General features: G+C 45.6%; 1 protein-coding gene across 4 annotated transcripts; it reads left to right on the top strand.

Annotated features, from left to right (window-relative positions):
• Positions 1-1335: 1335 nt before the first annotated feature.
• Positions 1336-62588, top strand: MUSK (muscle associated receptor tyrosine kinase). 4 transcript variants are annotated; one of them, XM_068423492.1, is made up of 17 exons: positions 1336-1414; positions 5630-5756; positions 8940-9091; positions 10503-10630; positions 11108-11249; positions 26996-27120; positions 35333-35492; positions 37019-37025; positions 39782-40048; positions 44482-44657; positions 45078-45101; positions 48225-48313; positions 48655-48814; positions 50566-50755; positions 51098-51289; positions 59752-59900; positions 61912-62588. In XM_068423492.1, the coding sequence occupies exons 1-17, from the start codon at positions 1336-1338 to the stop codon at positions 62586-62588; spliced, it is 2844 nt and encodes a 947-aa protein (XP_068279593.1). The 4 variants fall into 4 exon arrangements, with proteins under 4 accessions (XP_068279593.1, XP_068279594.1, XP_068279595.1 ...); XM_068423493.1 differs by lacking the exons at positions 48225-48313; positions 48655-48814; XM_068423494.1 differs by lacking the exons at positions 39782-40048; positions 45078-45101; positions 48225-48313; positions 48655-48814 and adding an exon at positions 14711-14719 and having other exon boundaries at positions 26975-27120.
• The last annotated feature ends 39767 nt before the right edge of the window (positions 62589-102355 follow it).

The raw sequence follows: 102355 nt of genomic DNA, 5'->3' as shown, positions 1-102355 counted from the left end.
ACTGTTAAGAAGTGGTTGAAACCGAGAGATTCAGCAAATAAAGGAAATTCCAGATGTCTCAAAGTACCTTTTACTGTTATATACTATGACTGCACATTCCCTTTCCTCAAACCATGTCTTTTAGCGCAAAACTCACATACACTCTGCTGATAACATGCTGAAAAGTATCTGAATTCATGTTCTCAGAGCACCATCATCAATTAGATTCTCCCCAGCCTGATTATTCATCTTTTTCTCTTCTGCTCATGCAGATGTTGCCTCCACGTCAGCCTTTCCACAGTGGTAAGCCTGATTGCAGACACTCTTCTTATAAATATTTACTCTGGAAAAACAGGGAGTACAAATGGCTTGACGTTTTTGAAAAAGATGATATCATGTAGACTGCTGTGCTGGGATGGGGCAAGACGGAGTTAGTCAGGAGATGATTGCCTCAAGTCTGATGCTCCTCTAAAGCCTCCTAGAAAACAAGCTCCGATTTTCAGTCTTTCACTTTAGGCAGAGACCTGGTGGATATTTCTGAGGGATTAATAATGTCAATACCCAACAGTCATATTTCCCTACAGCAATGCCTCTACCCATGCCCGAATCACCTGGGCCGCTGCTGATATTGAAATGAAATGCTCCTTTTCTCCCAGGGTACAAGTGTTGCTCCCACTGTGGATATTCACTTTTTTGGGGGTCTGTTTCCAGGACAAGGCTCTGCTTTTTCAGTGTGCTGCAGCGATTCTCAAACACTGACAACATCCTTGGCAAGGAAGGGCACTTTCAGCCCCCAATGCCAACCTCTCCTGCTCCAGCAAATACATCTGTTAAGAAAAGAAATGCTATCAGCAGGGCAACAGGTGGCATATTGCAGCCAATCATGAAAGGTTATAATAAGACAGAGGGAGCACATGCGAGAGAGAGAGAGGGAAAAATTAAAAAGAGGGGGACTAAGCTGAAGGAAAATCCAGTGGCAAGCATTTTTTCCACTACTGCACTTATCCGGTGCTGAAATAAAGGCCTGGTGACTTTGTAGCGCTGGGGCAGGGTACCGCCCTGGAAATGCATTTGCCCATTGTACTCCTCTCTGTTTGCTTAGAAGTAATTCAGAAGGGATTTGCTTTCTCTTGTTTCATGAGCCCCACACTTTCACACTGACCGAAGTGGATACGCCCCAGCTGGCCACGTCCATCACTGCTGCCGGGTGGGAGAATTCCTGATTATACTTAGATCCCACAGACCTCGCTCCGTCATTAGCGGAGCAGCTCTGCTTGCACACCACTGTCCGAAATGCAGCCGGACGGGAGCTCCACACGCCTTGCCTGAAGGAGCCGGATGCCTTCTGGATCAAACATGAATGACCTGCTGAAGGTGCCCCTGGTGCGCGTCCTCACCCTGGCAGCCCTCAGCTTGGCCGAGACGCTCCTGAAAGGTTTGCTTGAAGGGGTTTTTGCCCTGCTCTGCTTCTGCTGCTTGCTGAAGGAGGTTTTGCAGTGGGGAAGGCATCTCTGGTAACGGTGGGGTGGGTGATGTGGTAGCATTCCTGAAAAGGACAAAACCGTGCTGCTTTCGATGGACTCTTCACTGCTTTTAGAAGGATAGCAGTGAAAATAATCTCATATTTGAGTCTGGAATTGAAGGTTCTTTGTCTAGGAAGAGCACATAGTCCTGTTGTAATGGGCAGGGGAGACCTTTGGGTTCAGCCTGGGTGGGATGGACATTTCTCATGTCAAAGGAAGCTTACAGGTTTTCACGGCTGGTAGCACCAGTTGCTGCCTGTGTATGCTTATAAAGCTCAAAAAAGAAGTAAATAGCTATAATGTCTTTACAGAGCATATGTATATAAATATAAATATGCATGGTTTCTATAGCATATGACATAAAAGTTATTAGAACTTCTTCCTCTTTTGTGTGCACACATGCACACGGACACATGCACACATACTTTTAGCCAACACAAGAACTGGAAAAAATCTGTTTAGAAAAGTCTTTGAGATACAAAATGCAACAGTGGTCTTCTGGATGTACCGTCTGGTAACCACATGGACAAAGGGTTTCGCTGGACGGCAATTGTCAGGAGCCACTTAAGCATACCAGAAACTTCAGGAAAATGAAAAAATACTCAAGGAGGATGACAGCTTTCACCTGTTAGGCCAACATCGCTGCTCTTGCAGGGCTGTGCTTTTACAATTACTAGTCAAGTTGCTCCACCCCCCCCCAAAAAAGGTCTCTTCTTTATAAAAAACTTCTGAAATTAAAATGTTATTTTTTTCCTAAGGCACTGAAGTAAGTTGGTGAATCCCAGTCTTTTTGAAAGCTGTGTTAAAACGGGATTGGAGAGACAAGAAAAACAAAGAGGGAGGGGATTAATTTTTTCTGGTGGTACAGTGCAGTGAAGAGATACACAACCTTTCCTAAAATGTCACAGGTGGCTGAATTGCCTTGCTCCCCAAGAGAGGCTGAACTGTGACTACAGCCCAGTGGTGCCCTATAGAGGTTTTGCAGCATTAGCTGGAAACACGATTGAGCAGTTTTTGACCAGAGGAACTGCAGTATCTCCAGACATCTGCAATGTTTCAGGGGACACTGGCTCTGTTTTCTGCTTTGTTTTGTTTGCCCGGCTTGTCTTGTTTCGAAAGTGTGAATCCAAAAGCAAAGCCAAACAATTTGGGAGCTTCTTGTGGGCTGGGGATAGAAGGGGATTTGGCTTTCTCATGGGCCCCGTGACTGGCCTTGGGTCATTTTGCTATCTCAGGAAACTACAGCTGACATCCAGAAAAATGGCACCTGTGTGGCTTTACAGATATACGTATAAGTGAATTTATTTTCAACGTTATTTAAAGGCACAGGGCTACTTAAAAAATGTCAGAGAGCCCCAATGGATGCGCATGGAAAGGTCTGGGGCCATTTGTATTTGCTGATAGGTATGTCCGTACATTGTTTGGATTTTATTTTCCCACGTTAAAATCTGGTAATGAAGGCATCATAAGTTTTGATTGCTTTCCTGAGAAAACATGTACTGAGAGCAACACTTGAGCTTGTTGGACGGCTTTTAGAAGCAGGCACCATCTCAGCCATTTTGGGGCTCTCGTGCTGCCTCAGGACAAAATGGCGGCATGCTCCACCTCTTGCTGTCCCCGGCAGACACGCTGCGTGTCCTCTGGCCTCGTGCCTTCTGCCCCTCTCACCCCTGGCTGCAGGAGCGCTGCCTTCACCTCCATGCTGGCCTGGAATTTGGTTTTAAAATCAAAAAGGTAAAAAAGAGCATACGAGAAAATGACACTTCGCCGTTGTTGTCACAGATGCTCTTTGAGGATGTAGAATTCTGGGACGAAGCTGTAAAAAAAAAAGTTCATTTTCTGCTTTTACCATAGGTAAAGTGATGTTGGTTTGGACAGTATTTTCTATGAGTATGGGGCTTGATTCTGCCCTAAGAGCTGTGTGCTGGCTTTCAGGACATGCCAGATCAGACCTGCTTTATGCAATATTGCTAAGGATAATTCTGTCATACATTGAATTAAAGAGAGACCATGGAAGTACTTAAAACTATTCTAGAGAATTTATTTAATATCTAAAACTGACACCCCTTGTTTGCCCAAAGAATAAAATATTGTAGTTATGCATACTGGCACTTGGTACAAATCTAACTTTATTCTTTGTGAGAATGGCCATGCTTATCATGACAACACAGTTATAAAATTGACTGCTTTGAATTTTGGTCACTGTAAAAATTTACATTTCTCAGGGTTAGAAAAGCATCCTTCCAGAGATTAAGGCATGTGGACAACAGCAATAAAAACATACTATATAAAACGAGTTTGTAAAACTCCATTTCAGGCTTAATGCCATCAAAACCCAATAAACTCTGTCATGAAATAGCAACATCCTCTTTGAAGTAGACAGGGTAGCCTTCAGTGGAGGTTATTCTCCTAAGACAACCTTCAGTATCAGCAAAATTTAGGCTTTATGAAAATTTTCCATTTGGTTTCACTGGTATGGGATTCGTCTGGGGTGCAATAAGGATGATTACTTCTATCTAGTGTGATCCAAATGATGCAATAAATTGAAGTGTCATACAATTTGAAGCAGTGATCTTAAACAACGAATCTGACACAGATGTGTTTTAACTAATGTTTAGTTAATATAATCTTTAGTGCTACCTTAGCTGTATTTTAAGGTTTTTTCATGTGACTATAGTCAATACCAATCATGCAATCTGAAGTCATATAATCTAGAAATATTACTGAGGCAGATTAATTCTAATGACATTTCAAAAGCGTTAGGACTTTTACATAAACCTGATAGTGGAAGCCATTCCTTTCTTCCTCTAGCTTCATTCCAGCTGAACTCCAATGACATTCTAACTTTTACTCCCATGTAAATTGAAAAAACATTAAAGCAAAGCCTTTCTATTATTCTCAGTCACTTAAATTAAGGCATCTTGTATTTTGCCTTTTTATTTAGGAGGGAGGGGTAAAATTGATGTGGTTTATTTTTTGCCTTAACTAAATCTTACTGTACTGAGGAGGGCCATCAGATACAGTGCGGGCAGGATTTTGCTGTGAAAAGACACACAGTGTGCCAGATACTGCTACAGCCAGTGAAGAACAGGAAGGCTCCTGCATCCGCTGTACATTTTCAAGGTGGTGTTTCAGGAACCTGGTATGAAACTAATTATCTCAGCACAGCTGTCAGTGAAATCCAGCCCAACAAATATTGGATGTGTGTCCCTCAGAGCCACAGATTAGAAGTCATTCAAGAGTCTGTGGAAGCAATGGCTGCAACGCATACCATACACAGGGAAAGTGATTCGCTAGGCCTATCCTTTGATCCCTTACAGCCGTGCTTCAAGTCTTCTACCAGGGCGACGGAAAATGTTTCTAAAGGTACATTCAAATAATGCATGATGGCAAGTCTGTGATAATAAGCATCAGACACAGCTACAGAACTTTTAACCCTGGTGCTACTTGGTTAGAAAAGGGGAGAAAAAGAGAATGTGTGCTAGTCATGCCACCAATCTGGAAGACCTGAAGGGCCTTTATGAGCCTAGCTTTGAAAAATATAGTGCTATATAACAGGTTTTTTTTTTTAAAAAAGAGAAATAGTTGAGGGGAACAAATCCTGTATTAATGATGAAGAAGACCAAATCTCATGTATTATACGTTAATAAGGAGACACTGTGCCCACTCCAGGGGCAGGTCAGCTTGGCTTCAACTTGTGTGCTGTTCCTTGTACTTCCAGCCCATGCAATGCCACCCCTGTAGCAGGGGGACAACCTCACCTGTGTCCTCACAGTATGTCACTCAGTGCTGTGCATCCTGGGGGAGAGGAGGGTTAGAAACAGGGGATTCACTGGCCTTCTTGGAGTTGCCCCATGTTTGGGTTGCTCTGTTTTGCACCCTATAGAGAGAGCACAAGGGAAAATGCAAAACCCGCAGCAAACAACAGAAGGCTGCAGATACACGTGTGGGGGGACTTGTGTTATAGCGAAGGTGTGAAGGGTGTGCAAAGCACCTCTGTGCTGGGGAAAAAGACGTGGAGTCACCCAGCAGCGACATGGCTGCCTCCTCTAAAGGGGTCTGGCAGGCTTTGTGCCTTTCTCCGGGAGGCACTGGGAGGTTTTCTCATTTTCTCTTCCTTCGCACAGCTCCCTTCATCAGCACTCCTCTGGAAACTGTGGATGCACTGGTAGAGGACGTCGCCAAGTTTGTCTGCGTAGTGGAGTCGTACCCTGAGCCGGAGATTACCTGGACACGCAACAGCATTCCCATCAGGTAGGGACCAGCCCCAGCCCTCTCCAGCATCTCCTGCCAAAGCCATTAGTGCTTTCCTTGGTGATAAAGGAGATATCTAGAAACATCAAAATGGGTCTGTGGCAGAGAAGAGGGTATAATTATATAGGAATCTGTGTTCCTTAGGGAGTGATAGGAGCACCTCGGGGGTGCTCTTGCATATTCACACAAGAGCTTGAAGACAGTTGTTTTCTGCTGCAGGCAAAGCAAGGGGTTTGCTCTCCAGCTTCAGACAATGCGATCTGCTCCGTTCCTCAGTTTACACATTTACGAAGGAGGAGGATGCTGTGTAATATTTAAAATGAGCATTCCCAGACTTGTTGCCCGAGCGTCTGCAATGTGCTTGGAAGCTTTGCATGGAAGGGCTCGTATCATGCCATTCTTATTTGCTTCTAATTCTGGATCCAATTGTACAAAACTGGCTTCTCATTGTTATGCACTGTCAGACATTAACCATCAGGCATCAAGGTGCGTTGGAAACATGTTGTGGAAGTTGCTATTATTGCTTTAGCTCTGTTGCTGTAGACAGGCTCTTGCAAAGTAAACTGTACCTGCTCTTCCAACTCTGAAATCACATTACGTCTACCACATGGCTTCATATCAGTTTCTTCTTCCAGATCGCTGTGAGTGACTCCCTCTGTAAGAGAAAATTACACAAAAATCTCTGTGTAACACAGTTAAGGCCAGTTCTCCACAGCTGATGTCCATGTTAGGCAGATGGTCACCTGAAGCATGGTTCTTGCTGTTGGGGTCAAGCATCCAAAGAGCTCTTGAACCATTGGCTTGGGAGGCTCCAAATAAGTCAGCAGCAGAAGGAGGTCTTACTGCTAGGAGGACCATTTTAGAATAGGAGAAAAGCAGACAGCTACACATATTCATGCTGGCCTTCAGAAATCTTTTTTTCATTGCCTGCAACAGAACCTCAGCAAAACCCTGGTCCAAACTCTCTGAATTTCTGTGGAAGTTATTTCCAAATCAGGTCACCTTTGTCCTAATTCCTTCCCCATCAGTGACACCGTGCCTGAAAATCAAAGCTGTCAGAGGAAGCCCTTCATGCAGGACCACGGAAGTTACATGCCTTTCTCTCCCCACACTCATTAAACTTTCACTGTCTCTCTGTTCTAAGATCATATGAAAACCAGATCCTTTCTCACCCCAGTCTCCACTTCCAGAAACCCAACACACCTTTCTTAAAGCCATCCCACTCTCTCTGAGACACAGAGAGGGTCCTTTTCCCCAACATTGACCAAAAAGGAAAATACTGATCCAAAAAGCTCTGCTGGCGAGGCTGGAGAGCTCAGGTGCTTTGTTCCTTTACTGGGGCTTCTGGAGCAACATTAATAGCAGCAGCTATTTCACTTTCCCAATGCTGTATTGGCATTAATAGTCAGTGCTGCTGGATACAAAAGCTCAGACCAAAGACAGGGAAATAGATAACTGAAAATATTTCTGTTACTTTCCAAGAACATGGATGAAAGTATTTGCAGAATGGAAAAGGATCAGATCAGTGGACTTCTTTTTTTTCTGAAAAAGAAATCTAAATATATTTATGTGTCTCTGTGTGTGTATGTATCAAACTTCAAAGGGGCTAGTTATTGCAAGCAATAAATATAAGTTATTTTATTTAGAAAATTTTCTTCTCTTGCCAAGGTCCCAGCATCCTGAACATAAGGCTAAGCCAACCTTCAAAGCAAAACAGTATGTAAACATTCAGCTTCAATGGGAATAGTGCCAGGACAGAGGCGCTTGTCAGCATTAGTCTTCTGGAAGTGTCTTTCCTTTTAGTGTCAAAAGTTGTGCAAGCAGACTGGCAGATGCCTTGTGAAATGGTTACCTGCCCCATCTCCCAGGACAAGGCTGCCCAGGGTGAGCCTTCCTCAGGGACAGAAGGGAATGGAGCCTGCATGTCATTTACACGATGGATGAGTTCATTGTACTCTTTCTTCCCAGGGTGAAAAAGAGGAGGGAGATACAAGACTGAAAGGCGAAAGGCTGTTGAAAGGAAACATGTGCATGTACCACCATAAATGGCACATTCAGATTACTTGGTGACTGCTGTACAATTTTTAACAGTAAAAGACAAACCAGGACATACTTAGGCATCAGGTATCTGTAATAGCTTGGGAGGCAATCCTCAGGTCAGATCCCTTTTTGCTACCATTTGTCAGAATCAAAGGCCAATTGCTTGAAAGTACTTGCAGAAAGCATCAACGAAGATGTGAAAATCAAATATGGAAGAATTTGTGAAATGTTATGCAAATCTTGTTCCACAGAAGTTTTACTATACTTTTCCAGTTTTGCAATGAAAATCAGAGATCAGCCCTACGCTTTCTCACTGCCTTTTCTTCTGTCTCTCCCTTGCTCTCGCACACATACACATGCACACCCTATACTCATGTATAGAATTGGTCTTTGCTCTGCAGACTTTGTTACAATATCCTGTACCTTTGTTGTTCCAACTTCAGGGCTTTTCTTGACTTCTCTGAAGTCTCCAAGTTAAAGTCTGCTGTCATTAAACTATAGCCATCCTTACATCTTCTAATCTTCAGATGGCTTCTTTTCTTCAGAACATTTCTTTTTGCTTGTTTGTTGGTTTGGTGTTTTTTTTTTCCAAAAAATAGACAAAACCACTCCTGGATGCAGACAGAAAAATACTTGGGTTTTGGTTTGTAGGTTTTTTTTCACAACAGTAGAAATCTTTCCATAACATTATCTGTTTAGTGAAAAAAAACCCTTTTTTTTTTTAAATCTGAAGAAGGTTCCTTTAAAAAACTTCAGCCAGTTCCAGTTCTTATATAGGCAGTCCTTCCCCTGCACTGAGTGATTATACCTAAAACAGGAGCTAGCTGGATAAGGTTACTTGTGCTCATGCCTGTCCTTGGCCAGACAGAAACCCAACCGTGATACCTGCTTAATTTGCCAATACCTGACTGGAGGAAGAATTGCCACCACACTGGTGGCAGTCATGCATGGTCTAGTGAGGATCAAACCAGATCTTAAGGCCCAACTCAACATTTTCAGTGCCTTCTCTTTGCAGGTTTAAAATAAAAAGTAAAACGTATTGCCATTTGTAGTGCTGTCAGCATTCTGCAGATACAAATGCGATTCCCCCTCTCTGTCCCCGGTTATCCCCCCACCTCTGACAATCTGTGCTGTGCCCTGCAGGCTGTTTGACACCCGGTACAGCATACAGAGGAACGGGCAGCTCCTGACCATTTTGAGTGTGGAGGACAGTGATGATGGGGTGTACTGCTGCACGGCAGATAACGGGGTTGGAGCGGCCGCGCAGAGCTGTGGGGCTCTCCAAGTGAAAATGCGTAAGTGGGAATGTAATTTCTTCTGGACACCATGTGAGCGTGTAACTGAGAGCCTGAGCAGACGTCCCAGGTATGGCCCTCGGGGGTCTGTGTTCAGGGCAGACCCGTGTTCCTGTGGGGCTGGGTGCAGTCCCTTAAGGCAGAGACATGGCATATTGGATCATATCTTAACTAAAAGCAGTGGTGATTATTCACTGTGAATAACACACACTTGTGCTAGGATGAGAGGAACTGTTTGCATAGCAGAGGATAAAACCCGATGCTTTGAAGGATGCTCTTCGTACAAAACTTCGTAAAAGCAGCACAAATTGATAGATTAGACCTCCGTAGCAATACTACGTAAACCCCTTGTGAATTTTAAACATAAGATTTCACTGATCAGATTTGTGCCTGAGTATGGCAAAAGTGAGTAAATGCTGTTCAGATGTTCTTAATAGCAGTCTTGAAAGGTCCAGAGCACCACGATGTAAATCTCAACATCCCACATGGAAAGCAGAGGACTGGTTCTTGCAAAGGGTGCTGAGCTCGGTGAAGCTGAACTCACATGGCTGCAGTTATTTACGCAAACACTTAAAAGGGCAGCTGAGATATATCCTGGCTAAAGATCTGTTTGTAGGGAAGAATTTGTGCTAATGAGCATGACCCTTCAGGTCTGGTAATTCTGGGGCTCTCCAGCACCTCTGTTGCCTGCACGTGAGGCCTGCCAGGAGGTGATGCTCTCTGAAGGTCGTTTTTCTGCTGGTTCGGTATCGTGCAAGGGAGGCAAAACTTCAGATCTCCCAAAACAGTGAGATGAAGATCTTTACTCCCAGATCAGAGTAAGCTAAGCCATGTTTTCCTTTGTGTAAAATGAATTTAAATTTGTCCTGTATTAACTTTAAGGGAGTTTGTTTTTTTAAACTATCTTTTCTCCTTTTTTACTAGCATAGCCCTAAGTCCTTCAATTAGAGATATTAATTGAGTTGACATACCCTTCTTGTTGAGCTAGAGACAAGCCTGGGTTAAAATTATTTCAAAAGCGATTCACTCCAGATCTGAGTTTTCACAACTCACTGTTTATGCAGTGAAGAATGTCAAAACCTGGAATGCAAACATTCTTCAATATTGGAAATACTCTTATATGGATTTGGATTTTAGCCCAGACCCTAATTCAAACGACTGTCAAACTCCGCTCCTGAAAACAAATAACCCATGCAAGTTAGCTGCTTTTGTGTCCATAAACTGAAACTCTGAATGCTGTACTTAAGAAAGCTTTTTCTTTCCAAGGCAGCTCATGATGTACTAAGACTGCTCTATCTTTCAGTAGTGCGCAGAAAAAGCAGCAGAGATTTTGTTGATATTTCTGAACTTGACCTGTTCTAGTATCTCTTAGCTTCAGTTCAACTTTAATTTTTGACTTTCAAAATTTTAGGACCCAAAATAACCCGACCACCTATAAATGTGGAAATAATAGAAGGGTTAAAGGCTGTTCTTCCATGCACTACAATGGGGAATCCAAAACCTTCTGTTTCGTGGATCAAAGGAGAAACAGTTGTAAAGGTGAGTGGAGAATGAAATTTAAGTAATGCTAACTATTCACTAAAGGTACTGTGTTAAAATATTAACACCCATTACAGCATTTGTAAATTCCAGTTGCTAGGAAGCTAGCATTTGGAAAATCCAGGGCTCATCTCATAAATGTCTGCATCTGCAATAATTCTGCCTATAAACCAAACATTCTCTGTGTATCTATATTTTATATTATATATATTTATTACTACTAAGCATGGCCAAATGCTGCTGAATGTACTTGTGAGTGTTCTCGTAAATAAGAGCTACTGATCTGCAAAAAAGGGGGATGGGTGAGTGTGTCATGACAACGCTGAGCAGGAAGAGCTGGCCCCAAATCCTTCAGCTGTAGGACAACACAAATAATTTTAATGTGCATAAGCCCAGCCTTTGCAAGTGGGTACTGGGTGCTGCTTGTGTGCAGCCTGTGTGTAGAGCCCTCACCTCGATCCCTCCTTCCTCCGGCAGGAGAATGCTCGCATTGCTGTCCTTGATTCGGGTAATTTAAGGATCCACAACGTTCAGAGAGAAGATGCAGGGCAATATCGATGTGTAGCCAAGAACAGCCTGGGCACAACCTATTCGAAACCCGCAACAGTGGTAGTGGAAGGTGAGTAACCCTCGCACTAGGCTCCAGCTTCACGTGTCAGCTCCTTGTGCATACCCAGTTGACTTGAATTAACCTGAAGTATCACACTGATGTCAACTAAAACATCCTAGGGAGTGAACCAAAAGGCAAAAGAAGGGAAAGGAAAGGAAAGCAGAGTGAGAAACAGAGAAACGTTGTCCACACCTGCTCAGCTGATGGTGAAAGGCATGATGTGTGGAGGGTACTTTTCTACAGCTGCTGTGGCGCTGGTGGGATATTTGTCTGAGTAAGGACTCCCAAATATGTTTTTCCTTCTGATTGGTGGTTTCCAAGATGCCAGCTTGTTTCTTGTTTGAAAAGTCCCACCAGACCCATGGGTTATACACTATGGTTTGTGGGGATGGACAAATAGAAAGTTGATGTCCCTGGAAACTTGCTGCAAAGAGCCTGATCAGAGAGAGATGCAACTGCAAACAGTGAAGCATTTTGCAGCATCATGTGTACGTCCCTCTCCCTGTTCTCTGATCTTCCATCTGAATTCGTTGATTCTTCTGGTAAACAGAGATTTTCTCTTTGAGGACTTGAACACTTTCTGCCTGCTAAACCAAACACTGGATTGATTTTTCAGTTTCTGGTCTTTATGTGCTCAGTGTTTGTCTCTTATTTACAGAAGATGTTTGCTTTGTGGTATAAATCATTACCAGTTTCAAAGTGCTGAGACCAGTGGACTGCAGGGGAACACAAATGTAGGCAATGAAGCATTCAATGTTCCTGAATCCTATGCGAGAAGTTGGGTTAAGCAAGGTTTTGCAGAGTGTGAGGAAGGATGACTGACTCAGTAGACGAACTAATTTTTATTTCTTACTCAGAATGGCCGTACTGTAGAAAGCGGAGAAGGGTCTGCATTTGCCTAGTAAGTTTCAAAAGATTGTTGTAGGTTATATTTGGCCTGGGACTATCAGAGGTTGCTTAGGGAGCAATCCCATTTCTAAGAGGACCATTGACTTCCTTCTGGGAGCAGGATCAGGTGTATTAGATCCAACTACAAATTACGGTAGGTCTGTTGTTACCCTAAAAAATGCATTCGTTTTTCATTTTTTTAAAAAAATATTTACATATGCAGACTTCAGGTATGTTAGAAATTCCTTAAATAGCTTTAAAACAAGAAGGCAGCTATTCCTATTCTTGATTCAGAGCTGTACTTCTCCCGAGCTAAAATCAATGAGACAAACTGAAGACTCTTGAATCTGGCTGAGAACAGCTTGGGTCCTGGGTTTTGGTTTGGCCCCGTCATTGAGACACCGGCCAAAGGCTTGTCAAGAATTAGCTGTGAATGGCAAATACTTGGTGCCATGCATACAACCTCCCCCTCCATTCTGAAGGGCCTCAGGCACTGGAATTTTATTGCTCCGGATCTACCAGAGCCAGTTAGGGAATCTAAAAGCGGGCTGGAACCGCACCAAAATCCAGGCTGCTGAGGCTGGTATCTTGTTTTGTCCCTGTCTCCAGAATTATGCAGCCGCCTATTAATTCAAGGAATGGCAAAATAATCCACAAATATCCTACTTGCAAAGGAGAGCCTGTGTGCTCTTTTTAAAACGAGGAAGATTAGTTCTTAATTAATCAATGGGAGCTCAGTGCTCCCACACAAACTATCCTCTCATGTTCCATTCATGGGTCGGGTGAACAAAGCAATGCTGTTCTCCAGGCTGGCCTTGGTTTCTCTGGTAGGGCATCCATATAACATACCTCGTTTCAGGCTGCCACCCAAACTAGACTGATGCATGTTTGTTTTACTTTTTTGGCTCCCAAAATCCAAAGGTAATAATCCTGACTGCAGCTTACTTGTGTATATAGATCCTTTCCCCTCTCAGTATTTTAGATTAATTCTCATGGATATTTTGCATGCATACGTATGCCCATACCTGTGTATGCACACAGGTATGCGCACACGCATGCATCTCCCTCACGCACCTCTTTTATTATTATTTTTAGTATCCCTCCTCTCCTACCTCTCCTACCCCCTTAGTGTCAGCATTTAAAAATAACTCCAAGTAAATAATAATCTAAAATTACTTGATGCAGGAAAATCAGACTTCCGTCAGTTGTCTTTGAGCATTCACTATGTTCAGAAAACTTATGAAAATATGCTGTTTGTTGCTTCTCTGTCATAACACTACAATATTTTTCCTTAAATCTTGGTGCTACCATTCACTGGAGTTACCACCCTGCGTAGTGTGGCTTAACATTAAAATGAAATGACTAAGCATGGCTGGTTAACTATGAATGTTTAATCCGAAAGCAAATGCCCATTCAAAAAGCAGTGTAAATATTTGTGCATAGCTAACTCTAGATCACACATGTCCTGGTGTCTAAAAGAGCTTCCTAATTTTCTGTTGTGAGCTTCCATTTTAACGAGTTCAGTGTTTTTCCTGCAATTAGTTTCAGGCGTTGCTCAAAGTGCAGAGGTGTCTAACTTTTTGAAAGACTGACCCTCTGCCTCCTGCATGCAGTCAGGCTCCTTAATGCATGAATGGTCAGGCACATACTTAAATGACTTGCTGAAGCTGGGCCCAGAAACTACATCAAGTCTCAGATATGTAAAATTATCTATGCTGGATCCCACTCATTCAATCTGATGATAATCTTGGCCCAAGTGTTTGTACCACTGAGGTGGCTTACAGTCCTACTTCTTGTCTCGTGTCAGCACGCCAGGGTAAAACAGTTTGAAAAATACTGCTATTTTGATTTTTCAAATATTTTTTCTCCCGGCTTTCCTCAACATTTAGAACACTAGCCTCTATTTACTGCTTTTAAAGCACAGCTTTAATATTTTAAAAGGTTTATAATTTTTAAAGCAAAGTCAAAATAATTTTGATTTTAGATGAAAATTCAGGTGCCTTTCTTGTCAGGAAAAAGAAAGCCATGGAGGCCTCTCTTAGTGGAACTGATTTTTCAGTTCTTCCTGATTTTCATTGATGGATAGGGGTAAGGAGATAAAGATCCTCTGGGTGCTACCCCCTGCATGGATTGGTCCCTAGCCAGAACAGCCTGCTTTGTCTCCCAGGGGCACCACAGTTCAGATGATGAACTCTAATCAGTTAATGAGCTTTGGTGTCCAGAACTGGGTCAGGATTTTAATTAAAAAGGTTGAAAAAAGCCTGTCCTTTTGGACTGTGTTTTTCCCCAAGTTCGGGGCAAACCCACATGAAGTTGGACATGTGATGGTGAAGCAGATTCTCTCCTTAAAAGGCATAATCCAGTAGGGATGGAAACATGATCGTAATGGACCAGACTGCTGGGCCTGTGGGAAAAACCAGGATCTTCATCTGGAGCTGTACTGGGTCCACAGGCAGCACTGCCCTTGCTGGAAGGCCACCCGGGGTGCTTGGAGGGTGTTAGGAGGAGAAACAGAGCATGGGGCATCCTCTTGGTTTGTCACCACGAGCGGGCACAGGAGGTGAGGAACAAGGAAGGGACAGAAGAATCACGTGTTGGCCAAGAGAACCAAGTGAACAACCATGCAAGGTAGGCAGTCCTCCTGCTGAAGGAGGGTTGCACGTTATTTTTTGCAATCTTGGTGTGTCCTGTAGCAATAAAATGGCACACGCCTCTGGTCTAGCTCTGAAGGGACACCTCGGAGGAGCAGGCTTGGCTCTTTCCAACATGTGCTGTGGTCACTATGAAGTGGTTCTCCACCAATGTGCTGGTTTCCAGCTGTGCAGAAACTGCATGGGTGTATCGAGTCAGCTTTCCCCCATTTGGTTCCTTTGTCAAATTAGTTACAGCCCACACAACTTATGGAAATAAGATCTAGTAGAAGTACTGGTGTGAGGCAGAAGTGCAGTAAGCAGAAACAAGCCTTCTCCACACCGCTCTGCAAAGCAAAACAATTGAGCAATGATGAGTTTGCTGGTTCTGTTAAAATTAGTGTGTGAGGATGACTTCCTGTTGCTCATGTATGTCCCGAGATGGCTACAGGAGGTAACATGAGCATTGAGATAAAGGAACAACATTATAATCTTGCCTGTTTGCCAAGAAATGTGTTTTTAATTTCCTAGAGGTAACATTTCTGACCTGCAGTTTTGTATTCATTTTCTATCGTCTTAAGCGTTTTGCTAACTAGCTGTTTAATTGCTATGTTATGAGTTTTGATAATGAACACTTCTGCTAACCCTAGAAGAGCATTTATATACTCAATAAAGCAGTACCTTGCCAAAGGATTCATACATTCAAATTTCCTATTGATTGCTGTACTTATGCCCAAAGTGAATCTGTGGCTGAAAGGTTCCTGGATGGATCCAAGATTCAGGACTATGGTAGAATAGAAGCATTTGCTTGCTTACCTGATCTGTAGTTCACACAGATGTCTGAAGGCTGAAGTTTATTGAAAGGATGTTGGCTGAGATGGCTAAGATGTTCCATCCAGTTTGTTCCATCACTCCTTTGGCAATAAATAGGAGAGCAGCTATTGCCTTCAGTAATGTTGAGAGTTGTCCTCAAGTGCAGAAATTCCCATTGATGTCAGTGAAAATTGAGGGCAGGACTTTTAGGCTGTGACAAAAATGCATTTCTTGGCCCTTGTCTGAGCATTTGAAATCTGTAGGGCTTGCATGATAGGCAGCATTAGTGCGACATTCATCTGTTTTTTCCTTCATGCATTGGACAGCTGTTTACGTAACATAGGCTGTAGAACAGGAGGAATTTTGGTTTTCATTGCTATTTGCAGTGACATTGAGCCAATCCATTAATAGGACCAGTTCAGCAAAAGCTATGCAAGGGCTCATCAGGTTCAGCTTCTGGGCCTGCTGCCTAAAACTGTACACCCTCTGCAGTCCCCACGGCTTGACATGTGTAGCAGTGATATTCTCCATACCAATTATGGGTAAATTGTATGACATCGAATTAATAAATTTAAACCATGAGCTCTTGCCTGGTAAGAGGCATGGGAATATTCCTGTTATGAGAGTGGCTGTCACTCAGACACAGAGAGAATTCTGCTGCCCGGTAGGTTTTTTTTCTTTTTAAAGTGTGAAATAAATTCCACTGGATGGTTTTGCTTTAATCTGTGGTTGTCTTTTTCAGATGTGGTGCTTATAACCATTATTCAAAGTATATACAATTCATGCGTCAAATAAGAAGCATCGATTGCAAAACAGCAGTAAAACATTACGTTTTGCGATCACTTACAGGCTTGATTGCCTGACCTGGGCTCTGTGTTCTGGCAGAGTCTCTTGCTCTGGTTTGGAGAATGTTTCCTTCTCTCCTTGGGGGAAGGCCGCTTTATGAATTGGTAGAATGGACTCCTGTCCTGTATGTTCTTCATTCTTCAAAGTAAAAAAGTCACAAAAAGAAATTGAAAAGTTGATCGTGAATTGCTGACAGTTTAGAAGTAACAGCTGTTCATAGATAAGGCATAAGCTATAAACTGTATGTTTCTTTGTCAGCCTAATTTATAGCTTCAACTATGGAAAGAGCATTTTCTGGAAATGAATGGAGTTATTGCCATTAAAATGTACGAAGGGTTGTGGTGGATTAGGCACTAACACAACTGAAGGTAGAATGTTCTTCTGAGGTGTCTTTCCGTTCCAACAGAAGCACATGTGTGGAAGTCCTCTGCTGTAGGAAGACAGTCTGAATTGTCTACTGTGTTTTTAGCCTTGCATACTGGGACTTTGTGTGCAGAATTCCTGAAAAAAAAAGGTTATTCTTCCCCTGAAGAGCAACCTTTCTGTTGTGCCTTTCTAGATATTGCACCCAGCCAGTGAAACCTCTGATGTTCCCAGTTTGCCCAGTGATCCATTTTTAATGTTGAACAAGAAAAAGAAGTGGCATAAATACATGGACGGTGATGTGAAAGGAAAGAGCACACAGACGGTCCTGTTGTTGTGTACTGAGTTAGGTGCACCTCCATCTTGTGATTTACATGAAGCTGAGCTTGATTTCCAGCCTGTGACACCAGAGGGTTGTGGAATTTATGAGTCTTGGAGTATACTGTATGATAAGGTTTAGTTTTGAAGTCATCACTGTACAAAGGCATGTCTGGAAATTAGCAATCATAAATCTCTCAGGAAACAAACAAACAAATTAGCTAGGACAAGTGCTGGAAGGTCCATGTGCTCATCAAGAAACTAACTGGATTCTCCATGGATTTAATAACATTTTTTGATCAAATCTTCTCTGCAGTTTCCAATTGGCTGAACGTGGCATTGGTTGAGGGCTACTGATCCTTTCTTTATCCAGGCAGTTTCATTCATCCTTCTGTCAAATTGTTGCTGCTCCACTTCCTCCTGTGCCACTATGTGACAGCACACAAAGCAAGCAAATCAAAACAAGGGTAGAAGCAATGCTCCTCATGCTCCGCTGGCTTCGATGTTGTTTGTTTTTGCGTTCCAGCCCTGGTAGATAGAAGTCTTTTCCTGCCCACAGTTTATTGCTTATTACTAGCTACTAAAATAATACCCTGCCACAGGCCACAAAAATGTTCCCCTATAAGCCACTTGTGAGAACCGCCTTAGCCTTAAAAATAGGAAGGTTTTCCTTGGAGAATCATCCCTTTAGAGGGTAGGATCTGCCAGAACATGGGTAGATTCAGTCTAGATTTTCTGATTTTTTTTTTTGTTTTTAATTGTTTTGTCTAATTCTTGGAGGCAGTAAGGGGACAGCAGACTAGATGACAATAGAAAGCAGTGCCTTGGCTATTTAGTTAACAGACTTATGCCCATGAAGCGTAAAGCACTAGTTTCCTTCAGCTGTTTTGTGTACCTCTTACGTAGTCTCAGAACAAATTTGCATCACAGAGAAATCAAAAGGCAAGAAAGTCACACCGTAATTCAAGTAACAAGAATGAAATTATGTATTTAGTCCAGTTAATCTATCAATTTGGATGGACCACATTCCAGAGATGGGCCCTGTTTCAGATGAAAACTGACTCCAGATGTGACATCCAGAAAGTTTTCTACAGCTTTGTGTCAACACATCTGTACTTGGTGAGGACGAAATAGGAAAGGGAGGTACCAAGAGACTGCCAAAGCAGCCAGTCAGCACTGTTACCCTGACTCTTGCTGCCTTGCCCATAGATCAACTAACAACATGAAATCCGAATTTTTATCTGTGCCATCTTTGGAGGCAGGATGTTTTGGGTGGGATGGATTGCCAAAGAGCAGACTGACAAGGAAGTGTGCAGTTTTGCATTTAAGTGCTGGGCAAAATTTCCTCAGGGAAATTCTGATACTGACACTGGGGAAGAGTATTTGGCTCTGTCACGAGCAGAGGCAGAAACCCTGGGAAAGGATTGCCTTCCCTGTCCGCAGTGATGCCGGTGTATGTACCTGTAGGCAGTGTCCTGTGGCAGTAAATGGTGAATACTGCAGTTTGCTGTTCAAAATTGCAAAGGGTTTGGGGGGAGGGAGCATTACAGGGAAAGAAAATAGTACTGAGCTTGCCTGTAATTACACCAAAGTAATTGACTGGCCTCAGTGAGGTGGCATGGGAGTAACTGAGAGCCCAGAATATCTCATTAAATCTCCTCCTACCTACTGCATTCACCATAGTCACCCTGAGGTTCTCAGATGCTGCAGATACGACCATAGCCCTGGTTACAGGGTAACAGGGCAAGCTGCAGGAGAAAGAAAACAGCCCCAGACCTTCAGCAAATGAACAAACAAGCGTGAGCTATTCATTTTACTCCTGAAGCTTGCTCTGCTGTGACACAGGCACAAGATGCACGCTGCCTTCGAGTAGTTGTAATGGGGTGGCCTCCTGCACTGAGGAGCTGCAGAGCAGGCCTTCTGGGAGTGTGAGGTTTCTGGCAAGGCGTATACGAGCAATCCTTCTTTAATGCGCATTTAAGCCTGCTGTTTCCTTTTGCAAAAACCTCTTTCCCCTAACAAAGAGTTTGGAAAGGCCCTTAAAAATATATGAATTTCTCACATCATTTCGTGGATTGTGGTTTTAAGAAAAAAAATAGATATTGTGGACAAAATCCTGCTGGCTTGTAAACTGTGTTGGGTAGCTAGGAAGCATGTGCTTCCTGCACAACAACAAAGAGAGTTGAGGACAGAGAATATCCATAGCTATCAGATAAAGGAGGCCAGAGCAAATTGAGACAACTGTCCTGAAGCAACAGCCTTTTCACAGTGAGAAACCAAGATAGAGCTGGGGCTGAAGGAACAGAAAGGAGGGTTTTGAAGGCAACCTGGAAATTTTATAGAATTGATGTAAAAGTCCGGTTTTGGTAAGTTGTCTGTGGACCAATACCACTTTTCTGAGGCTGATGCCTTCTGTCTTCCAAGGACCTGTTCCCTCTTTCTCATTCAGGTAGCCTTGGTGGAGGTGAAAGCCCCACTCTCATTTTCCACTGTAACTGACTCTTCCAAACTGTAAAGCTCTAGATTTCGCTTCTAGCACTAATGCCAGTTCTAGTGTCACACAATAGTTGTAGGGGGTGTGTGTGCCTATACTATGGAACCAAAAGTGTCTGCTGTTGTGCTGCTCTGTGTAGGAATGGTCCCCTAACATCTCTGAAATTGAATGCAGCCCCAGGCAGCCCCTCCCAAAAAGGGCATCTCAAACTAGGAGTTGAGAATAGGGAACGAAGATGGATCTCTGTGTTAGGAGGGACTAGCAGAGTTTTCAGTGTTGAAAACCAAGCACGCATGGTGGATAAGGTGAGCAGGGAACGGGCTACTTGCTATCACCCCAAAACAAGAAACATCCTAGCAGCTACTGCTAGCAGCACTTTAAAATAGATGAAAGGAAGTACTTTTCACATGGCATGGAATTAAATTTATGGCACTCCTGTTACCCACTGGTGGAGACCAGATGTCAGGATGCTGCAGGGCTTATCTCAGTCTTGGGTATCCCAGTGATTCCCATAATTGCCTGCTCCATGCCTGAGAGTGGGAGAGAGGGAGACCTGTGTGCTGGTGTGGAGATTTCCGTATGCGCAGGCAGACTTGTAGCCTTGGCAGCGGTCGTGATGGGCCGTGATCATGACTGGAACGAGCAAAAGAGTTGTGCTTTGACTTGAGACTGGGAATTTCTTTTCCTGTTTCACACGCAGTAAGGGGTAACATGGCAGAGTTAAATGGTACATGGTGTGTCTCCATACTGTAGAAAAGCCAGAGCATTGGGAGGCTTAGAAGGTCTTTCCTTCAAAGAAACCAAACACATATATAAGACCAGTACTGACATGAAAAGAATTTCCTTATTCATTTCCTTGGGAAGTAATTTGAACACGTTATCCTCACTTGTCCTTGAATCTGGTGTTTGCTCTGTATATAGAAATGAGCACTTGTACAGAACAGGTTTTATATAGTTACACAGGATATAAGCTATCTATTTACATTTTACTCCTGGTTATTATAGCTTTGCATATTTGCAGGGTCTGCTTTTAGGATTCCAGAGACATCTACATGTGATGCAAAGTCTTTCAGAGCTGAGAAGTTCCTGTGCTGGCTGGTGCATTTAACATTATACAACTCCTTCTGCTGATGCAAATTGTCCTACCATCCATAAATCTTGGAGCTTACCCTAGAATAAGGTTACTTTGAAAAGCTATTGCCTTGCTAAGAAAAACTTGCTTTGATATTAGACACCAGAGCTTAGAATCTGAAGGCATATGCTTCAGGATGGAGACGTCGTGGTTTCCTCCATCTCCCTTCCGCACAGATCTTGAATTGTCCCTGCCATCCATCTCACAGCCTCAGGCTCCAGGTCGAGTGTCTATGTATTGCTGTGCTGTCTGGCCTGCGCTGCATGTGATGCTAGAACTACTGCAAGCCCCAAACCTCCCAAGTCATGTATTAGGAGCCAGAAGAACTTAGAGATTTTGAGATTTTGAACAAAATGCTGATTTTTCAAACGCATTGAGGGGTTCTCCTCCCAGATTACCATGATAACCAGGTGAGGGGCAGGTGGATGATGAAGTACTGCTTGTTTATAGTGCTTCTGCAGCTTGCTCTTCTGGGGTCCACACCTAATAGTGCTGTTCCTTGAGAAATAAGACAGTGGTCATGTGTATTTCCTACTGCATTTGTACATTTTTTTCTTTTGATAATCTGTATGCATGTGGTTCTCCAGCAATAAGCATGTTTGGATGGGATTAAATAAAAGTAGGTACGCAATTTGACAGAGATAAGTGGAAGTGTGTCATATCAGCTTTGCCTGTGGCATTTTGCTCCTAATTGTGATTACTTGGTAGGCTTGCAAAAAGATAAATATTGCAGTTTTGATAAGAAATACTCAGAGATCAAAATGAAACTGACCTTGCAGTTATCTCAGGATTTAATTATTAACCCAGCAGTTTTGGAAGGGGATGGGAGGGTGGCAGCACATGGTGAGCAGTGGCAGAGGTACAATGTGAGCCGTTCCCGTACGGAGGTGTGTGGTGAGCCATGTGCAGAGCCCGTCACTGCCACTGCAGTGGCAGAGGAGTTGCTGACCGTACTTACTGAAGAATTTGTTTGTTCTCCAAGCTGGGATTCGATCCTGTCGTGTCAGTTGCAGAGACCGTGCCTCGCTTGTTGAGCCCTGGCTCTTGGCACGCTATGAGCTGCTGCGCACAGCTCGGCGCGGCTGTCTCTGTCCCCACTGATCTACCAGTGTGATGAGTGGCCTGTTCTCAGCCCTAGTAATTCAAGAATTGTTGGGATTTAAAAGGGATTAATCTGAAATGTCAGAAAACACAAATGCTGCGGCTTTCTGCGTGTTTATAAACGTATTTGTCAGACCTCCCCTCATCTCTCACCGGTGGGAAGGAAACGGTAACCCCTTTGCTTGTTACCTCTCCTTGACTGCCTGGTTTAGACTTGTCACGAGGAGTGAATGGATGTGAGACGAATGAATCTGAATGGGGATTTAGACGACTGGACTTCTCACTGGCAAACGACTGCACATGCATTGGCACAAGTTTATGGTTCTTCAGAGTATATAGGTGGCAAGCATAAATGATTTTTTACGGATTAGCAAGGAAAGTCCAAGCCCAGAGGACTCCTCTATAGAGAAGGAATCATTTCAATCTGTCACGCTTCAGGTGCGAAAGAGCTACGGGAACATCAGTGAACGTGAACAAAAAAATGCTTGCAGTTTAGCTCCTAAATGCTTACACATGAATAGTACACAGCACAAAGGCTTTTCCAGGGTATTTATATCAGGAAAGTTTCCGAGTCAATGTGCAGCTTACCAATTCCCCCAGCAACGTAGACACATTGGTTCTCAACATGGCACCAGCTGTACTGGAGGAAAACTCCATTTGCACATAGGAGTTGCCATTCCCCACCGTGTTTTGCAGCTTAGCTGGAAAAAAATATTCAGCATAAGACCTGGCCACAATCACTCGAAAAAGGTCATTTTTCCTGATAAAAGCAAAACAATCAGAGAAAGTGGAGCAGGTTGAGTATGGACATGCCAGGGCTGGCTCACGTGTTAGACCAGGCTCAGACTGCGGTGGGAAGGGAGCATGTACCCACTGTCGCCAAGTGGTTGCTAACACAGGTTTAGTTCTTGGTGGCCTTATTGCGGTTTGGACTATTAGGTATGCTTTACAGTATGCCAGGACTAGCAACAAACTCTTGGACATGAATAAACATGGATGTTGACAGGCTGGGTTAATTCATGTACAAACTGGCAAATGTTGCTCATGTTCTCTGAAAGTTGAGGTTCATCAAAGCCACTGGAGGCTCTGGAAAAAAAAAACACCCCAAAACCAGTGCTTGACTGGGCTTGGTGCATCAAAGCTGGCATTAAGGCTTATGAAACCCTGGCTAAAAGGGGCATCTTCCTGCAGCGGGGCTGTGTGCACGATGCTTTCCCATGAGCTCTGGGCATCACCTTGTCCTTTCCCGAAAGCAGCAGCATGGCCTCAGGCCACCCAAGCTGCTGCCTGGATGCCAATGGCCCAATGCAGCCTGCTTTAACAAAAAAACAGGCGTGCCCAAGTCAGAGGGCAGGCATATGCCAGGACCGCAGGATCGAGCCCCAGACCCTGGAAATGAAACACAGCTCAGACAAAGGCAATGGAAAAACAAAGGCACCTGGAAAGAGTTAGCCCTTCAAACTCAGGGCTGGGGAGGGGGGACCCTGCTTTAATCTTTTTATAGTATAAAAATTTCGTGACTGAATTAAAGCCCTACTGTTTGGACTGGATGATGTTACCTAATTCTCAGAAACAAGAGCAGCTGGCTGCGGTGCAGATACCTCCTAGCAAGCCCTGCAGTGTGCAGCACATCATTTAGCAGGGCTGTAAAAGAGAGGACATTTATTAGGGGGCTTAGGAGTGAAACTTAACGTGCTGGCTTGGCTTTTAGCTGGACAGATTTCATTTCCAGCTCCTCTGTTTTATTTTCCACTTAAATAAATAAATGAAGCCCTCTTCGCCTGCCTTCCCTAACGGTTTTTTGGCATGCCTTTGGGCAAATCCCGTGCTGAGAGCCTGGGAGGGTCTTGACGTGAATGTTGTTAACCTTGTGGTGATGTAGCTAAACAGGCAAAGGTCCTGTCAAAATCCACTTTGGGGAGGATCCGGAAAAGGAGATCCTCTCCCTGCCGGTTGCGTAGGTTGGCATCATCAGGGTCGCCATTTCTTCCTCATCTTTGCCTCTCTTCTTCCTTCGCGTAATATGGTGGGGGGAAAAAGAAGTCACAGTTTTGGGGGCTGGGTTCCTCCATTTAGCTACACGACAGATTTCTTTGCTGATGTGGTTGCCAAAATGGATCTCGAGCTCATCCTCATGGTCTTGCCCCGTTTTGCACTGGTGGAAGGTGACACTGGCTGCTCTCACACGTCCTGGCTTCCCCACAGCACCCGAATCTGCTGTCAGTGGCAGTGTGTTGATCATGTACCCATAGATGATGGGGCTGAGAAATTGCTGATACTATTTTTTTTAGTGCCATTTACTAAAATGATGAAGAGCCCTTTGGAAAATGTGTCCCTGGGTGTGACAGCCAGCAGCACCCCAAATCCTGTTGGGACCTGAGGAGTCCAACCCTTGTCCCAGGGAATCTCTACTTAAAAATAAAATAATATAAAAAAAAACAGGTTATGCCATTCATAGTGTCTAGAGCAAAATACTTAAGTTAAATAGCAAACTTTAAGTAAAATACTTTTAAAAAGCATCTAAATGTAATATGTGGTGCGTTAAAGTATTAAATCTGTAACTTCAATTTTGAAAGTCCTGGAAATGCACACGGAGGCACTGGGGGTGGCAGGAGCTTCCATTCTTCCACATTTTGGAAATCAGCTTATTTCCCTACAGGCTGACTTTTATGTAGCCATCCCTTCCTGTGCTAGATAATACACCTGCAGTACTTTCCACAAGAAAGGTGTGAATGCTTAGCAGCTGTGGCTGGATTTTTTTACCCCTATATTTGGTGTTTTAGGCTTGAATGGCCTGACCCTTTGCCTTCCCTATGCTGGCAGATGAGTGCTTACGCCAGCAGTGTGCTGGGCTACTAAAGAAAGTGCTGTGACCAGTGCCGGCGGGGGGATCCCGGGGAGCGGGACACAGCTTTCTGGGCTCCCCGCAGGTGCCATGCTCGCTGTGGCTTTGCTCCCCGCCTGCGCAACTGCCATCGTTTTCCAAGCGTGCCTTTTTTTTTCTCCTGTGTGAGAGATCCTTGCAGATTTTGGGAGAGCAGACGGTACAGAGGAGTGCATATGTGCCTGTGTCTGGCACCGGCTAAGGGGGTGCTGTTAATTCATCACTTTGGTATTAATTAAACTGGGCAGGGTCTGAGCAGCAGAGCCGTCAGGCGGGCAGGGTCCCAGCAGGACACTGAGAAACCAACAGCAGTATGAGAAAAGCATGAAGGGCTGTATTCCGGCTCTGGGAGCTAACGTGCTGGCTTCAGCGGGAGCCATGTGCATGTAACTGCTGCCAGGGGACAGGCCCAAAAGTTTAGTATTTCTCCGAATGAAGTATAAAAGGAATTGTGAGCTTGGCCCGGGGCACTCGGGGCTGAATTCGTAACCATCTGGTGTTAATGGTCTGACGTGAAACTTCAGGCAAAGGCTTCATTTCACTTATTATTTGTCAGGAAAGTCCCTGGCCAGCGACTGCAGCTTTCCTCGGTAGTGGTGGGGCTTTGTACCTGCTGCCTTGCTGAGGGGCAGCGGGGGTTGCAGCAGCCCCGATGCTGCTCTGCTTTGACTTTAGCAACTGGCACTGAGCATTGAGAGTGAGGGACAGCTTGGAGACTGTAGAGGAATTAAGAAGTGGAATATAATACATATCCTCCCACCCTTTTCACTTCACTGACATTAAATTTAATCTTCCCCAAAACCCCTGCCCAGCAGCCTATTGAATGGCTGTGCTCCTAAGACAAAAAGTTTTTATGCTGAAATGTACTTCTAGTGTTGCCTATCCACAAGCAAAAGCTGGTTTTAGGCTCCTTGTTATCACAAATCTCAGCCCCTTCCCAGGCCAGCGCTGGGCAGAAGGACGATGTGGAAAGCATGTACTTTTTTTATTACAACGGAAAATTTGCAGACAAAGCCTTCCCACCCCAAATGGTGGGGACAAATGTTCAGTTTCTGAAGGGACCCTCACTGGTCTCCTAATTGCTCTGCATCGGAGGAGCAACAACTGGCCAGTGCCAAGAGGTGCATCGGACAAACAGAGACACAGAAGACCATGACATGATCAGATATGTTGGTAAGGGAAAACATACAGATAGCAAAAGTGGCAGACAAGATATCAGGCTTGCCTGAGAGCTCCAAGAGAAACTCACCTGCTGACTAAAATTTCTGACAGAGACTTTTAGTCATTGCTGTGCAGCCTAGAAGGTAGAGAGTGAGCGTTGCTCCCTAAGCATGAGAAACTGGAGTAAGAAATGGCAGATCTATTCAGCCTGCTTCTGCACAGATGTTCAGGAGTATCCATTAAAAAATTTGGGTCAAAACTCAAATGTTCCACATGTGAAATGTCTCTCTCTCTGCTTTCCTCTATGTGGTCCAAGTACAGCAACTGAAATACAGCTTGTGAAGGCCGTCAGAGTTGTGTTTCTGGATTGAAATAAGCTTTCAGCAAAAATACTTCAGTTCTTCTTTTCACAAAAAAAAAATTCTCGAGGCAGGGAGACGCTTATCTTCAAACTGCCAAGTAACCATATTGCCACAAAAGAAGCAAGAGCAGTAGTGATGAAAAGTCACTTTACAAACCTACTTTCCCCCTGCAATCTCATCTTCCCAAAGTCTTTGTTGGCCATTCCCCCTAACCCAATGTTAGACTCTCTCCCCTTAGGGCAGAGTGTGGTGGCATGGAAAATGCCAGTGTTTGTGGTTCTCCATGGTAAGTCCTAATCACTGCGATCACACTGAGGAGCTTATCTGACCCTTAACTTTCATGGTATGTGACCCCACTGGTGGTTCCCCTTGATGGTTTTGAACAAGTTCCACATGAGGTCACCCTTGGCAGGGCAGCATGGTAACTTGCCGTGTATTTGCTCTAAGCTGTCCCATCTGCAGGCTACTGATGAGTTTGCCTTTGTTTTTTTGCACATTACCTCCCCTGAGGTGTTGAACTCAGATGATGTAGAAATTTCTAGAGGTAGAATCTCAGTCTGTAAGGTGCAGAACATAACCATGCCGATCACAATTTTTCTCCTCCTCGTCCCTCTCCCCTGACTGTTGCTCACTGGGAAGCCCATGCCATGCTCTGCTTTTATTCATGGGGCCATGGATTATTTCAAGACCTGTTGAGGAGGAAGCATCTCCATGCCAGCCATTTACATCGCCATTCAACTAGCACCTTTGTCTTCTCTTGCAGTTTTTGCCAGAATCCTGAAGGCTCCTGAATCCCAAAATATCACCTTTGGGTCTGTGGTGACGTTGTGGTGTGCGGCGACTGGCCTTCCAGTCCCCACCATTACCTGGCTGGAAAATGGGAAAGCTGTAAGTGCCTCTTTTTTTTATACTTTTGGCCCCAGAGGGCTGCTAGCATCTGGAAGCATAGCCCAGGGATTAAAATGCAGGGTCGGGAGCCAGCGCCCGTGGTTTCTGTTCCTGCCTTTCTTAGTGCCTCACTATGCAATCAAGTTGAGCCTGCCTCACCTCCCTGCTGCAGTTTTCTCCTCTGCAAAACACTCTGCCCCTTCTCCAGGGTGTTGCATGGGTTAGTTTCTTAGGGTCTAGAAAGCCTGAGATGAAGGATGCTCTGGATGCTCACAACCTTCCTCTGACCCAGGGTTTCTAGGACTTCATAATGAGTTTAAGTATTTCTGCAGCCACCTTTCCTCTCCTTTCTCCTAACATGATAACAATAACATGGCAAAATCACTTATCTGGCAAAATTTCTTATTTGACAAAATAACACAAACTGAGGTAGTTAAGTAGAGCAAACCGTCTTGAGGCAGAATACCTGTGGGACAGCACATATGCACAGCACATTTGCAGATGAATAGATCTGAAATTTTCTAGACTGACATAGGTGACCTTGGTGATACACTGAAGTATGTCACCAATTTATTCCTGGCTAGAAGCATGTCCTCAAGAAAGGCACATGCTCTTCAGCAGCAGGCACCAAGAGATGCAAACCACTGCTTCTCTCAGGAAATTGTTCTGTGCTCTAATTATCCTGAGCATTTAAAATAGGTGCTTGCTTTGAATTCGTCTGGCTTTCATGTCCATTTGTAGGCTATTGCAATGCCTTCCCTTCAGCCAAACTGAATTGCTGCTTGACACCCGATATTACCTCCCTGGGAGTGAGTGGTGCACCACAGTCACAGCAGCTCTGCAGCCTGAGCCTGCCATGGGTTTCCCCCAGTCTTCACACAGTTATGGTGGACACATTTTATATTCTTTCTTGTCCTTCAACAGCTTTTTTAAGGATGTGAGTCCCAGGGCGTGATGCTGTGGAGGCAGTTGGAGCAGCCGCTGCATGCAGGCTGGCAATTTGCCTCTGCTCTTTCTCACTGACCCGCTGTCAACCCCAAGTCCTTCTAGCCGTTCCTGTGAACTTGCTTGTCCAACAGGACCAATAAATCCTCTTGCTCAAGTTCCTTACTTCACCAGGCTATCCCCATCCTGGTCTGTATCCTTCCTTATCTCCACTAAACCTTATTGTGTCATCCAGTCTGATTACGGTTCGTTTTCTATATTCCCTTGAGGTTTCTAGGGAGAACAGCAAAGGGACCAGATCAGCCTTCACAGAGCCCAGTGGGTCCTTGGTAGTTTCTGGCAACAATTATTTTGAGACCACTGCAGGTGTTCATTCAAGACGTCTTCCCCATTGGGGAATATATCTTTCAGGGGGAGTCTGGGGCCCCTGGCAAGGGCAGAATATTTCTGGAGCACAGACGCATGCTCTGCCAAGGTGCCACTGGTGTGTCGGTTCCACACAGAGCTGTGTGTGAGATGATGCTCAGCCCCTGCCTGCGGCCACTGTCTGTCTGGTCAGGTCTGCTCTGCCCCATTCCTGTCTGCAAGGCAAAGCCCAGTCCCAGGAGGGTGGTGCTCCAGACTGGCTCATTTTATGTATGATAAAAAGCCTCCTGGAGGACAAGGACTAGTCCCTGCCCAGAGGGGAGAGGGGGAGTCAGCAGTGACTGTGTGTGTCCCAGGGCAGGGGAGGCCACAGCCGTTTGCAGCTCGTTGGGGAGGGCGCTGACTCCCTCCCAGTGCACAAGGCAAGGAAGGCGCCAAGGAGCTGTGAACCAGGGGTGTCACCAACAGGTATTTCCCAGCTCAGTGAAAGAACAATGGTATCTACCCGGCGGAAGAAGACCAAAATGGATGTGGGAACCCAGACAGAGCTCCCACGGAAGGAGGCGATGGGGCAGGTCACAGGCTGCAGGGAATGCTACAGCGTCTCTGTGGTGACAGGGGGCTGTGTGCGCTGTGAGCAGGTAGATGATCTGCTCGGTCGAGCGGCACAGCTGCAAAGCCAGGTTGAAAGGCTTCAAGCCGAAGTAGAAAGGCTTAGGAGCATTCAGGAGGCTGAAATGGAGATAGACTGGTGGAGCCAGGTTCTGCCTTCCCTGCAACAAAAATGGGAGCACCTGCCGGAGAGCTCCCAGGATCGAGGGACCCCTGTACTCTGCCCCTCTCAGGTGGAAAACAATAACCTAGAGGAAAGGAGTGAGTGGAGGCAACTCTATGGCCGTGGCAAAAGGCGAGTGTCCTCCTTGCCTACCTCGCCTCCACAGGTGCCTCTGAGAAATAGATATGAAGCCCTAGTGGAATACAGCCAGTCCAATGGGGATGTGGTGGAGAGGCAACCTATATCAGAGGTCCCACCACAGTCAGAAAAACCTGACAGGCGTATAGCTACCTCCTCCACAAGGAAGAAGAGAAGAGTCTTAGTGGTTGGATACTCCTTCCTAAAGGGAACTGAGGGCCCAATATGCAGAGCTGACCCCCATCACAGGGAGGTCTGCAGTCTGCCTGGAGCCTGAATCAGGGATATCACCAGGCAACTCCCCAACCTGGTGAAGGCCACAGACTACTACCCCCTGCTGATCTTCCAGACAGGTGGGGAAGAAGCTGCATCCTGTAGTCTGAGGGGGATAAAGAAAGTCTACAAGGCCCTAGGACGGTTGGTGAAAGCGTCTGGGGCACAAGTTGTTTTCTCCTCCCTCCTTCCATTTTCAGGTGATGACGTGGGATGGAATAGTAGGATTCTCTCTATTAATGCCTGGCTACGAGACTGGTGCTACAGGCAGGGCTTTGGGTTCTTTGATAATGGCTGGTTTTATAAGACAACAGGCGTGATGGTAATATATGGGAAAGGCTTATGTCGTAGGGGCAAAAGGGTTCTGGGACAGGAATTAGCAGGGCTCATTCGGAGAGCTTTAAACTAGATTTGAAGGGGGATGGGGTAGTAGCTGGGCTTGCACCACTGGGGCAACGCTCTAGTGTTGAGGTAGACCAGGAGGCCTCCCATCCCCCTGGGGTGAAATCGGTGTGCCCAGCTTGCTCCCTGAAATGCCTGTACACCAATGCACGCAGCATGGGGAATAAACAGGAGGAGTTGGAAATCCGTGTTCGGTCGGGGGGCTATGATCTAGTGGCAATCACAGAGACTTGGTGGGACGCCTCGCATGACAGGAATGTGGTCATGGATGGCTATGTCCTGTTCAGGAAAGACAGGCCACTAAGGAGAGGTGGTGGAGTTGTTCTTTATGTGAGTGAGCAGCTAGAATGTATTGAGTTCTGTCCAGGGGCGGATCAGGAGCGAGTTGAGAGTTTGTGGGTGCGAATTAAGGGGCAGGCTGGCAGGGGTGATACTGTTGTGGGTGTCTATTACAGGCCACTGGATCAGGATGAGGAGGGTGATGAGGCCTTCTACAGGCAGCTGAGAGCAGTCTCTCAATTACAGGGCCTGGTTGTCGTGGGGGATTTCAACTACCCTGATATTTGCTGGGAGGCCTACTCAGCCAGCCATCCTCAGTCCAGGAGGTTCCTCCAGTGCATTGATGATAACTTTCTGATGCAAATGGTGGATGAGCTAACTAGGAGAGGAGCGCTGCTGGATCTTATCCTCACTAACAAGGAGGGTCTGGTTGATGCGGTGAAGGTTGAGGGCAGCCTTGGTTGTAGTGACCATGAGATGGTAGAGTTCAGGATCTCATGGGGCAGGAACAGAATAGCTAGTAGAATCTCAACCCTGAACTTCAGGAGGGCCAACTTTGGCCTTTTCAAGCAATTGCTAGGGGAAATCCCATGGGACAGGGTACTAGAAGGTAAGGGGGCCCAAGATAGTTGGTTAGCATTCAAGGACTGCTTCTTCCGAGCTCAAGATCAGAGCATCCCAACAGGTAGGAAGTCAAGGAAGGGTACCAGGAGACCTGCATGGTTAAACAGGGAACTGCTGGGCAAACTCAAGTGGAAGAAGAGGGTGTACAGATCGTGGAAGGAGGGGCTGGCCACTTGGGAGGAATATAAGTCTGTTGTCAGAGGATGTAGGGAGGCAACTAGGAAAGCTAAGGCCTCCTTGGAATTAAACCTTGCAAGAGAGGTCAAGGACAACAGAAAGGGCTTCTTCAAATACATTGCAGGTAAAGCCAACACTAGAGGCAATGTAGGCCCACTGATGAATGAATGAGGTGGGGGCCCTGGAGACAGAGGATAAAAAGAAGGCAGAGTTACTGAATGCCTTCTTTGCCTCTGTCTATAGTGTTGGAGGCTGTCCTGAGGAGCCCCGGACCCCTGAGGCCTCAGAAGAAGTCAGGATAGAGGAGGAATCTGTCTTGGTAGATGAGGGCTGGGTCAGGGACCAATTAAGCAATCTGGATGTCCATAAATCCATGGGCCCTGATGGGATGCATCCGCGGGTGCTGAGGGAGCTGGCGGAAGTCATTGCTAGGCCACTCTCCATCATCTTTGCTAAGTCGTGGGCAACAGGAGAGGTGCCTGAGGACTGGAGGAAAGCGAATGTCACTCCAGTCTTCAAAAAGGGCAAGAAGGAGGACCCGGGTAACTATAGACCGGTCAGCCTCACCTCCATCCCCGGAAAGGTGATGGAACAACTTGTCCTTGGTGCTGTCTCTAGGCACATCAAGGATAGGGGGATCATTAGGGGCACTCAACATGGCTTCACCAAGGGGAAGTCATGCTTAACCAACTTGATAGCCTTTTATGAGGATGTAACCCAGTGGATAGATGATGGTAAAGCTGTGGATGTGGTCTATCTCGATTTCAGTAAAGCGTTTGACACGGTCTCCCACAGCATCCTCGCAGCTAAACTGAGGAAGTGTGGTCTGGATGATTGGGTGGTGAGGTGGATTGTGAACTGGCTGAAGGAGAGAAGCCAGAGAGTGGTGGTCAATGGGACTGAGTCCAGTTGGAGGCCTGTGTCTAGTGGAGTCCCTCAAGGGTCGGTACTGGGACCAGTTCTATTCAATATATTCATTAATGACTTGGATGAGGGAATAGAGTGCACTGTCAGCAAGTTCGCTGATGACACAAAACTGGGAGGAGTGTCTGACGCACCGGAAGGCTGCACAGCCATTCAGAGAGACCTAGACAGGCTGGAGAGTTGGGCGGGGAGAAATTTAATGAAATATAACAAGGGCAAGTGTAGAGTCCTGCATCTGGGCAAGAACAACCCCATGTACCAGTACAAGTTGGGGGCAGACCTGTTGGAGAGCAGCGTAGGGGAAAGGGACCTGGGGGTCCTAGTGGACAGCAGGATGACCATGAGCCAGCAGTGTGCCCTTGTGGCCAAGAAGGCCAATGGCATCCTGGGCTGTATTAGAAGGGGTGTGATTAGCAGGTCGAGAGAGGTTCTCCTCCGCCTCTACTCTGCCCTGGTGAGGCCGCATCTGGAATATTGTGTCCAGTTCTGGGCCCCTCAGTTCAAGAAGGACAGGGAACTGCTAGAGAGAGTCCAGCGCAGAGCCACGAAGATGATTAAGGGAGTGGAACATCTCCCTTATGAGGAGAGGCTGAGGGAGCTGGGTCTCTTTAGCTTAGAGAAGAGGAGACTGAGGGGTGACCTCATTAATGTTTTTAAATATGTAAAGGGCAAGTGTCATGAGGATGGAGCCAGGCTCTTCTCAGTGACATCCCTTGACAGGACAAGGGGCAATGGGTGCAAGCTGGAACACAGGAGGTTCCACATAAATATGAGGAAAAACTTCTTTACGGTGAGGGTGACCGAACACTGGAACAGGCTGCCCAGAGAGGTTGTGGAGTCTCCTTCTCTGGAGACATTCAAAACCCGCCTGGACGCATTCCTGTGTGATATGGTCTAGGCAATCCTGCTCCGGCAGGGGGATTGGACTAGATGATCTTTCGAGGTCCCTTCCAATCCCTAATGTTCTGTGATTCTGTGATTCTGTGATATATAGCAAAGAGACCTTAATAAGAGCTCGTCTCTGGGAAAGTCAGGCCAGAAAGCGGGTGGATTGGAGCACATGCGTTTGAGGGTGGGTCACAAGGAAGCAACGGTGAACCATTCAAAGATGCAATATGCTCGTGGCATTACAGTCTCTGAACGCCGAGCTGTAATTGTCCTGAAGTTTAAAGAGTGGGAATCTGCTGAGGTTATTGTGCTGCCTTTGAAGAGAAGGATGGAAACTCCTCTGTGCAGCAGCTGCCTTGCCTACCTAAACAGAAACACAATTCCTTCTCCTCCCACTATGCTTCGTGGGGCATCATGGACCTTAAAATGTAGTTTTCCATGCCTCAATGAATAAGTGAGTCAGGTGTGAAGATGTGAAGGGGTCTCTGCTTTGGTGGTGGCTGAGGTGGCATTTTAAAGGCTAAAAAAAGATCTGTTGGAAAGAAAATCTTAGGGAACGTATTTGAAAAGGGAGGGAATCAATTAACACAAGGGAATGGCCTGATGTTCCCAGCAGAGAAAACAACAGCTGGCTGGTGTGGAAGTCCTAGGCACAACTACCTGGCACTTTAATGAGCTGTGCAGGGCTTTCTAAGGCGATCACCTGTGATTTTCCATGGTATATGTGACCACGCGTACTGTTCATACTGCTTGCAGCTACCTAAGTGCCCTTTTTCTCCCCTGACCGAGGCTGGGAGGAGCAACCCTGGCTCTCTGTGCTCACCAGGCACAGCCCAGTGCTGCTGGGAGGGGAGAGAACAGGACGGGGTACACCCGAGGCCTGAAGGGCAAGGAAGGAGAGAGGACCAAATCAGCAGAAGTGGCTCAGGGCGAGCGGCCAGCTCTCCTGGGTCGATTCTGGGAGGCAGGGGCAGCCTGTAAAGAAATTTCTCTTTTCCACCAGGAAGGTCCCAGCACTGTCTTAGTGCTGAGTGGCTTCTGGCAACAAAAAAACCCCAAAACTCTAAAAGTGCATCTGACCAGCACTGTAATAAAAGAGAAAGTTGTGAACAAATATCCCCTGAGCTCCCATCCACTCAAACTGACTTTACAGCATAAGGCCAAAAAATATCCCTCATCCCTGCATCTGCACAGTGACCAGCATACCACCCATCCCTGATGCAATACATACAACAACCGTGTTGGTCTGGTTATTCAGTGATTTCTTCCCATGCACATTCCCTTACCACAAGTCCAAGTTGAGTGTGAGTGAGGCAAAACAAGTATATTATTTTCAGCACTTTCTTTTCAGAGAGAAACCAATCTGCTTACTAAAGACGTGACATGACACTGATGCATCCCTTCTTGCTTTTTCAATTATCACTGTTAACACCTTTGGGAGCAAACACAGATGCCATTGAAATCATGTTTCTACCAACGTCCAGGGAGGTCAGACTGATCCCTCTGACCTCTCAGACAGATGCGTAGGTAGAGTGCTTTGCTGGAATGGATCCAGGGAGACAACTCTCAGTGTCCTTAGGGCCAGGTTGCACCAGTGGGATGCACGGGCAACCACATCTCATTTAAATTACACTTGTTGCTCCCTATAAGTATGAAGGGTAGAGCTGGCAATGCTGCTGCTTCCTACTGCCTTTGCAAGGTAGAGGCTTGGTGTATCATGTCCTCCTACTTTAATGAATGCCATATGAGCAGGAAAGACTTGAGGATAAAATCAAGGCAACTGGCCAAAATCAGTAGACTCCAAGCTCACTTACCTGGGAATTTCTGATTTGGGAAAAGACCTGGCCAAAATCACCACATCTGCAGCCCCTTCCATATTTCCAGGTGTGAGATAAGAAAATCTGTGGAATATCTGCCAAAGTGTTGGAACCAGAACACTGACTTTGCTCATGATCACGTTGGAAGTCTGGCAGTAGTTATATTAAACCAGAACCAACCACTTCCAAACTATTTTCTTTTCACCCTCTGTATAGCCAGGGTCCACAAAGCCACTTCATGCCCTTCCTTGCTAAGGCACGTATAGGCAAATGATCTGCTAGAAGAGGTCCTGGAGTAATTACCCAGCCCAATTACATGAGCAAAACAAAGAAAACAGCCCTCTGGAACTGAAAATGAATTGCAAAAGTATTGCTAAAGTGTGAAATAAGAGAGGTCTTCAACATTTGCTTTTGTCTGTTAAGTCAGCTGCTATGAAAGCACCAAAATAATGCCAGCAGCTTTAGCCCTCTGCCACTTCTATCTGCTTGCTGCATCTTTCTCTGCCAATTTAAATGCTTGGGGCTAGGTCTCTTAGATTTTTCCTTGGTTTGTTTGTTTGTCTTTGTTGGAAACACCACTGCCCTGGGCTTTTCACTCTCTTAGGTTTCTGCAGGGTCTATAGCAGAAACTGTCAAGGACAGAGTGGTTGACTCCAGACTGCAGGTGTACGTCACCCGGCCTGGCTTGTTCACTTGCCTCGCCACTAACAAACACAGCAAAACTTTTGGAGCCGCAAAAGCCGCAGCAACAATCAGCATTTCAGGTATGCTGGGAAGGAAGGGGTTGTTAATTTTTTACCCTTGCAATTGCAGTCCTAGCTTCCGTGCTAGGACTAGCGGAGAGGAAAGGGGTGTGAAGTTCTCTGGAGGAGGAGGGAGAGCCTTGGAGAGCTGATAGTGCACAGGAGTCTAAATTTGAGTACAAGTGCATCCCCCGCCAGGCTATTTCCTCATATATTCTTACACTTCGAAGACTGGCACAGCTGTCATTTCCTGAATGTTTGATGCCATCTTGTACTTTGTGTCCCAGGAGCACACTTGGTAAGTTCATCCATGTGGAGGAAGTTGTGGCCATGACCCAGCGTTGGTATCACCTAACAGCAAGGTGAAAATAGCTTTTGTGAGCACTTTGGCTTCTCAGGGGTTTGCATCCAGAAAGCCTGGAGGTTGCTGTCAGAGCAGTACCCTGCTGTGCCTGGAGCAACCTCTGCTCCCAGGAACGTCTCGCTAATGGGAAAAGGATGATCCAAAGAGAAGAAATACCAATGGCCTGAGCTAGCTGACAGCATTTATCACACCAAGAGAAAGATGGCAGCTTGTGTCTTCCCTCTTTGGACAGGCAGGGGCATTTAGTTAGAGGAAAGAAGAATCACTTGGGACTCCAGACATGGGGTGGTAGCTCTGGTCCTGCTGTTAACCAGGCATGAACCTGCCCCTCTCTCCATGCTTCAGCTTCTGCTCTGTTGAGAAAATAATTATGCCCTTCCTTACACTGGGCATTGAGACCTGGCCGCAAGCTCTACCGTGTAAGAAACTCAGCACTTGGTACCGTATTTCACATCCCCACCTCTGCTTTTAGACCAGGCAAGACTCTGCCCCACAAAGTAAAGCTGCAAATGAAGTAGGGAGGGCAGGTGCTTCAGGTTGGTGGAAGAAGTTGCACTGCCCTCCTACAAGCTGTCTGTGCTCAGCAAGAGAGGAGCAACCCCTGGACCTGAGCAGGAGCCTCCCTCAGCCTGGTGCTATCTCCTGAGGGTCCCAGGGCAGAGGTATCCTGGTCCTTGTGCCTCATCCCCATGCCAGTGCAGCCCAGCTCTGCATGGCACTGTAAGCAGGGGGTATGGCCATGTGCCTGCGCTGCTCGTCCAGCCCTGGCTTCTTCCCCCTGTTACAGCTGCTGCCTGCAGTAATGGGTGCATGGGTGGCTTAAACAGAGGATGCTAGATGCTGGCTATGTAGGACCCAAAGGATAAGGGTGAAAGTGTGGGTTTAGGGTGCAACAGTCCACCTCAGCAAGAACTGCAGTCAACAATCCACTTCATCCTCCCCATTCCCTCTCCTCATATGGTGTCCAGTGCTGCCCAGTTCTTCTTCCCCACAAGAAGGTGCAAAATAAGTACAGAATTTAGCTGCATCCTTTTCAGAGAGCTTACAGGTCTCAGACAGATTTCCTAGCATGGGAACCTTAATTCCCACATCTCAGAGAGGGCAACGAAGTGTCACTGATGTCTTTTCCATTTCTTCTTTCTGCTGGCTCGTCACAATTCCTGGACCCGGTGCCTCCGGACAGAGTGGAGGTAAGAATGACTCTCTGTGGCTGCCTGGGGGTTTTCTCTGGGCCAGGGAGGAGAAGAATAATGAACCAAGGGGAACTGGTTCACTTGAAGGGAACACTGAGCTTCTTTATACAGGTGTAATTGGAGACTGGGCCCAGGTAGATAAGGATGCTTCTGTATCAAGCAAGCAGTGGATCACACATGAGTAAGGGTGTTTAAAATATGGTAGCGTGCAGAATATTCTGGAGTAAATTCTATTCACAGTTACATATCCGCAGCTTCACCGACCTTATAAATTTACAAGCAAAAGCTCAACTGCAAGTTAAACTCCTGTCTGTACATAGCTAATATTTTGGTTTGGTGATCACCAGACTGGGGCAAGAGCGGGTTAGATATTTGTCCCAAGCAGAGTTATGGATGGGTAAAGCCACTTGTATGTAATCAGACATGCATTTTTGCTTAGTATTTTTTGGAGTACTGAACAATTTGGCTGGCTTTTTCTTTTTAGAGTCCTAGCATATTTCTACATGCTGCACTGGCAGATCAGTCTGGAAAGAAAATGAGAGGGTTAGCCTGGGAGGAGGGCTGGGAGCTAGGGGCCCTCAGAGCAGAGCTGAGAGTCTGATCAAATGGCTTTGCCACTCGGCTGACACAGGCTCCCTGCAAAGGCCCTTGCCTCCCTCACAGGGGCTTGTAAGATTGATTCAGGAAGTTTGTAAGTGATTTAGTGACCATCTGGTGATGATGGCAGACTTATGCCTTACACCTGCACCTGTAGGTGTGACAGGCGTGGGAACAGCGATCAAATGCTCAGCCCGTCTGTCCCACAGTTGTTCTCAATGTTTGCTGCACGAAATTCCCTTTCAGTGACAAGGTGTTGTGAGAAACACGTTGCTGCTGCTTCACCATCACAGCCTGCTCCGTGTCTCCCTGCAGGTTTTAAAAAAGCACGGAAACACAATACTAGCACTGCTTCTGCAGCCTACTGAAGTCAACAGCACAGCTGCCCCATGCTCTCCTATGGCCTCTTTTGCCTCTTGGGGCATAGGAAGGACACAACTTTTAGATTAAGTACAGCAAGCATCATCAGGAAAATGTGAATAACATGACCCCTGGCATGCCAAGGACGGCTCTAGCAGGGCGCTGGGGGCAGCGTGGTGCTGTGGGGAAACCTGCTCTGTGCCAGGGAGCTGTTACGGGCTGTGGGACCGGTGTGTCTGTGTCACACGAAGGGGTGTCCGTGAAGCCTGGGTGATGCAGGGTGTCGCAGCATCACTGCCATTTTGGTACTACCTCAAGGAATCAGTGCCTTCCTGTATTTTTTAGCCAACATGAAATATAAGAAAAAATATATAAAAAAAATTGACATGGAGCGCAAAGTAGTGCAGCTAAACCAGGGCCAGAGAGTGTCATCTGCAGAGAGCAGCATCTGAAAAGCAGAAATTTGGGCATCCTGTATAATCCCTTGTCCATATACCTCCAGCTCCCTGAAGAAAAACAGTAGGACCTCCCAGGGCTGACAGTTGGCGATTATTTAGACAAGGGAAAGAAATAAAAGGCAAAGATACAAATAACTGCTGGCTACTCCAAATGGTTGGCATGTTGTGAACTGAACTCCCTGACCCCAGTTAAACTGACCGAATGAGCAGTGGGGACAGCTGCACCCAGCCCTCCTCCCTCCCCGGTTCGGCCGTCCCCTGCACACCAGGGAGGCTGTTTTCACAGGTTTCTCCCTGCACCGAGGGCACTGCATCCCACGGGCTGCCTGGGCCGAGGGCACATCCTCACCCACAGACCCTGCTGCCGTGGGGCGGCCGTGAGAGCTGCCGGAGCACAGCTGACCTGGGTGTGCCCTTGCCCTGCTTCTCCCTTTTGATGGCCGTGGGGAAGAAGGGAGGGAGGGGTGACAGCTGTCTCCTGCTAGATGTCAAAAATGCGGGAAAGACAAATGGTCCACGAAGGAGCCGACCCTGCTGTGCTTTTTATTGCTCTGTCATAGCTCTGTCCACATGCTTTGCCACAGGAGTTTGCAAAGTGGGAGATGTGGTGAAGAGAGGAGAGGATGGACTGTGCAGGGAAGCACCAGAATGAAAACTGCAGGGACTTGTGACTTCCTCCTCCCTGTGTCTCCCACCTAAATGTGTGTGGAAGAGGGGCAGGGTCAGGAGGGGTGCAGGAGCTGAGGAGGGGCAGGCAGGAGCTTGGCTGGTCTGATCTTGGGAAGAGTTGCCTGGCACGTGTCGGGTGGGACTCACCTGGCTCCTCCTCATCGAGTCCATCCAAAATTAAGCTGTTGCTAGCCAGGAGAGCAAAAAATCCTGACTTATCACAGGTGTGCAGGAAGTAGCAAGGCTGATCTCTACTGCAGGGCAGCAGGAAAAAAAAACATTTTCCCACTAGGGCCTGGGGGCAGGGTGAGGGGCCATGCTCGGTCATGGTTGTGCATGATTGCTCAGACCTTTTACCCATGATTGCTCCAACCTTTTGCCCACAATTGCTTAGTCTTTTTGCCCATCTGTGATGCTAGCAACTCTTGGCCAGAGCCTCAGCCCTGGAGCTTGCCAGAAGGTCCTTGCGCTCACACCGAGGTTCCTTGCAGAAGCTTAATTTTTGGATAGTATTATCTGGTTTTAGTGGTTATAGCCATCTACCCTCTCCTCCACCCTCTGTTAGACTTGCAGATGCCACTTTATTCAGAAACAGAACCTAGGCATCCTGCTTCTGCAGGTGTTTAGGGCTGTGAACTTACCGTGTGTGTATGCTCTTGTCCTCGACAGCAAGCTGTACAAGGGTGATGCAGGCTACTGCAGCACATACAGAGGTGAGGTGTGTAGTGCTATCTTGGCGAAGAATGCTCTTGTTTTCTTCAACTCCTCCTATGCTGACCCAGAGGAGACCCAAGAGCTGCTTGTGCACACTGCCTGGACTGAACTGAAAATGGTGAGTTCATTCTGCCAACCAGCCGCTGAGTCTCTGCTGTGTAACTACATCTTCCAGGAGTGCAATCCCTCGGGAGCTGGGCCAGCTCCAAAACCAGTGTGCAGGTAAATTAAAAAAAATGCTCATCTTTCACTTGCAGTTTGTGGGGATGTGTAGGCAGCAGGGCAGTGGTGAGGGTCTGTACAGACCTGCAGTAGCACTGAGTGAAAATGGGCCCTCTAGGTTTGCGTGGGTTTTCCCTTTGCTCTCTCCTCTGTATGCACAAAGAAGACCCGATGGAGCTCTGTCTGTGCTCATTGCTAAGGGTATGGACTGACTTTCAGGCCCAGACAATCTGTGTTATATCAGGGTTTTAGTGGACAGTGTTGAAAAGAAATATCCATTTGAATGACATAATTGATTTAATTAATTAACATATTGCTATCAGTTAAATCTTACTAGGTCAGTATGTACTCATTATTACTATCAAAAGTAATTGCTTGTTTGGAATTTTGACTAAATAGGGTCACAGTAAGTGCAATAAAACTGGCCAAGGCAATACACTAACCATTCAGCACTTCCCACCACAACAAAGATGAAACAAAAAAAGACGACCAGAGACACTGCCAGTGTAATTGTACCTGCTAAACCAAACCTCCCATCTGGCCCTTGTATCCTCCCATATTCAAAGAAATGTGCATTGAAAGAGGGCTGGCAGGGACCCCGAGGAGTCCAAAGCATCTCCCATTACAGCTAATCCTCTGCTGACAGGTGTTTGTGCAACACGTCCCAGCGACAGAGACACCGCTCCCCTCCGTGCCACCTCCTGAGCAGCCCATCCCTCATTGCTCCTTGTCCTCCCACCGTGGCCATGGAGACATTTCTTCCCTTCCTCTTTGCAGTGAGATTTTAAGTCTTCCCCCAGCTTTGCAGACTAGAATAAAGCAGATTTTTCCAAGCTCTGTTCATAGCTCTTACTTTTCCAGACTCCGAATCTTCTGCTCCTCATCTTTCCTCAAGCGCTAAATATATATAGCTTCCAGCCCAGGGTCTGTTAGTGGTAACTATGACGGAATGATGATTGCTCGGTGTGCCCTGCAGAGGACAGTCCCCACGCAGATGTCTCAGGGTGAAGCTTTCTATTTTTCCTAACATAGCTGTCGGCCACAACTGATTCATGTCTTTTTCAGTCCCTGGAGGACTGTTGTCTGGTCATTACCCATATCGTGTTTGGGCAGCTGACATCCCTGCCTAAGTGCAGTACTTTGCTGTTGTCCCCCTTGAACCACATCTTAAAACAGATTATTCAGATTTGTGTTTATCGGGAGAGCAGCCCCAACTCTAGTGTCTCAGCTGAAATACAAGTCTCTGCAGACATGGCAAGTGCTCTGCCAGCTGGACTTGGGCCAGATACAGTCTGCTGGCAATTATTTTTCCAGTTATGTAGGGGCTTTTTAGGAGTATCAGCACCATGTTGTCTTTGTAATCTGGAACTTTCTGATTGTTTCTCCTTTAATATCTCTAAAACAAAGGCACAGAGGGAAATCCCAGTACAAAGCGTGACAATACATCGTGTTCTCTGTTTGGTGCCTATGCTGTTCAGTTTTCCTCCCGCAGCACAGGAATGACACATATCCAATGAAAGAAGTGTATGTGCAAGTATTCACAGATAATCACTCAGCCAAGTACTGAAACTTGCTTTTTGCTGGCAGACTCCTCCCTGCCGCCTTGTTGTTCTGCTCTTTGTCATTGCACCCTTTAGTACATGATCTCTCTGCCTGTTTTCAAGATGTGTGACAGTATTTATATCTGAGTCACACATGCACAGTGCATTTGTCAGCTAAGGATTTTGCACAGTGCTCCACGAGGCACTTCAGTGAGATCCGGGTCTCGCTTCATTTACCGGTGCTCACCAGTGGCCCTGCAGGACCAGAACTCATGGTGATTCGATTGAAGACCTGCATTTCTGGGGCACTTCTGAAGTCTTAGTGATATAAATCAGCATAAATATGCACTTGATCTCCAGCTAACAGGCACATAATTTGCAAATATATCTAAATCTTAATGGGCTTGGCTGGCATAATCTTTCTTCAAATCCACAAGCCAATGTTGTGGGTTTTTTCCCTTTAATGATTTTTCCCCGTGATTTTAATGCAGATTTAAATGCAGTTTTCTTCATGGCAAGAGCCGTGGAATGGCATCCTTCCTGTTTCCTGTTCCCAGAGCACATCAGCTGCACAACAGTTCCTCCAAAGCCCTAACCCAATACTCCTTTTGATAACTCAGACAGGTAATATGTACTTCTGAACAGCTGAGACCTCTGGGGGCTCTTGAACACATTTCACATGGTCTTGGTTACTTTCCAATTATCCTATCTGCTTTTTACTGACAACTTTATACCTCTCTGCAGAAATGGGCTAGACTACACCAGTTTTCAGCTGAAATACTTCATGAATAGAATTTAACTGTCTCAGAGGCTGGAGAATTCTCCCAGTTTTTGAGGGACATAGTTCCCTTGGCATATATCCATCTGCTTTTGTCTTATTATTTATCCTCTGCACCATTTTTTTCTTTCCTCATGTCATTTTTTATGTTCATTTTGGTTTGGAAGGTAGCTAGCAAGAATAACAACTGACAACCAGACTGAGTAAACCTTTTATAAAAATAATCGGGGGTAAACCAAGATGAAACAGAAGAAAACAACATGGGAAAAATTTCACTTCATGTAAATGAAGATGAAATTTGATTAAAATTAGTTTTCCTGGTTTTAAGGGAAAGTGATGTCTCATCTCATAATTCTTGATTACATCTGCCTTTTACCACTTGCTGCTTCTGTAACAGCAAAAGAACCCCCCTCAATTTCTGTTTCAACCACTGCTGATGTGAAGTGACTAGGCTGCAGGGAACAGTCTCGTGTTGGGAAACGTCTCACTTTGGTCAGGTCTGTGTGTCCTCACCTCCTCTTAAACAGTCCTTTGTGCTCCCTGAAATACTACTGGCCCACTTGTCCTCTTCTGCTGCTACTGTTCTTTGTCCATCTGTCATTTACATGACATAAAATTTCTAATAATAATCTGAAGTAATCTTTGCATATGATCTCATCAAGCTCTTGCTGTTCAGGATTAAGTGTTATAACAATGGTATGAACCCAGCTCGAGGAGACTAGATCTCCTAAGTGTCGGCCAGCACTTCAGATGCAAGATTTTCTCATTTCCCTAGCTAAACATTTCTTTACTTCAGAAGGTCATTCCTGTTACACATGTTGTTTAACAATAAAAAGATAAATTACACCATCTGGCTGCATTTTGACTTTCATGGAAGTGAGGAAGGAATAAACCAGCATTGGCTAGAACCAAGCACGGGGCAGCTGGTCTTCGATGGCTTCAGCCTGCAGACTTGAAGGGCATCCATTGCTGTTGCAGAAAAGCTGCTGCTCTGGTAGAATTCCCAATGGCCTCTGTCCTTCAGGTGCTTTAGAGGGTTTGCAGCGTTAGTAGTCATCACTGAAACTCATGACCCTCTGCTCTTGCCAAAACTGTTGGCAGATGATAAGTAAAGAAACTACATCAGCCCACTGGGTGATGAACTTGGCTAAAACCTTCCCCACGGACCCCAGCTGTACCTTTCTGCATCACTGCCAGCAGGTGTGGTGACTGGAAAGGATGTGCATTTGCAAAGGATTTGAGCTGAGCTCAGCAAAAGTAATCTCTGCACATGACCTCAAAGCTGGTTTTGCAACTCAGGCTCTCAAGAAAGAGTACTTAAATAAGCAAATCACCAATACACTGACTAATGCAACAAATCCTCAAACTTTCCAGTATGGTACAGTTTCTTTTTTGCTAGAGCAGATATTTCTGCCTTGGCCTTCTTCACAAACAGTTTCTGATCTAAGGAACATTTAAACACCCAAAGCACTTCTTGTCAGTGAATGTTTCATACCGTTGTGGAGATAATACCCTAGGTAGGAGATAGTTAGGTGTCTTGTTTTACCAGACACTGTAAAGGCTTTGCTACAGACAGCTGACAGATAAAAAAGGGACTGAAAGGTGTCTGTGGAAAAAAGAAGAAAATCGAATGGGTGATTCTGTGAGATCTGTACAGGCAAATATTTTTTTAAGAAGATTAAGAATTGCAGCTCACCTCCTGTCTTTAATAGATGACACTTTAATGTACAATTTAGAGAAGGTAGGTGAGATTTTTAGAATATACTGAAAAACGCTAAGATAACTCCCAGACATGATTTTTTTTAGTAGAAGATGGCAATAAATCTGTAGCAAAAGATGGGAATGAACTCCTCAGAGACTGCATGTGTGTTGTGTTTTGAGCCTAACCCTGCTTCATTAAAAATGTAGCTTTGTGGGTTTCCTAAAGGAAGCTGTTACATTTCATACAGAGTTTCCTGTATGGTTTATGAGCCAGACAGGCTGGCTTAAAGAAGTGTAGCCCCGTTAGCGGATTTCTGTCAGCCTGCATAACCCCTGCACACCACTGCTAAGTGCAGCTGTTGTTATCAAGCCATTGACTGCTGTATTTCACTGTTTTTTGCAAAATAATGTAGAGAGAATTGCCTTGCTGTAAAGGATCTCTACTGCTTTAAGGAATGGCTCTCAATGGAGGAAAACTCTCAGAAGGGGATTTACAAGCCAGGGCTGATGCTGCTCACTCTTCCTGAATGCAACAGGCTGCCCAGCCTGCACCAGGACCCCAGCGCCTGCACCCGCATCCCTTTCTTCGGTAAGGTGCCACACGCTGCCTGTTGTCCAGAGAGCTGTGTTCTTGGTGAGGGAGGGGGGAAGGATGCGATCCATAATTCACCACTCAGGTAAAGGCTGACGGTGGATACCGTCCTGTCAGCACCTGTGCACAGCACTGTGACAGCCTCATCGGCTGTTTGACTGTCTCGTCTGATCGGGCTGTGGGAAAAAAACCCTCAAGCGAATAAAGCCTGGCTCTTTATTGAGAGGGTCATAACAACCTCATTGCCAAAATCAGTCTTATGATGGCAAAATTGCCATTTGGGTGCCGTTGCAAAGAAACAAGCCTCTTAAGCACTGCTGGGAGGGAGCTTTTTCCTATAGCAAGCTCCTAAGCAAGCACCCACTAAGGTCACATCCTGGACAACCCCTCCTTAGGCCTTGTCTTGTCTTTTTACAGATTTTAAGAAGGAGAATATAACCAGTAAGTAGACTGCTCCAGGCTCTATGCTTCTAGAGGTGGGCATGATATTCTTTGTTGAAGATGCAGCTTGCACAGCATTTTCGTGTTTTGCTCTGGTCCTGGCTGGCTGGATTCAGGTAATTACTAGGGAATGCCTGAGTTTCCGCATCCAAGGCATGGGGAAACACATTTCCAGCTCTTCAGGGCTTGGGGAGAATGTGGGCTGGTAACTGTTGAAGGCAATTAGAGAGGCATGGTGCATGGTGCTTTCAGGTGGTACCCTCCCTTCCAGCTGCTCCCCCGTCTTTCTACCCATTGCGTCTAGTTTTGCTCTACCCATTTTTGTTATTTCTGATACTTCTACCGAGGTAATCCTAGTCTTATATACTGTTACTGACATGGTTACCTATGTCAGGGTGGCCTTGCAAGACCTTATTACCCAAAAGGCCCCAGCACTCTCCTCCAATCATCTCTGAAGTCTGGCCATTTCTCGCGTGATCCCCCCATGAGCAACAGCAAGACCCAGCCATTCCCCACAGCACTGCTGTGACTTCTGTCGGCCTCCTGCCCTGCTGCTGGTCACGGCTGAAACACGCACATCCAGGTTTTCCAACTGATGTGCAACTGCGGTTTAAAGCTCAGCCACTGATTGTGTCCCATTGGAAAAAGGAAGAATACTGCCTCCCTCCTGCTGTGCTTCTGAGCAGGTGAGGTCTGCGGATTTGGCAGCAACAGGCACCTTCTGCGTGGAGAGAGAAAGTTAAAAAGGTGAAATCGAGACTTTCAGGGATTTTTCTTTCATGGGAAGGCCTCGGCTCCACCCAGCCCCCCAAGCCCAGGTGCCCAGTGCTGCACACCTGGGAGACAAGCGCTTTAGCACCCTGTGGGCACTCCAGCATCACTGCCCAACGCTTACATCCCGTAGCTGCAGTCATCCCCTCCCTGGGGAAATGGGCATGAGGGAGGCATGCCATAAAATGTGTAGTGCATTCACGGGATGGTTTCAGCCTCCCCTTGGATGTTTGCAAGCTCAGGACATGGCTTCTATCGCCTGTACAAATCTGTGACCTTTTTGTTCATCTTTCACAGTTTTTTTCCCCAGGGTGACATTGCATAGATGTGCACTATTTGGTCATGAATCAGAGAAACACAGCAGTAACATTGTAGTGATATTACTGTCTCTTTTTCACTTTAGATCCACTGTTACATGCACAAAGGTTTGGGGAGCATGAACTGAACTGTTTTCTAGCTTGCCCATCAGTGTTATTCATTAAAGCCCAGTTGGACTACCTTTATTATTCCCTCTGTCCTCATTGCAGCAAGACCATGTATGAGAGCATCTGCATTTTCCAGGCCACCAAGGACTCAGGGGTGCTTCCTTACTGTTGCTGTTGCCCCTAAAGCTCTCCACATTGCTCCTCTAAGGTGTCACACTGATCTTTATTTCAGATCTGTGCAAAAGCTTTTTTCATATTGGTTACTAGCTCAGTCGTGAGGCAGGTTTCAGGCATTGCTTTCCTTGCCTTTGAATATGAGACATTTAAAATCCTGGGCTCAGACACACAACTGTGTTCTAGGGCAGCTTAACAAGATTTTACATGTCTGAAGAGCTACATGTGCTGGTCATGTCGGGGCTGCTAGCTTGTTGCAGATGTGAGGTGTAAGGTGGTAGCTTACATATCAGTCAAAGAAGTCCAAGTTAGAGCATTTTACTTCGCATTTGTGATGGGTTAAGTGGGTTAAGCGTGCTCATGAAGTGCATGGCCATTCCTATACTGAGGTGTTTGCATGTCTTGGGCTACAGGACTTGATCCTCCGTTCGAACTCACTCACCTGGAGTAAAGATTGTCATGGTGGTGTTTCTACCTACCCATGTGTAGTGCCTGGTGAAAGTTCAGAAGGCTAAGGGTCTATAAAAGACTCATAATTGCAATCCTGAGTGCAGTGCGTGATGCAAGAAGAAAAGAGCAGATAGTCATCAAGATGCATTTATTATGTTCCTCCTACAGGAGAAACAGGACAATCTGTGAGGATAAATTAAAACACATAGCATTGGTCTCAAACTTAGATCAAAACTTATACAAAGCTTTCATGAAGCTGAAAAAGATTTGCTTGAAAAAATCTTTATTTTTGAACAGGTCAGGTTTCCTCCTGTTTTTCTTTTTCTGAGCTGCGAGTTTAAGAACACAATAGAAAATAAAATTATGACAGCAGTATTTCTTGGCTTGTTAATTTATCTAAAGAGGTTAATAATGCAGTGGACCCTAATGCATGCCATCAACCAGAATTTTAGCCCCTGGTCAGCAGAGTTAAGTAAGATTAGCTAGCATGTGTTGAAGCGTGTAAGGCTGCACCTCCTCTGTTGTCTTCCTGCTTTCTGGATTACGCCAGCATGTATTGAAGTCTAAATTTATGTTTTGGGAAAATATTCCTGCAGTAAAAATCCTCTCAAGATTTTCTGCTTAATTTTTCTGCAGCTGGGGTACGCCTTGTATATAGAAAGTGAACTACACATTCTTCATTATAAAGAACATTATTTTATACTGATACTATTCCTTCAGATCTGTAGTTGCCTTCAGTGTGTGGTTTCCACACATGCTGGAAACCATAGGCTGTTTCCAAACATTCAGTCTAAGAGGACAAGTACTATACAGAGGCAGGGAGGAGGGATAACACCGCGGGACCTTATGAATCCCAGCCCTCTGCTACCTACCCCAGGAACGGGGATGTGTTCCTGTTAGTGCCCCTGTAGGCGTGCAGTCTGGGAATCATGCAACCAGTGCTGCAATTTGCTTTCTGCCTTGGTTTGGCATGGTTGGCTTCGCTGTGGTTCTGCTCTGCACTTTCTGCGTGGAAGCGCTGTGAACTGGGTAGATGGACTAGGTGCATGGCCCGTTTTCTCAGTGTGGAAAAGCTCCAGTTCCCTCTTTGGAGTTTTACCAGATTTGATCTTATGTATTGAGCTCAAAATCCATTTAAGTGTGAACAGGAGGCTAAGCAGTTCCCTGACTGCAGTTGTCTGGTCCTTTTATGCGCTTCAGATCTGCTGCTAATTGTCATGTCCTCTCTTGAAGTTTACTCTTGTGAGTCCCCTCTGCAGGACACGGCCTGAGATGCCTTGACTCCATGTTTTTTTTCTCCCAGGAACTTGCTACAGTGGCAATGGCTGGTTTTACCAGGGCTGGGCCAACGTCACAGCCTCCGGCATTCCCTGCCAGAAGTGGAGCGACCAGGTGCGCATCAGTGTGAGACCCACCAAACAGAGAGCCATGCTCGAGGTCTGCTTTTCCAAAGAGTTTCCCAGAGCCAGGCAGCCCAGTGCCAGTGGAAGGGCTGAGCAGGGGGCAGGTTGCCTTAATTCTTGAGTTCACTGATGTTTCATACCCTCTTCGTACTTCAATCTGCAAGTTCCCCTTCCCGTGGCAAGATGTGTTCTCTGTCATTCTGGCAGGTTACTGAAAGGCTGTTTTACCTCTGCCTTTATTTGCCCCTTTGTTTTATTTGGTTTTGTTTTGCTAATACCAGCAGAAAAAATTATACTGAATCACTGATCCTGTTTGTTTTCTCCCCCAAGTCTCCCCACTTGCACAGGAGGACTCCTCAGGTTTTCCCTGAGCTGTCTGATGCTGAGAATTACTGCCGCAATCCAGGAGGTGAGAACGAACGTCCCTGGTGCTACACAAAAGACCCATCTGTGACCTGGGAATACTGCAGCGTGTCTCCCTGTGGAGATGGTAGGCAACTGCAATTTATGATTTCTGCCACTGTAGTTGTTTCGGGGCTGTGCAAGGTGTTTGCATCCTGAGTGCTCACGGCCACACAGATCTGTTCTGTCTTCTGGATTCAGCTAGTCATGGTTCTTCTCATAGATTCGCTCAGCATCTTTAACCGGAAGGTGTAACACGCAGCTTAAAGATGGGAAAATGAAGACAGGCTGATCAAGCACCTTGTCCCAGATTATATTAAGGTCAAAGGATGAAATCAAATTTCCTGTGGTATTATGAGAAATGGGTTTGCCACACTGCGTTTTGAGGAGAAGGCAGGGTTTTGAGCATATTTTCCAAAGTAGTTTTGCTTCTGATGATTTTTTTTCAATAATAAAAAACAATTCTAATGAATAACAAATCTGAAAAAGATGAAAACTTTGTCGCTCTGTGATGTTGAAACTAAGTCTTTCTGTTGTTTCTTGTTCAGAGAACAGAACAATTTTTGAAACATATTTCATAGAATCACAGAATCATAGAATGGTTTGGGTTGGAAGGGACCTTAAAGATCATTTAGTTCCAATCCCTCTGACACAGGCAGGGACACCTTCTGCTAGACCAGGTTGCTCAGAGCCCCATCCAACCTGGCCTTGAACACTGCCAGGGAGGGGGCATCCACAACTTCTCTGGGCAACCTGTGCCAGTGTCTCACCACCCTCACAGTAAAGAATTTCTTCCTAATATCTAATCTAAATCTCTCCTCTTTCAGTTTAAAACCTTTCCCCCTTGTCCTGTCACTACATGCCCTTGTAAAAAGTCCCTCTCCCGCTTTCCTGTAGGCCCCCTTCAGGTACTGGAAGGCTGCTAGAAGGTCTCCCCGGAGCCTTCTCTTCTCCAGGCTGAACAGCCCCAACTCTCTCAGCCTGTCTTCATAGGAGAGGTGCTCCAGCCCTCTGATCATCTTTGTGGCCCTCTCCTGGACTCGCTCCAACAGCTCCATGTCCTAAGATCATCCAAGATGCACAGTTTCTGGATCTCAGTGTTTGGAAATAAGACAATTCTGCTTGCACAGAGAACAGGGTTGCTGTGGACTTAAGGGAACACAAGTCAGTATCAGTTTAGTTGGCCTTAAAATGAATGGTTTAAATTGCTTTCTGTTCTCAATCGTTGCATGCGCAGATCAGCATTTTCTAGAATGTCTGAAAAAGTACTCAGCAGGTGGCTACCTGAATATTATTTCTTTTCTAAAGCTACAGCCAAATGTATTTTACATGAGTTTACCATATTTGCCCCATAAAGACTGAGATGCAAATTGTTGGAGCTAAGGGGATATTTCAGGAAAGTATCACTGTGTACTTACTTGGTCTTACACTCCTCCCTGCAGATTCCTTTTAGGACACATGATACATTGTGGTCCACATTGTAGACCATTGATCTTTCCCACTGCAGACATTACTATATTTGAATACTGTTGAGACCATCAGATGTGATCTCCCATTTGTAAGTCTTACAAACTGATTCCTTACCAAAATTGTGTTCCCATCTCAATGGGAACTGTGTCTTGGTCTTTATCAGGTCTTGGATTTTCACATTTGGCAAACAGAAATGGGTTTTGCTTCCTGCAAATCAGGCTTCCCTAGTATCATCCTCTCATGCAGTCATATGGTTGTATCTGTAATTTCAGTAATTCCCAGGACTTCAGGCTGACTCCGTAAATACCTCTTAGAGAAAGCTCGATAAACTAGCTGAGGCATAACCTTCTGATTTTGTTTGCATTACAGCATCGTTGTCACTAGGAACAGGAAAACCAAATGGAGAGACTCCAAACCTCCCCCTTCCTCCTCCCGTTTCGCCTACGTACTCCATGACTGTTATCATCTCGATCATCTCCAGCTTTGCTCTGATTGTGATCCTCGGCATTGTCTCCCTGGTTTGCTGCCGTCGGCGAAAGCAGTGGAAAAACAAAAAAAGGTAAAGCGCGGGACTTAGTTGAAGGCAACAAACGCTGCTTTGAAAGAGGGCTTGCCTGTTTCTGAGAGCATAGTCCTGTGAATGCCTGGTAGTGGGGAGTAGCCCTCCCTTTGCCTGTGGCAGACCAGTGTAAGCTCTGGCAAGTCCCTGTGCTAGAGCAGAAGGTGTCCTGGTGGCTCTTTTGGGGACATGGCATGACACCTTGCTGCAAGGCTCTTTCAACAGCCCTGCTGCACTTCCCTTTTCCATCCTGGAAGAAACCAGACCCAGAGAAGATGCAGATAGTTATCTCCTGGTTGAGGGCTGTGCACATCCTGACTGAAAACTGCTCCGTCATTTCAGAGAGTCAGAGACACCGACGCTCACCACTCTGCCCTCCGAACTTCTCCTGGACCGGCTACACCCCAACCCGATGTACCAGCGGATGCCCCTTCTCCTCAATCCAAAATTGCTCAGCCTGGAGTACCCCAGGAACAATATTGAATACGTGAGAGATATCGGGGAAGGAGCATTTGGGAGAGTGTTCCAAGCAAGGTAAGCGGCCTGTGTGTGGGTCCTCTCCACCTGGAGGTTCCTGGGAAAAATTGGCAGTTGGGCAACTGCTTATATGGGCGCTGGAAATTCATTCACTCAAACCAGAATCAGATGCACGTGTACCAAATGGTACACTCAGGCTTGAGTAATTTTTTCTGTTGTTCACCACTTTCTGTTGATATTTGATGAACTTCTGTCACAAATGATTCTTCTGTTCTTCTCTCTAGTAGATGCAAAGTCTTAGTCACATACCAAAGTCTGGTGTAAAAGCTCAGCTAAATTTATCATCATCACTGTTTTTGCCAAGAGCATTGCCTGTGACATATGACCTATTGTGAAATTCTTGCATTTCCCAATATTTGCGAATTGTCACTGTGTGGTGTCCTCCATTACTGGCCAACACTGGCCAGTAATTACCACAGAGGACAATGTGTCATGCTACAGTTAGGTCCTGACCCAGTTTCCATTTGATTCAGTAGCAAAACCAAACCAAACCAAAAATCCCCTAAAAACCCAACCCACTTAGGCCAACATTTTTTTTTTTCTGTGTCCCCTTTAGTTACTCATTTTTTATTCTTGGAATATGCAGCCATTGTTGCCTGTTTGAAATTTAAGGTATTAGATGAGATCCTAGTTCTGTGAAATCTCATGGGAGGTGAGATCATGCGCTTCTTCAAATGCGAAAAAAGTTTCACTGAAAAACCCAGAGATGAACCCAGTCCTGCCTAGACTGAAGTGGCTGGAGAGGGTCTTGTTAACCTTGACAGAGTCCATAATTTCTGCAGGATGGTCTTTGGCCAGTCTGGTCTCCTCAGAAAATCCCACTCCCTAATACCTGAAAGAAAGTGGACAGACTGTCCAGTTCCATCGTTAGTCAGGGTGGTTTTCTTTGTCCTTTACAGTTAACAAGTCTGGGATGTGGCTGATTTTGTAGCTGTATCTGGAGTAGTGTATGATGACTTCAAAAAAACCAGGGGAGTATCAGAGTCTCACCACGGGCCAAGACCTGCCTGGTGGAACTGATCCCATGGACTTTAAAGACAGAGGACTCTCCTTGCAAAAAGCAGTCATAATTGCAGATACTTTTAATGTTTATAGTTAGGCTGTTGGTGTATCTGATAGGAAATGAGTTACGTGCAGGTTAATTGTGTTAGAGCAGGGAAACAGTTTCAATAGCTGTGATGGATTTTTTTTCTAATGAAGGGATGTGTTTTTTCTAATGGAAGAAATGCAGGCATACTTTAACATAGAGAGAGCTAAAAATAACAAAGTTCAAAGGGTGCGCAGTGGGAAAATCACAGATGCTTAGCTTGTGATTGATTGTTAGCCTGGATGGCAAAGCCGAATACATCTGAGCTGGAAATGAGAACAAAGCTGTAGGAACTGCGCCACAGCTGTGCTCGGGGCACTGCACGCCAGCCGGCGCAGGGTCACAGGGCAGCCCTCGTCCCAGCCTCAGCACAGCGCTCGGGATGCCCTGCACAGCATCACCTTCCCTCTTGCATGGAGGAGTCTTTGCCACACTGCTTCCTTGGCAGGAAGATCGTCACTTCAGGTGATCTTCCTGCCAAGTGCTGCTTTGGCCCTGAGCTGGGAGCTTCAATACCATTTAAGTGCTGCACTGACCATTCTGAGCTGGAAATGACTCTCATTCACATCGAGCAGGACCTCTCAAAGGACATTCAAATGCCCCTAAAGCGCTGGGTTAAGCAAGTGCTAAAGTTGTGTAGAGACCTTTTATGTGGATTTCATCCAACCCAGTGCTGCAATTCCTTTTAATTAAATCTTTTTGCTATTGCCAGTGGAAACTGGGAGAAAAAAAGGGGGGGAAAAGAAAACAACACAGCTTCTCAGCCAGCGTTTGCAAAGAGGAGAGTACCATACCCTGACGAACGCCTGCTCTCTGTGGCCCAGGGAAAGAGCTACAGAAATATTACTTCTGAGGGGTTTCCTTATTTTTATTAATATCTCTATCAAAAGTCCCTCCAAGGCCTTGTATTTCCACAGAACATTTACGCCACTGGCACTTTTGCGCACCGCTGGCAGATCAGTGCAGACTGCTGATCCAGTAGCGCCAGCTGTGCATCCCTCCAGGTAACTGAAGCTATCACAACTCAAATTGTTGCCTTCCCATCTCAGATGGATAAAATGTACTCGTCTATGTGTGTTAAATGGACATCTCGAGCTAAGTTTAGCAGCCTTCTTACTTCTCCTGGTCTCACGTTTCTCCCCCTCCTGTAAACACAGCTCTGCACCCAGTGCCAGCCATGCCATTGCCAGTTGGCTTGCTGTGAATCCTGATTCAGTGTTTACTCACTCCTGGGTCAAGCAACATGTTAGGACAGGAAGTGTCTGGCTATCATTTACCAGCTTCTTCTGAAAGGCTGCCTTCTTCACTGGGGGCAGCTTCACACGGAAAAAGATGAGGAAGTAACCAGTTACCCTATCAGATGTCCTTAAAACAAGATTTAGGACCTGGCTCAGGACTGTCCCAACTGGGTCATGATGTCCGACTCGGGATCCTCTGCCCCTGGGAGGACCACACTGGCCCCACATGCCACCAGACCACCAGCATCATGCAGTTCAACACAGACAAGCATGCAGGTTTCTCCCAGAGCTGAAGCTGCATGGTCCAGGCTAATCCTGCAGCCCAGGATTGCCTAAAAGCCTGGATGTGGGGTCTTTGATAGCAGGCCAGTAGACCTCCACTGTAAAGGCACAGCTTGCCATCTCTGCAAGAGAAAAGGCCATCCTTAAGGTTGGAGTTTCTTTGACAGTAGTCTCTTCATGTTCTCTCCAAGTGCAAAGGGTGTTTCTTTGACCTGCTCCTCAAATACAGCTGAGAAAGTGTGTGGATGTTAATTAAAAAAAACCACAACAAAATGAGCCCCTGACAATTCAGAGCACTATCCTGCCCGCATACAAATTTCTCCAAAGGATTGGGTAAAGGTAGATCTCCACCAGCCTCAGTAAATGTTAATTGCATCATTTAATGATCTATCAGAAGCTACTCAGCTATGATGCTGAGGAATACGGGGGACAGGACACAATCTCAAATACAGGTTTAAACTGCTCCTCAGTTTTTTCACAGTTACTGCTATGGAAGGAAAACCTGACTGGAAACTTAAAGTCATGTACTTTCTGTAGGTGAGCTTGGGGTGAAATCCCTAATTGTACAGCTGGTTAGTTCGTTGAATGGCAGGTACCTAAACGCCCAATGCTGCCAGTGTTGTACAGAGTTTATCAGTTCCTGGATAAACTCAGTCACAAAAAGGAAGCCTACAGAAGGTGGAAGCAAGGGCAGGTAGCCTGGGAAGAATACAGGGAGATTGTCTGAGCAGCCAGGGACCACATTAGGAAAGCTAAAGCCCTGATAGAATTAAATCTGGCCAGGGATGTCAAGGACAACAAGAAATGCTTCTATAGGTATGTCAGTGATAAAAGGAAGACTTGGGAAAATGTGGGTCTTCTCTGGAAGGAAAAGGGAGACCTGGTTACCTGGGATATGGAGAAGGCTGAGGTACTCAATGACTTTTTTGCCTCAGTCTTCACCGGCAAGTGCTCTAGCCTCACCACCCAAGTCACAAAAGGCAGAGGCAGGGACTGGAAGGATGAAGAACCGCCCACTGTAGGAGAAGATCAGGTTCGAGACCATCTAAGGAACCTGAAGGTGCACAAGTCCATGGGACCTGATGAGGTGCATCCACAGGTCCTGAGGGAATTGGCGGATCAAGTGGCTAAGCTGCTATCCATCATTTTTAAGAAGTCGTAGTAGTCTGGGGAAGTTCCTGCTGACTGGAAAAGGGGAAACTTAACCCCCATCTTCAAGAAGGGAAAAAAGGAAGACCCAGGGAACTGCAGGCCAGTCAGTCTCACCTCTGTGCCTGGCAAGACCATGGAGCAGATCTTCCTGGAATCTATACTGAGGCACACGGAAATCAAGGAGGTGATTGGTGACAGCCAACATGGCTTCACTAAGGGCAAATCATGCCTGACAAATTTGGTGGCCTTCTGCGATGGGGTTACAGCACTGGTGGATAGGCGAAGAGCAACCGACGTCATCTACCTGGGACTTGTGTAAAGAATTTGACACTGTCCCACATGACATCCTTGTCTCTAAATTGGAGAGACATGGACTTGACAGATGGACCACTCAGTGGATAAGGAATTGGCTGGATGGTTGTACTCAAAGAGTTATGGTCAACGGCTCGATGTCCAAGTGGACACCAGTGATGAGTGGCGTTCCTCAGGGGTCGGTATTGGGACCGGTCCTGTTTAACATCTTTGTTGGCTACATGGACAGTGGGATTGAGTGCACCCTCAGCAAGTTTGCCGACAACACCAAGCTGTGTGGTGTGATTGACACGCTGGAGGGAAGGGATGCCATCCAGAGGGACCTTGACAGGCTTGAGAGCTGGGCCTGTGCGAACCGTGTGAACTTCAACAAGGCCAAGTGCAAGGTCCTGCATGTGGTTCAGGGCAATCCCAAGCACAAATACAGGCTGGGCAGAGAGTGGATTGAGAGCAGCCCTGAGGAGAAGGACTTGGGGGGTGATGGTTGACAAGAAGTTCAACATGAGCTGGCAATGTGGGCTTGCAGCCCAGAAGGCCAACCGCATCCTGGGCTGCATCAAAAGAAGCGTGCCCAGCAGGTCGAGGGAGGTGATTCTGCCCCTCTACTCTGCTCTCTTGAGACCCCACCTGGAGTACTGCATTCAGCTTTGGGGCCCCCAACATAAGAAGGACATGGAGCTGTTGGAACGAGTGCAGAGGAGGGCCACGAAGATGATCAGAGGGCTGGAGCACCTCTCCTATGAAGACAGGCTGAGAGAGTTGGGGCTTTTCAGCCTGGAGAAGAGAAGGCTCCAGGGAGATCTTCTAGCAGCCTTCCAGTACCTGAAGGGGGCCTACAGGAAAGCTGGGAGGGACTTTTTACAAGGGCTAAAAGAGGGTAGATTTAGAGTAGATATTAGGAAGAAATTCTTTACTGTGAGGGTGGTGAGACAATGGCACAGGTTTCCCAGAGAAGTTGTAGATGCCCCCTCCCTGGCAGTGTTGAAGGCCAGATTGGAAGAGGCTTTGAGCAACCTGGTCTAGCAGAAGGTGTCCCTGCCTGTGGCAGGGGTGTTGGAACTAGAAGATCTTTAAGGTCCCTTCCAACTGAAACCATTCTATGATTCTATGAAATCCATTAAAGGTGAAGAAGGTGAGGACAGCTGCTGTCCATTCCGTGCACAAACAGTGGACATTTCTCCTAAGCATTTAGATAATCACAGGAGAGGAAATCCAAGGTAATTTCTTTTGATGCTTCCCAGTTCTAGAAGAAAATTACCTGTTTTCTAGAAAACAGTCCATCTTCTGGACTGCCACCTGGTTTCTCCTGGTTAATTTCAGAAGCAGCATCTTCCCCTTGCTCCCCTGCAGATGTGCCCCTATCCCTTTGTGCAAAGACTGTCTTTTGGGCACCAAAGGGATGAACTTCATCAGCTCTCTGCCAAGACTGTAAACAGAGTCTGTCTCTATTCCAGATCAGTGTGATTTTCCCAGGTTTGCTAAGTACTGTGCTGAAGTTACACGTGAGTTACCAAGGGTGAAATTACTTGTTGTTGCCTGAAGGCCTATTAAAAGGCTTTGTGCAGCTTAATCTTACTTAAGTTACATTTAGGTTAGTTTGCATTGCAGGATTTCATTGAAGAGTAGATAGATGGGTGTACTTCAGGCTTTGGCCTGGGGTGAGTTTCTCTTGCTGAAGCATGCAAGATGGAGCTGTTCCTGACCCTACTTTGGCACTGCACTAGGCTGTTAGCCAGTGATGAGTGGTAATCTACAGTGAGGCTGTTTGGAAGAGATAAAGGCCCTCCTCTTTTTACTTTTAAATGCTCTGCTGGTTTCTTCAGGCTGTTGCTGCTGGCATTCTTGAGTGCTGAGATTAGACAGCAGCTAGTAAGTGCTGGTACTTCTCCCCTCCTACTAGACTGGAAACTCACTGCCAGAACACAGGAAAAAAAGGAAGATATTTTGCTGTAATGGAAGCAGTAGCAGACAAGTGTGGAGTCTGCTCCTCTCCTCCAGCATGCTGGACCTCCTCGCCAGAGAGCCTCAGCTGCAATCTGGCCACCTGTGAGATTCCTTTCTCGATGGGCACCCTGCCATCTTCTGACATTTGACATTTACAGCATCCAAGTGCATCTGTTGCAACTGCCATATGTCTGGAGTAGATGACAAGGAAACTGGAAGTTTGCTTTGGAAATCGGAACCTCCTCCTGGGGCTACTGAGCAGTAAAATAACCTGGCATTTGAGCAACTGGAGGGCAGTAGGGCCGGTGTAGTAACGTGACACGTAAATGGGCGCCGCTCCCTATGGGCTCTGGCTGGCTACCTGTAAGGAGCATGTTTTAACTGCTGGACCCCCGGGAAGAATTGGTGTGGGCAACAAAATGCACATTTGAAGTTTGACGCATGTTTGAAGAGTGGAAAGTTACTCTTTGGTAACAGCTAGCCCTAAATCTTCGGCAAGCCCATCTAATTAAAATTGTTAAGGGCACAGTGACCTGTGGATAAGAAAACAAAATGAGTCCGTGATTGCTCTAAGTCGGGAAGCTCTATTTCCTATGGATTTGTGTCTCTAAGCTCCTGCTGAAGATTCACCAGTGTCTTAACACAAGTTTATTCACACATTAGCACTTTCAGAGGCAAACTTTCAGCAAAAGGTATAGGGCTGTTTTCTCTTGGGTCATAATGATGAAAGTTTCAAAAAACTGAGAAACCAAGCTCTTACAGATATTCCCCACTGCAATGAATATTATATAATTTCTGTTCCAGATTTGGTCCTAAGACTCACAGGGTCTTCTCAAGTATACTTCAGTGTATTTTCAGAATACGCAAAGGGCACAAGCGTTCTGCACAGAAGTGGAAACCACAAGGCAGGAAAGGAATTATTATTTAAACAATTACTTTTTCTGTTGAATGACCTGTGCACTGTCATAACTCATCAGACCCAATATTAATGTGTTTTTTTTTGTATTAGAGCATCACTTAGATTCTTTTAGCATCAACTTCTTGTTGTGCTAGGCATAACATTTCCTTCATATGAGGAAACTGTCTCTGTGTCAAAGGCCTTACAGTTGAAATGTATTACAAAAACCAATGTATAAGCTCACAAGGAAGTGAAAGGTATGAGGTAGTAGGAAGATGAGTATAGTCATAGTTATAAGTATCTCTGCATTATTTTTAGCATCTGCATCTCATACTTTTTCCTTGTGGAATTTCATCCTGTCCAGGAGTCTTACAAAGAAAATCCCACTCAAGTCACTTGTGTCTCACCACAGGAACAGAGAAATGCAATAAGTTGCTACTTACCTGATTCGTCTGGCAGAGATTCTTTTCACACAAAGGCACAATGTGCATCAACTTTCCCAACCTAGCTGTGGAGAATCTCACAAAACTTTTCATTACTCTCTATTTTTTTTTCTTCCAGTGGAGAGGGCAACAGAATAATGTCAATCATTCAGAAATTTCAAACTGCTTATTCCACGCAAGAATGGTGATGTGTAGTCATTCTCTTTTCTGTTTTTATGTGGTTTTATTGGGATACTTCTACAGTTAACGTGTCTTGGAATCAAAATCAACAAAGAATAGAAGTGGGATTGTTTGCAAAGTTTTGTTTTACCTTGTTCTTCAGACAGGGCACATGTATACTTTGTCCCTTCTGTCCTGCCACCTGTTTCCACAAAACTTGCAGGAGCATAACTATTTCCTAGACCTCAGCTGCACCGTGTTAAATTCAGCTGAAATTAGCTAATGGGTTTATAACTTTTTGAATTATAAGCACACCGACATGCAACACACACACACACAGAGAACAGTGGCAAAAGGCTATTTTCCTTACAAAACTTGGGCAATATACTTACTGTAATTGTTACTTTCACTCTAACAGTAGCCAGATGTACCAATGCCACCATTGTGCCAGGTATGGGACAGCGCAGTGAAGAGAGGCTCTTTCAATATTTTCATATAAACCAGGTTTATTTTTAACTCTGGTAAGCTCAGTCATTATGCCCCAAAAGTGAATTGGTTGGACTGAAGAGTCCATCCTGCCCTCCATGAAGTTTCTGATGTGACCTCCAGCCCAGGGAGAGGTTATCGCTTACTGACCTGTTATTTATCTATCTCTTTACCAATCATGGTAAAGAGTCTGTAAGCACAAAGAGCAGTGATCAAAAAAAGCTATACTGTATTTAGTCCCCCCTGAACTAAATTATATGTCTCTGTAGTATGCAATGCAGGCATGCTCGAGAAGTAAAGATGGTCTTTCATGTTCCTTCAGCCAGTGCTGGGGCCTTACACCTTTTTTTTTTCCTTTTCTTTTTCTGTCAGCCTATCCTTTTGCACTATAAACAGAGCCTATATTTGGTGTGCATGCATCCATCACTGATGCTTTCCTTCCTCCCCTCTCCCTGCAGGGCTCCAGGGCTGCTGCCATACGAGCCTTTCACAATGGTGGCAGTGAAAATGCTGAAGGAAGAAGCGTCCGCAGACATGCAGGCTGACTTTCAGAGGGAGGCAGCCCTCATGGCAGAGTTTGACAATCCGAATATCGTCAAGCTTTTAGGTACCCGAATGAGATGCCCATGAGCGCATGTACCACCTTCTGCAAATCCGCTGTGGGGTTGTGGGGGTGCAGGGGCAACCACACATGCATGACCGGTGCTTAATGCAAGTGGCAATGCTGGTCTCTTTCACGAGAGAAAATGCCTCTTGCAAAAGAGGTGAGCTTTCCTATGATGTGGCACTTCATGCTCTGCTAAATTGTCCACCAGAACAACTCTCAAAATGCATGTCTGATGCTGTTGCCTTAACAGGATGGTGCATTGTAGCAAACCCTCCTTGTCCTGCACTGAGTATACTGTTGACCTTCTTGCTGCCTAGCTCTGCTTCCAGTTTTATACATTGGCACAGGTGTTTTACAGGGAAGGCACGAGCTTCCTGGAGCTGTGATTTATTTTGCAGGTACTTAAAAAAACAGGCACAAGTCTTGTTAGTTTTATGGGTCCCACTTACTATTGTGAAGTCTGAATACTCACCAACATTAAAAATCAAAAATGAAACAAATAGACAAAAAAAGCCAACTGCAAAAATGGTCTCTTCCTTCCCTTTCCATCTGAAAGGAAACCTCAGTTTATTGGGATTTTTAGAAAGTCTTGATTCCACAGCTTGGCTAACAGGGCATTCTTCTGCAAGGAAAGCTATTATTTCAGTATATTTTCAGTTTTTGACTGAAGTAGATGTTGCTAGCCACCTTCACCTGGCAATCCTGCTCTAAGTTGTTGTATGCAGATCTGATCCCTGTGAACTGGCAGCTGAGATCTTCATTTAATTCAATAGGAAAATCCACAAAATTTGGAAATAGATAAATCCCAGTTTTGGGAAAGTTAGGTAGATACTTTGGCTACAGAAAAGGAAAGCAGGAAATGCCCTAAACTCAAACACACATTGTGTTTATTGTCAACACATTTTAGCTCAGGAAATGGCAACAGTGCAGGAACAAACTAGTTTCACATTGTGGGGGTGTGGGGAAAACAGCCATGTTGCTGAAGACAGCTTAGATGATAAAGCTCTCACATACACTCCTCATGCTTGTCAGATCCTGATTTTATCACTCTGGGAACAGCTATCTGTTTTTCCTCAAAGATTCAAGTGTTAGGTCATCAACAAGAATTTCAGATTTCACAACAAGCTGGATTACCAATTGCTAAATGATGGCCCTAAGAAAGCAAAACACATACATTTTAAATGCTGGTTGTCAAGTTAATAACAGGCAAATATTTTTGCCATATACTGTATGCTCAGTAAAACTGGTGGGAGTAGAGTCCCATACTGATGTTGGCCCCCAGTAAAGCTGGTGCAGGGCCAAGCATGTGCCCTTTAGTGGGACTAGCTTCTGCATCTATCAGATGTGGCAGATCTCTCCTTTCTGATGTCTGTTTTTTCTTTGTCTTTCTTTCATTTTTGTGTATTTTGCATGAGCTGTTTGAAAAAAAAAGAAAAACCCAGAAGAAGTTGTAGTAGGAGTGTCTTTGCATTTCAAGTTTTCCACTGAACCCTTGAACATACCCCTTATGATTACCCCTGAAGTTTTTCTGCATATGTGTAGACCCTACACCCATATCAGTATAAGTACAATAATTAAAACAAAGAAAAGAATTAAAAAATACCGCAATCAGAACTATTAAGGTTTCTTCCTGAAAGTATGTCCTTCCAGTTGCACCTGGGAAGAGTCAATACTTCTGTTAAGGCCAACTTAAGCAGGATTGGTCTTTTAACTAAACATAGCTCCAAAAGTGTATCTTTTTCCTGCGATGTCCAGACAGATCAGGCAACTGCATGACTCGTTAGCATCTCCCACAGAGCTCAGCATTAGATCCCTGGTGAAGGAGGTTCAAAGACAGAAAGGGATGCATGCAAACCTGATGGTATTTGCACGCTTCACCTTCCTCTCTGTCCCTTCATGTATCCTTGAAAGTCTCCCTTTTGTGCAGGTATTTTTAGATTTTTTTTGTTTTGCATAACAGAACAGTCTTTGTTCCCCAAATGACCTGTGTGGTGCATCTATCTCCTTGCAGGTGTGTGTGCTGTTGGGAAACCAATGTGCCTGCTGTTCGAGTACATGGCCTACGGGGATCTCAACGAGTACCTGCGTGACCGCTCGCCCCGCAATCTCTGCAGCCTGGTGCACAGTAGCCTGGATGCACGTGTCCGCCTCCCCAACCCCCTGGCGCTGTGCTGCACCAGCCAGCTCTGCATTGCCAAGCAGGTGGCTGCTGGCATGGCGTATCTCTCCGAGCGCAAGTTTGTCCACCGGGACTTGGCTACCAGGAACTGCCTGGTGGGGGAGAACATGGTGGTCAAAATCGCCGATTTTGGTCTATCGAGGAACATGTATTCGGCCGACTATTACAAAGCAAATGAGAATGACGCCATCCCCATCCGCTGGATGCCCCCTGAGTCCATTTTCTACAACCGCTACACCACAGAGTCTGACGTGTGGGCCTACGGGGTGGTGCTGTGGGAGATCTTCTCCTATGGCATGCAGCCCTACTATGGGATGGCTCATGAGGAGGTCATCTACTATGTGAGGGATGGGAACGTCCTCTCCTGCCCGGACAATTGTCCCCTGGAGCTCTACAACCTGATGCGCCTCTGCTGGAGCAAGCTGCCTGCTGACCGGCCAAGCTTCGCCAGCATCCACCGCATCCTGGAGCGCATGTACGAGAGGGCTGTGGCCACCCCATCGGTCTGAAGGATGCGCCCGGGGGATCCTTGTCCATGTCCATCCATCCAGACTGACTCAGACCGGCGCATGGACCCCCAAATGGCAGCTCCGGATGAAGCCCCGCTTTAGGGGAGGAGAAACAGCTTGTTCCTCTGCCAAGCAAGCAGTGTGGACTGCACTCCTCTACGGTGGACCATACCTCCCCGAGTGGGACTATACCTCCCAAACAGGGCTGACCCCTGGTCACCAAGCCTGGACTCCTCATGTTGGCGAGGGTGCTGGCTGTGCTAACTCAATACCTATATTAGGCATTTCCAGGAGCACAGAGTTCTCCAGGGAAAGCAAACTAATATTTTCCTGATGGCACTTCCCTTCCTAATGGGTCCCTCCATGTGCTTCTGCATTTACGCTCTTGGCTTTTACCTTTTTTCTTCCTTTCCTTATACGTTTTCAAGTACTATTTAAAAAAAAAAAGACTGCAGAATTCAGTCTTTTTGGGGATACTCTTTACTATTTTATTTTTGCATACTCACTTACTTTTGTAGAAAAAGGATGTTTCTGAAGCCATAAGCCACTTTCTTTTTCCTTTTATCTTCCACCTCGTCTTTGACACTTATGAACATAACATTGACAGAGTCAAAAGCCTACAGGACCACTGGCAGCTGCCCGCATCTCATGTTACATGGACGAGCAAACTCCTGTCAAGTACAGAGACTTACATTTTCAAAAGTAGGAATTTCACAGTGAGGTTCATTTGATGTTTGTTAAGATCTCACCCAACAGCTTGCCTCAAGCATTGCATCCCGTCTTTCCTGCCATCCCCTGCAACAAAGCCATTTGGTGCTAAGGGAGAAATCCAGCCCCAAGGCTGAGTCCTGCACTTGGTGGGTCTCCAAGGTGTATTTATTTGCCTCTGCCTGCAGTATGGTCCTTACTGTGCTGAGAGGAGGGAGAAACGCAGCCCCTCTTGCAGAAATTTGGCAGGTTGTGTTGCTTATTTCTCTCCTTTTCCCTTCCTATGTTTACCTCCTGTTTCTGGTTTTCCTTTCCTTACAGCAGCTCCTTAATCCCTGTAAGCCTCACTGCAACGTTTGCTGGCCACCTGCCTTTGTGCTGCAGTTTACAGGCACAGAAGTAAGGAAGGTGAATGCCTGCCATCAGTGGCCTTCAGAGACAACCTGCGAGTTAGAAGAGGTGGAAAAGGGTGAGTTCATACTCCACAAAAAGTGTTGCAGACTTCCCATCTGCAGGGCAAAGATGAGACTGCCTCAGTTACACGTGGTCCACAGCCCACCTCCAAACACCAAATGTTGTTTCTCTATTAAAAGTTCTCCAAATTGTAATGGATACTTCAGTGCCAGAGAAAATTGTGTTCCTCTGAGGGCAGGTTTTACCTTTTAGTTCCTTGGGTGTTCAGAAGCAGTTGTCCCAGAGCCTCGTCGCTGATACGAAATATAGCTTGAGGCAGGGATGTACATTAACCCCGCAGAGCAGGAGCACCAGTGAGTGAGCGGTCGATGTGGCTTCTGTGACTGGGACACACTGGGTGAGTCTATCCAAGAAATAGCAGTAGAGAGCAGCCATCTGTGGGGCTACCAGGAGTAGCCTTGGTTTCTGAAAGGTAAGCTTGAAAAGCTCTGCCAACCATTACAAAGAACAAAACTGGAAAGCACGTACCTTCCTCTGCTATTTTCCTGTAATGTGAGATAATCTCTGCTACATCATAACCTCATCTTTTTTTTTTTTTTTTTTAAATAACTGTAGTTCATTCTGGTTGTGGCCACAAGAGCATAGTTCAGTGTTTTCAGACCACTGATGTCAATTTCACTTGAAGCAAAGAGCTCACAATTACCCAAAATTGTGGGCAGAAAGAGGAAGCTCTGCTTGAGCTGCAAAACACTGAAATGCTAAATATGCTTGGATATTTAGCGAGCACAAAATGACCAATGCTGTCTTACTTATTTAGCAGTCCTGCCATCATGCTACTATGACACAAGAGTTTACTGAGGTTTGGATGCTAAAATAAAACCACCACGAGAACCCCAAACCCCTCAACTTAAATAAACTAATTATTGGAGATGCTTACGTAGTCCTGTTGCCACATTATGACCATCTCACAGTCCTCAGCATTCAATTCTGTTAGGTTTTGTCAGCTACCTGGGTGTCCTCCTTGCTCTGTAGCAGCAAGAATGAGGAGGAGAGTCTGGAGGGATGTGGGGCTGAGCTGCACCCTGAGCTGAGCAGAGGTGCCTGCAGCCACTGAGCCGAGCCCCAGTGCACAGCCCAGTGGCTGCTCCATCTCTCTAATGCAGGGTGCAAATTCAAGAGCCTTGCAGTGCTCGTGGCAGCAGGGGTTTTGTCACTCTCTTTAGAAAGGGGAGGGTCAGACCTTGTATGTGGGTAGCAGTGTGGGTCCAGGTACACAGCACCTCCTCCTAATCTGGAAAGTATCTTACACCAAGCAAAAGGTGTAAGAACAGGTTGTAAAACCTGCACCACGTGCTGATGTGAACAAACACACCCATTTACAGTCCAGAGGGCAGCCTGCCTTTCTGCCTTCTAGGATCCCAGCGCTGGCTTCAGTCGCTTGCTCTCCATTTCCCCAGATAGAATGCTTTGAAACCACGATCATGATTTTCTTCTTTTTTTTTCATGTGGGATGAAGTTAGATGCCTGTAATGTCACATGCTATGAAGTTTGTCTCACTTTCTTTGTGAAAGAGGGACTCCCACAAAGTTGGAAGAGTTCCCTTTTCATTGCACTTTCCTAGCCCAAATCCTTCCCCCAGTGACCCCATGTTCAGGTCAACGTGGGCCTGCAGTTATAAACGTGTGGAAAATTCTGTTTTCCTTGTCCAGCATTCCAACCTTTGCCTTATAAGCATGCACTGAAATGTATGGTAGTGAGTGGCTGCAGGTCGGGATGGAAAACTCTTCCTGCCTAGTAAGAGGAAAGAGATCATGTCAAGATCGACTCACAGAGAAGCTCTCTGCAGTGTGCTCTCCAAGGATGATAATTGCTCTGCATCGTGATCCAGCAGGAGGGCTTAGCGCCTAGATGGTGATGTCCTTTGAGGATTAAATGGTAGACATCCTTCTGCTGCCTTGGCGTGTAGCTGGATTTTACCCTGAGTTTCCCCCTGTTGTACAGTTTTCAGCTTGCTGAAAGCTGGAGGTTGAATTGCTTTCATGATTTGCCTTCTTTCACAGCTTTCTTTTCTCCTCCTTTTGTTTGAGACTTCTGCATTCTTCAATGTGTGTTATACAGCATGCTACTCCAGAGACTTCTGGACTTTTCTGTATAATATCACATAGCTCAAATTATTTTGAATGGGAGTAAACAAAGGGATTGTGAGAGAGTAGAAGAGAAAGGAACTGTTTTGTTACTCAGAAACTTGTTTGGTAACAAAAATATTTTGCAGTCTCTAGTTTGGATTTATAGTTCATGCAGAGAAAGAGGATGAACCAAAAATGAACATGTTTGGTGCTCCAGTCCCCATTCCCACTGATGGCAGAGGGAGCCTTGCAGTTTGTGGCACTGGAAGAGACCCCTGAGCAGAAAAAGATCTGCAGCACGTTTGATGTACCCATTCCCTCTGCAAGTGCTCTGCCTAGAGCATTTGCAGCACATGTACAACTTTATCCTGGATGACATATTGTGAAATCTGATCAGCTGAATAGCACATACATCCTCTCATGTTCCTGTGACTCTATTTAACAGTTGCATTTAAAATCCATGTTAAAAGCCTAAATTCCGTAATTGATTGGACACTGCCTGCAACGTGATCAAATTCAGTTTAGAGGAATTGCTTCTCAAACACGTTGTGGACTAAACTTGACTGTCTGGTCTCATTTATTCAAGGGTATATAATAACTATTATTCTGTGATTGTTTATTATACGTTTCATGAATGATGGCTTTGAAAGACATACTAAGCAGAGATGTACATTTCTCATTATCCCAACCTGTGTAACTCATGTGTGCAATATTTTGTAAAATAAAGAGATAACAGAAAAATAATTCTGGTCTCTCTGTTCTCTTCCTCCTCCAGCACTGCGTTTGTTTCTGAAAATGGATGAATTTCATTCTATTAAAATAGCTTTATTACAGCTTAATATCACAATGGTTATACTGCAGGCAATTGCAGTTATATTATGTGTGCTCAAAGGCATGTTGTTTTGATGGGCTAAATTGGGTGCTATAGGGACATATTAAGAGACTACAGACTGAAGGAGATGCTTCAAATGAAGAAGCTGGTCAGGTTGCTCTGGAGGAGGCCGTTTTGCAGGACGGCATCCAGGTCAGAGCGGGAGAGTGCTCGGCGCCCAGCATGACGGATCCCTGTCCTGACACTAAAGATGTGAGGAGGAGAGAAAGGAGGATGTTTTTACAGCATCGTGGGTTGGAGTCCCTTGACTGCTTTCCCAATGTGAAAGTTGTCTCATGTAAATGCAGAAGACATCTGCTTCCCTCCTGATTTTTGCTGGCATTTGTGCCTGGATTCTGATTTCACACCTAGATGTGTTGGGTATTGAAGCGCAGTATAAAATCAAAAGGAAATTGAGTTTGCTGTCTGTAGAACACAGCTGAGAAAAGTTTGTCACTGATGGGTCTATCTAAAAAGTTGTAACTCCTTTTTCTGCACATGATTCTTGAACATGAACTCACACAGTAAGTCTGTGGGAATTTTAACTATTTTAAAATTCATTACAAATATTTGACAGTCAGAACTGGGGAGTAAAACCAAACTTCCTGACTACAATTTGCCAGGCAAACCATGAAGTACATTCTTTCTTTTTTTTTTTCTTTTGTCCAATTATGATGTAAAAAGTTTTCTGCAGATAGTCTGGCTTGAAATCTTGGGGAAAAAAAAGTGTTTTGTAAATATTGTCCTCACTGAGAAACTCAATAATGAACTAGGAAAAGAGTTACTTTTTTTGTCCTTTCAATTGGGGTGAGTAGAATTAAAACGGTTGGCTCTTACCTGCCAAGTTTTATCAAGGCACAAGGAGAAGTGGGACTCTCATTTCCCATCACAAAACCAAGTGGTTTTTGAATCTTTATAGATGCATTTTTTTAGCCTGGGCTAAAAAGTTGTCCCTGTGGCAGAACCTGTCTTCTTCAGCAGCATCACAGAATCAATCAGGTTGGAAGAGACCTCTGGGATCATCGAGTCCAACCATTGCCCTGACACCACCATGTCAACTAAACCATGGCACTAAGTGCCATGTCCAGTCTTTTCTTAAACACATCCAGAGATGGTAACTCCACCACCTCCCTGGGCAGCCCATTCCAATGTCTAATGACCCTTTCTGAAAATAAATTCTTCCTAATGTCCAACCTGAACCTCCCCTGGCGAAGCTTGAGGTTATGTCCTCTTGTCCTATCGCTAGTTGCCTGGGAGAAGAGGCCGACTCCCACTTCACTACAACCTCTCTTCAGGTAGTTGTAGACTGCAATAAGGTCACCTCTGAGCCTCCTCTTCTCCAGGCTAAACAACCCCAGCTCCCTCAGCCGTTCCTCACAGGTCATGCCCTCCAGACCCTTCACCAGCTTGGTGAAGTCCTCCTCTGGACTCGCTCCAACACTTCAACATCTTTCTTCAAGTGCGGGGCCCAGAACTAGACACAGTATTCAAGGTGCGGCGTGATCACTGCCAGGCTCCCCTCCCTCCAAACCCCCTCTGAGGTCACCTGAACTGGCCAGCACAAGCAGATGTCCCCAGCGTCAGGAATCACCCTGAGTATTTTGGGTAGTAGAGCGGTAATGATGTTGGCCGTCCTGCGTGAAGCCATGACAGCAGCGCATGGCTGGGGAGAGCAGAAGCATGTAATGGATTATTTAATTTTCCTTGGCCTTTATATGTGTTCTTGTGAATCCATATGCCTGTGTTTGTGTGTGTGCATGGGCATGTTTGTTTGTGTGCGGAAGCAGGGGGAGAAAGGCTTCAGCCAGCTCTCTGTGCAAATTTCTCACTGTGTCTTTCAAAACCTTCACTTCACTCATTTCCACTCTGTTTAAAACTTCTCATCTTAAGCTGGATGTAATGACATCTTTCTTCTGAAAAGGAAACTTGAGGTCCTAAGAGGCCTTTGCAAAGTCTCTGGCATCACAGTGACATGGGAGCCACTGCCCCTCTCTGCTGCTGGTGTGGAGCTCTGAAGTAAATGTGAAACTGCATTTCATATTTCATAAAGAAATTGGGGGCTGACAGTGGTTCTCAAATGCAGGACTGGGATCTTTTTCTTATTAGCAAGAAGGAAAAAAAGGAGAAAAAAAAGAATAATCCTGTCAATTTACCAACTCCACCAAAGATAGAACCTGCTTTAATAATATCATGGATGTTTTTCAAGTTTCTCTACCTTCGGAGAGAAAATACACACTCATTCACCAGAAAATCTTTAGAAATTAACTTTTTTATATCATCTTGCTATAGGTAGTCAAGAGCATTCCCTAGAGGCAGCTCTCTGTACTGGCAGTACGGTGGCCAGCTGTAACTGTATAAAGGGTAAGATCTGAGGAGTTCAAATCTGCCCTTAAAGCCAGTAACTGCATTTTTCTGCAATGCAGGAGGTGGTAGCCCGAAGTGAAGGTCGCACTTTATACCACTGACGCATTTCTGGGCTAACACAGCATCTTCTAGTGTCTTGGAAATTTAGGATTAAGTAAATAAGAGTTTCATGAGCAACCAATAGACAAGATGTTTTACGACAGATTTGGACTAACATGCAATCAATTAATTAATTGATCATATTTATTAAAGAAATATTTTTTTCTGTCTGCTGGGATGCTTTAAATCTCATGCCATTTATAGGCCAATGTATTTACTTTGACTCTCAGATAACCACACTATACATTTCTACTGGGCATGAGTGAACATGTTGAGGCACTTGTGTGTTTATCTGCCCTCCCTCGTGGCTCTTGTGTAAAAAAGATGTTACAGCTCGGGAGTTTATATAGGCTAGCAAAATTTTATGTAAACTAACAACTTAATGGAAGGGGGGATCTGTGCAGAAACGAGGAGTGCTGGATGAATGAATGGGGGTTATTCACTCTCCTGGATGGTGAGCTCACGCTGTGCTAAATTTAACTTCTTATTAAAGCGGTGCTAACTTCACGGCAGCGACACTGGAGAACAGGCAGGCTTTGGTTACAGTGAAGACAGGGAACTTCCCGTGGCTGGCTGGGAGCAGGCTGGGTGACACAGGATCTCTGCGTGGAAAGGGCAGCAGGGAACAGGGTGTTCTCCACCAGAGGAGCATGCCGTTTTCCTGAGGGGTGCAATACCAGGCACGCTCAGTCCTGTGCTGGATTCACTCGGATTTGGCTGGGATTCACTCCCAGTGCCTTTGTTATTGTTCCTCCTGTTCTGGAGCACAGTGAGCTGTCCTCGTGCTCCAAGACCCTGAACTCCCCACACCTTGTGCTCTTCTCAAGAGAAGCTGCAGGACAGCCCTACTCGCCTCTCCCCTCTCTTCCTCCCAGCGCTGCGCCACTTCATCTGATTGCAAGGTCCAGGCAGGTGCACGTCTGAAAGCAGGGCAGTGCCAGCAAACAAGGTGCATGTTTCCACAGCTCCTGTGGCAGCAAAGGGATGTTGGCTGTGTGGTCCCTGCTCAGACAGGGCCTATCCCTGAGGGTTCCCGATGTGTGATATGGCTGCAAGTCTCCGTGGGGCTGGGAGGCTGCGCCTTGTTTAGAAAGAGCTCCTGGCAAGGACTGTACGAAATGTTCAGATCAAAACCTCCAGCAATGCGAAGCCACTTGCGTTTGGGTGTCGTTACTCGCCCTGATGAGGCTCGCTAAGAAGATCTGCGAGGCGCTAGGCTGCTGCTCAGCTCCATTGCAAGAGAAACTGTCCTGATTTATAGCTTGGCGTCAGTAGCACATCACAGTCCAACAGTCGTGGACTGGCAAGGGAACGGACAAGACAACTTGGTATCGGTATGTCTTGCATGCGAGATCTTCAAGTCAACAGCAAAGCATGCTAATGATCTGTTCTCTCATTAATCTAGGATGTGAAAAATTGTGAAATACTGTCTGGGCACCAGGTGACACCCGTCTAGACAGAACAATAAAGTTTTGCCCAGTATATTTTACACACCACATGCAGACACGACACTATGATATTTACACACTGTGCTGAACAGGGTTGCTGTCGCTTTTGCAAATGAGGTGTACTATTTCCCTGAGTGTGCAGGGTGGCAGAGTATTGGATTTGGCTTGCATGAGATAAAAACTGTCAATGAAAGGGACACACTGCCTATTCGGAAACATACACTGACTCAGCAAGACTCGCACAAATATTTTTCTTGGAGAGCTACCATACAGTCAAGTAGCTGCTACTACACATTTGCCCTTTTATGCCACTCCAGACAAAGGATTATCTCTTAGCAAGAAGATTTTTAAAATAACTTGAGATAAAATGTTAGATTAAAATCTTACACATGAGATAAAAGTATCTCTGTCTACAATAAAAAATATGCACAGTTCATCCTTTTGGGATTCTGAGATCCCTTCTGGCTTCACTGGCAATCCTTCTAACTTTACTCAGAGTTTAGTGTGGCTGCTTCTCCCAACACAGGAATGAAGGGGCCTCCAATGAACTTAACAACAAGGAAGCAGAAAATCTTACTTGGGGCACAATTACACGCACAGGAGGCTGCAGATGACAAAAGTATGAACAAATTTAAAGAAAAAAAGAGATTGCACAAATTCACATAGGGAGGGCCTGCCAATTTTCATTAAATTTGATGGTTTCAATGCCTTACAGTGCTGTTTCCTATAAGCTTTTAGAGGAACATGGAGCAAAAAACTTACTTTACAGATGTAGGTGTGACCTGATCTGGTGCTTTTCTTAAAATATCTGCTGGCGACAGTTGGAGTCAAGATACCAAATGTCTGACCTTTCAATGCCTGATGTACTTATTATATTATGAGATTCATATGCAAAAGGGCCTGGGCTGTAAAATCTGGGCTCAGATCACAGATGTCTCTACCTGAAGGTATTTGGTTGGTCTGAGCTTGACATAAGGCATGTAACTGCACAAAAAAATGTTAACTTTTTGTTTTCCTGTGCACTGTTTTACTGTCTCTTGGATAATGCTGTAATACCTGCCAAACCAACATCTGAGCACCCTTCAATGGGCAAGTACCTTGTGTGGATCTGCAGGGCCAAGAGGATCAGAAAAACTCTTATTGGTGTGACTTGAAGTATTCTTACCCACTGACTTGCATCAATGGCTTTTGAAGCCTTCACCATGTTTCCAGGTGACAAAGACACAACAGTACTAAATTTGAAGGGAAGTAACTGGGAGGTATGATGAAAAATAAACCAGAGGGTACAGAGCAAGCAGCCAAGCTCATCTGCAGAGGCAACTGCTAGAGGCCAGGGCTGAAGCCCTACAGCTGCCTGTGCTGTACCTGCACTGCAACGGAGGACTCTGACCCTGCGACCCCACTGTGCCAGCTGGGATTGCATACGGCCATTTTCTGAGTTAAAATCAAGAAAACATGCATTTGGAGCCCTTGCCTCTGAGCCAGCCATAGGGAAATGTTCTGAAAGCTGAATGTGCATCCCACTGGTTTCTGGAGTCTGGTCGTGTCCCTAAGGCTACCCCTGCAATGAACTGACTTGGTGTGGCAACATTTCAGGGTCAAGTAATTTTCTTCCCGCAGATTTGGCAATGCTGTTACTTGTAAAACACCAACATGGCATCATCAGTGGCATTTCTTAGCAAGTGCTCTTTCCATTCAGTCATTACCAGCTATCATTCCCCTGCTTCAAATGAGGGCGGCCAACCACGATTCCTTCGGTTCCAAACCCTGAAAACGTTGACCTAAGCAGTTGGCTGCCTCGTCTCCCCTGGGCAGGCCTTTTTCCAAGGAAATCCATGATTCATCTGCAGATGGCTCCCTGGATCAGCAGGCAGCTCCACCCACAGCCACGAAAACCGGCAATCCCAGTGCTCGCCGCCCCGGCAAGGACGTGAACTCCAGTGCCGACATGGATGTCCTCACTTTTCCAGAGGCTTCTTCCTCTCTGTTTTGGGCTCAACACTTGGCTGAGCAGTAGGAAGGAGAATGGCTTGTGGGCATGCCGTTTTCACAGTGAAACTGTTTTGCTGCAAATCTGCCTTGCAGGGACACTGTGATACTGCAGGACGACGTCCGTGAGGCACCCCAGGATGGGTGTGACTACTTTTTGGATGGCTTTTCTGTCCTCCCGAGGAATGCAATTTGTCCTGGCCGAGCAGCAGCAAGCGTGTTGATGCTGTTACCAAGTAACAGGCATGGTGGGATACAGCGGGGATCATTTCCTGATCTACTCCATTTCCTGGGGAAGGAAAAGTGGGGCAGAAGTATGAGACTCGTCCTTCACACTTCCCCTGCACAGTCAGTGCTGCTTGCTGGACCTCGAAGCCAAACTTCCCTTGATTTTTGTGCCAACAGGAGAATTTGGTTTGCTCAGAACATTCTTGAAAATGCCACCCTCACTGTTGACAGTGAAGTTTTCATAATGTCAGTGGTTATACAAGGCAAAGATTTATAACGTCTATGCTGATGTGAATCTGGACAGTTTTGATAACGTAACACAGATTTTTGAGTCGCTGTATACTCATGCTGGACTTATATAAGAGTGACCTGTACTTGACCTCACCTGTCAGCTTCCCACGTGTAATTAGAGATCTCCTGGTGAGAAATTTGTGCTCGGATCCAAACAGTTTGGCAAAATCCAAATATAGTAATTTCTGGCAAGTTGGGAATCTAAACAGCCTGATGTTGCCCCTGGAACATCTTCCTGGGGGATGAACACTTTTGGTGGCAGATGGACAAGGAAAATTTCCTCTCTCCCTCTGTCCCCTTTCCCCTTGCCTCGAAGGTGCTTTCACATGGAATAGCCTCATGGCATCCACTGCCTGGCTAAATTAATAAGTTACAGCGAGCTCTGGGGAAGTGCCCTTCCCAAAACTCCCAAGAGGTTTGTCTTCTTTAAAATCAAATTTATGTTTTGATACAGTCAAAACGCTGCTGTCTGCCACCTACACCGGAGCAAATTCACGCTGTGAGGCTCCCAAGTCAAAATGATAGGAGGGTGTTGGATGTCCCCTGCCTCCCTGACACTTGTGACACAGCGTCCTTCACTGCAGTGGAAGGAGAGCAAGTGGGAAAAAAAACGAGACGTAAAACACCTTGCTAGGTCAGGTAGCTGTCACCTAAACCTCTAGTGGTGGGAAGGGGAAGGTGTAACCCATGGCTCTAATCAGGCAAACCATCAGCCCAACGGCTTAATTGAAGGCCAGTCCTAGGACAACTAGAGGTATAGTGCTGGCCCCATGGGAGACCCAGCAGACAAAGGGCGCTGGGGCCATTGAGATACTTTGCCCTTAGTTTTACCTCGTACAACTGTAGCCTGAACAAACAAGCACACGGGTGGCCTTAGGGGTATGGTGAGTTGCCCAGCAATGTTCAGTGAAGCATGGATTTGTCTAAAAACCATTTTCCTAATTTTGTCCAGAGGCATCAAACATATGCCCACAGTAGCATAATGGAAATTTTGTGAGACCCACCACAGCCAACTCGTTATTTGAAACTCATAGAGAATGGGATAGTCTGTCTGCTGGTGAGCAAAAAGAAATTCTCTGCTGCTATTGTGGATAGGTCCGGGTCAAGCTAGTAACTAATCTCTGTTGTATATTTTGTATGAGCTGCTGAGAGCTACTCCTGTGGAGCCAATAGGTGAGAATACTTAACAGAGCTTGCCATAGGGGTGTGTGCAGTTTATCCCTTTCTGAGCACAAAAGTTCAGTGTTTAACACAGAGACTTGCCCATAAATATCTGACTAGGAAACAAAAACTTATTACCAAACAAACAGGATGGCTCTCTGAAACATGCTCAGCCATGTTCTTCACCCTGCTCCTGCTTTCCCCCAATCTTGAGTAAAATACAAATAAAAACAGAGTATATGTCATTAAAACTATCTATTATACGTAGCGTAATGGGGTCTGATCCAGCTTCCATTCAAGTTAGTTGAACAATTCCCATTGACCTCACTTGGGAGATAGGTACAATCCACAGCAAACTGTATTTAAATACAAGCCCAACCATTCAGAAAGCAATGAGGAGTGCCACAATGGCTGTTTTTCCTTGGTGTTGCCATCCTTGGGGATGCAAGCCAATAAATATGCCTGAACCTTTCTGGGAGAATTTATTTCACAAGAAACAGGCCCCTTCATGGGCTCCTTCTTCCAGGAATGAACCAACTTCTTCCACAGAGGTACTATACTAAATCAGTTAGACTGAATATGTGCTAAAACAGTATTTGGGAAACTGTCTTGGAGGCAGAGGGTGAGGATCTGTGCTGCTTTCTGTCATTCCTACGTATATCACTTTACTGGCTGTTGGCACTGCTGTCCCCTGGCTTACTCTGACAAAGCAATGACAAATTTCTGCAAGGTGTCCTGGGGCATGAAGCATTGCTGTTTGATGAATAGTGGACAAAATTAATACTGCTGCAGGCTTGGAAGTATTTTGGACCACACAGGTTGCATCACCACTAACAGACAGCGCTCCTGGCTGGGCACCTTTGTGCTATCACTGATTCAGTGTTATTTGTTCGAAGGAAAGGGAAGAGGGATGGGGGAATCAACTCATCAACTCTCACACTGATTGCCCAAAATTTTCACAGTCCTGACTAATGGAGACCTTTTCCCCTCTCCTCCCTTCAGATCCTGAGAAAACAAGGCAATAACTCGCATGATTCAATGCCTGTTCGAGTCAGGCTGCTCTGCTTTCCTCCCTCCTCTCATTGCAACAGCAAATTGAGAACAAGATAAGCCTTGCACTGCAGTTTGTGGAAGCTGAGACCCAAGTAGTCACTAGCTCTTGGCTGCATATAAAGCTACAGGTTGCATCTTTATCATCTGGAAGCAAAAGAAGTTAGAAACTCACGGAGGGGAAAAAAATTCAAACAGAAATCACTTGTGGCCCTCCACATGGGATTAAGAAATGTCAGGTACACTAAAAAGAGGGAATAGAAGCAGCTTTGTTAAGCTTCCTTGTGGCTCTTGCAAGGAGCGGGAAGTCAAGGTGTTGGAGACCTTTTAAGGTGTGCTGGGAACAAAGGGACTCTGCTAGTGGAGGCTGAAAATCCTGAGTCCAGCTTAATTTATACTGCCACATACACCCTGGGGAATTCTTCACCATGCTTGCTGTCCCCAGACTGTTGTAAGTGGAGAGCGATGCACACTCTCGTTGTGCTGGTGATCACATGAGAGACACTGATGTCCAGCGAGATGAGATGAGGGACGCCCACTGTCTCCAGTGTGTCTGATGCAACAGGAACAGAGGCAGCCGGTACCTCAGATTTTTGCTAAAGATGACAATAATGCACCTGATCCTGCCCATGCTGCCTACCCCTGCGGCAACTCACAAAAGGCCTGGCACCGGCAGCTCCCTGTCCTACCAGATGCCGCAGAGGCGAGGATCTGCGGGGTTGAGTCCTAACACAGAGTGATGGCACGCAGTTCCCTATCTCCCACGGCATCAATACCGCCAGCCTGGACGCGAGTCCTGAGGGCACGTCAGCCCCTCACTTCTCCACAGAAATCTTCCTGTCAAAAGCTGTGTGCACACGCTGCTTGCTCTGATGTGGCGGTAAATTATAGACACTGCTAATGATTTTGTTCTGTGGGAGGTCAGGAGTCTCCAGGAGGAAAATGAAGGATGATGAATGATGAGACAGACTTCAGCATGTACTTTTCACAGCTCTCGATTTGCCTCATACTATAAACTATAAACGGTGGGGGAACTAATGAACTACAAATTTGATAACTGATTTTGGAGATGAATTTGCGTGGAAAAAATAATGGAAAACAATTAAGTTATGATAAAAAAATCTGAAAATGTTTTACAAAAATCAGTGCCACAGTATGCAAGGACTCACTAGAGCGTTACTCTTTCTTTGCTGGGGGACAGAGAAAAAAAATACCACAATTTTTGGTGGGGACTCAGTCTTTTGAAGTGTAGAACAGCAGGTCTCTGCAGTGTTTTCTGCATTTGCAGTGTTCTCGCAGAGATAAAGAAAGATAAAACTAGATGTATGAAGGATAAAACTAGATGTATGAGAAAGTTTCTGAAGAGCCATGATGAATGCAACAGATATTTTGCAAAAACAAGAAATATCTGGAAGCAAGATATGCACTTTTTTGAAGAGACGCAGCCTAATTTCACTACTGTGCCAGGCTCTACAACAAAATAAGCAGGGCAAAATGGTTTTTATCAAAGGGCTGTGGGACTAGAGGCTTTTGAAATGAATGCTCATGCTTGTCTCACTCACACGTAAATAAGAAAAAGCTATATAACTTAACACGACCTTTATACTGTACTTTAAAATATTACCTTTTCCTTATCACTGGCCTCAGTTCTACTGCCCTTCCTTACTCAGCAAAACACGGAAATGTATTTTTAATTTCAGCCATGTGTTTAGATGGTTTGCTGGAGCAGTACAGAGCCTTAACTCCCTGGTTGAAGCTGATCTTTGCAGGGACTGCTGCGACAGCCCAGCACCAGGAATGTGGCAGGGCTTTCCCCACTGGCTTTTGCAGAGCTAGGAATTCACTCCAGCGCCCCATGGGAATTGCTCAGTGTGTGAGGGATCAAGCCCTTCTCTTTAATAGAAAACGTGAGCTGAAATGTGGCTCTCTGCCCATTTGGTTCCTGAGCCCTCCCAGGAAGCTTCTGTGCAGCCTTCGGCCAGATCTCCTCCGCTTTCCCTGCAGTGAAGCAGTAGGACCGTGAACCTGTAGGCAATATTACATCCCTGGATTTTGCAAATGCTTCCCTGTCTGCTCGCTGGAAGAAGAATGCCTGCTGTAGGGTGAACTTAAAATTTTCACAGGACACAGCAAGTGTCAGGAATCATAGAATCATAGAATGTTAGGGGTTGGAAGGGACCTCTGGAGTTCATCAAGTCCAACCCCCCTGCCAGAGCAGGACTAGTCTAGGGCAGGTTACACAGGAACGCATCCAGATGGGTCTTGAAAGTCTCCAGAGAAGGAGACTCCACAACCTCTCTGGGGAGCTTGTTCTAGTGCTCTGTAACCCTTACGGTAAAGAAGTTCTTCCTCGTGTTGAGGTTGAACTTCCTATGCTCTAGGAACCGCAATATATATTCTACTTACGGCTGTATTTGTACCTGGTTGGTTTTATTAAAGTACTTAAGAAAGACAGGGTAGAGGTGAGAATCCTTAGAGGACAACCTGGTGTCACTCAAGCCTTACTCCTTCTTTCTGCACCAGTAACTAGCACTGACTTCCCAAAACAGAATAAAACCCAGAAAATAACTGGTCTTCAGCCAGTGCTTTTCCCCTAATTAAATCATATCTACAGAGTACAGAGGTACTGTAAGATTTGTTTAAGAAATATGATCTCCTAAGGTCTGTCCTGTGTTTCTGAAATGTGTTTCCATTACAGGTCATAATCTGTGTGTATGTAACTTATACAGCATCCCACTTTGACAGCAGGCAAAAACGCAGGAAGATATATGCCCCCAGCCTACCCTTTCATTCAGATATACCTGGTCAAGTTTTTCCCAACTCCTTTTTTTCACTGAAGATGCCATAGAAGTTTCCGGTTCAGCTCCTGCTACAGGTGTGAGAGAAACTCTCACCTAACACCAAAGACAAGATCCTCCTGCATTATTCAGTGCAAAAAAAAGTGCCTCTCCTTGTCCAATGCATAAAGCACTGAGGCTCCTGCAGGCACCACCCTGAGAAGCACAAAGCCTTGCCATCCTCGCTCAGCAGGTCCCACATGTGGCCAAGTGGTGGCTGTGATGTAAAAGGAGGGTCACAGCCTTCGAGACATGACATGACTCGAACAATGGGGACAATGTCTTTTGTGCAGAGGAAGTACGTCTCCCGGAGGGGAACACATATTGTGTTTCATGCCACAGAAGATAGCAGCTGTTACAAAGCTTTGGCTGCTGAGTTGCTTGTATTTGTAGCCCTGGACGCCCTCTGTTCCGCAGCTCCCTAGCCGCTGGCCAAAGGAGGCTTGCAAATAAACAATTAAACAATATTGTCAGGGGGAAATTTTCCAGGAGTTCTGTAAAACATTGTGGTCAGCTAAAAACAAAACAAGGCCTGATCCCTGTCAGGAGATGTTCAGGATGTTGGGGGATTGATCCTGGGCTGAGCCAAAATAAATCCCAAGGAACAACAATAAGTCAGCAACCTCCATGCTAAACAAGATTTTCCTTCAGTTTATCCACTTCCGTAGTGTTACTGCTTTGGTGTCCAGGTCCTGAAGAAAGCGTTTTCTCAGAGACCACAGGTCAAAAAAGATTCTCCAAAAGTAATAGACACCTCCTCACCTCTCACAGTGTTCAGGACCACACGCTACTGCAAGCTGTGGGCATGCCTCCAAAGAGAGGAGAGGAAAGCTTCGGCAATGCTGTCAACTGCAAATTTAAAAGCTTTGCTGCTATTACTTTAAGAAAATAGTAACAAATGGCCTATCTGCAAGCTGCAGAGTGAGGTTGCCCCAAGCCAGTGCTTTAGGAGAACCCTCTTGTCTGCTCCATAACAAATCCTGTCAAAACAAAGGCATAGTCTGTCCATAGACAAGTCTGTGAAGGTATGAGTTGGGTCAGGGCGATTCTTCTATCTGACTCTGCAGACCACCACAAAGATGCCATTAACACAGGATAGTGCAATGAACTCAGTTTTAAAGCACAGATTAGGGTTTTCAAGGCAGCTTGAAAAACTTGACCACCTCTGCAGACCACAGGGGGTCTGACTGAGCAGGGACTACTTGGGGTAGAGCACAGAAAAGGTGAAAAAGTAACCCAAAGTAACCTCCTCATCTGGTTTCAAACACAAGGCTCATTTGATTTCGGATTACAAATTCAGCAAATGCTGGTGTTTAAGTCTTAAAGTCTGCATCCCAGACATCCCTGGGATAGATCCCAGCATTTGTCTCAGTCCAGACATGAGCTCTGAACCGTCCTGTAGCTGATAGGAAAATGCTGGAAAAATACAATACCTGGAGGAGGGACAACCAGCAAGCAAAAGTTCCCTAAAGGTATTTTTTTTAACTATTCATGGCTTTTAATGCAATCTCATGATTTATCGATGTTTGAGTCTAGAATTACTGCTAAGCTTTGATACCAAAGCAATGCGTTCAATCCCGGGTCTTCCAAAAATATTGTGTGTAACAGGGATGATCTTTGCTGCTCGGAGGCTGTGCTGCAACATCAAACCTCCAAGACTTAACCACAGACGCAGTTGCACACTGCAGGGTTTTAATGCTGAGTTTTACACCACAGGTTTTTAACGTCTCCATGTATTCCCTCACTCAGGTCTTGAATATCTCATGGTATGCATATACTGTTACACAACGATTCATTACACACAAAGAGCCATGTCAGAGCAGCCATCAACAGGAAATCACAAAATGCTGGAGAAAGTGGTTGCCAATGATAAAAAAAAAAAAGTTGACATAACTACTTTGTGACAGAAAAGGAAAAGAACAGGAGTACACATTTATTTTCTTGTCAGAGGATTAAGTGAATCAGAAATAATATTAAGTTCACATCAAACTTTAATATGCTAAATGATTTTAAAGATGTAACAAGGTCACACACTCAAAGCCAGCTTACATTGCTGGGTTTATATTGAACAATTGTGTTAAAATGAAACAAAATGTAAAAAGCAGCAGATATGAAAGAAATTGTTAGGGCTACTGCAGAAAACCTTGAAGAGTTGAAACTTTGTTCTTTCCAGAAATGTACAGAAATGACTGTGCTTGACCCCTTGTGTGTGTGGGCTTTCTGGCTTCAGGCAAGCTAGGAATATCGCAGAAAGCTACTCTCTCATATTATTTAATTCTATCAATTTCTAGTCTTAGCCATAAGCAAGCCTAGAAAATTAAAGGGGAAAAAAAAAAAAAAGAAGAAACTGACTATTTTTGATCCTGAATGTAGCGCAGATCTGGAGAAGCTGAAAATATCGGTGCAGTGCCTGAAGGGTCCTTATTTCAGCAAAAGGGACTGGTCCAGACCTGACTTGAAGGGCATTTGGCCCAATCCTGTCGCCACTTAAAAAGAAAGTGTCTTATCTTTGCCAAGTGCCAACAGTCAAATCCATGGCAGGGGCACCGAGATGGGTGAAAAATAGCAGGATATATTTCTGGTGAAAATGGAAAATGGTTGAAAGTCTGTGCACACATACAAACTAATATCTTCCTTTTTCCCTTCTGCGTCTCTTGCCTAAGGCCAAAATAACACAATGATCCAACTAACGAATGTATCCCTGCTCTGTCTTTCAGTGGCAGAAAACACAGACATTCATTATCCAGAAGGTCTGACTTAAACGATAGGAGAGTCAGCAAAGCCAGCCAGGGACAGTTTTTGAAGACTGTGTTACCAAATAATAAGATGAATGTGTTAAGCAGCTTGGGAAACTTCACTATTGGCAAACTCCACACAGGAACTTACCACATGTTTTCCAAGAAAAAAAAAAAAAGAAATACACATATCTCCCCCCGTGAAAGCCAGCAGCTTTATTGCTGCCTGGCTGCGTGCACCAAGCCTGCGTGGGAATGAACCACAGCCATCGTTCTGCAGCGCTGCTTCGCTTTACACTGCGCTTTCTCAGGCCCAGTGCAAAAATGAAACGAGAGAGGGAAAGCAAAATCCAGAGATAAAAGTAAGGAGAGACAAGATATGTAAAATTAATGGAGCAGAAAGATGCTGAAATGCCAAATGTCAGGGCTGTGCTGTTCCACTGGGTTCTGTAACATGGCACATGGCTCAGGATTTTTGTTATTTTATTACAAGCACATCACATGCAAGGGCTGGATCACCCATCCTGTGCAGCCAGTGCTTCATACTCTTTGGACTTGGCTGTACAAAGCATTTTTTTCTCCTCTTCAGGTTTCCTCCTGTTGCTTTTGCTGGTGTAGTTCAATTTCTGACAGCAAGAGAAAACATGCTAGCACATGGCATTTAACCATGGTGCCAGCCAGATCTCCACCCAAAGATTTACAAAGTGGCTTGTCGACCAAATCCCAGCCTTCACAAGACATAAGTTACAGAATCACAGAATCACAGAATGTTAGGGATTGGAAGGGACCTCGAAAGATCATCTAGTCCAATCCCCCTGCCGGAGCAGGATTGCCTAGACCATATCACACAGGAACGCGTCCAGGCGGGTTTGGAATGTCTCCAGAGAAGGAGACTCCACAACCTCTCTGGGCAGCCTGTTCCAGTGTTCAGTCACCCTCACCGTAAACAAGTTTTTCCTCATATTTATGTGGAACCTCCTGTGTTCCAGCTTGCACCCATTGCCCCTTGTCCTGTCAAGGGATGTCACTGAGAAGAGCCTGTCTCCATCCTCATGACACTTGCCTTTTACATATTTATAAACGTTAATGAGGTCCCCCCTCAGTCTCCTCTTCTCTAAGCTAAAGAGACCCAGCTCCCTCAGCCTCTCCTCATAAGGGAGATGTTCCACTCCCTTAATCATCTTCGTGGCTCTGCGCTGGACTCTCTCTAGCAGTTCCCTGTCCTTCTTGAACTGAGGGGCCCAGAACTGGACACAATATTCCAGATGCGGCCTCACCAGGGCAGAGTAGAGGGGGAGGAGAAGTTGTGTCAGGTTGTGTCATTTGCCTGCTGATTTGGATGCATTTGGATGAAGTAGTGTGTATGGGGCAAGAGGAGAGAAGGCACTACCATTTACATGTCCTCCAAGCCCTGAAAAGCTTTACTGAGAAAAATCCAACTGGAAACAGAAAAGGCCATCAAAACCCAATGAGGAAGCTAACAGTCTCATGTATCCCCATGATTTCCAGGTGCTGGTGCGTTAGAAACCCCTAAAGACTGAAGGGTGGTGTGTGCCCATTTTGGGCTGAGGGAAGCAGGCAGGGACAGTGTGAAGCCAGCATGCCAAAGGCTCATTTTTCATGGTCTGGATGCACAGACTGCCCAGCTGTGGATCACGAGTGACATGCAGTGGAGGGGTCCGTGAGCAGAGAGGGGATGAAAGGCAGGGTGCAGCTGAAAAAAAATGCACCATGCCTCATGCTGAACTTGAGAAAAACCACACTGTGCAACTGTGGACTCAGCAATGCCCGCTCCCAGTGCTCCTGGGCTTTCAGGCAAGGGACGGTAAAAAAAGGAGTAGGAAACAGAAGAGGGAAAAAACCCAATGACTTTCTCAAGAAGAATTTTAGCTGCGAAAAAGCAACATAACAAAACAGGAGCTCCTCTCTTCAGCCTACAGCTGAACACAAGACGAGTTGGAGAAAAAACCCTTCCCTTCCATGCTCCCCAAGGAGCCCCAAGCACATCCTTCCTCCCAGACTCCAGCCCCAGTGACAGCCTCTGCTATTAACTCCTCCCTCACTACAGCGGGTCTCTGAAGGTCCTCCCTGGCCAGCTGCATCCTTGGTGCTCTGCTGTGCTAATGCAAGAACCGATTAACCTTGAAAGGTTGTAGTGCACCCAGCTGTGCGTAGGAGAAGATGGAAACTAGTTTGCCCCCAAACACCTCTTCATGAGCTTTCCATGGAGTGTTTTCTAATAATCTGAACTGATGTGCAGAAAATCCGATTTCCTAATTGTGTGCTGGGGTTTTTCCTAGCTCGGTGAGCCAAGCTATTAAAACTACCTGGTTGCCTTCTTTTATGCTCTTTCCTTCTGCAAAGATGGACAGGCTGCTTTTACTTTACTGCAGAGGAGTAACGACAAGGCAGTATAGGTTTAATGAGTTAGTCAGAGTGCAGATGCATTTTCCAGGGGCAGGGCAGGTGGTTTTGTCATCTGGAGGAGCGTGTATCTGCTCCTGCCTCAGTGCCTGGCAGTCACAGCGCCTCACCCATCCTGTCTCTCTCTTCTGCATTGCAACTGGCTGAAAACATCTCCTACTTGCTATCTCCCCATGACTATGCAGCCAATTTTTTCCTTCTATATGGAAAATAAAAACCCTTCTTTTAGAGTAACAGAGGTTGTGAGATAGATTTTGCCTTCCTTGATCAGTGTAAGTTGTACTTTCCTTGGAGAATAGCTCCTTTGAAATCGGTGAATCATGCCATGAGCTCCAAGTAAGTAAAGGCAGCAATTGCTCGCTGCAAAACAGGGAGTTTTGCAGATGAAGAAGGTTTAAAAAATTAAATGTAGGTCATAGTTTTCATCGAGGATTATATACAAATAACTTACGAAAGGTTATTAATGGGTGCTTAATAAACGGCCTTAGTGACTGGCAATCAGTTTTTAAGGAGTCCAAAGGGCAATGGGTTGCCTCTAGCCATCAGTTATTTCAGAGTTACTTGAAACAATGTGATAAAGTCTTGGAGGGAAGAGGGGCCCAAGAAAGCTGGTTAATATTCAAAACCACCTCCTCCAAGCTCAGGAGTGATGCATCCCAACAAAGAGGAATGCAGACAAAAACACCAGGAGGCCCTCATGGATGAACAAGGAGCTCCTGGATAAACTTAGACACAAAAAGGAAGCCTACAGAGGGCGGAAGCAAGGGCAGGTAGCCTGGGAGGAATACAGGGAAATTGTCCGAGAAGCCAGGGATCAGGTCAGGAAAGCTAAAACCCTGATAGAATTAAATCCAGCCAGGGACAATAAGGGCAACAAGAAAAACTTCTATAGGTATGTCAGTGATAAAAGGAAGACTAGGGAAAATGTGGGCCCTCTCCAGAAGGAAATGGGAGACCTGGTTACCCAGCATATGGAGAAGGCTGAGGTACTCAATGACTTTTTTGCCTCAGTCTTCATTGGTAAGTGCTCAAGCCACACTGCCCAAGTCACAGAAGGCGAAGGCAGGGAGAATGGGAGAATGAAGAACTGCTCACTGTAGGAGAAGATCAGGTTTGAGACCATCTAAGGAACCTGAAGGTGCACAAGTCCATGGGACCTGATGAGGTGCATCCACGGGTCCTGAGGGAACTGGCAGATGAAGTTGTTAAACCACTATCCATCATTTTTGAGAAGTCGCGGCAGTCTGGTGAAGTTCCCACTGACTGGAAAAGGGGAAACACAACCCTCATCTTCAAGAAGGGAAAAAGGAAGATTCAGGGAACCAAAAACCAGCCAGTCTCACCTCTGTACCTGACATACATAGAATCATAGAATGGTTTCAGTTGGAAGGGCCCTTAAAGATCGTCTTCTTCCAACTCCCTTGCCATGGACAGGGACACCTTCCACTAGACCAGGTTGCTCCAAGCCCCACCCAACTTGGCCTTGAACACTGCCAGGGAGGGGGCAGCCACAGCTTCTCTGGGGAACCTGTGCCAGTGTCTCACCACCCTCATGGTAAAGAATTGCTTCCTAGATGGAACTAGATGATCTTTAACTTCCCTCCCAACCCAAACCATTCTGTGATTCTATGAAATCCACCATGACACACATTAGGTATGAAACATTTAAAAATCTTGCATTAACCTATAATAAACATTTTCCAGCAGAACTTTCATGCAAGTTATGACTGAAGCTGTTCTGCAGTGCATGGTGCCCTTCCTCTCTGGATAGATTTTTAATGTGTCCTGCAGAATGGATCTATGCCACCAGGATGACATAGGACAAGATGACCTGCCTTTTCTGTAATCTTCTCCAGGATAGTACCTCAGGTTTGCGAAACTGAAGAGTGACTTTGATGGGGCTGAACTGATTTGTAGGAATTGTGGTTGTAGCCCTGTACCAGTTTTTCATTAAAAGTAATGGGGATTATTACTAAACCTGCTAATGATTTTGTAAAGTTTTAATTTCAAGGCATGTGGCTGTAAGGAGCAACCTGGCATGGGGTCATTCTGTTTTTTTCCCTTCTTTAGAGTCACTTTGGGAACAATTTTTTCATCTTTGCATAGGGTTGTACCTCTGCAATGTGATAAAATTCCCATACCAGTGCTCCTCTCAGAAAAGTTATTTCTGACTAAAGGGCCTCTGTGACTAGCCAAAAATTCCTCCCAGAACAGTTTCACGGAAGACAGTTGCCAGCTCAAAGGGTTTTGATTCATTAACCAGACTGCTGATAGGATGTGGGCTGGGAATAGTCTTGAATGAATTGTATGAAGTAACACACAAACTTTCCATATTATTTGAACCATCCCTGTGTGCACACAGCCACCTTTCTTCTGCCTGGGACTGCAGGAGTGACTCCATACCTGCAACAGGGACAAACCGGGACTCCTTGCTCAGATCACACTTGCTTATTCAGTTCCACTAAAACCAGTACAACCAGCTGCCACAGATGGCCAGGTCAAATGAGTCTGATATTTGTATTACCATTTACACAGCTATTTCTTCTTCTGCTGCTGCTTCTTTGTTAATGGCATGCAACTACAGAAGAGGAAAGCTTATGAAATAGAAAAGGGAGAAAGTCTGATGTGCACGAACGAAGTGAACAGAGCGCTTTGAAAAAAAAGGGGGAAGAAAAATGGCCAGGAAATACATATCTATCATGTATCTTCTCAAATTCATGTTAACTGCTCCCCACAGTCCTGACTTTGTTTTTTCTAGCGAGATTATTTCAAGTTGTGGAATCCAGAGATCATCAGAAAACATCTTGCCTGATTCATATATTCACTGATTCAATAGACAGTTATATAATTGAATCAGTGTCCTTGGAGGAGTAACTGTGTATTTGTCCAAAAGCATTTTAAAGAGCTTAGCAACAGATTGAGACAGAACTTCATACTCCACACCACCAAGTATGAAGCTCATCAGTTTAGCATGCCATTTCTCTGACAGCAGACTTCTTCCCTCACTTTGACACGCAAGGACAGGCAGACCAGAGCCTCACAGATATTTCTTTCTATAGGGTGGGCTCATTTAGAAAAAAAAAATTAGTATGATTTTGCTATGATCATTACACATGTGCAAAACTCCAAACTTTTATTTCTTCCTGCTGGGGCAAATCCTGAAAACATCCCTTGACCCTAACCCATCAGGTCTAAATTTGCTGTGAAATTCTCGGTGGTGCCCAGGGGGTCTCTGTAAAGTTAGGACTTTATGGTGCTAGGTGCTGCAGAAGCATTCAGGAAAGAGGATATTTTTTCTCCAGATCTATGTCAACATGCAACAGGTGGGAGAAACAGGAGGACAGGGAGAGAGAGGAGAGAGCAAGATAGCAATATAAGCATGTTTTCATGAAGACAAGTACAGCTAACTTGTTGAGAGCTGCCATCAGAAGTCAACCTTCTGCAGATGTGTTTCTTCCTAGATCATGCAGACTGCTTTGGCTCTTCTCCTGGCATTTGGACACAAAAAGATGCTGAAACTGGATGTTCCCAAGGAATTATACTTGGGACATCCTGAGCTACAGCTGAGATCTTCTTCCACGAGACTGAGGTGAGCTCAAAATGGAAAGATGTTATCTTAAGTGGTAGTTCTGAAAGATAGGAATTTTGGGTATTGTTTCATCTTCAGGTCCTGTCTTGCAGATGGTGTGACCTAGAAATCGAAGAAACTTGCTCACAGAAAGAAACCTGGAGGAGCACTGGGCAAAGCAGGCAATGCAAGAAGGAGCAGAACTGACTGTCAAGAGTATCACTGAATCAGGAAGCGCTTGGTAGATGAGGAGCGTGGTCAAAGAGAGATGAGGAGATGAGGTGGAGAGGGAAGGGGCTTATTATGTGGCAACAGAGCTGAAGCAATCAGCATCTCCAACTGGCAGAAAATGTGGAATTCTCCTGTTTTTAAGGACACTTTGCTCCTACAATGGTCGAGCTACCTTTTAGCTGCCTTGAGTTTTTTCCAGGCAGTTAGATTTTTCCAGATCACCTCTAGACTTTTATGGGAGAAAACGTCACTTAATAACACCCCTTCTCCATCCCACAAAAACTTCCAATAATCCGTTGGCCATTGCATTGCTGAAATTTGGATTTTCCAGCTGCGGGAAGAGACTTGTTGAGCAGCCCCAAATCCTGGGATAGCTTTTTACAGCACAGCTCACATGCCAATGGTACTTTGCACAGTTTCCTCAGAAGCACATGTTTTGATTCACTTTAAGATAATTTAGAAGATAGATAGACTAGATGATTAATCTGCCTATTCTGGACACAGAGCTAAGATATGCGATATTAATGGATTTCCAGATTCCCATTTCACCACAGAGAGATAACAGCTGTGGATAAAGAGATCCTCCTGCACCAACACACAAGGTTTGGTCTGTTCCTCCCAAGGTCCGCAGTCATTACCATCCTGGGGGGGCTGGCATCCAGAGACATGGTCTGTAAAGGGCTTTGGGCCCTTCTGGGGTGCAACGGCTTCTCAGTGGAAGAGGCTGACATTTTCTCTTTGCTGCATTGATGTTTCTTTTTTCCTTTCAGGTGCCTCAGGACAGATGCCTGCCTGCCTTTCCCCCTCTTCGGTCTGCCGGTAGCTCAGGTTTCAGTTGGGATTACAAGCATTTCCTAACCACTGGTGTTTGGGTTGTGTCAGCATAGAAGTTAAAAGCTATTTCCATCCCATAGTAGACAATGAACAATACCTTTAAAAAAGAAAAAAAAAAAAGGTCTTCATACTGGTTTTGCTGTTTTCCTCTCCTGTAGTGGAAACTGGCATTGCTTCTAGGGAAACACCGCTGACATGCTGTTTCCATGCTTTTGCCTGTCTGTCTTTGTGTTTATGGCTTGCAGAAAGGGTTGGATCTTTGACCTTATACCCTTAAACCCTCTTGTTCCTCCAGTATGGCCTCAGCCTCCTAGCATAGCCTTGCCGCAGACCCTGGCATGGCAGACCCGGAACAAGGGAGGTCTGGCCGGTGTGTTCCTGGGGCACCCTCCTTGAGCAGAGGGATCAGCTCCCAGGGACAGAGTGTCCAACCAACTGTACCACCTGCAGGAGCATCAGGAGACCTGTGAACAGCTGCTCACACGCCTCCTAGAAATGCTGCTTCCAGGTCACCCACACCAATGTTCCAGCTCCCCAGCTGCTACTGGTTTTAAATTTTAGCCACCAAAAAGCTCTTTTTCCAGCCAAGCCTTGTGAAGTGGCATTCTGAAAGGGATTGCCGTGTCATAAAACATTAGAAAATACAGTGAATGAGACAAAACCGCCAATCATTCATGAAAAGTCAAACTGATGGCACAATCAGTATTGGCTGCTTCTTTTTTCTTCCATTTGTCAGCTTTTTTCTTTTCTTTAGCCTTTGAAAAATAATGTGCTGCTCGGATGATCTCCTCTAGGCAATGATCGTGTAATACTTTTCAAACTGGCTAGGTGTAGGGGTTTATTGACAGTGTTACACACTAACAACAACATAACAACACTTTAAGGTGAGTTATCATATCAGCTGAGGTTACCAACATGATGTTTATCTCAACATATTGTTTGAGCTCAAGGAGCTCTGTCAAAACTTGGTACATTGCAAAGGATCAGCACTGACAGACAACCAGCAGGACAGGATTTGTTCAAAGATCACCAAGATTTAGGAGTGATGCACACAGAGTAGCACAAGAGACGTGCATGAAGCAGCAAGACGAATGATGGTTTTCAGCAAACTGTAGAGCTGTTCATCTTTGACACTGGCTGGTCCGCTCATGCTGAAGCTGCTTGTACCTATCTATCTGCTCACCTTCCACTGGAAGACTGGATCTGAGTAAGATTTTGAGGGGACATCAGCTCCTCTTCGGCTAACTGAGAAGGAATGGACCAGCAGCAATATTTTTGCTGCTCTTTGGGTTTACATTAGTGAAATCCTGGCTCTTGTGACTGCCACTGAAGCCTACAGAGTCCTAGCGTGTCACTGGCTATAGCTAATCAGAGCACGGAGGATGGGAGTTTGAGAACTGTCCAGTGTTGGGCTAACTCTTCTCTTTCTGAAGCCACCATGAATTTTAGCATCAATTTCAGAGGCAGGGTAGTGCCAAGTGCTAAGGAAAAAGACACCTCTGGAACCATGAGAAAGTTGTTTTAAACGACTGTATGAGAAAGACATTTACCTGGGTGCAAACAGTGTGTGCACTGGGTTGGAATATCCATGGCAATAGTTCTCAAACCACTTTGTAGTGACACCACTCCCTGGATCAGACAGACAGAAAACCCTCTGTCTATGCGGGCTCTGCTTTCAGTTTCCATTTCCTCTTCACAGCTCCCGCACTTCCTTTTTCCAACAATTTCTCCCTTCCTGCTGTTAACACCTCTCCATACTGTGAATGTTGTCATGCCATCCCTTCCCTAGAGCCATCATCCAGCTCATTTCTAGTCTTCCCACATCAGCTGCTAGTGCTTATTCATAAAATAGTAGGAAATGCAGTCAGTGCTCCTAATGTGTCTGTGCTAATGTATGACGGATCATTTCTGGAAAGATCTGCAGCAGCCTGTCCTCATTCAACTACATTATTTCTTTTCACTCTGTCACAATTTTCTGTTTGTTGCTTCAGAGTTTGCTAATGGAGAGTGGTCACAGAGTGACTCTTGCTCCTCAGCCCTCCTGCTGCTGCTGGAGATGGGATAAGAACTTTCTGGGATTCGTAAGGGCTGGTGATATACTAAGCCCCGCCTTGCAACTCCTAGAAATAATCCTTGGAGGTCAAAAATGCTAGGTATTTTTCTAAAGGCGGCTCCATCTTCGTGCCTGGAGCTGTGAGCATTCCCCAGCTGTTTAAGATCATTCCTTTTGGCCAATAAAGCATATGCTAAAAACATCCTTCAGCCAGTCTCCTAGACAATCCCTAAGCTTTCCACTCTCCTCACCATCCCGTGACCTCTGTTTATTATAAACATCACAACACAGTGAGGATTTTTGCACAAGGAAGTGAGTTGCCCCTCAGCAGATGTACAACCTTTGTGAAAACCTCCTGAGAACAACCCACCATACAGCCAAACTGGAGGCTTTTTTTGAACAGGTGAAGAAGGGACTTATTGGCCAAACACTGCATCTATGTTTCTGGTTGTCCTTCTTTTCACTTTTCCTTTGGATGACAATTTCTTTGCTGAAAAAGAAATATCTAAAGAAAATCAGTTTGTCTGCCAGTGTAAAATTTATTGTAGCTCAATACCCAGCTAGGTAAAAGGTAAAACCAATGAATATCAAACTAAATGCTAATTAGTTTTATCCTCAGCTCTTTTTCTGATTCTGAGAAGAACAATGGATAGTGAAACAACTTTGAAAAATGGAAAGGTAAATGCATTTAGAGAATCACAGAATGATTAGGGTTGGAAGTGACCTCTGGAGATCATCTAGTCTAACCCCCTGCCAAAGCAGGTTCCCCTAGAACACGTTGCACAGGGTTGCGAGCAGGCAGATTTTGAATATCTCCAGAGAAGGAGATTCCACAACCTCCCTGGGCAGCCTGTTCCAATGTTAGCTTCAGGAACATGAGTTTTCAGTAGTTAGCTTCCAGGAACATGAGATTTTCAATGTCCACAATGTTTAAAAGTAGCTGCAGGAAAAGCAGGTTGCTTCACTTAGTCTGAAACCTACATTTGATAATATGAAGAGTCCCCTGCCTCTTGCCAAGGTTGCCATCATGTTGCGGGGTCTCCAAGCATTCACACTTGCTTCTCCATGGAGGATAAGGTGCCAGGGAACAGGGATTTCCCCCAGTGAATTCAGAGCTCCAGTTTTTCAACAATTAGAGAATTTTCTTACTCCCGACTCTGAAAAGTCTGCGAAACATATATGACATGAATGGCCCACAAATTATAACGGCAGGTTTGTAGGAGATGGTGAAGTTGGATGGGAACGTTTCTCTGAAACACATTTGCAGTATCGATTTAGGATTCTCACTGATTGTGAACAAGATTTAATTTTCCACCATCATTAGCACTAATTCTATGTATCTGAGATGTTCAAAATAATGTGGAAAGCTTTTCTTTGGAAATCTCAGCCATTGCGTGAGTATGATTTCAAACTAAGGACTTGATCTTTACCTTAAAAAAAAGTAAGAGCAAAAGTGTTATGAGGATAAGGACAAGGACAGTAGGAAATCCAGGTTCAAAGCCAATGCTCACCCAAGTATTGTCAGTGTCCCACAGGCACACTTGCAGCCTTCCACGCCCTGGTTACTTGCTGTCGTGGAGACAGCTCAGAGACTTAATACCAGTCCTCGTCACAGGGAAGCTTTGCCCCTGACCTGAATACTAATATGGACTTTAGCCTTTGTTTTTATTTTCATGAGTTTTCAGGGATTACATATTGTCAAAGGCAGGTTTAGCTCCCACTTGAAAGAGAGTTGAAGCAGTGCCCAAGTTTTGATCCTGGTTTTATAGACATACATCTGGAGTTGGTTTTCTGATTGCAATAGGATCATGTGGCATTTACAGAGAAATGAGACAAGATCATGACTGCATGAATGACAGTAACATCACTTTCTGTATTTCATCTCTTGTGGTTCTGAAAACAGCTTCAATGATTTATTTTAGTAAGAATTTAAAGTCATTACCTGCAACAACTGATTTTTCCAGGATATGCCACCTGCAAATCTGTGCAAAAAAGTTAGTGGTCTTATTGCAGAATTAGTTCCCACCAGTGTATTGAACAAACAAACCTCTTCATGAAAGAGAATGCTGTTTCCTTCCAAAGAATGGCCACTGGCCTGTCTGAAGAGCATTTGTTTGCTCTAATAGGCAAATGCTCTTATGAAATGGACACAAATGGTTGGCATTGTGCATTCCAGTTAAATCACTGGTGTGGCGCCTTCTTTTCTGCCTCCAAGGAGATGTCCAAGGACTGAGCGGGTATTGGCATCCTGAGCATCCTGAACATCCCACCCTTAGGCGTGCTGCTGGGCAGTATGGGAAGCTCTGTGCTGGCTTCAATCCCTGGGACCATTGGTGAGACTCCTGCTTCCCTCCACGCAGGGAGATTACCACCCAAACCTCTCTGAAGTCAGCAAGACTTCCTTTCCATCACCTTTAGCAGCCTGGGAGAAGGCAGCAGATCCCTAAACTCAACGATTTTTCAAAATTACTTAAATGAGAAGGCTTGTATGTGCCCTGATACCATTAGCAGTCTGTAACTTCAGTTATTCTAGAAGCAAATCCCTTCCAATGGCACGAACCTTGTCACTCTCGGATGCCATGTTCCCATTCAGTTATGCTTGCACTTGCAGGGGAAAATCCATGCTGCCTTTGTCTCTATACAGAGACATGAGCACGCTGCTATGCGGCTAATTTCAAGCCACTGTACTACCTTCCTTCAGCTTGGCTGAACTCGATTGTTACAACAAAATTCAGCAAGAGAGTGTCAGGCTGATTGTTTCAGCAAAACACGGCTATGGCCATGGCCTTGGCTCTGGTGAGGGAAACCAGGAGCACATTTCCAGCTGTCACAAAGGGGAGGAAAGAAATAAGCCCAACTAAACTCAGCACAACAGGAAACAGAGGGGCTGGTAGCTGGACGGCTTGGGCTCCATCCTGCACAAAGTCTGATGGAAACCAGCCCCAGTGAGCTGGCAGCTGGCCCACAAAGGGTCAGTTCACCATGGTCACCAGAGCTGTTCTTCTCCCCAGATTTGACATTTCATCTCAGTGTTTATGAATGAAGTCTTTTAGCTGCCCCTGGGGAATTACCATGCATGAAAGGACCATAGATGCAGGAGAAAAGACCAGGGAAAATGGCCAGGGAAAAGCCAGGTCATGTTTTTTCATAGGGTGTTGTGGATTCATGCTCCCATCCAACAGCCAACTCACCCGCTAGCGAGTTTGATGCTGTACGTTCCAGCCAAGATCCTCCATAATGGACCTCTTGTTGTCAAGTCAATCTGCTCTAACAAATGCTGTTCTGTGCTGTAGACATATTTTGGATCTGAATGGCTCTGCTCCTTGTTTTTCAGGCAGAGCCCATTCCCTCCTGTCTCCTCCCAAGCACCATAGGCTCACCTTTAACAGCACTTCACAGGTCCACATGGTCCTGCTGTTTTTCCATAATCCTCCTCAGCAGCTGTAAGGATCTGGGTTTGCTCAAATGATAAACCTGCTGACTAACTCAAGCCTTCCAGGCTTTCAGGAAATACAGCCATTTCCTGCTGGACACTACTTCAGCATCCTACTTTTCAGCAGGTCCTTTGATGGCTTCCTCATCTCCAGTCCTGCAGAAAATCAAGCTGCAGTCCCACTAATTTTCTGGCTGTGGTCCAGCAAAGCTTAACAGCAAGGAGTTTTTCAACTTTACAGTTAATCCATTACTTCTACCTTTTTCTGCATTTCTTCTCTCGGTTTATCATCACTGAACATACATTTTGCCTTCTCCCTTCATTACTAGTTTCTAGTGTCCAACTGCATTCTGATATAATTCCCTCTTCTGCTTTCCTCTCCAAACTCTTCTCCAAAAGAATGAGGTAAGTACATTACTAACCAGCTCACACCTGAGTTGACAGTGAGTCAGCTGGGTGACTGAGTTGCTCAACTGAGGGACTCTTTGAGTCCTGCTCCAGAAATGGCCTCATTTCCTAGTGGAAATGCACTGTTATGGAGATGTTCATTTATTGCTCTGGGTTCTGCAAAAATGCATTACAAAGAGGCATTCCCCAAACTGTGAAATTCACGGTGGAAAGGGAGCAGAGGGAATAAACCTATTACCCGTAACTGAAATGAAAAACTTAAGATACTGAGGGCAAATTGCCTAGTCACACAGAGCCTGTGGTAGAGCCAGGCATCATTTCCATCTCCAGAGTCTTGGCACAATATTTTACTCAGCTGGCTATATTTCCTCTCTCTTTTGACTATTCCTTGCATTTGTTGACTGTTTCCTGGGTCTCAGATAGAGGCAGGACCAGAAGACAAGGCACAGGATGGTACAGTGACCGGATTGCTGCATTGTATCATGCAGTGGCCTCGTGCACAGGCACTGAGCCCTGGGAGGGGGGCACGCACTGGGACCACAGCCACAGCCCCTCTCAGCACAGTGCTCCACTGCCGGCTGCGGGGGCAAATCCAGCCGCGAAAGGGCTGGGGACGGTTAGGGAAGAAAGAGGTGGCAGAAGCCCACCCAGCCTGGCGGTGTGATTGCAAAGGCTCATGTAGCTTTATTGATGAACAATTCTTTGATGAATGACTGGATCTGTTTTGTTTTTCATTGCATGCTTGACTTGTACACAGTGTTAACTAATGAAATTGTGGTTTTCTTTATTAAAATCACACGTATGTCACTGTTAGTTCATAGCAAACAACATGGCTTCATAGTAAAATTATACACAGTGTAATTTTTTTCCACCCTTAATGAAAAACACAGTTTTGTTTGGACCATCTCCAGACTTCTCAGTTATGGAGTTACTCACCGAAGGTGGAAGCATGTGGGAGGTTGCTTTAACCAACATTACTAGCAAAACCACTTACTCTGAATATTGGCTGCTCTTTTACTTTATTTGGATGAAGAGAAATATTTTCAGAGTGTCTGAGCTACTGAGGAGTCCATGGCCTACACCAGAAAAATTTCACTGGTGCATGCTGGTCTGGATGTGATGTTTTTCCTTCAAGGGCTGCACCTCCACACAGTAATACAAGGCACTGGAACAAAGGTCCCTTTTACCAGTGCAGTTTCTTTTGGTTCCTGAACCAGAATAACCTGGACTGGCACAAGCAATGGTAGACTAGTACAGATATATTGACATAAGCGGAGTTATGTCTCTTCTGTTGTACGCAGCAAAATAAATGCAGCCACATTTGTGAATGACTTAAGACACTTGGGAAGAAAAGTCCTTTTGAATTTCAGCCAAAATATTCTACCAAATCTTTATGCTTCTTCAGCTACACAACCACTTTGGGGAAATGCTAGCCTTGCAAATAAAGACACAGAGCACTAACATTAAAAAAACCCACCTGTGCTACAAAGGCTTTCTTTTATACCACTGTGCACTAGAAAATGCGTAGAAAAAGTAGGAACTTGAATTTTGCATAGATGACTTTGATGTTTTTTCTAACATGATGGCCTGGTGTCTGCTCACTAATAAAATGTCTAGCTTGGCTACAGCTCTGCTGCAGGAAACCTGCTGCAACATGTGGGATGCACGCATCCTGCTGGTAGTATCTGCTGTGGGACAAATTCTCCTGCCACAGCTCAACCTCCCAGTCAGGCAATGCAAGCCAGAAATGGCAACTGGCTGGGAGGCACTGGAGAGGCAGAGGGGCCATCAGGATGTCATTTTTTCCACACTCCTGGTAGGACCCCCTCATATCTACAAAGCCATATATGTTCTTTGACATGTCCTTCTTGGCTGAGCTATAGCCACGGAGCACGAGATAAAGTCCATACTGAGGACCCCATCCGGAATTTGTTGGTGGTTTTCAAGGACTGCAATCCTTCTATAGTAGCTAGGTTTACATGGTTTGTTTAAAAAAGGAAGCTGTCATCTATGGATGGCGATAAAAAAAAAAAAATCATCCTTTCTTCCTTTACATTTGCTCCTTGTGCTTTCCCAGGATCTTGGAGCACATATTCAGATTCAGGGTGTGTTCTGCTTAGAAAAATATGAAGTAACACTGCCCAATGCCTGTCAGTTTTCTGCACAGAAATATAAAATAATAATAAAAAACCCCACCCTTTAAGTGAAAGTGTTCTAATCCTGCAAGTTTTCATGGAGTTTGTCTAAGCAGAATCGTTGCCTATGTCACAATTGTGTTTTATTTGTGCACTTAGAATAAGCCATTAAACATGCCTGGTGTTCCCGGACCAAAATAGACATCACAGCACAGACAGTAAGCATGTGTCCAGCTGATGAGAAAAAGAGGTCTGACAGTCAAGGGCCCCAGTTCCCACTTTACTTTCCTGTGCACTCCCTCGGGTAGATCAGGTGTGGATGGGTCGTGATTTTAACCATGTGGACAGAAAAGCAGGATTTCCACTTTATAGAAAATTTGCAGGTTTTTTTCTGTTTTTTTTCTTTTTTTTTTAAACCCTGGGCTATGTTTTTGGAGCAATGATAATCTTCAAGGAATACCAGTGCTCCAGAACCATCAGCACCTGTCGTTTCCAGCACGCTCCCCTGCAGCCTGCAGGAGCTTGATGTGGTTGTGCCCAGGTGCCCCAGCCCCGCTGCCCCTTCCCTGGCACGAGGCTGACCTCCCTCACAGGCGTGTGTTGAATAGCTGCCAGCCCGCCTGCACTGGCCACCCCAAGCTCCTGCACCTGGGGTCTCAGAACGACCTTTCCTCCCCCAAAACATAGTTGTCGTCTCCCTCTCTCCTGGCCGAGGAGGTAAGAGGGCACGGGCACGCCAGGTCGCTGTTTCCCAGACTGGCGCTGTCACCGTCCCTGCTTATAAGTGCACGGCCCTTTGGCCAGCAACCCAAAATACTCAGTGTGCTGCTGGGTACTTTATACCCCCGGGGGGGATGTCCCTACCTGGACATCTGAGGCAAAATGAGTGGCGTGGGAAGGGGAAAAGAGCCATGAGTAAAAGTAATGCCAAGAACCAGACTTCTGCAGATGTCCATGGGAGTACGATTTCACCCTTCACTTTCTCAGGCATGGGCTGGGAACCTTCCTCCTCCTCTTCTCCCTCCTCCTTCTCCTTCGTCCTTCCCAGTGTGTTGGCCACCTCCAAAATGAGCGGTTGGCACTGCCAAGCTTGGGGTTGATGAGACCACAGGGCTTTGCTGACACCAGTGGGCCAGTGCAAGCCTGTGCTGGCCAGAGCTGGACCGTTCCTGAGCCCTTTGACAGACCCTCTCCTCCTTCTGCCCCTGCACCTGTCCCAGGTCAAGCACTCCTCGTCCCACCACTGCTGCGGGGAGCAGAGCCACAGACAGGAGTGTGCATATCTCAGAACAGCAGGAGAAAGGACAGATGATCTGAAGACTAAACAACAGCTCACTCCTGAGCATGTTCATGCATAGATGTAGGAATGATGTTTCAGAAATAAAAGAAAGGCCAATCATCTTTTTCAAACGCTTAACCCAGTCCAGCGCAGGAAAGTCTGTTTTCCTGATATGCCTCTTTAAGAAATACCACAGGGGCAGCCAGCTTGCCTGCAGCATTGCATTAGCTGTAAGGACTTATATATGGTATTGGCATCTCCCCTGACACAAAATATCTGCACAAAATAATTGTCACTTGCTAGCATCTAATTGTGGCTCAAAATAAGACCTCACTGTGAGCAAACAGGAGAGGGGTCTGGAAGGCAATAGCAGCTGGACTAGCTCAAACCAGGCACATTTTTGTGTAACTCCCTTGAACTAAGGAGTGTTTACATATTTTGAAAAAGCAGGATTGCAAAGAGACACTTGAGGACAAGAAGAATGTACAAACTTCAAAATCTGTGGCAGAACAAGCATTAAAATATCCAGATATCATAAACACTGGAAAAACAGAGAAGTGAAAAAAAATAACCTATGTCAGTCCTTGAAGCATCCTTCAATCTTTTAGTGGTAAAATACCATTTATATGAAAACAGTTTAATTTTGTGTTGAGTGTGGGTGGGAAATGGGAAGGCTTCTCCTTGTTTCAGTTGCCCTTTTGAGCTCTTAATAAATGAAATACACCTAAAACAACAAAGTCTTCCATCAGACAAAAAAAAAAAAAAGTAATGCCATGGAAAGGGCATTATTCTTTCCAAGAGGAAAAAAACCCCACAACCCTAAAATCCTTCCCTGAACTTGCCAGAAAGCGTTGGAAAGGATCATAAACCAAACCCTGCACAGAAGGTAGGGGGTTCTCTCCTGTGCTGTCCCTCCCTCCCCGCAATTTGTCACTTCTCTGCTCTCTATATATTGTATTTATCTCTCACCTCATCTCCCAGGGAATTCCAAGGGAACCATATCAGTGGTGGAAAGCACCTGGCGTTCACCTTGTAGCTTGATTCAGAGACGGTTTAGGCTACCTGGAGGAGGCGCAGAGAAAAGCAACACAAACGAGGAACTGGAAGGGCTCTTTGGAGGCCGACAAGAGGTTGAGCGTGCAATGACTAGGGAAGGGAGCAGCAGATCCAAAGCACATGAAGGCTAAGCGGTCTAGAAGAGGAAGGCTTTAGACAGAAGTGGAAGAGGCTGACTTGCATCTGCTCCTGCAGGGACCAGCTCCTCTGCAGCAGTCCTGTCCTCCCAGCCACATCTGGCCTGAAGGGGCAGATCTCAAAAGGCACAAAGCAGTATGGGGGGGTTGGCCCATGCGATGCCGGGGAGTGCTCCTTGGGCTCTGGGCATTGCCATCCCAAACGTGCTGGCTCTCCGAGCTCCTGCTCTGCGTGCTGCCTGCTGGGCGCTGAGGCTGCGTCCTGTGTCGCTGCACGTGTTGTGTACTTAATGTTAACAGACCGCCATACAAACAGTTTGACTTTGCCAGCAAATGGTGATCCAGGGCTTAAAACAAAAAATCCCACAGGCATTGCAGTGTGTTTTCACGAGGCGCGATTTATTTAGCAGTTGTGTATTTTGGCTTTCTGCTCGTTATGTCCAGCAATCGAGCTCTGTGGGGCCGCTTTACATTACACATGCCATGTCATGGAAAGCCCAGCACCAGAGCATGAGTCATGAATCACCAGGGTTCGGGGAGAGGAAAAAATCAAACTCTTCCCTTTTTATATTTTTGTACTTAATAATGCCCCGAGTTATTAGTGCTGCAACTTTACCTTAGAACGCCAACTTTATTTTCTGTTATTTTGCGGAAGAAGACACTTGGTTTCTCTCAGCATGAAAGTGATTAGTTTCTCTACAAAAGGCAGGAGTTAAGCAACCCTTTACCTAAGACCTCTTTCCTTCAAAACGTGAAATAGAAATTAGTACAAAAATAGTCTTAAACCAGCTATGATCAAAAAGCATTGAAATAATACTTTCTTTTTCCCAGTTCTTCCTTCATCCTATGGCTTTGCAAATCTGTGTGTGGAAACATTAATTTCTATATATAAGCCAACCAGCTTAGTCAGTTTAGTCAATGTATGACCTTCTATGGTCAAATCAAAACTGGGGACACATTCTAGGACAAACATGACCATGCACAGCAAAAAAGGAAAAGGAAGGGGAAGGGAGAAGGGAAAAGGGGGAAGGGAGAAGGGAAAAGGGAGAAGGGAGAGGGAGAGGGAGAAGAAGCAGCAGGTTTGTTTTCTCTGCACAGGAAAACTTTTCTATGTAGCAACAGGAGGAGGCCTGAGGTTAAAAGGTGCAAATATGGACTTGAAAGGAAGGAAGGTGGGCAGTAGGAATCAGGACCAGAACTGATTATTAGGAGATTTACTTGAAATAACCCACCCCTTCATTGTCCTTGTGTTTCAGCCCTGCGCTGCCTCCTGGAACAGACCAGCATGTGCCTCCACAGGGACACGCTTTTTCAGTAATTCCCCTCCACATCCAAAATACCAGCTCTCCCGATGAAGGGTATTTCTTACACACTCTATATTACACATGCTAAATACTTTATTGTACTAGATACAACCTCCAAACATTTACAGTAAGTGCACTTAATAGCAAAATTGTTTGCCAAACCTCATTGGCTCTCTCCATATTTGCGAGTTATAAACACGCTTTTGTTTAAACAGGAAAACAAATGAACAGATTCCTGAGTCTCCCACATACACTTCTGGTTATCAGAAGTTTATCACAGGCAAACGGGAACATTCCGTGGAGGCTCTTGTTAAAATGCTGGCAGCTTATCAGCGGGTTGGATTTCCATATACCACAGAAGACAGCAGCATAGTTTAATATCCTTGTTTGTTTGTTTGTCTTTTTTTTTTATATCACCCTCTTTTTTCTCCTTGACGGACCTCAAAAACTGGAGCTGGGTGAATAACTTCTTGGAAAATCCTCTATGAGAAGAAAACAGGAGGAAAGAAAAGAGCACTTTTTCTTGAGGAGGCACGGCTGGGCAGGTGTGAGAGTTAATACTCTTTAAGCTACCTATTGGAAGTGACCTTCCCAATCAAACGGTAAAGCCTGGGCAATTTGGCTGAACAAAAGAGATTGTAGTTGCAAAACCCCTCCATACAGACATCAGCGTACAGCACAGACCTATTGCTAATGGCAAGAACTGATCAGAAAGGACATGATAGGCAGACATGCAATTGCAAATTGCTCAACACAAAAGCCCTTAAGAGGATGAGAAAGGAAAAGACTGTATTTGGGTTATGTCACTTCTGCAGCAGGTGGAAAAGAGCCAGTCCTCCGCTAAGGCTGACCTCTGCCAAGTCCATCCCGTCTCACGGTCAGAAGGGACCCAAAGGAATGACAGGTACAACGGGGACGGGGTCACGCCTCGGTGCAAGGTGGGGATGATGACCTAGAGAAATGCCTTTGCGAGCTCTGCTTTGCGTCACCTTGAGTCACTGTGATTGAAAGACAGACTATGGGTGTTTGCATCAAAGCCTCTCCATCTGGTGGTGTCCTCTTTAATCCCACCTGGGGAGAACAATCTGTTGGGTGGGATTTAGTTTCTTTCACAGAAAAAGCAGCGTTGTTTTAGTCCTACTGCAGTGAGAACAGACAAAGCTGGTGGTGGCAGCATCACAGAGAGGAACCCCAGCTGTCTTTACAGTAGTTAAGCCTGGTGTCTGGTAGCATACTTCTGGGGCAATGAAGAGGTCAGAAAAGGCTACAAAATCTGCTTCAGAAGCAGAGCCCACTTGAGTTTCCTGTGACAGATTGCTCCTGGGACCCAGACTGGCCATGTCCAACCACCCCTGACCACCACAGAGGTACAGACTAAAAGACATAGTCCTTGGAGTGACCTGAAAAGTTTCATCTCAGTGCAGTGCTATACTGGGAGAAATTTATGCTGATATTGAAAAGTTACTTTGGAGGGGAAGCAGAACTAAGGTACTGGACATAAAAATAGTCCTTTCCCCTTTGACACCCAAGTTACCTGAGTGCCATTACATGGCACATGAAGGACAATCGGGGCATCAGGGCTAGCCAACATGGATTCATGAAAGGCAGGTCCTGCCTGACCAACCTGATCTCCTTCTATGACAAAGTGACCCGCTTAGTAGATGAGGGCAGGGCTGTGGATGTAGTCTATCTAGACTTCAGTAAGGCATTCGACACTGTCTCCCACAGCATCCTCCTAGACAAACTGGCTGCCCGGGGCTTGGATGGGTGGACTCTTCAATGGGTTAAAAACTGGCTGGATGGCTGAGCCCAGAGAGTGGTGGTGAATGGGGCAAAGTCCAACTGGCGGCCGGTCACTAGCGGTGTTTCCCAGGGCTCAGTTCTGGGGCCGGTGCTGCTCAGTATCTTTATAGATGATCTAGACGTAGGGATTGAGTGCACCCACAGTAAATTTGCAGATGACACCAAGCTGGGTGGGAGTGTCGATCTGCTGGACGGTAGGAAGGCCCTACAGAGGGATTTGGACAGGTTAGATAGATGGGCGGAGACCAACGGCATGAGGTTCAACAAGAACAAGTGCCAGGTCTTACACTTCGGCCACAACAACCCCATGCAGCGCTCCAGGCTGGGGGAAGAGGGGTTAGAGAGCGGCCCAGCGGAAAGAGACCTGGGGGTGCTGATCAACAGCCGGCTAAACATGAGCCAGCAGTGTGCCCAGGTGGCCAAGAAGGCCAATGGCATCCTGGCCTCTATTAGGAATAGTGTAGCCAGCCGGTCTAGGGAAGTGATCGTCCCTCTGTACTCGGCACTGGTGAGACCAAACCTTGAATCCTGTGTCCAGTTCTGGGCCCCGCACTTCAAGAAAGATGTTGAGGTGTTGGAGTGAGTCCAGAGGAGGGCAACCAAGCTGGTGAAGGGTCTGGAGGGTATGACCTATGAGGAACGGCTGAGGGAGCTGGGGTTGTTTAGCCTGGAGAAGAGGAGGCTCAGAGGTGACCTTATTGCAGTCTACAACTACCTGAAGGGAGGCTGTAGTGGAGTGGGAGTTGGCCTCTTCTCCCAGGCAGCTAGAGATAGGACAAGA

This window comes from Nyctibius grandis, chromosome Z (genome assembly GCF_013368605.1).
Source record: "Nyctibius grandis isolate bNycGra1 chromosome Z, bNycGra1.pri, whole genome shotgun sequence".
Classification (NCBI taxonomy): domain Eukaryota; kingdom Metazoa; phylum Chordata; class Aves; order Nyctibiiformes; family Nyctibiidae; genus Nyctibius; species Nyctibius grandis.
The sequence above is the reverse complement of the archived record's forward strand: the minus strand, read 5'-3'. Positions and strand labels throughout refer to the sequence as shown.

Coding starts and splice junctions, on each gene's coding strand:
- MUSK (XM_068423492.1), top strand. CDS start 1,336: ATGAATGACCTGCTGAAGGTGCCCCTGGTGCGCGTCCTCACCCTGGCA. Junction 44,658..45,077: donor CACCCGCATCCCTTTCTTCG/GTAAGGTGCCAC, acceptor GTCTTTTTACAG/ATTTTAAGAAGGAGAATATA. Junction 45,102..48,224: donor TAAGAAGGAGAATATAACCA/GTAAGTAGACTG, acceptor TTTTTCTCCCAG/GAACTTGCTACAGTGGCAAT.